The sequence below is a fragment of the Mustela nigripes genome, chromosome 17 (assembly GCF_022355385.1).
Source record: "Mustela nigripes isolate SB6536 chromosome 17, MUSNIG.SB6536, whole genome shotgun sequence".
NCBI classification, from domain to species: domain Eukaryota; kingdom Metazoa; phylum Chordata; class Mammalia; order Carnivora; family Mustelidae; genus Mustela; species Mustela nigripes.
This window is the reverse complement of record NC_081573.1, coordinates 14054666-14195052: the sequence shown is the minus strand read 5'-3', so window position 1 is coordinate 14195052 and position 140387 is coordinate 14054666. Positions and strand designations below refer to the sequence as shown.

The following is a 140387-nucleotide window of genomic DNA, read 5'->3' as shown; positions in this document are numbered from 1 at the left end:
CCAAGTGCCCAGAGGTCACTATTTTCAAGATCAAGAGCTATAACTGACTTTCCTAATACACAGAAACAGAGTTATATAAATGAGAAGACAGAGGAAAATGTCCCAAATGGAAGAATGCAAAAGAGCTAAATGAAACAGAGATAAGCAATGTACCTGATAAAGAATTCAAAGTAATGATCATAAAGATACTCACTAGACTTGAGTAAAGAGTGGATGATCTTAGTGAGACCTCTGAAAACAAACCGTAAATATTAAAAAGAACCAATCAGGGGTGCCTGGGTGGCTCAGTGGGTTAAAGCCTCTGCCTTCGGCTCAGGTCATGATCCCGGGGTCCTGGGATCGAGCCCTGCACTGGGCTCTCTGCTCAGCAGGCAGCCTGCTTCCTCCTCTCTTTCTGCCTGCTTCTCTGCCTACTTGTGATCTCTGTCAAATAAATAAATAAAATCTCAAAAAAAAAAAAAAATTCAGAATGTCATAGTTTAAGTAAACAAGCCTGGACTTAGAAAAAGAGAGAGGGGCGCCTGGGTGGCTCAGTGGGTTAAAGCCTCTGCCTTTGGCTCAGTTCATGATCCCAGGGTCCTGGGATCGAGCCCCGCATAGGGCTCTTTGCTCAGCAGGAAGCCTGCTTCCTCCCCTCTCTCTCTGCCTGCCTCTCTGCCTACTTGTAATCTCTGTCAAATAAAATAAATAAAATCTTAAAAAAAAAAAGAAAAAGAAAGAAGAAAAGAAAGAGAGAGAGAGAGAAAAGCCAAATTTATTTATTTATTTATTTAAAAGATTTTATTTATTTATTTGACAGAGAGAAATCACAAGTAGACGGAGAGGCAGGCAGAGAGAGAGAGAGGGAAGCAGGCTCCCTTCTGAGCCGAAAGCCCGATGCAGGACTTGATCCCAGGACCCTGAGATCATGACCTGAGCCGAACGCAGCGGCTTAACCCACTGAGCCACCCAGGTGCCCTAAAAGCCAGATTTTTTTAAAAATTTAAATTTAAATAAATTTTAAGGCACAGAAGCTCTTCAGATAAAAAGGGACTAAAAAAGCCTAACAGTTAAAAAAAAAAAAGTAAAAGTAAACCGATCCATAAATCAATTCATGAACTTTGACTGGATCTTAAATTGAAACACACTCCCACAAAACCAAATAAAGGAAAGTTTTAAAGAGAAATGGGAGAAATTTAGCTGTGAGCTGTGAATGATGAGCTGCAGATGATACTCCTGAAATAGGGTGATTTTCTTAGGTGTGACAATGGTATGTTATTTAGGTTAATTAAGATAATGAAGCTAATTAGGAAGGTTATTAGGAACTTTCCTATTCTTAGAAGATGCAAAGTGAAATGTTTAGGTACCATGTGTCAAAACATCAGTGACTTAGACCTACAAGTGGTTCAGCAAAAAAGGTTTCAAACATTTAGATACATAAATACATACAGCAAAGGTGGCCAAGTGTTCATAACTGGTGAATCTAGTTTCTTTCTTGTTTTTCAAAGATTTTATTCATTTATTTGAGAGAGAGAGAGAGAAAAGCTTGGGGGCAGAAGGAGAACCAGGCTCCCCACTGAGCAGGGAGCCCAACACGGGGCTTGATCCCAGAACCCTGAGATCATGACCTGAGCCAAAATGAAGAGCCGCTTAACCGTCTGAGTCACCCAGGTGCCCCCAAAAGGGTCACCTTTGAAAGGATGTAAGAAACCAACTCGTTATTTAGAAAATCAGTAAACAAAGGAAAAGAATATTTATCTTCAATTTTCATATGAGCTGTACAACTGAGTGAATAGTAAATAAGGTGAAGTTTCTTTTTACACATGCATTCCAGCTAATAAAGAATAAATGACAGATTTCGAATATCCACCAATTTACAACCTCTGACGAATTAAGGGACATAGTTACTGCCTGTCAGTGGCTGCTGATATCACTAGAACGAGAAATCCAGACATCACATGTCAATGGACTAAAGAGTGTCACCATCACCTAAGGGGAAAAAAGTTTCCCAAAAGTTTGATTAAGGTTCTGGACCTATCAGAGGAGACAGAGGAACATGTTCCTCCATAACAACAAGATGCTGTCAGCAAAATCCAGATGGTCTGAAACTACAGGACAAATGCTCTAATTTAATCGAGAAAAAAACAGTTCACAAAAAACCAAAGAGGAACCTTTCATCTAAAAGAGACTTAAAAGACTTTTTAAAATGATAGGTAAAATGAAATCAGACTGGAGATATTCACTCAGACAATAAAACCCTAGAGAAAACCTTTCCTGCAGGGAGGAGAAAGTTTGAGTGCAAAGAAACCCACAACAGGCTTCCAAAACAGCTGGCAAAATTGTGACTCATGGCCTGGTGGTTACAAGTATAGGTACTTTTATTTTTTTACTTTTTTTTATATATATTTTTAAAATTTTTATTATTTGACAGAGATCACAAGTAGGCAGAGAGAGAGGGAAGCAGGCTCCCTGCTGAGCAGAGAGTCCGATGTGGGGCTCGATCCCAGGACCTTGGGACCATGACCTGAGCCGAAAGCAGAGGCTTTAACCCACTGAGCCACCCAGGCACCCCACAAGTGTAGGTACTTTTAATCATGCAATTCTCTGTGTTGCAGTTTTCTGTGTCCTTGTCATACTTAGTTTATTTAAAAACTAAGAAGTGAGGATCACTCTCAACATAGATCAGAACATGGCTCTAAGAAACTCTTAGAAAACATTCTGTGTTCTTCACAATGATAATCAGAATCTTGTAGGATCTGGTCCTGGCCTAACTCCCAGACCTCCCTTCCCACCATCCCTTCGTCTCTTTTGCTCGAAACTTTTTACTGCTCCCAGGCATAAAGAGACCATTTCCTGCTCAAGGCCTCTGTGTGTCCTGCTCAGACTAGAATGCTCCTGCCCAGATTTGTGGCCTGAACCCTTCCTTCACGACTCTGTGCAAGCACGTCCACTTCAAGACATGCTCCCTAACCACCCAACCCTGTCATTCTCCCCGCACTGCTCCTATACACCTGTCTGAACAGCATCATTCCCAACAGTACTGACTTACTCATCTGCTTACTTGACTGATCCGTGTCTTACCAAGGGCAGGTGAAGTCCATGAGAGCATGACTCTGTCAGTCATGCTCATTTCACTGTACAGACAGTGCCAAGCACAGTGCTTTGCTTGGAGTGGACCCTCAATAAATATTTGCTGAATATATGAAAACATTTTTTAGATCCTAGAAACACATATAGAAATTTAAATGCAGGGGCGCCGGGTGGCTCAGCGGGTTAAAGCCTCTGCCTTCGGCTCAGGTCATGATCCCAGGGTCCTGGGATCGAGCCCCCACATTGAGCTCTCTGCTCAGTGGGGAGCCTGCTTCCTCCTCTCTCTCTCTCTGCCTACTTGTGATCTGTCAAATAAATAAGTAAATAAATCTTAGAAATTTAAATGCAAAAGCAGAGTTAGAAAGCAGATGGATGCAAAATATGTTAAAAGGTTATATACTAGGGTGCCGGGGGGGTGCCTGGGTGACTCAGTCAGTTAAGTGTCTGACTCTTGATTTTGACTCAGGTCATGTTCTCAGGGTCGTGGGATCAAGCCCTTCAGCAGGCCCCGCACTCAGTGTGGAAGTCTGGTTGGGGTTTTCCCTCTCCCTCTCCCTCTGCTCATGTGCGTGCGATCTCTAATAAATAAATAAAATCTTAAAAAAAAAGGTCACTCCACTAAAAGGAGAGGAAATAAAAGAACAAAACTTAGAGATAATTAGCAAAAGATAGAGATCCTGTGAGAGCCCATACTGTGTGATCTTTATTTCCTTCTCAGATCTCGGGCATTTTTATCCAACAGGCCTTGGGTCTTTGAAGGCATTTTTCCAAACCACATCTCAGGGGTATGACCCCTCTCTGACCCTCCTGCTCCTCTTTGCCGGCTTTTCCTCTACTCACCTGGGTACCATCCACTTGTTTCTCTCCTCAAAACCACCCAGGGCTCTTTCTCCTGCTCCAGGAAGATAATCATATCTGGCTTAGAAATGGAACTTTCTGCTTAAAAACAAACAAACAAAAAGAGAAATGACATGACATATGGTGTAGAAATTTATTTATTTATTTTTTAAAGATTTTATTTATTTATTTGTCAGAGAGAGTGAGCACAGGCAGAAAGAGAGGCAGGCAGAGGCAGAGGGAGAAGCAGGCTCCCTGCCGAGCAAGGAGCCTGATGTGGGACTCGATCCCAGGACCCCGGGATCATGACCTGAGCCGAAGGCAGCGGCTCAACCAACTGAGCCACCCAGGCATCCCAAATTTATTTATAAAATTTTATTTATTGGTCAGAGAGAGCGCACAAGAAGGGGGAGCAGCAAGCAGAAGGAGAAACAGGCTCATCAGTTTCTTAATGAAAAAACCCAAACCTGGTACTGTGTATATGCATATGGATTTTCTTACTCAGTCTGCAGGTGCCACTTATCTGCATTGTGTTCTTTCAAAAAAGAATCTTGATCATGGAAATTTCTAATTATCTTGGTGAGATACAGGTAAAGGAGGTTAGAACTGGTTGCTGTTACTTGTGATAGTCACATTGATTTGTCGACTCTCATGACAAGCTCAGTTCTTTAATGACTGAAAGTACCCACTTCCTGATAGCTCTGTTTTTGTTTTTGTGGTTTAATTTGGAAGCTGCTTTATTGTGGAGTTCTGTTTTATTTTTATTTATTTATTTTTTTAAAGATTTTATTCATTTGACAGAGATCACAAGTAGGTAGAGAGGCAGACAGAGAGTGGGAAGCAGGCTTCCTGCTGAGCCCGATGTGGGACTTGATCTCAAGACCCTGACATCATGACCTGAGTCAAAGGCAGCGACCCAACCCACTGAGCCACCTATGCGCCCTCTTTGTTTGTTTTAGAGAGACAGTATAAGCAGGGAAAAGGAGGGGCAGAGAGACAGAAAAAAAATTTTAGGCTTCATGCTCAGTGTGGAGCCCAATGCGGCGCTCGATCCCAGGACACTGGGATAAGTGACCTGAGCTGAAGGTAGATGCTTAACTGACTGAGCCACCGAGGCATCCTGAAAAATTTTTTTTAAATATTCAAAAACAAACAAACAAACAAACAAACAAAAACCCCACGAAACAAAACAAACCGAAAACCTTTGGTTGAGATCTGGTTAAATCTGTAGTAATATTTTTTAGAGGGGGCAGGAGAGAAGGAGAAAGAAAATCTCAAGCAGACTCCTCACCCAGCGTGGAGCCTGACACAGAGCTCAATCTCATGACCCTGAGATCATGACCTGAGCTGAAACTAAGAGTCAGATGCTTAACAAATTGAGCCACCCAGGCGCCCCTAAATTTGTAAAAACAGATAGGCCCGTTTTCAACCTGACAAATTCCAAACGATTTCCTCTGGGAACAAGAAGGAACTCAGCTATTTCTTAAAAGATGGCCCTGAAACTCATGGTGAAGCAAGCTGATGTTCCAGAGAAGAGATGTTAATACTTTATTAAATTATTGTTTTAAATTACAAAATTAATTATTAAAATTTAAATTATTAATTACAACTGTTCAATACTGGTTTTATTGTAATATTAGTTAAGGATTTTTATTTATTTATTTATTTGAGAAAGAGAGACACAGAGAGAGCAAGCAAGAGCACTGGGCAGGGTCAGGGGAGAGAGAAGCAGGCTCCCCAAATGAGCCGGGAGCTCAGCGTGGGGCTGGATCTCAGGATCCCGGGATCGTGACCGGAGCTGAAGGCAGATGCTTAACCAAGGCATCCCTTTATTGTAATATTAATCTTTAGAATGAACTATTACTGGGGGACAGTCTTACCCAGGGAGACCAGGTTGCTATAGGTCTCCAACATCACGTCCCTGTACAAGGCCTTCTGAGCAGGGTCCAGACACTCCCACTCCTCTTGGGAGAAGCTGATGGCCACGTCCCCGAATGACAGAGATCCCTGAAACCACACACACACGCATTACCGTGAAACTGAAGGAAATTACCACAAGGTGAAGAGACATGCATTACCGTGAAACTGAAAGAAATTACCGCAAGGTGAAGAGAGAGGAGGCAAAGAACCGCCACGCAGGACAGGGACAATATGCCGCTTCCCAGCGTGCCTGCTGGTTCCTGAGGCATCTTGCGGCTGCACAGCACACTTGCTGGGTGCTGTGGGATGACTTACTGATACCCGCATGGCAGGGAATGGCTAAAAAAAAAAGTCATTATATTTCGGGAGAAGAAATATCGACTTACATAGGCCATGTTTTTAGAATGACAAAATTGGTACATCTTCCTCATGCTTCCCCTCCTAGAGAGAGAGAAAAAACAAAGAAGGGCTCAAGCCAAGCTGTGCCTTGGTGCTCTCTAAGTGACTCATATTAATACAACAATTTTTTCTTCCATTTTTATGTCTCAACTACTCCCTAAAATTCCTCTTTTATCTCTTTCTGCTTCACACAATCTCCCTTTCCCTCTGTCCCTCTGCCTTTCCCTCCCATTCCCCATACAAACTGGCATCAAACATGAGGAGTCTGGACGAAATCAAGCTCTCCCAAGCCCCGGGGAACATGCTGTCCTCCAAAATATCTTAGCATGAGGGATCCTCCAATCTTGGGACAGCATGACTAGGCCTAGGACTGGGCCCCCCTATCCTGCTCTGTGCAGATCCTCCTCCCCCTCGCCATCCCACCTTTCAGGGCTGAGAATGGGTCGCATCATCCACATCAGAACCTCTTTGTGAACTCAGAACTGGGAGAAGTAGGGCAAGGCATGAAAACTGGGAAGGATGTAGATGGAATTACTCAGGCAGAGTTTGGCTTTCTAAGTGCCCCAAAGCCAGCCGGTTACACAGGGCAGGGCATCCTCATAACAGAATACTAAGTAGTCAGTACATGCTCAAGATACATGGTCAGCAGAAAACTCACGTTACAAAACAGGATGCAGAATATGATTACATCTATAAAACATGTGTATACATGTAAAGACTAATAGACATTGACAGAAAAAAATTCTGGAAAATTACATTTCATGTTAACAGTTCTTGTCACTGTATTGTGGCCCCAATTCTCTACTTTTTGCTTAAGAGTGCTTCACAATTGTAACTATGGTGCGTTGGTAACTTGGAATGTATATATAGTTATATTCATTAACACATACATATATGTATGTGTACACTTATATGTATATGTATTTTTTCCTGAGGAAGCTGTTCTCTATGTCAGATGAAACAAACTTTGATTTAAACAACTTCCCTATGAACTTGGAAAAACTCAGGATATTCTAATAAATTCTTGTTTTTACTTAACGGGTTTGTTTCCTTTATTTCCCAATTCTTCTTTTTTTTTTTTTTTTAAAGATTTTATTTATTTGACAGACAGAGATCACAAGTAGGCAGAGAGAGAAAGGGGGGAAGCAGGCTCCCTGCTGAGCAGAGAGCCCAATGCGGGGCTCGATCCCAGAACCCTAGGATCATGACCTGAGCCAAAGGCAGAGGCTTTAACCCATTGAGCCACCCAGGCGCCCCTATTTCCCAATTCTTGAATCAACACTGAAATATTTATATTTATCTGAGCAGTTTACAATAATTTGTAGGAAAAAATGTTTGTAGGCCCCAAGCAATGTCCTGTATACATTTGATAGTCTCACATGTCCTCTTAACAGAAAAGCTTATTATCTCTAAAACTATTACTTCGGGGGCACCTGGGTGGCTCAGCCGTTACACGTCTGCCTTTGGCTCAGGTCATGATCCCAGGGTCCTGGGATCAAGCCCCGCATCGGGCTCCCCGCTTGGCAGGAGGCCTGCTTCTCCCTTTCCCAATCTCCCTGCTTGTGTTCCCTCTCTTGCTGTGTCTCTCTCTGTCAAATAAATAAACAAAATCTTTTTTTAAAGTTTAACTAATAATAAAACTATTATTTTGGCTACGATATTCCCTACACAGCCACTGTATCGTCTTCTACTATTAATCACTTTGCATTTAACAGATTTAGAATTTCTAAGTAAGGTACAAATTTTCCAACAGTTTCTTTAACTCTATAGAAATTCCATGGGCTTATAATTTGGTCAAAGCCTTGTGACACTAAAGGCCAAAAGAGATGTCTTTCCTGTAAATGTTCAAAGTACACGAGATGACTTTTTCTGATTGGGCTCTGTCAACCTCTGCTCTAAAGTTACTCTTGTTCAGACTTCTGTACTGGAGAAATAAGAAACCTAAAAGAATACTAAGAGAATTCAATGGAAATGCATTATGGCACATATTAACTGAGGATAAAGATTACGTTTGTTAAAGAAACTTAACTCCACGGTTTCCCCTTCCCTTGTGTAAGTCATTCAACAAAATATAGTGTAAGGCCTATTCTTTTTTAGAATGCTAACCAAAAATATTCAGAGCTTAATTTGGAGAATGAAATTCTTAAAGAATCACATTAGCAAAGAGGGTTCTCAGAAAGACAAGGAGAAAAGGAGTCTTCCAGGCCAGAAGCCTCAGAGAGAGGCAATGGTGTTATGCCCTCTCTCACAGGCCCAGAAATAAATGAAAACAATGGCTTGGTTTGATTTTGAACTGATTCTGATTCTATTCTACAGAAACAAAACGCTCGCATTCACACACATACACAAAAATTGGAAAAATATAAACCAAGGCATAGATAATGACTACCTCTAGAGGGTGGTATTGTAATTTTAACTTTCTTCTTAAGTTCCTTAAAAATAAGTTTTGCACTATTCCATCATCAAAAATAGACAATAAAGGGGTGCGTGGGTGGCTCACTCAATTAAGTATCCAACTCTTGATTATGGCTCAAGTCATGATCTCAGAGTTGTGAGACAGAGCCCTGAATGGGGCTCCACACTGAACCTGAAGCCGAAGATTTTTCCCTCTCTCTCTGCCCCTCCCTCCCCCTGCTTCATGCTGTCTCTCTAAAACAAACAAACAAAAACCCACAGTAAAGCTACTTCCAAATTAAACCATAAAAACAAAAACAGAGCTATCAGGAAGTGGGTACTTTCAGTCATTAAAGAACTGAGCTTGTCATGAGAGTCGACAAATCAATGTGACTATCACAAGTAACAGCAACCAGTTCTAACCTCCTTTACCTGTTTCTCACCAAGACAATCAGAAATTTCCATGATCAAGATTCTTTTCTGAAAAAACACAATGCAGGTAAGTGGCACCTGCAGATTGAGTAAGAAAATCATATGCATATACACAGTACCAGGCTTGGTTTTCTTAAGAAACTGATGAAAACATCATTTTGGAGAGAATCCTTACAGAATGCCCTTGCTTAGTAAATGGGACTCGTATACATCTTCTTGAGTATTACTGTCCCTAACATGAATACTGCTTAACACGAGAGCAAATGTTTTCTCTTTTCATGATTATTTAGGAACGTAATTTTCCTAAGTGCATAATACTCCATCACGAAGTCTAGTGTGATTTGCTTAACTACTCAGTTTGTACAAGATCATTTTAAATAGCACTCCAGGGTTTCTCATCCTCAGCATTAATGCCATATTAAACCAGGAAAGTCTTTGTTTCGGGGGTGGGGCAGGAAGGAAGGTGGGGAGGGCTCTCCTGTGCACTATAGAATGTTAGTAGCATCTCTGTCCTCTACTTATTTGATCCAACTATCACTGGCCCCCAGTGTGGGAACCAAAGCTGCCTCTAAATATCACTAATGTCTCCCAGAGGTCAAAATCACCCCCTGTTAGGAACTACTGATCTACACCTATGAGTACAAGCCTTTTAGGTCATGCATGCTTCAAATAATCTCATGAAACTATACACTTACCCCACCAAATCCACCATAACACTTTCGTATACTATTTGAAGGGATTTGTCGTCTCCTGAGACCATAAATGGAGTCACATCAACTCAGGTTAAGCTCTTTTTTCTTTTTTTTCTTAAGAGAGGGAGACAGAAGGGGAGGGAGGGGCAGAGGGAGAGCAAGAAAATCTTAAGCAGGTTCAATGCCCAGCATGGAGACCCACACAGGGCTTGATCCCACAATGCTTGAGACCACAACCTGAGCCGAAATCGAGTCAGATGCTTAACCAACTGAGCTACATTGGTGCCCCAAGAATTTTTATATCGCCTGAGCATCTCACTCCTTGTCTTAACATGCAGGCAGCAATCATGGATCACATATTCCTAAGGCCCACATTGTACAGAAATTGAGAGAAATGAGCAAAAACACACACAACAGCTAAAACGTTACCAAGCACTTACTGTAAACCTGGCACTGCTCTAAGGGGCTTTATACATATTAACTCATCTAACATTCATTACAAACCTGAGACAGCCAGAAAGAGCCAATATTCCAACCCAGATACTCTGGGTCCACAGCCCCTACTCTCAACCACACAGTATCGCTTCTCACGGTCCATGCAAAAGGACACCCAACACACAACTAGAGCTGCCAAACTTCAAACAGATGTGGCCAATGATACGAATTTCACTGATGGGATTCCCTGGAAAAATCCTGGCTCTTACCGATACCGACTTCTTTGGCTAGCACTTTCCCTTTTCTGAAAGCCTCAGCCTGACTCAAATCGACTAACCATCTCCATTCTTCTCTTCTTCGAAAAGCAGGCCCTTACGGAGCAAAAGATAACCAGTGTGTGACTCTACCTGAACACTAATTTTCTTCTTACCAAATCAGAGTCTAAAATTAAGCTTTAGCATTAATTGCTGAAGGTTTATTTCCGTGTCATCTTAGAAAAACGGAGTGCGCAAGAAGATGTGAACACATTTACCAAACTGTTTTTGGTGTATACCAAATTATTTACCAAGTGAATATTAAGTGAAGAGGTGAGAGGCAACAGGGGACCAAATGGTGGGGTGTCAATTTGCACGTCTCCCTACATTTCCTGAAAATTTACTGGAACCTCTATATTCTAAAAACAAAAACGCCTTTCTTATGCAAAACAAAGCAGGAACTCACCCTTGACTTTGATGTGCAGCAATAGTAATACTCTCATCCTTCCCGGGGTCCTTATGGATAAGGGTAGAAGGGGAAGGAAAAAACCGAGCATGAGACCCCAGGCTTTTCTTGGACGGCAGACTAAATTTGAAAGCACCCTCCAGGGTCACACCTCCCTTATTTCGCACAAAATGGGATAGGAGTAAAAGGAGCAATCGGTCCCCGAGTTGGAAGCTGGTTCCTGCGGACAGTGCTCTGAAAATGCGGTGGCTCTGAACATGGAGCTGCCCCCGTGCGGGACGCAGACAAGCACTTGCAGCTCTGAAACTCCTAAGTCCAGGCCTGGGCTTTCAGAGGGAAACTTTCATTCTAGGGACAGTATCCGACCTCCCTACTGGGTCCATTGGTAGGCTACAGCCACGTGGCTGGGAGGGGAGAAGATGGCGGAAGCGGAGGGCCCACTGGTCCCAGTGACACACACACACAGCCACAGCAAAGCACGCTCGGTGTCCCCACGCCCCGTCTCGCGTTACCATAGCATCTCAGCACCAGGATCGCCCTCACGCAGCCTTCCCCCCGCCCCACCTCCATGTCCAACTCTCGCGGTGGCACAGCCCCCCTCCTCGCTGGGCGCGCACGCTCAGGCGAGGCTCCTTCGGGTGCCTGTCAGCGCCCTGTCCTGAGCGCCTCTGTCTGCCCACCCACACTAGCGGGTCCCTCCGGCTGGGGTCCTGCTCAGCAGAGGCCTCTCTCTAGCAGCCCCCGACTCCTTCCTAGACCTGACGGCCTCGCCACACCACGACGACGACGATCCTGGGATAGTCGGAAGTGATCGCTGACTCCCCGTGGTGGCCACTGGGAAATGCAGTCCCAAAGTGGAAACGCTTCCGAAGCCCGGCATTCTGCGGTTTCAGATTGTTCCCAGCATGCAACTTGGGTCCGCCCCTAACGAAGCTCAGCCCAGAGATTTGTGGGAGTTCTAGCCCCCAGGAGCGTGCAGGTGCAGGCTGGGAAGGTGAGTGAGTGTTCCCCTGAGAGAACATTGCTTCTTCCTAGAGTCTCTGTAACTTACTTTTCTCTTTATGGAGAAAAATGCAAATGTGCATAAATGTTAAAGGAGGCGGAATCCTATATATAGGAAACCCTAAAGATTCCACCAAAAACTGTGAAATAAACAGATTTATTAAAGTTGCAGGATACAAAATCAACGTACAAAACTCAACTGTATTTCTGTACACTAACAAACTGCCTGAAAAAAATAAATTAAGAAAACAGTCTGATTCACAATAGCATCAAAACAATACAAACGTAGGAACAAATTTAACCAAGGAGGTGCATAAATTATCCTTGATGAAAGAAATAGAAGAAAACACAAAAATAAATGGGATGACATCTCGTGTTCACGGATTGGAAGAATATTGTTAAAATGTCCATACTACCCAAAGTAATGGACAAATTCGATGCAAGCCTATCATGTTGCAGTGGCATTTTTCACAGAAATAGAAAAAAATCCTAAAATTCAGATGGAAGCCCAAAAGCCTTCAAATAAGCAATCTTAAATAATTTTTTTAAAGATTTTATTTCTTTCTTTTTTTATTTTTTTTAAAGATTTTATTTATTTATTTGACAGAGAGAAATTACAAGTACACTGAGAGGCAGGCAGAGAGAGAGAGAGAGAGAGAGAGAAGGAAGCAGGCTCCCTGCTGAGCAGAGAGCCCGATGCGGGACTCGATCCCAGGACCCTGAGATCATGACCCGAGCCGAAGGCAGTGGCTTAACCCACTGAGCCACCCAGGCGCCCCTATTTCTTTTTTTATTATCTTTTTAAGATTTTATTTATTTATTTGACACTCAAGAGATCACAAGTAGGCAGAGAGGCTGGCAGAGAGAGAGGAGAAAGCAGGCTCCCTGCTGAGCAGAGAGCGCGATGATGCGGGCTCGATCCCAGAACTCTGGGATCATGACCTGAGCGAAGGCAGAGGCTTTAACCCACTGAGCCATCCAGGCGCCCTGATTTTATTTCTTTGACAGGGACAAATCACAAGCAGGCAAGAGGCAGGCAGAGAGAGGAGGAAGCAGGCTCCCTGCTGAGCAGAGAGCCCAATGCAGGGCTTGATCCCAGGACCCTGAGATCATGACCTGAGCTGAAGGCAGAGGCTTTCATGCACTGAGCCACCCAGGCACCTAGCAATCTTAAGCAAGAAGTATAAAGTTGGAGGCATCACACTTCCTGACTTCAAATTATATTATAAAGCCATAGTAATCAAACAGCATGGTCCTGGAATAAAAACAGACACACAGATCAATGGAACAGAATAGAGAACCCAGAGCTCGCTTTGGCAGCACATATACTAGAATAGAGAACCCAGAAATAAACCCACACATATACAGTCAAACAGTCTTTAACAAGGGAGCCGGGAATTCGTAATATAGAAGGACAGTTTCTTGGATAAATGGTACTGGAAAAACAGGATACCATATTCAAAAGAATTATGGACCCTTATCTTATATCATACACAAAAAATCAACTCAAAATGTATTTAAAAATTAAACATGAGACATAAAACCACAAAACCCCTAGGAGAAAACAGAAAAAAGCTCATTGGTGTTGGTCTTGGCAATGATTTCTTGGATATGACACCTAAAGCACAAACAGCAAAAGCAAAAATAAACAAGTGAGCCTACCTAATTCAAAGTCAAAACGTTCTTCATAGAAAAAAAAGTCAGAAAAACGAAAAGGCAACCTACAGATTAGGGAAAAAGTATTTGTAAATCATATATACAACAAAGGGTTAATATTTAAAAAATAAGGAACTCCTGTAATTTTTAAGAGCTCAGATCTATAGATATTTAATTTAAAAATGGACAAAGCAGGGCACCTGGGTGACTCAGTGGGTTAAAGTCTCTGCTTTTGGCTCAGGTCATGATCCCAGCGTCCTGGGATCGAGCCCCGCATCAGGCTCTCTGCCCGGTGGGGAGCCTGCTTCCCTTCCTCTCTCTCTTCCTGCTACTCTGCCTATTTGTGATCTCTGTCAAATAAATAAAAATTAAAAGAAATCTTTAATAAAAAAATAAAATATAAAAATGGACAAAGCTCCTGAATAGACATTTTTCTAGGCATGCAAATGACCAACAGGTACATGAAAAAGTCCTCAATAACACTGATCACCAAGGAAATGCAAATCAAAACACAGTGAAATAATACCTCACATCTGTCAGAGTGACCACCATTAAAAGAAAAAACGGAAAAGATAATAAGTGTTGGTGAAGATGTGGAGTAGAGGAAATCATTGTGTACTGTTGGTGGAAATGTAAATTGGTGCAGCCACTATGGAAAACAGGATGCAGGGACATACATTGTGGCACAAACATACAGTAGAATATTATTCATCCTTTAAAAAGAAGGAAATCCTGCCATTTGTGACAACATTGAAAAACGTGAAGGACATTATGGCAGGTGAAATAAGCCAGATAGAGAAAGACAAATATTCTCTTAGCTATATGTAGAATCCAAAATAGTCAAGATCATAGATGCAGTGAGTAAAATGGTAGCTGCCAGGGCCTTGGGGAGGGAGAAACATGGCTCAGGTCATGATCCCAGAGTCCTGGGATCAAGCCCCGCATGGGGCGCTCTGCTCAGCAGGGAGCCTGCTTCCCCATCTCTCTCTCTGTCTGCCTCTCTACCTACTTGTGATCTGTCAAGTAAATAAATAAAATCTTTTTTTAAAAAAAGAAAGTATCTTTCCTCATTCTGTGGGTTGATTTTCAGTCCCTTAATGTTGCCATTGGAAAAATGTTCTTCATTTTAATATATTACAACTTGTGATACTTTTATTTTATGGTTAATATTTCTTGTGTCCTGTTACAAATATCTTTGTCTTAAGGTGCCAGGATGGCTCAGTCGATTGAGCATTTGCTTCTTGAATTCGGCTCAGGCCATGATCTCAGGGGTGTGAGATTGAGCCCCATATCAGCGGGAGTCTGCTTGAGATTCTCTCTCTCCCTTTCCTTCTAACCCTCCCCCACTTGCACACGCTCTCTCTCTCAAAAATAAATAAATATTTTAAAAATGTCTATCTTTGTCTCCTCTAAAGTCAAGAAGGTATTCTCTTCTGCTCCCTCTAAAAACTTTATTTAATATTTACAGAGTCTCTAACTATCTGGAATTGACTTGGAGCAGCATCACTGCATTGCTGTAGCATAATTGTCATAAATCAGGTCACCATATATGCAAGGATTTATTACCAGACTCTATTCTATTCCACTGGTCAATTTCTCTTCCTTTGCATCAGTATCTCACTATCTTAAACACTGTACCAGTATAATGGATTTCTATACACGGCAGCAAAAGTACTCCAGTTTTATTATTCTTCTGTAAGATTGCCTTGGTTATTTTGGGACCTTCACATTTTCATATGAGTTTTTTTTTTTAAGATTTTATTTATTTATTTGACAGACAGAGATCACAAGTCGGCAGAGAGGCAGGCAGAGAGAGGAGGAAGCAGGCTCCCTGCTGAGCAGAGAGCCTGATGTGGGGCTCGATCTCAGGTCCCTGGGATCATGACCTGAGTGAAGGCAGAGGCTTTAACCCACTGAACCACCCAGGCGCCCTTTCATATGAGTTTTAGAATCATCTTGTCAATTTCCACAAAATGTTCTGTGATTTTTAAAAAAGATTTTATTTATTTATTTGACAGACAGAGATCACAAATAGGCAGAGAGGCAGGCAGAGAGAGGAGGAAGCAGGCTCCCTGCTGAGCAGAGAGCCTGATGCGGGGCTCGATCCCAGGACCCTGAGATCATGACCTGAGCCGAAGGCAGAGGCTTTAACCCACTGAGCCACCCAGGTGCCCCTGTTCTGTGATTTTTAATCAGTATTGCATTACATACATTTGGGGGAAATTTTTACATATTTACAATATTGAGCCTTCTAGTCCATGAATGTTATATTCTTCCTTATTTAGGTCTTCCTTAATTTCTTAGAGAAATTTTGTGTTTTTCAGTGTTATGGTATTGTTTATTTTGTTAAAATCATTCTGAGGTATGTGTTGTATTTTGATGTACATGGTATGATTCATTTTTAATTTATTGCAGATAAACAGAAATATAATTGGCTTTTATTTATTGACCTATACATATCAACATTGATAAATTCACTAACTCTGAATTTATAAAGATTGTGTATCTAGAAAACCCAAAGCAAGTATGTGCTTTGCAAGTAATAACAATTTTGGGGCACCTGGGTGGCTCAGTCAGTTAAGCATCCGATTTTTTGTTTTGGCTCAGGTCATGATCTCAGGTAGTGAGACTAAGCCCTGCATAGGATCTGTGTTTGGCATGGAGTCTGCTTGAGATTCTCTCTGCCCCCTCCATGTGTCCTTCTCCCTACTCTAAAAATAGATAAATAAATACTTTTAAAAATTTAAAAAATAACAATTTTAGTCCTTCCTTTCTAATTCGTATGTCTTTTAGTTCTTTTTCTCCCCTTATTTCAATAGCTAAGACCTCCAGTACAATGTTGAGTAGAGGTTGTTTAACATCAGACATCCTTGTTTTATCCCTAATGTTAGAGGAATGATTTTTAACAGTTTGACATTATGATGTTTGTTGTTGATTTGTTGGCGGGGGGCTGGGTAAGATATCACTCAACAGACTTGGGAAGTTGCCTTCTGGTTTCAGTTTTCTATGAGTTTCATCATAAATGGGTCTTGCATTTTGTCAAATGTTCTTCACTTACTAATTTTTTATGTACCTAGATGAATGTATAATTTGTGGGTTTTTTCTTTATTGGTATGGTAAAATGCCTCCAATGTTAAAAATATATCTCATTCCTTATGGACACTGGGGAGGGTATGTGCTATGGTGAGTGCTGTGAAGTGTGTAAACCTGGTGATTCACAGACTTGTACCCGTGGGGATAATAATACATTATATGTTAATAAAAATTAAAATTAAAAAATATATTTCATTCCTGAAAGAAACTTCATTTGCTCATGATGTAATATCCTTTTATGTATTGCTGGATTTGATTTGCTAATATTTTGTTAAAGATTTTTGCATCTTGCCTCTCCTCCTGCTTACATTTTCTCTCTCTCTCTCTCTCTCTCTCTCTCATAAATAAATAAAGCTTAAAAAAAAAGAATATGGGGGCACTTGAGCGGATCAGTCAGATAAGTGTCTGCCTTCAGCTCAGGTCATAATCTCAGGGTCCTGGGATTGAGCCTTGTCTTTGGGCTCCCTGCTCAGTGGGGAGTCTGCTTCTCCCTCCCCCTGCTCTTGTGCTCTTGCTCTCTCTGTGTCCCTCTCAAATAAATAAATAAAATCTTTTTTTAAAAGAATGTGAAGGTAGAGAGGAGGAGGAGAACTAAGAACAACCCCTGGTGTATTACAGAGTTAAGAGATCTAGGTTGAAAGAAGTGGGCAGCAAAGAATGTGGGACAGAAAAGAATGGGGTTGTTCAGAAACTAAGAGAATGAAGTACATCAATAGTAAAATAGAGGGGTGGAATGGGTGAAGGGAGTCAAAAGGTATAAACTTCAAAAGTTATAAAATCAATAAGCCCTGGGGTTGTAATATACAGACAGCATTGTGACTATAGTTAACAATATCATATCATATATTTGGTAAGATCAAAACATATATTTGAAATTGACTAAGATAGATCCTAAAAGTTCTTTTTAAAAAGATTTTATTTATTTATCTGCCAGAGAGAGAAAGAGAGAGCACACGCGGGGGAGCAGCAGGCAGAGGGAGAAGCAGGCTCCCCACTGAGCAGGGAACACAATGTGGGACATGATCCCAGGGACTAACTAAATTTATTTTGCTTAATCATTTCATAATCTATGCAAATATCAAATCATTATGTCATCGTCATTATACACCTAAAACTAATACAATGCTATATGTCAATTATATCCCATTAAAAAAAAAAAAAAAAAAAGACTTGCCAGGAGCACCTGGCTGGCTCTGTCAGTGGAGCATGTGACTTTTGATCTCAGTGTTGTGAGTCTGAGCCCCACATTCAGTGTAGGGATTACTTAAAGATAAAATCTTTAAAAAAATTTTTAAAAAGACTTGCCAAATCTTCTCTAGCTTTAGAACCCAATCAATACTGCCTATTTCATAAAAAATGGGTCAGAGGGGCGCCTGGGTGGCTCAGTGGGTTAAGGCCTCTGCCTTCGGCTCAGGTCATGATCCCAGGGTCCTGGGATCAAGCCCCGCCTCGGGCTCTCTACTCAGCGGGGAGCCTGCTTCCTCCTGTCTCTCTGCCTGCCTCTCTGCCTACTTGTGATCCCCTCTGTCAAATAAATAAATAAAATCTTAAAAAAAAATGGATCAGAGCAGCACATTCAACTGGTGTGTATGTTTAAAATGTACAGAAACCAAAACCAAATAAATACTGCGCTTTTTGTGTGTGTGAGAGAAAGAATGAGGGAGAGAGAGTGAACTGGGTTGGGGGTAGGCAGGCAGAGGGAGAGAGGGAAACCCAAGCAGACTCCACATCCAGTGCAGAGCCTGTGGTGGGACGGGATCCCATGACCCCAAGATCATAGCTCAAAACAAAATCAAGAGTCAGAGACACTCAACTGACTGAGCCACTCAGAGGCCACTAACACTGTGCTTCTAAGTAGAGGGAGTTGCTAAATGCAGCAATGACTGTCATTTGGGTGACGTAGCTGAGACATCTGTACTACTGGCATCTGTTATGAATTTACCCGCCATCCTCTAACGCACAGAAATTAGGAATCCTGATTGATTTAATGGTTAACTATAGTCAGTATCCAAACTCCACCCACTTCAACACAAGCTAAACATGTGAAGTCCGCAGAGAGGTAGGTGATAGGAGTCACCGCATTTGCCTCTTTGACAAAGTCACTCTCCTCGCAATGCCATATATACGTGTCAATTGCAAATTGCTATTGCAACAGTCAGATTAATTTGCAAGGGCTTTCCAAGGACACTTATAGTAACAGTACTCACTCATAATATTAAGGAGGAAAGGCAGGGATTCTGCTGTTGTCAAGTATGCATCAAGAAATGGAATAAATGACCACAATTTCTTTTTTTAAAAGATTTTATTTATTTATTTGAAAGAAAGAATGCGAGAGTGAGAGAGAGGGAGCATGAGCAGGGAGGAGGGGCAGAGACTTCACCCTGAGCAAGGAGCCCAACATGGGACTTGATCCTAGGACCCTGGGATTGTGACCTGAGCCAAAGGCAGATGCTTAACCAACTGTCCCACCCAGGTGTCCCTCTCCACACATTTTTAAAGATAATGAGAATCCAATAAACAACTTCTCAATATTTGAAAACTTAGTTCAATGACCAATTTTCTTGAAAAATAAAACCTATAAAAATTGATACAAGAAGAATTAGAAAGTCTGAATTCTCCTAGCACTATTAAAGAAATTGGACCACTATTTTAAATTTTTTCCACAAGGAAACTCCATGCCTATCGCTTCACCAGGGAATTCTAGACATTTAATTAAGAAATAATATTAGTCTTACATAAATTCTTCCAGAGAACAGAAAGAAGGAAACACTGCAACTCATTGTAAAAATCCAGCAATTTTGATACCAAACCTGATAAGGACATTTCAAAATGCATCTCATAAACATAGATGCAAAACTCCTTATCAAAATACCAATAAATCAAGAAAAAATAAAAAATATATCACAACCGGGGTGCTTAGGTGGCTCAATGGGTTAAAGCCTCTGCTTTCTGCTCAGGTCATGATCCTAGGATCCTGGGATCAAGCCCCACATCAGATTCTCTGCTCAGCCGGGAGCCTGCTTCCCTCTCTCTCTCTGCCTACCTCTCTGCCTACTTGTGATCTCTGTCTGTCAAATAAATAAATAAAATCTTTTAAAAAAAATATATCACAACCAAATGGGGTTTATTCAAGAAATGCAAAATTCTTAGCAAAGTGAGAACCGAAGAAAACCTCTTTATTCTTACAATAACATCGAAAATTTCTACAGCCAATCACAATGATGAGTTATTATAATTAATGATGAAAATGGAAAGCTTTCCCCCCTAACATCAGAATTAACTAAATATGCCCATTCTCACCATGTTGTTAGAGGTTCTACCAATGAATTTAAGGCAAGGCAAATGAATAAAAGGCATATAGATTAGATGAAAATGAATAAACTTGTTATATCTGCAGATGACAGCATGGTGCACATAGAAAATAAAATGGAATATAAAGCAATATCCTGGGCACCTGGGTGGTTCAGTGGGTTAAGCCTCTGCCTTCAGCTCAGGTCAAGATCTCAGTGTCCTGGGATCGGGTCCCACATCGGGCTCTCTGCTCGGCGGGGAGCCTGCTTCCTCCTCCTTTCACTCTCTGGCCTGCTTCTCTGCCTACTTGTGATCTCTCTCTCTATCAAATAAATAAATAAAGTCTTTTTTAAAAATTAAGCAATATACTATAATTTAGCAATGTTGCTGGACTCAAATTCAAAATACAATGCTGACTTTATTTCTATGTACTTTCTAAATACTACCAACAAAGAAACTTTACTTTTTTTTTAACAAAGAAACTTTAAAAGTGATGTCATTTAAGGGCACCTGACTGGCTCAGTCAGTTAACAGGCTGCCTTCGGCTCAGGTCATGATCTCAGGGTCCTGGGATTGGGCTCCCTGCTCATTGGTGAGTATGCTTCTCCCCCTCACTCTGTGATCTCTCTCGCTCTCACTCTTTCTCAAATAAATTAATAAAATATTTTTTTAAAAAAGACTCCTATTTGCCTGGGAATTGTAACTGCCTCAGAAAGGGAAAAAAGCAAATGTGTAAAGATATAAGCAAATTTGCCTTCTTGTGTCCTTTGATCTCCCAAGCAAGAACCCAGGAGGAACATCGTTGTTTCAGGTTGGAGTCAATCAGAGAAGTAGAACCACTGGAAGGGGAATGGAATAGGAGGGGAATGGAATAGGAGGTTTTCTTAAAATAAGGATTAGACCTCTCACCGTTGTGGGAGTCTACGGGATGCCACACAGGTCCAGGGGTGGGCCTGAGGTCGCTGTAGGTTGACAGGCCACACAGGCCATAAAAGCTGGGTGTGAAATAGGAAAGGGCGAGGACAAATTGGGACCCAAGTCGGTGCCTCACGACCTCCACCTCCTACAATGTGGGCGACATGCAGAAGCGGGCACCGAGTCCTGGGCTGCACACACACCTGGCACAGTGCTGGGAGGAGCTGAGCAAGGTCCTGGCAGGAGCTGGGGCCCCGTGCCTGCCGCTGAGTCAGCAGATGACTGACTCAGCAGCACCTGGGCCCACACTGCCCTTCAGAGCATATGGCTACTGCTTCTCTTCCAGCTTCCACATATGGCACAAACATCGCCTCCGCCAAGCCCATCCTGAAACCATTAGGGAAAGGGAGTTCTTGGAACTGGTAGAGTAGAAAACCACCATCATCTTTCTTTCAGAAGATAAATAGGGCCATGTCATTCCTCTGTTCAAAAATACCTAGTGGCTCCCTAAAAAAAGTCAAAATAGTTACACTACCTACAATACTTCATATAAGCTGGCACTTTAAATTCTTCCTGTGGCTCATTACCCAGTCTCCCCACAGCCCCTCTGGTCACCTTCCTAATCCCTAAACGCACCAATAACTGTCCTTGCTCCATCTTTCCCCTACCTATCCGCTCTACCCTCTATGTTCTTGCCAAAGGCTGTATGCATCACGTCCTCCCTCCAGTCCTTCAAGTCTCTGCTCAAATATCACACTCTCAGGAAGGATCTCCTGACCAGATTATTGAAAACTGAACCACCTACAGGGGGTGCCAGGGTGGCTCAGTCAGTTGGGCGCCCAACTCTTGGTTTCTGCTCAGGTTATGATCTCAAGGTCATGAGATCAAGCCCCACGTTGGGCTCCACGTTCAGGGGAAGTCTGCTTAAGATTCTCTCTGATGAATCTTAATCTTAATCTTAGGGGCGCCTGGGTGGCTCAGTGGGTTAAGCCTCTGCTTTCAGCTCAGGTCATGGTCTCAGGGTCCTGGGATTGAGCCCTGCATCGGGGTCTCTGCTCAGCGGGGAGCCTGCTCCCCCCCCCTGCCTGCCTCTCTGCTTACTTGTGATCTTTTTCTCTCTGTCAAATAAATAAATAAAATCTTTTAGAAAAAGAAAAGATTCTGTTTACCTCTCCCTCCCCCTCTACCCAACCCCACTCATGAGCACGTACACACTCTCTCTCCGAATAAATAAATAAATAAAATCTTAAAAAACAAAAAACAAAAAACCCCCACTAAACCTGAATCACCCAGGGCATTCCTTGTCCCCCTCCTACTCATTAGTTTTCAATAGAGCACTTAGCAGCAGCTGAAATACTATGGTATCCATTTAATATTTTCTGCCACTCGCAGTAGAATATAAACTTCATAAGGACCACTATTTCTTCCTATCAGATGTATAACTATATGTTCATATCTGAAACATTGCCTATAACAGTGCCAGACATATAGTAAAGGAGCATTGAATATTCTCATTAAAATGAATGAATAAAGGAATGAACAGAGTAGAAGTGTAGATCTATCTCCTCTATCAGATCTTTAAATGAAGCTAACTTGTTACTAAGTTCTCAGGCATATTCTCTCCACTCTCAAACTGCTCCTCCTTTTATTTCAACCCTACCTAAGTCCCTAGTACCGATATATGTTGTTGGCACCCAAATGTGTATCCACAAATCAAGCCTTCCCTCTGTCCCTGGCTCATGTATACGTGTGTGATACCTCACCAGACACATCCGTGAAGCGGATGCCTTAGAGACACAACACACGCCACGTGCTAAAAAGAATGTGCGGTATTTCGACACCCCAAGGACCCTTCCCAATTTCTCAGGATCGAGACACACCACCACAATCCCTCCAGGTGCCCATGTCTCCGGAGAACGGTGAGCCACTGTCCACAGCAGCCTTAAATAACCATTGGTAAGATGATCGCTAGGCTCAGTGCTTCCTTCTTTCTTTTTTTTTCCCCCCAAAGATTTTATTTATTTATTTATTTATTTGACAGACAAAGATCACAAGTAGGCAGAGAGGCAAGCAGAGAGGGGGTGGACGTGGACGCAGTCTCCCCAGTGAGCAGAGAGCCCTATGTAGGGCTCAATCTCACGACTGAGATTGAGCCGAAGGCAGAGGCTCAACCCACTGAGCCACCCAGGCGCCCCTGCTTCCTTCTTTCTGAGGAAGTTTTTCTCAAGTCCATGTGCTGCTCCCTCTCATGTTCATTTTCATCATCTTTATCAGAAGAATTGTCCTCTCTCACCTGGTGGACCTCAACAGTCTCCCGTATCTGCCTCCCAAAGCCACTGTTGCTCAACTCAATAAACCATGCTCAGAATGGGTATGCAAATTAGACGTTTTCTTTTAATGCCTCCTTTCTCCTAGACAAAAATCCTTAAATTGTCTGAAACGACTGTTGAGAGTCATGATACAAATTCTTCACCTAATCTGTAAGACCTAGCTAATTGTCATCCATACTTCGATCATGCCGAAGTCCCTTGCTCTTGGCATACGAGGTACATGGGGTTTCCTTCAGTTCTTTGTATGTTTTCTGTTCCTTCCTGCAAATGGTGTCCAGACACGCTTTTCTGTTTACCTAAAACACCCACTAAGGCTGGCAAACTTCCTCCAAAATTCTCAGGGAGCAGCCTAAGCAAAGGGAAGCTTTCCACAGTCCTAAAACATGCTGTCCTGAGTTACTCAGTGCACCAATCCGCGCGACTGCAATTCTATCATTATTTGTCTGACGTCTGGATTCCCCACCGACTTCATTGGAGCAAATACCCTTGCTGTTCACCACTGTGTCTAACACAGGTCAGTGGTGCCGAGAATACACTTCACATACTTGACAGTAGGAGATCCATGGGTGAATGAATGTTCTAGAAGACTGTCAGTAGTTGGCTGAATTCTACAACTTCCTCAAGCAGGAACAGCAGAAGCTGGAGATATGAGGGTCCCCTTTTAAGAGCAAAAAGGGACTGAGGGTTGGAAAACAAGATGCTAGAAGCACACTGGTGTTCACAAGCCACAATGGGTGGTTTTCAAAAAGATAAGCATGCATTTCAAAACCAGAAGAGAGAGAATGAAATATAGAAAAACTGCTCACAAGTCTTAGGATAGTTTTCATGGCTCTGGTCTCTGGGGATATTTGGGAGGATTGTCTAGTGCTGAGAATGTGTTGCTGTTGGTGCCTGTGAAGGAAAAATATCATGTACCCACTGGCCCATATCATGAATCCCAAGCAAGTAACATCAACAGAGGTGAAAATAATTAAATGTGTTGATTCTGTAATTGCATTAATCAACCAATTAGGGCAATACCCCAGATTTTATTTCACACTGATATTTCTGCTAGTATTTGATCCAGTTTCTTTCATGGGAGCAATGATATTTATCAGCCAATGAAACATCCAACTTGGGACATATGGTGAATTAATGTGCTTTGGGGATTTGAATTTGAGTTCTGCCCATCTATAGTTTGTAGGGTCAATACTCGAGGCCCGAAACCACCCAAAAGACAGGTGATGCTAAGAGAATTTCCCTAGGCAACTCTGAAAATAAAAGATAAGTTTATGTATGACATCATATAGGAAATAATTCAACCCAAAGGTTACCATTGTCAAAGGGATTCCTCCACAAAGAAGGATCAAAGTATTGGCTAAAGCAAGATGGTTGATTATTTGCATTAATGGTCTCAATCTAGGTCTCCTAAAAAGAGAGTAGACATGACAACAGAGTAAAGCATTATCCACAATCCTTATTCCAGTTTGAGCAAGGATGACCATACCTATTGTCAAGTTAGCAAAAATCATTGCTTCGGAGACTGAAGGTCATGACTGAGGTATGATTTTGCTCGGGTCCGTAGCACCTGGCGAGAAACAGAAAGAACACATGAGTGTCTTCAAGTCAAGTGAACTACAGTTCTCACCATAATTTCTTTAAAAACTCCTTTCTGGGAAACCTATCCTCTTGTCATGCACAAAAATCCTAAGCCTGAAGTTTTCTTTTCTCCTCATCACCTACTATATCTCTTGTGGTACTTAAAACAACTGAAATGATCTTATTGGATAACCTTATTTCTATCAAAGGAAGACCATTTCCTCCAAAAGAACTATGAAAGCCACGAAAGCAGGGGTCTTGTCTCCATGTTTTCAGTCCATATCCAGAGTCTAGAACACTCTGTTACTAGTAGGCAGTCAATTAATATCTATTACATGAATAAACAAATATGAATAGAGTCATTATTTTCACGCCAAAAGTCATTTCAATATGTTCTTTACATTGACAGGTTTCTTAACACAGAATGCATATCCTCCACTTAATTGTTAAAAATAGTGCATTAAGGGGCGCCTGGGTGACTCAGTTAAGCATCTGTCTTCAGCTGAGGTCATGATCACAGGGTCCTAGGACTGAGCCCCCATCAGGCTCCCTGCTCTGTGAGGAGTCTGCTTCCCCCTCTCCCTCTGCCTGCTGCTATCCCTGCTTGTGCGTTCTTTCTCTCTCTCTCTCTCTCTGTCAAACAAATAAATAAAATCTGTTAAAAATAATGCTTTAAGCTCACTAATTGTGTTACTTGAAACTGCATGTTCTTGTTTGATTTGAGCATTTGCTTGGTTTTGTTTATATAAAAGCCTAATCTATCTGAGAGATAGGTATTCAGGTAGCTTATGTTGCACTGGATCCTATCAAATACCCGCTGTCAAATGTTATGTTTCTATAAACCAATGTAATTTTTTGTCAGGGAGAGAGAGCACGCACAGGCAGGGGAGCAACAGGCGAAGTAGAAGCAGGCTTCCCACTGAGCAAGGAGCCCGATGTGGGACTTGATCCCAGGACCCTGGGATCATGACTTGAGGTGAAGGCAGACACTTACCTGAGCCACCAGGTGTCCCCCTAAGTAATTTTTTAATACAACTCTGAATCAAGGACCTAAACTGGATGAGCAGTATATCTTAACAATAATACAACATTAAGGAAGATATATTCCGAGACTACCCACGATTAATATGACAATGAATATTAGAAACAATCTCATTTCAAGGGGGGAAAATGACTAACGTGAACTCATGCACATAATTCATTATTTTTCTGACTTGGTCAACAAAATGGCAGGAAAAAGTTATTTCTCTTTGAAAATTAGATCATTTTTATGTGTAACATTTGAAGAACATGCTGAAATATTTTAGAAGTAATAAGATAGTAATTTGCTCAAATGTTACACAAGTATGCAAAAATTTTAAATATAGGGGCACCTGAGTAGCTCAGTCATTAAGCCCCTGCCTTCAGCTCAGGTCATGATCCCAGGACCCTGGGATCGAGCCCCTCATCAGGCTCCCTGCTCAGCAGGAAGCCTGCTTCTCCCTCTCCCACTCCCCCTGCTTGTGTTTCCTCTCTCACTGTTGTCTCTCTCTGTCAAGAAAATAAATAAAATCTTTTTTAAAATTTAAGATTTTATGAATAAACACTTTTCAAATCTTGGAACCAAACTAGATCAGTAATGTGCTGGAAATATAAAAGTAAAAAAAATAAATAAATAGCATTTAAAAAATCTTGAATGAGTGGAATTCATCGCATGTTCCTGGATGGGAAGATATAATGCCTCAAGATTTGAAACTTCCTCAAAGGTATAGATTCAACTCTTGAAACTTCTTCAAATGTGTAGATTCAGTTCAATGTCAGTCAAAATAGCAAGACAGCTTTGGGGAGAATTGGGAAATTAATCTCGAAATTTAGCTATAATTGTACAAGAAAATCCAAGTCATTTTCCCCAATACTTTATTACCAAAATTTTCAAACATACAGAAACTGATTCATTTTTTAAAAATAATAATAACAATGGATTGCTTACCTGATTTCCTAGAACTTATTACAGCAATTAAAGTGTGGGTACAATTGAAAACCAGTCAAGGGGCACCTGGGTGGCTCAGTGGTTTAGGCTGCTGCCTTTGGCTCGGGTCATGATCTCAGGGTCCTGGGATCGAGCCCCGCATCAGGCTCCCTGCTCCGCAGGAAGCCTGCTTCCCTCTCTCTCTCTCTCTCTGCCTACCTCTCTGCCTGCTTGTGATCTCTGTCTGTCAAATAAATAAATAAAATCTTTAAAAAAAGAAAACCAGTCAAATATATCAATGGGTCAGGATGAAGTGTCCAGAAAAAATTATAAATATGTAATTGTTATGTAATATTAAAAATTATAAATAAATAGAATTATTTATAATTATATAGTATGTCTATTATCTATAGATTATAATTATTGGTATAATTATCAACTATACTATTAATATAATTATTAACTAGAATAATTCTATTATCTATAGAATCTATAATTCTATAATAAATAAAATTATTAAAAATTATAAATAAATATAAAATTCAACAAATTAGAAAACAGCCATTTGGTATGAGGGAGCAGAATAATTGGTGAATGATTTGGAAAGTATAAAGTTACATTGTCAAATCAAATATTAACAGACAAATAAATTTCAGGGAAAATGAAAGAGCAGGAACCAGACACATACACGCAGATAGAAATAGCAGCAGAGGGGCGCCTGGGTGGCTCAGTGGATTAAGCTGCTGCCTTCAGCTCAGGTCGTGATTTCAGGATTCTGGGATCGAGTCCCGAATCTGGCTCTCTGCTCAGCGGGGAGCCTGCTTCCTCCTCTCTCTCTGCCTGCCTCTCTGCCTACTTGTGATCTCTATCTGTCAAATAAATAAATAAAATCTTAAAAAAAAAAAAAAAGAAATAGCAGCAGAGGTGCTGCTGACCAAGGGAATACGGCGGCTGATGATGAATTCTGTATAGGCTCTGTGCTTGAGCAAAAAAGTGTGAAAATGGCTTCCTAAAGTCCATGTCCCCCAAGGTTCAGTGAGATTGCACCAAATCCTTAAGCCCCTGTGAGCACTGACCCTGTGCTAGCCATGGTACTGATTGGTCATATTTGCTTTCAGGATCTTTATGTCCCTGGAACAGAGAGCAGAAAGAAGGATCCACATCAGATGTCTGATTGTAAGAACAATATACCACGTCTCAGAATTTTGGTTTTGGTTCCAAGTATGCTATTGGAAATGAGAACCCAGCTGTGAGATAGTCACGGGTAAGCATGCCTTCTTCCGTAATTGGGTCTGGCATGTGTTCCAAGGCGTATTATTTTGTTAAAAGATCAGAACCTACAATAAGATATAATTTTTTGGTGTACCAATCTAATTAAGATGCAGACAATGTTTTTAAATTTTTCATGCTGTGCACACGTAGCACTCTCCCATATAAATAAATTACCCAAATTCAGTCTCATCCGGATAAGGTCCAGTGGAAGATGTTAATATTTATTTAAGACATTCTAATATTTATTTAAGACATTCTATGTTATGCATCAGGCCTCTAACTTTCCCTATTATATATTTAATTCATTTTGATTCCACACTTAAGGAATCTCAGACTAAGGTTTAATCAAAGAACAGAGGTAAAAATTGGGGCAGAACTAATGCAGAGAAAGAATCAAGGAGACACTGTAGGCAAGTGGGCAAGGGGAAGAGAATCTCCAAGTGATTAGAGAACATCCTTTCCCAGTAAGGCAGGCTCTACACGTATTCTTGTGTGTACTTGTGAAAAGGCAGTATTGTCCAGATACTGTGCAGATTCCCATCTCTGAATATCCACCCCTCTTTTCTCCCAGTTTCTAAATCTGAACTAAAACTCCACTCACCTGAGCAACCTTTGTTAGAAGACGGTAAACCCAAAGTTTACCAGATTTGTCATGGGAGGGAAAAGCTGAACCCTCAGTTACAGGCTTGGTTTTACTGACCTAATCTCTTTAGAGCTGTGATTATTATGTTATTTCTAGCATCAATGACAGTGTCTCCAAGAAAAATCTCTAAACATTTTTTTCTCAGCATCCTAATTACCCAAATTAATTATCAGTGTTTCAAGAGAATATCGCAAGATGCTATCAGAGGGAGCAGGAAGAAAACATTTTTCTGTATTCCCTACCGGGATGAGGTCAAATAATTGTGAGGTCATTAAACAGTGAGGGCTTAGAGAATAACATAGGACTCTGCCTTATCTTTGGAAAATCTCTCACAGGCCTGAATGACTTCCACCTATCAAAGGTTTGGTAGGGAAAACAAGAGGCCTTCCAAGGAAGGAGAGTGCAGGATATTTGAACAAGACAGAAGAGGGGCACCTGGCTGGCTTGGTTGGAAGAGTGTGTGACTCTTGATCTTAGGGTTGTGAGTTTGAGCCCCACCTTGGGTGTAGAGATTAGTTAAAATAAATACATGAAAATTTTAAAAACTAAATAAACCCCTGGGGATAAAAATATATGTTTATAAAAAATAAAAAATTAAAAAAAAAACTAAATAAACAAGGCAGTAGGTATTGACAGAGACCCATTTTAAAAGACAAAACAGGGATGCCTGGGTGGCTCAGTGGGTTAAGCCTCTGCCATGCTCAGGTCATGATCCCAGAGTCCTGGAATCAAGCCCCGCATCGGGAACTCTTCTTAGCAGGGAGCCTGCTTCCCCCTCGCTCTCTCTCTCTGTGCTGCTCTGTCTACTTGTGATCCCTCTCTCTCTTTGTCAAATAAATAAATAAAATATTTAAAAAAAAAAAGATAAAATAAGTGCAATGGGGCTGTGTGACAGAAGGCCAATTTACTATGCACTCAGTGTATGGGAGTGAGGCAATGGAGGGGAGTACAGATCACTCCACCAATAAAGGTAACTGTGAGAGAGTCACCAGAACTTCATGGGGAAGAGAGAGAGTTTAAATACTGATGGGTAAGAGCTGGTAGATTGGATTTGTTGGATTACAGTAAAGAGACATATTTAATATTAATTAAATCAAAGCCCATTACTAAGTAAGAAGAAGGAGGAGAAGAAACACTGGACCAGTGCATTAGCAAAAAAATTAATCTTAGGGTTTTTTTTTTTTTGTTTTAAGATTTTATTTATTGGGACACCTGGGTGGCTCAGTTGGTTAAGTGGCTGCCTTCGGCTCAGGTCATGATCCCAGCGTCCTGGGATCGAGTCCCACATTGGGCTCCTTGCTCGGCAGGGAGCCTGCTTCTCCCTCTGCCTCTGTCTGCCTGTGCTCACTCGCTCGCTCTCCCTCTATGCCTGACAAATAAATAAATAAAATCTTTATAAAAAAAAAGATTTTATTTATTTATTTAACAGAGAGATACACAGTGAGAGAGGGAACACAAGCAGGGGGAGTGGGAGAGGGAGAAGTAAGCTTCCCACTGAGCAGGGAGCCTGATGCGGGGCCCAATTCCAGGACCCTGGGATCATGATCTGAGCTGAAGGCAGACACTTAACACTGAGCCACCCAGGCGCCCCTAATCTTAGTTTTAAAAAGGAATTCATGGGGAGCCTGGGTGGCTCAGTGGGTTAAAGCCTCTGCCTTCGGCTCAGGTCATGATCCCGGGGTCCTGGGATCGAGCCCCGCATGGGGCTCTCTGCTCTGCGGGGAGCCTGCTAACTCCTCTCTCTCTCTCTGCCTGCCTCTCTGCCTACTTGTGATCTCTGTCTGTCAAATAAATAAATAAAATTAAAAAAAAAAAGGAATTCATCACTTAACATAAGTGTAGGAAAAAAGAATGGGCATGGGGCCCCTGGCTAGCTCAGTCAGGGGGGCATTTGAGTCTTGATCTCGGGGTCATGAGTTCAAGCCCCAGCGGAGTATAGAGATTAGTTAAATAAATAAAACTTAAAAAAAATGTGTCTAAAGTGAGGATCATTCTGAATTGTGGAAGGAAACACAGGGATTTCTCAACAGATCACTTCAACCTCTCTATGATGTAGGAGACAAGCATATTTTAAAAGGGAGGAAGAAGCATAAAGATCTGAGGATGGCTGAGAATATTTGAAAGCCCAGCAGCAGATAATGATAGAAAGAGTTGAAAGATGAAACAGAAGGGATCTGCTGGGCAGAATCACAGGAGGAATTCAGGCTATTTCCAATGAAACATTTATGCTGACACCAGTCTACCAAGTTGTGTATTCAGCTGTACAAAATTGCCATAGTTGTAGACACGGGGGAAAATGGACACTAGATTCAATTAATGCTGAGGTTTTTCTAGGTCAGGGTGATGAAATAAGAAAAGAATTAAGGATACTGGGATCAACAAAAGACTGACCAGTAAATTACAGAGAGAAAAAAAGAAATATTGGGATGAATTGATATGACAGAAAAAAGAGTATGTGGGGAGCCCAGGTGGCTCAGTCAGTTAAGCATCTGCCTTCAGCTCAGGTCATGATCCCAGGACCCTGGGATTGAGCCCCACCTTGGGCTCCCTGCTTGGCAGGGATTCTGTTTGCCCCTCTTCCTCTCCTCCCTCCCTCACTCATGCCCTCTCTCACTCTCCCTCAAATAAATAAAATCTTTAAAAAAAAAAAAAAAAGAAAGCAAACTAAGAATATGTATGTAATAGGCTCCAGAGGCGATAAGAGAGAATAGGGAGCTATGCAGAAAAAGGGCCCCAGAAATCTGCATGGGATTCCACCAGAGTCTTTGCTGAATACTAAATTGTACGTGCATAGGGTGAAACTCCATAAGGTCACACATACAAAAGATAGGTATCTATGAACTAAACACTTCCCAGATCTCATTCAAAGCTGGAAGGTGTTCAAGTTATGACCAGCCCAAAAGGAGAGATGAATGGAAAAGAAGATGTGGGATCTATACACAATAGAATATTATGCAGCCATCAAAAAACTTGAAATCTTGCCATCTCAACGACATGCATGGAAGTAGAGGCTATATGCTAAGTGAAATAAGTCAATCAGAGAAAGACAATTATCATATGATCTCACTGATATGAGGAATTTGAGAAACAAGGCAGAGGATCACAGGGGAAGGGAGGGAGAAATGAAACAAGGCAAAACCAGAGAGGGAGACAAACCATAAGAGATTCAAAATCTCAGGAAGCAAACTGAGGGTTGTTAGGGGTAGAGGGAAGGATGGGGTGGCTGGATGATGAACACTGGGGAGGGTATGCACTATGGTAAGTGCTGTAAATTGTGTAAGACTGATGAATCACAGACCTGTACCCTTGAAACAAATAATACATTATACATTAATGAAAAAAAAAGATAAGATAAAAAAGAAGAGGAGGGGCACCTGGGTGGCTCAGAGGGTTAAAGCCTCTGCCTTTGGCTCAGGTCATGATCTCAGGGTCAGCTTGGCAGAGAGCCTGCTTCCTCCCTCTCTCTCTGCCTGCCTCTCTGCCTAAAATCAAAAAAAAAAAAAAAAAAAAAGAAGAAGAAGAGGAACAAAAATAAGAAACGTTAATGATCTCTAATCAGAATTTACACAGACCCTAAGAGAATTGAATTATATTTTTACAGAGCTGAAAGGGGGAAAAACTGTCAACCTAGACTTTTACACCCCAAAAAAATATCTCTCTCAAAGGAATTTAAAGACTTTCCAAATAATAAATAAAAACAAAGACTTTCTCTGATGAACAAAAACAGAATTTCTCACCAAAAGACATTTACTGGAAGAAAAGTTAAAGGAAGTTCTTCGAATGGAATAAAAATGATAGCAGATGGAAACCTAGATTTACACAAATAAATAATGTGTGCTGCAAATGGGAAATGCATAGGTAATATCAAAGGGGTTTTTCTCATCTTCGATTTCTTTTTTATTTTTTTAAAAATTTTTAAAAAGATTTTATTTATTTATTTGACAGCTAGAGATCACAAGTAGGCAGAGAGGCAGGCAGAGGCGGGCGGGAGGGAGCAGGCTCCCTGCTGAGCAGAGAGCCCAATGTGGGGCTTGATCCCAGGACCCTGAGATCATGACCTGAGCCAAAGGTAGAGGCTTTAACCCACTGAGCCACCCAGGCGTTCTTCAGCATTGATTTCTTAAAATATTATTTTTATTTTATTTTTTAAAAGACTTTATTTATTTAGTTAGTTAGTTGAGAGAGAGAGCACAGAGGGAGAAAGGGAGTGAGAGGAGAAGCAGACTCCCCGGTACGTGAAGTGGCCCACCATTACTTGATGGTAGACTGGTAAGTTGTCCACTGTAAACCCTAGAGCAACAACAATAAAATAAGATATACAGCTAATAAACCAATAACAGAGATCACAATGCTAAAAACAAACAAACCAAAAATACCTTCAATTAACCCAAAAAGGAAAAAAGGAGAAAAAATAAGTGACAGAGGGTAAAAGTGAAAGAAGATATCAAAAAAGGTATATTTAAGTTCAATGATATGAATAATCACATTATAAATGGTAAAAAATACTTCAACTAAAAGGCAGAGAATAGCAGGCTGGATAAAAAGGCAAGACCCAGGGCATCTGGGTAGCTCAGTGGGTTAAGCCTCTGCCTTTGGCTCAGGTCATGATCTCAGGGTCCTGGGATCGAGCCCCGCTCCGGGCTCTCTGCTCAGCAGGGAGACTGCTTTCCCCTCTCTCTCTGCCTGTCTCTCTGCTTATTTGTGATCTCTGTCTGTCAAATAAATAAACTCTTCAAAAAAAAAAAAAAAAAAAAAAAGGCAAGACCCAGGGCACTGGCTGGCTCAGTAAGAGAGGCATGCAACTCTTGATCTTGGGGTCATGAGTTTGAGACCACATGAGGTATAGAGATTTCTTAAATAAATAAAATTGAAAAAAAATGCAAGAACCGACCATTAGCTGTGCATAAGAAATTCATTCTAAAAATTCATATAAAGACTTATAGAACAATTCATCATCCATATGCAAAAAAGTGAGAGAGAGAAACTGGACCCATACCTTACATCACACACAAAAATTAACTCAGATTTGATCATAGAACTAAATATGAAAGTTAAAACTATAATATACCAGAAGAAAATATATATTTCTCTGAAGTAGGTGCAGAATTCTTAAACAGAACACAAAAATACAAATCATAAAAGAAAAAACTGGACTTCATCAAAATTAAAGGCTTTTGATCTTCAAAATTTGCAGTTAAGAACATAAAAAGGCAAACCATGGGGCACCTGGGTGGCTCAGAGGGTTAAAGCCTCTGCCTTCAGCTCAGGTCATGATCTCAAGGTCCTGGGATCGAGCCCTGCATCAGGCTCTCTGCTCAGCAGGGAGCCTGCTTTCCTTCCTCTCTCTCTGCCTGCCTCTCTGTCTACTTGTGATCTCTGTCTCTCAAATAAATAAATAAAATCTTTAAAAAAAAATAGACAAACCATGGCAGGGAAGGAAGCATTTACAGCCCTATATCTAACTCATATCTAGAATTTATAAATGACTCTTGAAATCTGTAAGAAGAATACAAACAATTCCATTTTAAAATGAGCAAGATATCAGCCACTTCCCAAAGAAGAAATATAAAAGGTCAATGTGCCCTTGAAAAAATGTTCGACATGGGGTGCTTGGGTGGCTCAGTCATTAAGCATCTGCCTTTGGCTCAGGTCATGATCCCAGGGTCCTGGGATGGAGCCCCATGTTGGGCTCTCTGCTCAGTGGGGAGTCTGCTTCTCCATCTCCCTCTGTTGCTCCCCCCACCCCACTTGTGTTCTCTCTCTCTCTTTCCAATAAATGAATAAAGATCTTTTAAAAAATAATTATTTTTTTTTAAAAAGGCCTAACCATCTGGGTAGGATGAATAACAGCCCCCAAAGAGGTCTTTGTCCTGATCCTCAGAACCTGGGACTATGTCCTTGTATGCAGCCATAGGGATTGTTTCGGTGGTCCAAGGTCATCACAAGGATCCTCACAAAAGGAGGCAGGAGGATCAGAGTTCAACAGAGAAGATGGAAGGATGGAAAGCAGAAGTTAGTGAGGAAGAAGCCACATGGCTGGCTGTGAAAATGGAGGAAGGGGCCAAGACATGTAGGCGGCCTTTGGAAGCCAGAGGGCAAGGAACTGGGATCTCCACTGGAGCTTCCAGAAGGAATCAGTCCACCTTGATGTTATCCCAGTAAGACTTCTGACCTTCAAAACTATAAAATAATAAACTCATGTTCTTTTTACATGAGCTTGTGACAATTTGCTACAGCAGCAAGAGGAAACTAATACAGTCTCTTCAAAGGGAGGTGTTAATTTGCCTCCCGTCCCAGACCCACAGAGCTCAGGAGGCTCACAAGAGAGAAGAAATGTTTGGTGCCTGGGTAGACACAAAAGAAAAGTAGAATGCCCACCACCCATGTTAAGGGGGACTCTTGTGCATCCTCTAACATCTGAATATCTCCTTAAAATGCATTCACATAACCAATAGTATCATTAAAATTAAAAAAGAAACAAACTCACCTAAGGTAGTGATAAGTGTTGTATAAATTCACTCTTGCATTCATTTAAAAATATTTATTGAGCCCCTGCTCTTTTCGGGCACTGTTCTAACACTGGGGTTTCGGCAAGAACACGGTGGGATGGGTTGAACGCCTGGGTGGCTCAGTTGGTTAAGCGGCTGCTTTCAGCTCAGGTCATGATCCCAGCGTCCTGGGATCGAGTCCCACATCGGGCTCCTTGCTCAGCAAGGAGCCTGCTTCTCTCTCTGTCTCTTCCTGCCACTCTGTTTGCATGTGCTCTCTCTCTCTCTCTCTCTGAGAAATAAATAAATTTAAAAAAAAAGAACACGGGGGGAGGGGGGGATTTGCTGCCCTTGCATATCTTCTGCAGTCTGCTAGCGAGATAGATTATGAACAAAATGATGAGTAAATTACATCAGGTGGGGATTAATGGCATGGAGGATCATATGCCAAGAAGGCAAGTGGTACCACAGTAGGAGCTGCAAGCTTAAAGGGGTGGCCAGAGACACCTAAACTCAGAAGGCAACTTCTGAGCAGAGGCCTGAAGGACGGGAGAGAGGGAGCCATGGGGACCCTAGGGGAAGGCAATTCCAGATAGAGAGGAGTGAGCAAGGAGGGGAAGAGAAGATGAAGTCAGGGTTGATGGGGCCCAGGATGGGGGTGGGGGGCAACCTTGCCAGGCTTTACAGGCCTTTGAGGGGAATCTGGATTTTACTCGTCGTGAAGCCACTGACAGTAATAAGCAGAGAAAGGACGTGATCAAGTTTGCATTTCAACAAGAGAATAATTTAGCCAAGCGGGGTCGTTAGAGAGCAAATGTAAAACCCCAGGGGAGAAATGGTGTGTGTCTTGGTCCAGCGTGTTCGCATTTGGGATGTTTCACAAATTAAATCAATGGGATTTGCAGATCAGACGGCCACATAATGGAATAAAGAGGGGAGTCGGTCAAAGACTCTGGCCTGAGCACTGGGACTGGTGGAGTCGCTGGCAACTGAGAAGCCTGCAGGCTGAGCAGGTTTGAGAGAAAAGATCAAGAGCTTGATTTTGGATGAGTCATCGCAAATCCAAGGGCAGAATTCAGGGGATAAGTCTGCACCAGAGACAGAAATCTGGGACTAGTGTTGGAGGCAGAGACAGCCTGCCTAGATCCCCCTTTGAGGTAGGACTTGCCACTCCAGCCACTGGGAATTCTGACAGCTCCATCAGGCTGGGCCCTGAGTGCCCATGGGTGCACAGAAAGGCTCACAGATGGCTGTCTCCATGGGGTAACTGAGGGAATCGGGGATAGAAGACCCAGGAACTTGAGCCACATAGGGGACAACTCTAGTAGGCTCTGAGTCAAACAACAGAAGACTAATAGTTTATCCACACTCCAGAGCTCCTTGTGGAATCAGTCAAGTCCAACCTTGGGCCTGGATCACAGTTCAGATTCTCCATCCACCCAGCGCTATTCCTCCTACCCCCCTCCCACAGGTGTCAATCCCTAATAGAGAGATTACACTTCACACAGCATCTCAGTGCCCACTTCCAGAGGGCTCCACGGCCAAGAGGACTCATCAGCATACAGGTGGCACATAAAACCCAGAAGTTGCACTTAAAAAATATAGAGACCACATACACAGCCTCTAAAGTATTTCAGGCATTCTTCCCAAGACATCGACTCCTTTGTATCTGTACTGGGAGCCTGACATCCGAACCTAGAGAAACGAAATAAAAATAACAAATATAAGCATTTCCTAAAGGCCACAACGGGAAAGATTGATGATGTCTGACCTCATTAGAATTCAGTATTCAGAAAGAGTCTGACAAAGGGGTGCATGGGGGGCTCAGTCTGTTGAGTGTCTGCCTTCAGCTTGGGTTGTGATCATGGAGTCCTGGGATCAAGTCCCCCCACGCTGGGCTCCCTGCTCAGCGGGGAGTCTGCTTTTCCCTCTCCCTCCGCCCTTCCACCCACTTGTGCTCTCTCTGTCTCTCTTAAATGAATAAATTTAAAAAAAAAATCCTTTAAAAAAAGGAAAAGAAAAGAAAGATTCTGACTAAAGCCCCAATAGCATGACATTTCATATCCTGATGACCATCAAAAATTACAAAGTCAATAGCAGGTGTTAATCCACAGAATAGAACAAATATCTGTGAGTCCATACTGATCTAAGGAAAGGATCTGGTAAACAGGTAAATGGGGGAAAGGGCTCTTTCTCTCAACAGAATTCAAGTTCATAAATGTAGAAGGAAAAAATGACACAAAAAATCTCTATTAGGCACATAACTGGATAATAACTGTTGCAGACAAGACCCACTGATAGGTGTTAAAATTAGTAGGCAAAAGTTTGAGGGAACCAGACTTGTACAGTCTCAAAGTATCTCCCTTAACATACTTATTAATTACAAAGGGAAAAACCATACCTTTATAGTGGAAAGCACAGCAGACAGCACTATAACCAAGTCAAAGTCAACATCGCCCCTAACAGGACACACGGACATTAGGAAGCCCCGGATATAATCCAGATATGATGCACTGAGAAGGACTAAACATCATTCCCATGGTATTCTTGGCAAAAACGCCTAATTCAGTCCAACTGTGAAAAATAGCAAACCCAACTTGAGGGACATTCTATAAAACAGCTGTATTCTTCAAAAGCGTCAAGGTCATGAAAGGCAAGGAAATACAGAGGAACCGCCAGGGAGATGTGACAAAAAAGGGTTCGATCCTAGAACAAAAAAGGACATCAGTGGAAAGATTATTAAAACCCAAACCAGGTGGGTAGTTTAGTTAACAATATGGGAGCCGATGCTAATCTCCTGGTTTTGATCCTTGTACTGTAATGTCAACGTCGGGTGAGGAGACACAGCAGAATTCCCTGTATTATCTGCAACTTTCCTCCAGATCTAAAATTATCTAGCATTGTAGCTTTGCCTCCCTCTCTCAGGGTCCACCGGCTTTGGGGGGCCAGATGCACAGTATGGAGAAAGCCATGTGCTGAAGAAGGGAGACCTACCAGCAACCAGCACAGTCTTCCCCAAGTGTGAAGGCTCCATCTTAGAAGGGGATCCCCTAGTCTCAGTCAAGCCTTCTTATGACTTGCAGCCCTATAAAATGTCTTCACTGTCAGATCTTCAAGCCAGAACCATTCATCGAAGCCTCCCCTGTACCTGATCCACAGAAAGTGTGTGTGATTATAAATGTTTATTGCTTTCAGTGACTTTTTAAGAGAAAATATTGCTGTTGTGAACAGTGGCCACCAGGTGGCGCTAGGACTCCAAGCATGGAAACAGAGCTGCCGCCAACATTCCAAACAGGTCAATTGCCCCGGAGTTAGTTTACAAATGTATCACAATCCTAATAAAAATGTCATCAGGGTTTCTCCTTAGACACAAACAACCTGATTATGAGGTTCATTTGGGAGTACAGCATGCAAAGATAGGAGGAAAAACTGAAAAAGAGGAAGGAGGAGAAGGAAAAACCCAGGGAGTAGCTCTACAAGATATTAAAACCAATATAAAACGTATTATTGGCGTGTGAATAAGCATACAGATCAAAGGAAAATTATAAAATCCAGAAATAGAACCAATTGCGTATGCTTATAATACTATAATAGTTTTTAATTCAGGAAGGGACTTCAGGGAAGTTTTTTAACTTACTAGTGTGGGAGCAACTACACAACCAAGAGAAAAAGCTGAGATCCACTCCTCGCCCTGGATATCACGTTAAATTCAAAGTGCATCAAAGATCTAAGTGAAAAAATACAACCCTCAAATAATACAAGAAAACACTGCGGAGTCTCCCAACCTTGCAGGAGCTGGGTAAATTTTCCAAACTATTCATCAGAATTTCCAAAAATTTGACAACAGAAGCAAGAAAGGAGAATCTTGTTAAATGGCCGAACAAAATGAAACCTTTCCCAACTTCAAATCGTAAACCCATCCTACATGAGCTAAAGAGTACAGGGGACAAAACGAGAAAAAATACTTACAACTTGTATCGCAAAGAGTTCATATCCCTAAAATACAAAAAAGGCATCTAAAAATTGAGGGGGGGGGGCGCGCCTGGGTGGCTCAGTCATTAAGTGTCTGCTTTCAGCTCAGGTCCTGATCCCAGGGTCCTGGGATCAAGCCCCGCATCAGGCTCCCTGCTCAGCAGGAAGCCTGCTTCTCCCTCTCCCACTCCTCTGCTGTATTCCCTCTCTTGCTGTGTCTCTCTCTGTTAGATAAATTTAAAAAAAAAAATGGAAGGGAGGGGGCACCTGGGTGGCTCAGTCCATTAAGTGTCTGCCTTCAGATCAGGTCATGACTCCCGGGTCCTGAGAAAGAGCCCCACTTTGGGCTCCGTGCTCAGCAAGAAGCTTGCTTCTCCTTCTTTCCACCCAGCTCCTGCTCTCTCTCGCTATGACTCTCAAATAAATAAATAGAATTGTTTAAAAAAAAAAAAAAAAGAGGGGGGGAAACCCAGAAAACTTTTGTAAATGGGTAGGATATATGAATAGAAAGCTCACCATGTAAGGAAATGCCAATGTCCCCTACAGATATAAAAATATGGTCTACCTCACTCATAAATTTTTAAAACCACAAATTAAAAACTGCACTGAGGGGCACCTCGCTGGCTCAGTCAGTGGAGCATGGGACTCTTGATTTCAGGTTCTTGAGTTCAAGCCCCATAATGGGTGTCGAGATTACTTAAAAAAAAAAAAAAAATTACTTATTTGAGAGAGAGAGAGACCACAAGCAGGGCTGGGACAGAGGGAGAAGCAGACACCCAACTGGGCGGGAGACCAAGGTGGGACTTGATCCCAGGACCCAAGACCATGACCTGAGCCAAAGGCAGTACACGTGGGATATAACATAAGGAATTGCCAGCTTGGTGTAATATTGTTATGTAGGCAATTGAGAGGGTACAAAGAGAACTCTAAGAGGTTCTTAAACATCAGCCGAATAGCCTGGAGGACCCCCTTGTTAAAACACAGACTGCTGGGCCTTTGTCTGAATCTCTGATGGGGCTGGGCGGTGAGGGCCTGAAATTGAGTGTCTCACAAGTCTCGGGGGGTGGGGGCTGCTGACCCGGCTTGCTGGTCGGGCGTGGGGACCACGCTCTGACAGCCCCAGCCCCAGGAGACCATAGAAGTAGCAGCAGCAGCAAGCAGCTAGCGCCCCCTAGGGATGGGAGGGAGGGACAGAGATGCTAAAGAGCGGGTCCCCTCGGGCTGGTGCTGATGTTTGTGATAAACTTGATCTTGCAAACTACAGACTGAATTGGGGTGCTGGCACAGGAGGAAGCGTGGCTGGGGAAACACGCTCAGGAACAGCAGGCAATTTCCTTCTGCGTATAGGGTGTCCCACCATCCCGGGAAAGGGGTTCCCAGGGGGCGGGCGTGCAGAACTTTGAGCGCTGAAGCTGGGAGAAATCCTGAGCCAAGCGGAACGAGTTAATCACCCGACTTCTGCAGTCTAGCAAACCCTACTGCCAGGATCTCACAGAGAGCCATCTGGCAAAGCAGGAATGTGGTTTCCCAGCTCGGCATCACAACGCAGAGCAGAGGAGGATGGGTTTGGAGCTGAGGGAGAAGAGCTGCATCACTGATACTCACTTCTCATGGTATTTGGGCCTCAGCAGTCCATCCCCGAGGCTCCGTCAAGGGCACTTTATACATAGGTAAAACCTATCATTTCAGACTCTAGCTAAAAACCTTTCAATAGCAGCCCATGACTTTGTGATTTATATATATATATATGATTTTATTTATTTATTTGACAGATCACAAGTAGGCAGAGAGGCAGAGAGAGGGAAGGAAGCAGGCTCTCCACGGAGCAGAGATCCCAATGCGGGGCTTGATCCCAGGACCCTGGGATCATGACCTGAGCTGAAGGCAGAGGCTTTAACCCACTGAGCCACCCAGGTGCCCCGAGAAGTATATGTTTGGTCTCTGTCTCCCTTCCTGGCACAGAGTCCCTAAAACCCTTGGATTTCCTTAAGCGGTAAGAGTGATAAAATGGTAGGAATGTCTTTGGTTATTCAAAACAAGCCCCCTTCAACCACACCTTCCTTCAGTTAATTCAGTGACTTTTAGAAACCCCCTGGGATGGGGACTGTTTGCTAGAGAACCAACTTCCCAGAACTCTCAGCCTCGCTCCTACTGACCTCCAAGAAGAGAAGAGAGGCTAGAAGTTGTGTTAATCCCCAAAGATCAATGATTTAAAGATTCATTTATTTATTTTAGAGAGACAGAGAGAGAGCAGGGGGACAGGGCAGAAGGAGAGAGAGTCTTAAAAAGACTCCAAGCTGAACAAGGAGCCCAATGAGGGACTCCATCTCATGACCCTGAGATCATGACCTGAGCCAAAACCAAGAGTTGGTTGGGGGCGCCTGGGTGGCTCAGTGGGTTAAAGACTCTGCCTTCGGCTTGAGTCATGATCCCAGTGTCCTGGGATCAAGCCCCACATCAGGCTTTCTGCTTAGTGGGGAGCCTGCTTCCTCCTCTCTGCCTACTTGTGATCTCTGTCTGTCAAATAAATAAATAAATTCTTAAAAAAACAACAACAACAACAACGAAGAGTTGGATGCCTAACTGACTGAGCCACCCAGGTGCCCTGAATTCCAGCTTTTTAATGCAACATAAAAGGCTCTTTGAAATTATTTTTTTTAAATCAAAAGAAACCAAAACAAAAGACAAAGTTATTTGCACTTACAGCCTAGTCCCCTTTCCTGAACTTTCTGTCCCAGAAATATATAAATCTTCATTTCCTAAAGCAAATCATATTCCCAAGGTGTAATGCTTCGAATAGACTATTCCCACATCTGGGTTAAGAACACATAAACCCCCTTTTTAGAAAAAAAATCGGATCAGAAGATGTGCTTCCCCTTTAAGAATGGAAGTTAGTTTTCAATCGATGAAGGGTTAGCTGGATTTGAAGGCCAGAGAAAATCTCAAAGCAAATGTATTTTTGAATTCCACAGTTATTTACTGTTCCCGAGCTTCTAACACCCAAGGAGAAAAAAGAGAAGAAGGCTCCCAGTGCTAATGAAACGTGCTAGTTTTTCTTTCCTGTTAAAGATATTTATACCTGAAGTCTTTTCAAGGCTCCAAACACTTTCAAATGAATTCCATAGATGAAAAGCAATAGTTGGTTTGGAAAATCAGAGATGGTTTATAAAAGCCTATCTGATGACATAAAAGATTCAACAGCAGTTTACTAAGCTCATTGTTCCTTTTTTAGGAGTCTCTCCACCTGAGATGGGGCTCGAACTTACAACCCCAAGATCAAGAGTTGCATGCTTTTCTCACTGAGCTAGCCAGGTGCCTCTACTAAGCTTGTTCTTAAACTCAAAGGGTAGGAATTAGACTCTTTGTATGTTTATGCGGTTAAGAGTGGTTTTGCTTTTCTTCTCTCTTTCTACAGCAATACTTTATTATTTTTTTTTAAACAAGTGATTTCTGACCAGTCCTGTTTGGTTTTTCTCCAACATAAATCCATTGTGAGGATTTTCAAGGCAAACTCGAGGTTCCTTATGGGGTCCCACAGGATTTGGAACCTTCGTCCATTGCACAAGATTATAACAGCATGACTGTCTTCCCACTATGCCGATCCTCCTTTGAGGCTGTAACTGCGGGTTTTGGTCTCCACCTCGAGCAAGTTGTGGTTACCTGAGTCTCAGCGGACTGGAAGGTAGAGTGCAGGGGGTATGAGTGGGCACCCTGCCCAGCAGTGCCCAACCTGTGGCCTGGTGCAAGGATCCAACTGCCCTGGGCCTGTCTTCCTTTCCCACAGAACAGGGAGGGTAATGACTCCTATCTCATCCCTTACGGTGACAATTTCATGAGATGATGCGTATTAGGTCCAGAGCATATGGTTCAAGACTTTTTTAAAGATTTCATTTATTTGAGAGAGAGAGAGAGAGAGAGAGAGCACAAGCAGGGCAGAGAAGCAGAGGGAGGGGGAGAAGCAGACTCCCCGCTGAGCAGGGAGCCCAGTGCAGGACTCGATACCCGGACCCTGGGATCATGACCTGAGTCGAAGGCAGACACTTAACCCACGTGCCACAGAGCTTGAGACTTTAGATAGAATTTAAATGTTCACTGTTGGAGCTATTTTCTTTGAAATATGGTCAACAGCACTCACGTCATACTTTTAAGAGCTGAAACCAGTAATATGTTCAGTGATTAACAGAGATCTGGCCTACAGCAAGCTCTTGCTTGGTAAATCCCTCACTTCAGACTCCTTCTGTCTCCTAGCTGCTCTGGAGCATCTCAGTCTCCCCCTCCAGAATGCACCCTGCTGACCAGCTAGCTTGGCTGCTTCTCATATCTCCCCCGGGGCGGGATATTTCTCCAAAAGAAAGACCCAGGTAAGAGCCGCTCAGACACACCACCCTCCATCTCTCTGACTCTTGCTGTGACGAGTCTGGGTCTTGGGGTCACACCACATGGGAAAGAGCTAATTAAGTGGGGTCAAGTGCTGGCCTCAGGTTTTATAACAGCAAATGTTGCTCAAAGGAGCAGCAAGGCAGAGTCGCCCCTCTGGGTTTCCAGCCAACTCCCCAGGGCAGTGAGCAGGTGGCCGCAAGGCTGCATGACAGCAGGGCTCTGCCCCTGCAGTGCAGCAGGTACCACACTGTGGCCGTGGTTCGGCTGGTGCCTTTGGAGGTGGCCTAGAACGACAGTTGGTGGATGTCACCTTGCTACAGATGCATTTAAGCCTGTGTATTAATTTTCTGGGGCTGTTGTAACAAAGGACCATAGCCTGGGAGGCTTACACAACAGAAACGTGTTGCCTCACAGTTCTGGAAGCTACAGGCTCCAAATTGAGGTGCCCCGAGGGCTACTTCCTTCTGAGGGCTGAGAGGGAAGGATCTGTTCCAGAATCTTCTACCTGCCTCTTCACACCCTCTTCCTTCCAGCATGCCTGCATTCAAATCTCTTCATTTTATAAGGACACCAGCCTTATGGGGTTCAGGCCGCCCAAATGACCTCATTCTAATGTGATAGCTCTGTAAAGACCTCCCTTTCACATGCTGAGGTACTGGGGGGCTGGACTGGGTGGGGAGAAGGTCCCATTCATCCCTCACAGCCTGCTCGGCCATTCACGGTTATGAGAGACGTCGGTCATCCCGTCATTGAGAGTGCTAGGGAGTATGTCTTGTCAAGACAAGGGCTGGTCGGAGCTGTCACTGTGTAAACACTGAGGAGCAGACCCACAATACAACAGCCAGACAACCTCCTCTGAACTATGGGTGAGGTCCAGGTTCCACCCCTTGAGGCACTTTTGTTGTATGAAAGGTTCCCTAGAAACCGATGAAACCCTAAGGTAGCCATAGGTCTGCCAATCTCCTCACCCTCGGGAGGCAGCAACCCCCATACCAGGGGTCACAGGGTCAGAAAACTCCAAGGCTACAGAGCCAACTGGATTCATAGAACTCGAGCCTCCTTAGTGTTCTGTCCAATGTGCATGTTGACTTTGGCTCATCTTACTGAAGTGAAAGCCATTCTAACACCTGTTATGCTAATTCGAATTCCCTCTATGTTGCCTGGAGAGAGAGCTCATTAAAACCTGGTAATAGCCACCTCTGGAGTGTGGCCCTGTGATTAGGGCCCATGTGCAGTGTAGATCCAAACACAACACCCACATAGCCATCACTCGATCCCAGGTGGCTTTTTTTTTCTTCAGATTTTTAATAATCATCTTGGCAATACAAAATTAAAAAAAAAATATATAGGGGCACCTGGCTGCCTCAGTTGGAAGAGCGTGTGACTCCTGATCTCAGGGTTGTGGGTTCAAGCCCCACGTTGGGTATGGAGATTACTTCTAAATAAAATCTTTTAAAAATATATAATAAAAATGAATAAAATAGAATAATAAATGTATCTGCATAGGGTTTATAATGAAAACAATTCCCCTCCCCACCCCACCCCACCCTCACCCTGCCCATCCTCAACCCCAGCTCTGCACATCAGAATCTGTGGAAGTATCTTAAAGTCAATACAGACAATAACGACAACTTTCAACAGCAAAGCTCTCTCTTCCTGGACACTACAGAGCCTGAATTTTAACCAGTAGGGGGGAAAAGGAGGTGTCAGTGAAGCCTTTTTTTCTTTTTTAAGATTTTTTTTATTCATTTATTTGACAGAGAGAGATCACAAGTAGGCAGAGAGGCAGGCAGAGAGAGAGAGAGAGGGAAGCAGGCTCCCTGCTGAGCAGAGAGCCTGATGCAGGACTCGATCCCAGGACTCTCAGATCATGACCTGAGCCAAAGGCAGAGGCTTAACCCACTAAGCCACCCAGGCGCCCTGCCTTTTTCTCTGAGTAAAATGAACTGCACGTGCAGTCTCAGAGGGGACATGATACAGCAGAATCAAGGAGTAGATGGAAATCCAATATGGCAGCCTGTGGTTCTTAAAACTGAGATGCTTCTCGCGTGCCATTAAATTCAGCATTTTCAAGGCATAAGTCAGTGGTTTTCAGCACATTCTCAACGTGTTGTGTCCATGACCAGAATATTTTCATCACCCCAAAAAGAAACCCCATCCCCATGAGCCGTGACTCCGCATTCCCCTCTTCCCTCAACCGTGGCAGCCACAAATCCACTTTCTGTCTCTACCGATCTGCCTCATGTAAATAGGGTGATAACAGTATTTGTCCTTGTATATCTAATTTATTTTTCTTTTTTAATATTTAAAAAATTTTTTTTTTACTTTTGTTTATTTGACAGAGAGAGAGAGATCATAGGTAGGCAGAGAGACAGGCAGAGAGGAGGAAGCAAGCTCCCTGCTGAGCAGAGAGCTTGATGTGGGGCTCAATCCCAGGACCCCGAGACCATGACCTGAGCCGAAGGCAGAGGCTCAACCCACTGAGCCACCCAGGCGCCCCTGTATGTCTAATTTCGTTCAGCAAGCGTAGTTTTGTCCAGATTCAGCCACCTGATGACCTGTCTCAGAACTTCATTCTTTTTTGTGGCTGAATATTTCATTTCATACCACATTTTGTTTATCCATTCATCAGTTGAACATTTGGGTTGTTTTCACTTTCTTTTTTTAGAGAGAGAGCAGAGGCGGAAGGGGCAGAGGGAGAGAGAGAATCTTATGCTGGACGTGGAGCCTGACATGGAGCTCGATCTCATGACCCTGAGATCATGAGCTGAGCCGAGATCAAGCATTGGACGTTTTACTGACTGAGCCACCCAGGCGCCCGTTTCCACCTTCTGACCACTACAAGGAGCTGCTGTGAACGTTCGTGTACAGGTTCTTGTGTGAACATCTGTTCAGTTCTCTTGGGCGTTTCCTTCACAATGGAATTGCTGAGTGAAGTGGCGACCGTGTGTTTAACTTGCTGAGGGACCAGTGTGTGGCTCGAGAGCAGCGCTGAAGACAGGAGAGCAGCAGCTTGTATTATTAGTTGACTGTTGCTGGTTGCCACAACAGAACACCACAGATCGGGGGGCTTAGACAATAGAAATTTACTGTCCCACAGTTCTAGAGGCTGCAAGTCCAAGATCAAGGTGTCAGCGGGGCTGGTTTCTCTTGAGGCTTCAGAGTGGCTTCCCTGTGTCCTCACATGAACTTTTCTGGGTGTGTGTGTGTCCTTGGTGTCTCTTCCTCTTCTTTCAAGGACACCACCAGTCCCATGGGATTAAAACTCCACTCTCATGGCCTCATTTAACTTTAATGACCCCCCCAAAAAAGTTCCCATCTCCATATTTGGTCACATTGGGGGGTTAGTACATCCACACACAGATTTGGGGGGAGGGGGTGGACATGGTTCAATCTCTAACAAGGTGATAGGCAGGAGCTGAGAAGGGACCGGAACCAGGTCACAAGGGCCTTGAGTAAGATATGGTTGGGGACATTCTTCTTGACCTATCCACCCACTGAGGTCCCCAAGGAATTGGTTCCATGGAGCATTCCCTTTCTGTCCTTTACCTTCTAGGTAGGACTAAGCACTAAATGCGGCTCAACAGTGCATTTTTCAAGGTTGTCCAGGTAAGAGTAGACCCAGTGGGAACGAGCAGAGACAAATGGCCTGAAGAGTAAATGCCTGGGAAGGGTTATGCAGATTAGATACAAGGAACCTACCTCTTTAGGCTTCCTTCCTTCCGTGGGTCAGCTATTGAGGGCTACAGAACAGAATCTAAGCCTTTAACTCCTGCTTTCCACAGATCTGAAGGCCTACTGTGCCAGGGACTGTTCTAGGCCCCGGGCCCTCACAAGCTTTTGTTCTAGGCCCGTACCATCCAACATGGTAGCCACTGGCACAGCTGGCCAGTCTGAACTGAAATGTGCTAAAGTATAAAATACACACCACATGTCAAAGGCTTAATATAAACTATTTCATTAATAATTTTTATATTGGATGCATCTGAAATAGTATTTCATTATATTTGGTTAAATAAAAAGTATCTTATTAAAATTAAGACCATTTTTTTAACCTTTCTTTTTATGAGACTCCTAGAAATTTTGAAATTACATATGTGACTCACATTGGTGGTTCACACTCAATTTCTCTTGGACTGTGCTCTCCCAGACTAGGGTCCACCCAGAGACTATGTTTGATCTAGCTCATCCCAGTGGACAGAATCAAAGGACTGGGGGATGATATCTAGCTGATATCATCTAGCTGATGATATCTGTTTTAAAATGAGCTGTAGGGGCACCTACGTGGCTCAGTGGGATAAGCGTCTGGCTCTCGGTTTCAGCTCATGTTGTGATCTCATGGGTTGTGGGATCAAGCCCCGCATCGGGCCCCATGCTCAGTGCGAAGTCTGCTTGAGATTCTCTATCTCTGCCTCTCCCCCTGCTTGTGCTCTCTCTTTCTCTCTTTTTCTCTCTCTCTCAAATAAATAAGTAAAATATTTTTTTTAATGAACTGTATGGCCAGAAATAAATGGGAAAGGGAAGGAAAGAAAGATGAGATCTGCACCCAGCTGGGGAGAGTAGGAGGGATGCAAAGAGTCTCTAAAGCCTGAGAGCCAATTTCCAATTTGCCCTCTGTGTTGGCAAAATCACGGGCACCAAAAATGCCCATGTCCTAATCCCTGGAGCCTGTCAATGTATTATCTTTCCTGGCAAAAGGAACCTTGCAGATGCGATGAAGCATTAAGGATTTTGAGTTGAGAAGATTATCTTGGATTATCCAAGTAGATCCAATGTATGTACAGGGGTCCTTACAAGTGAAAGAAGGAAGCAGGAGGGTCAGAAGGGGATGCGGATGTAGTGCCTAGCTCTGAGGATGGAGGAAGGGACCATGAGCCGAGGAATACAGGTGGCCTCCAGAAGCTAGAAAAGGCAAGGAAATGGATTCTCCCCTCAAGTTTCCAGAAGGGGTGCAGCCCTGTGACCCTTGGTTTTAGCCCAGGGAGACGCAGTTCAGATTTCTGACTTTTCGAACCAGAAGATGATAAATGTGTGTTGTTGTAAGCCTCTTAGACTGTGGTGACTTATTCAAGGATAGTAGGGAAACCCCTAGTTTGGGTCTTCAATCTGCCTAGAGGGTCTTTGAACAAGTGACTTTCTTCTCTGCTAAGGCTGGGGGCAGAAAGATTGGTGGGGGGAGGGAATGGGTGGCATTCTCGTGGAGGGGAGTGACATATTTGTCTGTACTGGGCACCAGCAGAGATGGCATTATGAAAATTAGGATGAAACAAATAGCAAAATCTGGATGGCTGTCCAGCATCTCATTTACTTCTAAGAACAGCCCCATGATTTGGATGACTATTATTATCCCATGTTAGAGCTAGGGAAATCAAGGTCAGAGGGGTTGGGTAACTTGCCCTCAGTCAACCTTGGTTTGCAGACTGCTGAGAGGCACTCTTTGCTAATGGGAGAGATTTGACCAACAGCGTGGATCCATACGTTTCATTAATTCATTCACCCCATAGATAGCTGACGTTCAGGGTAGAGTGATGAACAGCTCAGGCCAGTTGAGTCTCCCCATGGGACTGGGGGTGGGGTGGGGATCAAGGCGCTGCTTTTGCAGCACTATGTGCTTCTAAGCCTCAGAGCCCATTGCCTTCCCATTTGTCATAACCAAATTCATCATAGTTCTCATCTTTGTTTTCCTTGGGAATTCCCCCAATACACTTCCCTTTATTGTCCTGGGTTCCCTCTCCATTCTCCATTGTTCTTTGCATTGTCTTTGGCCCTGCCCATCTCCTGCCTCCCTCCATCCTTCCCAAACTCTTCCACAGTGAGCCCTACAAACCACTCCCTGAATATTCTCTCCAACTTTTGCCCTAATGAAAACCAGATCCATCCCTGGATATAGCCCTACAATCCTAACTGAAGGTTCTTCACACTCCCGACTCACCAAACAACTCATGGTCTAGAGGATGAGAGGGGTGGTCAGCATATATGCCCCAGAAACAAATGAGCCCAAACCCCAGTGGTTCTCACATACATAAAAGCAGAGACTCACTCGTGTTCCCTCATCCAGTGTGGGGTGGCTGGGGTCTGCTCCATGCCTTCGTCCATGGACCCAGTGTCTTCATTCACAGGCAGCCTCTGAATCCCCTGGCAGATAGAAAAGACACACGGAATGCCATGAACCGGCTTTTGAAGTGTCCACTCAGAAAAGATGCATGTCACTTGCGTTCAAATTTCATGGGCTAAAGTGAGTCATATGGCCAAGCCAGCTATCAGCTGAGCTTCAGAAGAGGCCGCAAATATCATGAACAATGTGCTATCGTATTGGCACCCCAATGGTGTTTCCAGATATTATTAATCCTTCTCCACTCTTATTTTTTTAAGATTTTATTTATTTACTTGAGAGAAAGAGAGAAAGCACATGCATGTATGCATGAGCCAGGGGGGAGGGACAGAGGGAGAAGCAGACTTGCCACCAAGCAGGCAGCTGACCTGGGGCTTGATTCTAAGACTTTGAGATCATGACCTGAGCCAAAGTTAGATGCTTAAACAACTGAGCCACCCTGGGCCCCCATGCTCCTATTTTTTTTTTTTTTTTAATACTGCTTCCCCTTGACAGACCTCATGGAGTGATGTCTAAACCCTCTTGTCTTCCAGCTCTTCACGGTCTTCTAAGAAATCTGAGAGTCACACTTGGCTCTTCCTTCTCCTTCACCCCCTATCAGATCCTTTAGAATGTTCCCGAGATTCTCTGTCACTTCTCTCCATCCCCACCACAACTATCTTCCTCCAAGCCACCATCATTTCTTGCGTGAACAACTATCACAGCAGCTTGGTCTATGATTCATACATCATCTACCCAACAAACGGCAGAGTCAGTCACGCTGCCTAAATCCTTCCATAGTTTCCCACTGACCTTCTGGGAATGTCCAAAATCCTTACCTTTTCCTAGAAAGCTCTTCCCAGCAGGACCCCACCTGCTGCCTCAGGCCCTGCCACTGTCCTGGTCACTCCACAGTCCAGGACCTGGGCTTCTTCTGTGTCATATGCTGACACTTGAATGCTTCAGGAATTTCATAACACAGTTCTCTTTGCCTGGAACTCTCTCTACACACCCCTCTTCATCTCTCAGGTCTTAACTTCCTCACTGAGATCTTCAGATCCAGTATTCCTTCTCTGTAAGTGCTCCTGCAGCACCCCTACTGCCCCTGTGAGATACTCAACACTCCCTGTGGTGCTTGCTCAATGCCCCGCCTGCCCACCCAGACTGGAGCAGCATGAAGGCAGAGGCTGTCTGCGCCATTGCTACATAGCATTACTGTGCTCATACTCAGTAAATATTTTTTCAGTGACACAGTGAATTTGTCATACATAGAGACTGAGGGAAGGACATAATCAAGGTTAATAGATGCAATTAGCTATGAGGAAATTAGCCTCCTGACATAATCAAGGGAGGCAGAAGAGGCTAGGAGACCTGAGCTACGTCTGGATCCCTTAGTCCCAAACCCATCATACACCGCTCCCTTCCTGCATCTCCCTATGTTTCTAACCTCATAAAGTGTCTTCCTCCCACCCATTGAAAGAAATCTGGTTCCATGACGGAGGAAGCGCTTCTTTCTCTCTTCCCTCATCCTCACCCCTGCTGTTCTCACCTCTCCCCCAGTCCTTCCCAGTGCATCCCACAGGTCCTCCCAGCCAAGGCAGCTGGAAGAGTCCAGAGCCTCGCCAAGATGTTGCCTGTCCTCAGATTCTTTCCTGAGCAGAAGGACGTGAATGACACTCTGAAGAAAGGAACATCCTGATGCCTCCATGAGACACATCCCAGGCCTGGGCTTGTTAAATCGGGCTGCCTAACCAGGCGGGACTATGGGTGCGATGCAAACAGCTTTGGAAAGGCTTCCATGTCAAGACCTAGTTCCTCCTTCCAGGGCAAAGGCTGTGTCTGAGATTATAGCACGATAGACAATGTTAGTTTACCGTAACCAAGTACCACAGACCCAGCGGCTCAGACAACAACAGAAATGAACTTTCTCACAGCTCTGAAGCATCCAAGATGGACGCGTCCGCAGACTTGGTTTTTGCTGAGGCCTCTCTCCTTGGCTTGTAGATTGTTCACATTACTGGCTCAATTTCTGTTTTTCTGACCAAACCTCACTTGATGCACTTTGCCTTCTGGAGCCATAGGACTATATCCTGGCCAAATGGATAGGAGCAGAAGGAAGGTGGACGTCTTCAGGGTCATGCCCTTAAAAGGAAGCTAATGGCTCCATACTTCCAAGTTCTGGCTTCTCAGACGCTAGGATGTGAATGTGGTGGCAGGGGGATGGCTACAGCCATGCGAGTCAGGTTAATGCTCAGAGCAGAGCAAGATGAAAGGCGGGACCTATGATCTCTGGGTGTGGGGCCACCTACCGGATCTGGGACTTTTTTGTGAAATAAATGTCTCAGAGGCATTCTGTTCTGGGCTTTCTTTGTTATACCTCAGTCCAAACTCTAGTGTGGACAGCTCTAAAAATCAAAACTATAAATGCCCCCAAAACTTAAATAATATAATATAAATAACTCTCGAGTTTAAAAAATAAAACATTAAAGAAAGAAATCCTTATAACTGGATGGCAACAAAAGCATGACCAATAGCAATGTCTGAGGGGTAATTCTAGCTATCAACATTTTTATCAAAGAAGACTGAAAACAAGTGAAGAAAGGCTTAGCTTAAGAAATTATATATGAGGGGCGCCTGGGTGGCTCAGTGGGTTAAAACCTCTGATCTCAGGGTCTTGGGATCGAGCCCAGCATTGGGCTCTCTCTGCTCAGCGGGGAGCCTGCTTCCTCTTCTCTCTCTGCCTGTCTCTCTGCCTACTTGTGATCTCTCTCTCTGTCAAATAAATAAATAAAATCTTTTTTAAAAACCACAAATTTGGGGCGCCTGGGTGGCTCAGTGGGTTAAAGGCTCTGCCTTCGGCTCGGGTCATGGTCCCAGGGTCCTGGGATCGAGCCCCGCATGGGGCTCTCTGCTCAGCAGGGAGCCTGCTTCCCTTCCTCTCTCTCTGCCTGCCTCTCTGCCTACTTGTGATCTCTGTCTGTCAAGTAAATAAAATCTTTAAAAATAAATAAATAAATAAATAAATAAATAAATAAATAAAAACCACAAATTTTGGCTATTTGAAATGCTTCAGGCAAAACTGATGGAGAGATGCCAAATAAAAATGTAATTCTTAGTGAAAAGGAAGAAAGAACTATAGATATAAATATTTTTAGAATAATAAAATAAACATTCTAACTCTATTAACCAGTGCATTTTTTTAAAGAGAGAATGCACTATTGGGGGCAGGGAAGGGCAGAGAGAGAGAGAAAATCTTAAGCAGGCTTCACAGTCAGCGTGGAGCTCAATGCAGAGCTTGATTTCACAATCCTGGGATCATGACCTAAGCCAAAATCAAGACTCAGACACTTAACTGACTGAGACAGTCAGGCACCCCTAAACCAATACATTTTAAAATGTTGACAAGATGGATGGATTCCTATAAGAAGAGAAAATGCCAATACTGAAACAAGAAGAAACAGTAACTTTTGGATAGACCAACAACCATGAAAGAACTGGAAAATTTTTTTTAAAGATATTATTTATTTCAATCTCAAGTAGGTGGAGAGGCAGGCAGAGAGAAAGAGAGGAGGAGGAAGCAGGCTCCCCACTGAGCAGAGAGCCCAATGCGGGGCTCGATTCCAGGACCCTGAGATCATGACCTGCGCCGAAGGCAGAGGTTTAACCCACCGAGCCATCCAGGCACCCCAAGAACTGGAAATTTTAATTGAAAGAAGCCCCAGAATGTTTACCAGGAGGGTTCTACCAAACTTTCAAAGAACAAATAACACCTACCATATACAAATTATTACTGGGGCCTCGGGGAGGAAAGAAATTCATTTTGTGAAGTTGGTGGTATATCCTTGATTCCTCAACCAAATAAGGACAATCTGGGAAAAGAATATTAGAGGCCCATTTTACTTTCTAAATGCATATACAGGGGTGCCGGGTGGCTCAGTGGGTCAAAGCCTCTGCCCTTGGCTCAGGTCATGATCCTGGGGTCCTGGGATCGAGTCCCACGTCTGGCTCTCTGCTCAGCAGGGAGCCTTCTTCCTCCTCTCTCTCTCTGCCTGCCTCTCTGCCACTTGTGATCCGTCTGTCAAATAAATAAATAAAATCTTATAAAAAAAAGTGCAGGGACGCCTGGGTGGCTCAGTGGGTTAAAGCCTCTGCCTTCGGCTTGGGTCACGGTCTTAGGGTCCTGGGATCAAGCCCCACATCCAGCTCCCTGCTCAGCGGGGAGTCTGCTTCTCCCTTTCTCTGCCTGCCTCTCTGCCTACTTGTGATCTCTCTCTCTTTGTGTCAAGTAAATAAATAAAATCTTTTAAAAAATTTTTTAAAAAATAAATAAATGCATATACAATTCCTAGATAAGATATTAGATAAGCAAATACAAATAATGTACTGAAAATAAAATGGCATTGAGTAGGTTTTTTTTTTTAAGATTTTATTTATTTATTTGACAGAGAGAGATCACAAGTAGAGAGAGAGGCAGGCAGAGAGAGAGAGAGGGAAGCAGGCTCCCTGCTGAGCAGAGAGCCCGATGCGGGCCTCGATCCCAGGACCCTGAGATCATGACCTGAGCCAAAGGCAGCAGCTTAACCCACTGAGCCACCCAGGCTCCCAAGTAGGTTTTAGTAAACATTGGAAAGTTAACAATGTAATGCACTATATTATGGAATAAATGAGGAAACTCACATGGTTGCCTTCACAGACTAAAAAAAAAAAAAAAAAAATGATAGGGGCACCTGGGTGGCTCATTCGTTAAACATCTGCCTTCGGCACAGGTCATGATCCCAGAGTCCTGGGATCGAGCCCCAAATTGGGCAATCTGCTCAGCGGGAAGCCTGCTTCTTCCTCTCCCATTCCCCCTGCTTGTGTTCCCTCTCTTGCTGTCTCTCTCTCTCTGTGTCAAATAAATAAAATCTTTAAAAAAAAGAAAGAAAGAAAAGGAAGCAATACAAGCAAAAATCATAAGGAAAAACAACAAAGGATATTTCATAATGATGAAAGGAATAATTCACTGATATCATGTTAGTAGCATAAATCCTCATTCACCAACAACATAACTTCAAAATACATTAAGCAAAAACTGAGACAGCTAAATGGAGAAGTGGACATATCCTCACTAAAAGTGGGAGAGTTTATTATACCTTCCAGAAGGTAACAAATCAAACGGGAAAAAAAAGGTAAGGGTGTAGCAGATAAGATATAGAGAATTAATAAACCCGAATGGTCAGATCTCTGATCCCAACAATCAGAATGCACATCCTTTAAAAAATAGGGGGCGCGTGGGTGGCTCAATCAATAAGCGTCTGCCTTCAGCTCAGGTCATGATCTCAGGGTCCTGGGATCAAGTCCCGACATCTGGCTCTCTGCTCAGCGGGAAGCCTGCTTCTCCCTCTCCCACTTCTCCTGCTTGTGTTCCCTCTCTCTCTGTGTCTCCCTCTGTCAAATAAATAAATAAAATCTTTTAAAAAAATTTTTTTGGGGGGCGCCTGGGTGGCTCAGTGGTTTGGGCTGCTGCCTTCGGCTTGGGTCATGATCTCAGGGTCCTGGGATCGAGCCCCGCATCGGGCTCTCTGCTCCGCAGGAAGCCTGCTTCCCTCTCTCTCTCTCTCTCTCTGCCCCCCTCTCTGCCTACTTGTGATCTCTGTCTGTCAAATAAATAAATAAAATCTTAAAAAAAAAAAAACACCATTTAAAAAAAAATTTTTTTTTAAACCGCCATAGAGAAACTTCCAAAACAAAACAAAAAACCCACATACTAGGTCCAAAGGGAAATCTCAACACACTCCTAAGAATTTGTATCATTCAGAACATGTTCATTGAATAAAACCAGCAATCAACTACAAAAAGATGATCAAGGAAAAATCCAGGTACATAGATAATAAAAAATACATTTCTAAGTAATTTGGGGGTTAATCGACATTACATTTTTGGGGAACCGAATGACAAAGAATGGTACTGATGAGGGAGCAGGAGGCTGGCTGAGAACAAAGCAAAAGCTGGCACCTTGCACCCCCTGTCCACCCGCTCCCCTGGGTAATATGTGTGACATTCCTCAGGCACCCCTGGCTGCCCTAAAAGAAAAACAAATAGTTAACTTGCAGAGATCACCATCCTGCAGGACAGGAGTCTCCCTCGGTCTACAAATAATATCCTACTGATTTACAACAAAGAAGCTATCTTATCAATAGCCCAACTTCCAGAGATAAGTAACTCAGTTCCTCAAGCCCTAATGTCACCCTCCCCTCCATAAAACTGAAGGAGGCTGAGGCAGAAGGAAATGTAAATAAAGTTAAATTTCTTCCAAACCTAAAACTCACTGACAAGGATGTTTGATAGGAGGAATGTGATATTCCACCAGGAAACTCCCAATTGTCTTCACGTTAGTGCTTGTTAGAGGGAAAAACAGCTTTGGCTTTACAATAAATAGGGCTCCAGTATCCTGACAGTCTTCTTTACCGTGACAGCCCTTCTGAACACCCCCTTGTCCTCACCTACCCAACTCCCGTGTATATAATCAGCAACGACTCAGGATAGCAGGGCAGCAGCTCTTTCTGCCCACAGGTCCTGTCCTTGTGCTTTAATAAACCACCATTTTGTTGGGGAGAGTATGTGCTATGGTGAGTGCTGTGAAGTGTGTAAACCTGGCGATTCACAGACCTGTACCCTGGGGATAAAAATATATTAAATGTTTATAAAAAATTAAAAAAAAACACCATTTTGCACCAAAAATGTCTCAAGAATTCTTTCTTGGTTATTGGCTCCGGACCTCACCCCACCGAACCTCACCTATGTTCTAGAACTTCATCAGTACCACATATCAAAACCTGGAGGAGGCCTGGGTGGCTCTGCCTTCGAATCAGATCATGAGGGTCATGATCTCAGGGTCCTGGGATCAAGCCCCGCATCAGGCTCTCTGCTCAGCGGGGAGCTCGCTTCCCCCTCTCTCTCTGCTGTTTCTCTGCTTACTTGTGATTTCTCTCTCTGTCAAATAAATAAATAAAATCTTAAAAAAAAAAAAAAAAGACCTGGAGTACACAGAATAACTAAATGCGGGGGAGAAATGTGGAGAATGAATCAACAAAGCAGAAATAAATAAAATAAAATCCCTCCCCAAAAATAAGTAGGAGAGATCATCAGTAAACAAAATCTGGTTTGTTTGGTTTTATTAATATTCTATTTATTTATTTGACAGACAGAGATCACAAGTAGGCAGAGAGGCAGGCAGAGAGAGGAGGAAGCAGGCTCCCTGCTGAGCAGAGAGCAGAGAACCCACTGAGCCACCCAGGCGCCCCTGGTTTGTTTTTTTAACACTGATAGAACTATAAAATGTTGGACAACTTTGCAGAAAAAGAAGAGAAGGAACAAGTAAGTACCAGGAAAACCAAAGGAAATACAACTTCAGATGCAAATAAATCATAAAATATAACATGTATAAAGTATAAAAATAACATGCATAAATGAATCTGAAATCCTAGATAAAACAGAGATTGTTGTAGGCAAATATAAATCACAAAAATTTATTCCAGGAGAAAGTAATGAATCTGAATAAACCAATACCCACAGAAGAAGATGAAATGACAAAGAACTACCAGAAAGGTACCATGCGTGGATGACCTTTCAGTCAAATTCCACCAAATGCTCAAAGAGTAGATAACTCCACTGAACCACAACCATTCCAGATTGCAGAATAAGGTAAACGGTTCCCCCAAATCATAGAACAGGGCTAGCATTTCCCTACTGTCAAAACTGGGCAAGGACAGGGCAAGAAAGAAAAACACGGGCCAATTCCATTCTGAAAACAAACGCAAAACAACCCTAAATGAAATAGTATTAAAAGTCTGGCACAGTGGGGCGACTGGGTGGCTCAGTACATTAGTTAAGCCTCTGCCTTGGGCTCAGATCATGATCCCAGGGTCCTGGGATTGAGCCCCACATTGGGCTCTCTGCTCTGCAGGGAGACTGCTTCCCTGCCCCTCTCTGCCTGTCTCTCTGTCTACTTGTGATATCTCTCTGTGCGTGTGTCAAATAAATAAATAAAAATCTTTTAAAAAATATAAAAATATATTTTTTAAAAAGCCTGGCACAAGATAAGGATTGTTCATTATCACCACTATCGGTAACATTGCATTGGAATTCCTAGCCAAACGGGAAGGGGAGAGCAAAGAGTTATAAAGGTGGAAATATTAAGCTGTCATTTTGTTACCACAAGAGGATCATCTAGCCAGGAGAGTATGGAGAATTAAAACAAGTAAGAGTGAGTTCAACAACGTAGCCAGAAGAACATTAGCAATAAAAGCACAACAGTTGTAACTGATAAGAAGAAAAAAACCCAAGTCATAAATAAAAAGTAAAAACAGTAAAGTCCCAGGGAGTGAACCAGAGAACGCATGCATAAGATATCCCAGGAGAAAATTATACCTGTGTCCAAGACAGAAGACTCAATATCACAAATCATAAATTCTCCCCCAAATTAGTAATTTATTCATTACAAGCTCAATGAAAATCCAAGGTATTTGTTGTGGAATTGACAAGGTCCATCTCACTCCCCATTCCCCTGCAGGAACCCCCAGGCTTAGAATCAAGGAGGCTCCCCTTCCTCACCCAAGTCTAGACAGCTACTTGGAAACCACTTGTTCTGCTGCCCATCTGCCTCTCTCTGATTTGAATCAACCCACAAGGTAAACAGAGTAACAATGTCAGCATAACACAAGCATGTTGGTTAATAGGCAATTTTGTCCTGGAAGTTAATATTTTGAAGCAATCAGGGGCAAGCTTTCTCACAGTTAAAGGGGAAGCCTAGTGATCAAAGAGGATCTTTACACACAAAAAGCTGCAAATCTGCAGAAGGCTCTTCCTTTAGATACACCGTGGCTCCTTTTGGTGGTTTAAAGACCATAATGCTTGCTGCAATGTTATGGTATGTGGCCAAGCTGTGAATGCAGATGAAGAAACTACAATGATATTCTCTCATATCAAAATGACAGATTAATGGGAGACAACACCTTCAATCAGATTTTTAATTTTGATGGAAATGGTCTCCATTAGAAATTATTACCTCCAGACCAGCATCTCTGAGAAGGAAGCACAAGCCCCAGCTTTTAAAGATTGCAAAGAAGAGACTGAAGGCGCTCCTAAGTGTGAATGTCCGTGGAAATTTAACTGTGCTAGTATTTCTACTGGTTTCTCATTGGTATGTCTTATTGGTTTCGTAGCTCTGATTATAAAGTTGCGTTCGTTTTGAACAATCTGTTCCTAGTTCTATTTTTCCTATAAACCCTTGTTATATATTGCGCACTGTTTTGTAGAACTCCAAGTTTTTTCAGGAACGCATATATCGGTTACAGCAAAATCACCTGTACTCAGAGTAAGGGGGGGACTCTGGCTTCTAACAAGCATTCTTGATAGGTCCTAAGTTGGGGAGGGAGGGTGAAGGTTGGGGGTAGTTCTCTGGACCTTGGGAACCACAGCCCATCATAGTTCCTCTCTTCTCTCCTACCTCCAGACCTTCGGGCCACCCAGGAAAAGCCACGGGAAAAGGCCCAGAATTTTGCCGCTTACGAGCTTACAGATCTTGAGCCAGTCGCTGAAGCTCTGCAGGACTCAGTTTCCTCACTCTTTAAATGGGAAGGCAGTGTGTTTGAAGAATCATGTTTAATTAAAAAATCTGCCTCTGATTCCCGCTTTGCCATTTACACCTCTGTGACCTCGGACAAGAGACTCTGCTTCTTAACACGTCATCTGTAAAATGGGGTCTCTGCGAGAATTTAATGATGCTCCCCGCGTGCAAAGCACTTAGCACAAGAGGCGCGTTAAGCCCCAATAAATTGAAGTTCCTATTCTGGGAGGCGGGGAATTCTCGAGGGTATGAGGTTTGACTGCTGAGGCGGAAGAACCCAGAACTGGTGGGAAAAGACATGGCTATGATTTCCCCACCGACAGTAAACACGTCCTGCCTGCCGGGTCTTTCCCGCTGAGGCCTCTCATCGCCGGACCCCCCCCCCCCCAGCTTGCAAGAGCCACCAACAAGCTTCCAGTGTTTGGGGCCGCCTCCTGTCGCGCGGGTCCGAGAACGGACTACATTTCCCGACGTGCACCTCGGGTCGGGACCCCAGGGGGCCGGCCAGCAAAGAGGACCTTGTCCCAGCCGCGTTAGAGGCTGGAGGCAGTAACCACCACTCAGGCAGCTTCTATATTTCGCTTTGCGAAGCCAGTCAGCCGCCGTCAATCCCACCTTGAGCAGCGGACCCGCAGGGTCTGTGGGAGCGCTTGGCCCCCTCCTCCTCCCCTCCTCCTGGCGTCCGGTCCAAGAGGTTCCAGGGTCCGAGGCCAGGCTTAACTCCCCGGGAGGATTCCTTCGGCCCCGCGGGATCCCCTCTGCGGCCCGAAGTTGGCAGCGGGGCTCTGGGGGCTAGTGGACAGCCTCGAGGCCGCCCGGGCGGAGACTACAACTCCCAGGCGGCACCGCGGCGGCGGCGGCGGCGAACACGTCACTCGGGCACCGCCGGCGGCCCCGGGAAGCTGCGCGGGCGGGGGCAGGGCTGGGGCCGACCGGGAGGCGGGTGCTGAGGATGGGGGCCGACCGGCCGCCCCGCGCGTGAGAAGGCCGAGGGGCGCGCCACCCCATCGCGGGGCAGGCGCCCCCGGGCCCAGCCACCCCCACCCCGCCCGGCAGTCGTGGCCCGGGATGCGGAGCCGGGGGCCGCCGGTGGAGCTGCGCGGGGTGAGAGGCGCGGGGAAGGGGGCTGCCTGCTTCCCTCACCCTCGTCCACCACCGGCGGGCCCCGGCAGGAATTCGGGAGCCGCGCGGCCAGGCCCTCTTAGCGCCCTGACATTTGGGGGGAACAGGTGAACCCGCCGCCCTTCCCGCACCCCGCCCCGCTTGGGCAGCTAAATCAGAGGGGACGACCCTGCCCTTTTAAGGAGGCTTTTTGTTGCTCCTGCGGAGGCCCCCCCCCCCCCCCCCGGCCATGGCCACCAGGAGCCTCCTAAAACCCACAGGGACTGCCCCCCATCCTGGCCACCGGGGCCCCCCCTCTGCATCCCGCGGGCAGCCAGTGTGAAGCGGCCTCCCGCAGCCCCCGGCCCCTCCCCCATGGAGGAGGAGGAGGGGGGGACGGCCAAGGAGTGGGGCACGACCCCCACGGGGCCCGTCTGGACCGCGGTGTTCGACTACGAGGCGGCGGGCGATGAGGAGCTGACCCTGCGGAGGGGCGACCGCGTCCAGGTGCTTTCCCAGGACTGTGCGGTGTCGGGCGACGAGGGCTGGTGGACCGGGCAGCTACCCAGCGGCCGTGTGGGCGTTTTCCCCAGCAACTACGTAGCCCCCGGCGCCCCCGCCGCGCCCGCGGGCCTCCAGCTGCCCCAGGAGATCCCTTTCCACGAGCTGCAGCTAGAGGAGATCATCGGTGTAGGGGGCTTTGGCAAGGTCTACCGGGCCCTGTGGCGCGGCGAGGAGGTGGCTGTCAAGGCCGCCCGGCTGGACCCTGAGCGGGACCCAGCAGTGACAGCAGAGCAGGTGCGCCAGGAGGCCCGGCTCTTCGGAGCCCTGAAGCACCCCAACATCATTGCCCTCCGAGGTGCCTGCCTCAGCCCCCCACACCTCTGCCTGGTGATGGAGTATGCCAGGGGGGGCGCACTGAGCAGGGTGCTGGCAGGCCGCCGGGTGCCCCCTCATGTGCTGGTCAACTGGGCTGTGCAGGTGGCCCGGGGCATGAACTACCTACACAATGATGCCCCTGTGCCCATCATCCACCGGGACCTCAAGTCCATCAACAGTAAGTGGTGTCCTCCCCCCAAAACTTGCTTCTACAGAATCTTGTGAGGTCAAGTGTAGGTGGTGGGAAATGGGGACACCAGAAGACACTGCCTAGGGTGAGAAGAGGCAGCAGTATACCTTCCCGGCCAAGTGAGGCAGGCCTCGCCCATTAAGGGAGGAAAAGGAGGCTCAGAAAGGTCAAGGGGCCACCTGTACCCCAGACTACAGAGTCACAGTCGCTCAGTAAATGTGACCGGCACTGCCCTCCTGGCATCAAACAGCACCGATGCAGTGGCCGCCCTCATGGCATTCGCTGTCCAGCCCCGATGCCAGAGTCCACCGGGGGGGGGGGGGGGGGGGATAGAAAGAGCCTAGCCTGGAGTCAGGGTTTCTTAGCCTTGGCACTATTTATCTCTGGGGCGAGAGGATCGGAGCAGGCTGCCCTGTGTGTCGGGGTCTCTTTAGCAGACTCATGGGCCTCTGCCCACCAGATGCCCTGAGCATTCCCCATCCCCAGTTATGATAACCGAAACTTGTCTCCAGACATTGCCAAATGTCCCCTTGGGGTGGGGGGAGGATAAAGCCGCCCCCACTTGAGAACCATTTCCTGGAGTCCTCCCAGGCCTCTGCCCCAGCTAGCGGAGGCCAAGTGGAGGTGAGGGAGGAGGAAGCGGGATGTGCCTTATGTAAAATCTTCCAGGCTTCCTGGCTTATCCCAGGCTCTCAGAAGTTGCTTGGTTGGTTGAATGGGAACTGGGGCCAGGCAGAAGGGAAGGCTCCCCAGGACCCCCACTTAGGTCCAGGAGCTTCTCATAATGTTAGCACATGTTAACGGAGCACCTATTCCCGGTGGTTTCCACTCTTGTGGTCCTCACAAACTAAAGATTTCATTCATTCCCCAGTACTTCCTGAGCCACACCCTGCTGGGGGTCCTAAGTATACAGCAGGGGAAAGCCTACCTTCCTGGCACCTCCCATCCTTCCTCTGCCCCACCTCACTCCCTTTCCTTCCACACTGATGGATTCATTCTTTCTTTTCTCATCTGGTGTTTGCTGGGCCAAGTCATACGCTAAGGAAAGGGCTCAGCAGTGAATGAGGCCAGAGTGTGCCCTGCCCTCACCTGAAATGTGGTGGGTTCCCCTTTGCCCTCACCTTTGGATCCCCGCATCTCATCTACTTCTGATTTCTGCCAATTCCGCGCCTTGACATTTGTTTGAATCCATTTCGCGGGGTTTTTTGTTTTTGTTTGTTTGTTTTTTATAATTTTGTCGTTCTGCCCTCCCCCACCCACCCTGCAACAGCAAAGCCCCTGCAGCAGAAGGATGTGTGTTCCTTACCTTCTAGACCTCGCATTTGGGCACTAACAGAGCTGCCAGGAGCTCGAGGGGTGCCAAGCACTGTGCCAGGGCTGGGGAATGGAGCAAGAGACACACAGATGGCTCCTGCCTTCCCTGATGCTCCGATTTGCTGGGCAAGTGGAGGCAGGATGGGCAGCGTGTCCTCTTGAAGACTGACCGTGCTCTTCTTGGCCCTTCCTCACCCCTGCTGATTCAACAGCCTAAAGGTGGAGTGTAAGGACACACACCCGTGCCGCCAGGTTTCCTGCAGCCATTGCTACCAGACATAGGATTGTTGGGGCTCTGTAGGCTCAGTCAGTGGGACAGGTCTGTGGCTGGGACAGTCGGTCATGGGGCTTCACAGCCCAGCTTCCTCCATTCCTCTTTCCCAAAGGAGCCCCTCTCCTGGTGCCATACATACACTGGTTCATTCAACCAGTAATTCATAAGCAGAATTAAGTATATGGGCCCTGTCGTAAGCTCTGGGATTACAGAAGTGAATCAGGCAAGATTTCCCCATATGGAAGTTAGGGGCCAGTAAATAGAAGTAGATGATGGTTATTTAAATGGGTAGGTAGAGAGACAGATGACACTTTCCAGAGAGTATCAGGGGCTCTGAAGGAAGTAAAGTAGATCACAGATGAGGCAGAAGGAGCTCTTGGAGTCAGATGAGCAGGGGAGGCAGTCCTGGAGTGGAGGCCTGAGCAAAGACTACCCAAGGTCCCAAAGTGGGAATGAACATGCCTTGTTGGAGAAAACAGCAAGGAGACCAGAGGGGTTGGAAGAAGAGGAATGAGGCAGAGTTAGGAGATGAGGTCAGAAGTGTAGGCAGGGCCCAGATCAGGATGACCCTGGGGGCCATGATGAGGATTTGGGGTATTTTAGTCAATGCCATGGAAGCCATTAGAGAGTTTCTACACAGGGGTGACGCAGATGGGAGAGTGTTCCCTCTGTCACAGGGTCACCCCACAAACAGGAGAGGTGGGGACCAAGAAGAGAGGGATAGAGTCACATGCCAGAGAGTCAAGGGAGGCCTCTGGTCTTTGATGACGGGAGATGTAGCCAGAAAGGATCAAAGATCCAGGTGGAGGACAAAGGACCAATTATGGTGACATCGCACACTAATAACAATAGCCAGGATTTTGTAAGGATGTACTTTTGCTTCAGGCCCTAAATCCTTCCTACAACCCTCTAGAGTAAATATTACTGTTGTCTCCATTTAACAGAGTAGAAATTTTAGCATTAAGAAGAATACATTATAACAAGGATATGCTAGTGAGTGGCAGAGCGGGATTCAAACCTACGCAGGGCCCTGTACGCTTTGGAGACTCTGCTTGGTAGAAGCTGGTAGAACATCATAGCAGTTAAGATATTGGGCTCTCGGGACAGATCTCGATCAGGTCTTTGCTGCACAGTTTTCTAGCTGTATGATCTTGGCCAGGAGACTTCATCTCTCTGAGCCTAGTCAATAAAATGGGCTGCTTTCTAGTTAATTCATATGAAGGGCTTAGCACAGTGCGTGCCATATAATGGACTGCTGATAAACACCAGCCATGATTATAATCATCGTTAGGAACCATCCCAGGCAGCAAGTTGGAACCACTCAATATGCTTGGGGGATATATCTGTCCAATTCTGTCACCCTAATGCTATGAAACAAGCCACCCCCAAGACTCCGTGTCTTAAAACTTGATGTCATTTATTGCTGCTCACACATGTGCACGCCTGCCAGAGGGTAAGCTGTAGGCTGGGCTCAGCCGGAGAGCCTTGACTCCAAGTAGCTCCCATGCACTCTGGACCAGAAGGCATGGTCTCGTGGTGATGGCAGAAGCTGAGAGGGCAGGCAGACAGGTGAGGCCTCTCAAGGCCTAGGCTAGGACCTGGCATTCTCATCCTGTTGACCAAAACAAGTCATGTGGCCAACAACCCGGAAGTCAAGGAGGGGGAAGTATACTCTGCCTCTTTCCCGGGGGAGAGGAAGGCACAATCACACGGCCAGGACTGTGATGCTGCAGAAGGGAGTAGAATTGCACCCCCCATGCAGTTTGCCACAGTGGGTAACAAAGAACCACATTCGTCCCTTCTGCTCATGGCCTATAGTTCCCACCTCTGGGCTGGCTGGGAATTCAAGGCCTAGACCAAGGAGAACCAAGGCATTGGCTACAGACCTTGCAATGAGCTCCCCAGAGCCCAGGTTGAAGTGAGGAGGGTAGTGGGCCCAGGAGAAGCCCCCTCTGCCTTCATGGGAGCCTGGGGCAGGGATTGGACTGCAGGGAAGGGTCCACGAAATTCCAGACCAGGAAAGGAGCCACTGTGGGGAGGGGGATGGAGCGCTTGAGGTGGGGGAGAGAACAAGTCGGGGACTCCAGCTGAGGCAGGGGCCAGGATACTTGGGTCTGTAGCCCAGAAGCTGTGGGGTGACCCACCTTTCTTCCTCCCCACCCCCCAGTCCTTATCCTGGAGGCCATCGAGAACCACAACCTCGCAGACACGGTGCTCAAGATCACAGACTTTGGCCTCGCCCGCGAGTGGCACAAGACCACCAAAATGAGCGCTGCGGGGACTTACGCCTGGATGGCTCCAGAGGTTATCCGTCTCTCCCTCTTCTCCAAAAGCAGTGATGTCTGGAGGTGCTGATGGGGACGGTGGGGGAGTCCTGGCAATAGGGGAGCAGGGGCACGGGGAGGGGTGACAGAGTGGGAGGGGCGGTCTCCCACTGAAGCAAGGATCCGGGCCTGGCCAAGGGGCCCGCTGGCAAGGTCAGGCCAGCAGACACCAAAGCGGGTGTCTGCTCCGTGTGGTCAGGTGGCAGCTGAGGACTCGGATTCTAGTGGAAAATTCCAAAGATCTAGAGATAAGGTGTCAGTACCAGGGCCCTCAGTCACCATCTAGCATGCCACCCCACTTGTCAGCAGGAAACTGAGGCCTTTGGAGGCATCCATCCATCCACCCATCCACCCAGCCGTCCATCCATCTGTCTACTCTGGGTGCTAGGGATATGACAGGAAATAAAAGTAGACACATTTCCTGCCCGTGGGGATAGTAAATAAGTAAATAAACACAAAAAAGCTGGGAAAACAGCTGGTTTTGAGTTTAAAAAGTCCTAAAATAATTTCAAAAGATAGCGAGCTAATCCCCCAGGACAAAGCAGCAGACAGTATTAAGAGCCAGGTGGCAGATCGAAAAGCCAGAGGATGACTTTGGGGAAGGCTTTGCTAGGAAGCGAGACTTGAACTGAGTGCAGGCAGACACGAGGGAGCCAACCCTGTGCAGTTTGGGGGAAGAGGCTTCCTAGGCCATGGGGACAGGGCCCACAAAGGAGACCCCAGCGTGAGAACAAGCTTGCTCCATTCCAGATACAACTACGAGGCCCACGCAGCTGGAGCAGAGCAGGCAAGGAGAGAGGTGGTAGGAAATGACAGAGGAGAGAGCGGGATGAGGGACCAGGCACTGAGCTTTATTCTAAGTGCGGGCGAAAGCCAAGAGTGGCCTTAGTGAATGGCATGGTTTGGCTGAGTGTTGCAAGGCTGCCTGGGCTGGAGGATGAGGACAGGAGTAGTGGGGGCGGGTGCCAGTGAGGAGGCTGTTGCCCTTACCAGCGAGGCTGGTTGGTGGCAGCTGGACCTCTTCAACCCCAGGCCTCCTCCTGGGAGGGAGCCCAACCCAGGTCAGTCCCCAGCTGAGGCTCCAGATGGACCAAGTGGCAAAGTCATGGCTTTGGGGCAGACAAATCAGACAGAAGGTCTCCATGAGAGCAGTGCAGCCCTTCGGAGAAGGCTCTCAGTGGCTTTATGTTGAAGCATTCATCTGTGGTACCGAACATTTAACAGAGCCAGATCTCTGAGCAGAAAACCCCAAATGCAACAAACGGAAGCTTCTGCTTGTATGTAAAGCCCAGGGCCTCTGTGGGGCCCCCGGCAACAGGAATTCGGGATCCTAGATCAGGGGGTTCCTCAACAGGAGTGTCATTGACATCAGGCAAGGTCATTCTTCCTTGTGTGGTCCCACCTGTACTTTTCAGGATACCAGGCATCCATGGTTCCTGGCCCCCAGACGTCATCACGCTCCCTGGTTGTCATGACTGTCCAAACATCCCAACGGGTTTCCAGTGATGCGGGGGAGGTGCGGGGTTCACGCCACTGCTATTTTCCTCCACCTCGCGTGGCCTCTCTTCCCAAGCTCGCTTCATCATCCAACATCCAAAGTGGCTGCTTGGGCTCCAGCTTTTAGGACCACATTACAGCCAGTAGGAAGGCCAAAAGCGGAAAAGACACCCCTTCTCTCTAAGGACACTTCCCAGAAGTTAGCTGCAGTGGACATAGCCTCCTCCATCCCACGGTCTGGGGCTATTGCCCCGGGGGCTCCCTTAGCTACAAAGGAGGATGGAAAATTATTTCAGACAGGATACGCCCCACTCAGAGTCCTAGTGCTGGCCATCAGAAGGGAGGCTGCCAGCTGGAGGAGAAGAGACGTGTCCCTCTTGCTCTGGGGCCTAGAACAATGTCTGGCGCAGAGCGGATGTGTTTCTGTGTGGAGTGAACGCATGTGTGGATGTGGGGGAGCCCGGGGACCTTCCGCATGCCGGGCGCTGCATGAGATGGTCATTAGGCTCCTGAGGGAGCTCAGTTTCCCAGAGCAGGTGGACCTGCAGGGGACCAGCAGAGGGGTGCACGCCCCGGTGTTGCATATCCATTAAGGACACTGCCATGGGCCTCAAGCAGGCCTGAGACCTATCCACTTACTGGCTGTGTGACCTTTAGGCAGACAACTTAGCCTCTCTGAGCCTGCGCCTGCTCGCCGGATAAAACAGGGGTCATACCCATACCTTCTGCCTTACAGGGCTGTTGTGAGGATTACTGAGAGCGCCTAGCACGGTGCTGGCCTGGAGTAAGTGCTTTATACATGTTAAATAGTGTTAACTTGTTTTTAGAGGTAAGTGCTGAGGGGTCTTGTGGGAACATAGAGGAGGGGCCTCTAACCTCGCTTTGGAGGCTATGGAATCAAGGAAGCTTCCTGGTAGAGAGGGTACCTGAATTCTGACTTAAAGGACAGTTATGCAAAGGGAAGGATGTCCTCAACAAAGGGAACAGCATGTGCGAAGCCAGAGGGTAGGAAGAACAGGGCTGGTTCAGCTTGTTCGACGTGACTGCAGCTGATGCTGGGGTTGGTACAGGGGCAAGAGCACTTGGAGGCAGGGGCTACAGGGGTCATCAGAAGTCAGGGCTAAGAAAAGTGCCTTTGCTCCATGGGCACAGGGGACACACTGAAGGTTTTCAGATAGGGGTGAAGGGAGAGAGAGCAAGGGCAAGACGTCAGAGAGAGCCAACCCCACAACATTTATTTGAGATCAGGCCAGCAGAGGTCAATCACGTTCTCATGGCCTCACTGGAGGTTGCTAGGGTGAGGGAGGCCCCCCAGGGGACCAGAGGCAGGGCTGGGGTGTAGGTGAGGATTGGGGTGGGCTGCAGCATCACCCCTCCCTCTTCCCCACCTGCAGCTTCGGGGTGCTGCTCTGGGAGCTGCTGACGGGTGAGGTCCCCTACCGTGAAATCGACGCCTTGGCCGTGGCATATGGCGTGGCTATGAACAAGCTGACGCTGCCCATCCCCTCCACGTGCCCCGAGCCCTTTGCCCGCCTCCTGGAGGGTGAGCCAGGGCCCTGTGGAGATAGGCTCAGCTCGGGTGGCAGGGGCCCTCGGGCCAGCCCTCACTCCTTCACACCCATCCATCCCAGTGGGCCCAGGAATGAGGGAGAAGGGGACGCAACCATCAGACCACAGACTGCCTCCATGGCCCCCACACTCTTGTTCTGGCCAGGCCCACGGCTCCTCAGGGCAGCTGTTAGCATTCACTGGCCCGGGGATTCCTCCCTGATCCTTGATTCCGCCACACATGAGGGAGCAGGTCCCCAGGTTTCTCTCCCAGAGTTTCACTGAGTGAAATGTTGCCAGGAATTTGGCTCTGCCTTCCTTCCCCTTGGCTCCGTGGAAGTTGTTGGTTCCCTGAAGTCCTGCCTTCCACGGGGCAAGGTGATGCCCCAGAGCACGACCACTGACATTTCCCCTCCCACTGCTGTCCTCCCCACCCCCACCCCAGAATGCTGGGACCCAGACCCCCACGGGCGGCCAGATTTCGGGAGCATCTTGAAGCGGCTTGAAGTCATCGAACAGTCAGCCCTGTTCCAGATGCCACTGGAGTCCTTCCACTCACTGCAGGAAGACTGGAAGCTGGAAATTCAGCACATGTTCGATGACCTCCGGACCAAAGAGAAGGTGAAGGCAGGGGACAGAGTGGGGGGGATGAGGTGAGAGGCTGCATTCTGGGGCCTTCAGTGTGGCAGAGGCCCCTCCCTGAGCTGCAGTTTTTGGGTTCATCCAGAGCCGGGGGGGGGGGGCTTCTTTGCATAATAAGAAAAGGCACCAGGCACTGACATTCTTACAAGTGATCTATGGGGTTCTGAAACCTAACAGCCAGAATGGGAGGGACGGGGGAGGCAAGGGAGACGTGGCATGAAGGCAGCTTTGCAAAGTATGAACAGTGGCTGACCTCCAGGGGTGAACAGTACATTGGTGCACTACTCTGCCTTTTTTGGATGTTTGAAGTTTTCCAAATTGAAGAGCCAAACAATTAAAAATCAAAGGGGGAAAAAATAAGGCCACCCCTTTCTTTGTGCTAAAACAGTCTCGCCTCCTGACAGGGCTGGTAAAGAGTGAGTTGCCCCATCACTGGTCATGCTTGTGCTGTGCCCTGACCACAGCAACCGCGGGTGCATCCTGGGGGGGTGGGGTGCAGGAGAGGTGGATACCGAGAGAGGTGGGTATGGGGCTAGGGGGCAGATAGGTATGCCTCTCCGTCCCCAGCCACCCATCTCCTCCCCAGGAGCTCCGGAGTCGGGAGGAGGAGCTGCTGCGCGCCGCTCAGGAGCAGCGCTTCCAGGAGGAGCAGCTGCGGCGGCGGGAGCAGGAGCTGGCAGAGCGCGAGATGGACATCGTGGAGCGGGAGCTGCACCTGCTCATGTGCCAGCTGAGCCAGGAGAAGCCGCGGGTCCGCAAACGCAAGGGCAACTTCAAGCGCAGCCGCCTCCTCAAGCTGCGGGAAGGCGGCAGCCACATCAGCCTGCCCTCCGGTACTGCCCCCCGCCCCGCGCCCCGGAGGCTGCCAGGAGCAGGCCTAACAAGGGCCTTCCCTCTTCCTTTTTTTTCTTGCTAACTATATCACGCATGTGGAAAAAGACCAGAAAAACAGTACAGCTTCGGGAGCACATATAGGCCCCCGCCCCATGAAGGCAGAGAGAACCTCCAGCCACCCTGAGTGCCCTCACACCCCCTCCGAACACCAACCCCCAGCCACCCCCACCTCCACCAAGAGTAACCTCTATTATGACCTTCGAGTTGTTCATTCCTCTACTTCTCTTTGTTGTTTCCTCTCCCACCTGTTTTGCTTGTTTGTTTTAATTTTGTGGGGTTTTTTAAAAATTTTTATTTTATTTTATTATTATTATTTTTTAATTATCTTTCAGTCTCCTGCTTTTTCTGGCTTGCCAGAAATTTGTTGAGAAACATCATTTATCCATGGCATCTCCCACAATGGGAGCGGATGTTGCCGCTTGCATCCCCCTGGGTCCCCCTGGCATCGCATAACACACCCCTCCTTCCCCTGCATTTCTGATAAAGTGGTATTAAACCATGTGAAATTGCTAACCTTCAGCCCGTTTGTTTCACATGGCTTAATCAATTTCAAGTTCAGGTTTGGGCTCTTGTTTTCCCAAAGGCTGCTTCCTAGGGACCCTTACAGTGTTCACCTCCGTAAGCCCTGTAAAGTTGCTAGACTCTCTCTGGGATATTAGAAGCCATAGTGCAGTGTTCAGAACAGCACTGGCCAACAAAACTTAATGCAAACCACACAGCTGAGTTTTAAATCTCCTCCTGGCCGCCTTAAAAGCTGGAAAAAAAAATAGGTGGCATTGAATTTAACAATATATTTTATTTAGCCCCATATATAGATCCAAAATGTTATGGTGTCCCATGTAACCAACATAAGAAACATTGTTAGGGATTTTACCTTCTTTTTTCATACTCAATTTTTGAAACCCAGCATACAAGTTACAGTGCATCTCACTTGGTCCAGGCACTAAATTTGCATCAAAAAATACTTGATCTGTGTTTGGATTTCATGAAATTTGCAGTTGGGAAAGTAGACTCACACACACACACACGTGATTCACATACCCAAGTTGTTCCAAATGTACTTCAAGGTTTTCAATAACCAAACTGAGTATCCATTTCTAAGTTTAAGTTTAAATCCACTGCAACCACACAGATGAAGTGTAAACTCTCCAGTTCCTCAGCGGCCATCCCACAAGGCAAGTGCTCCGTGGCCACATGTGGCTAATGGCCACCACGTTGGACAATTAGGCCTAGATCCATAGTCAATCCTTAGTTAATTAGGGACCCAGTTAGGATCCTTCCTCTCAACATCCGGCATGTGCCAGAGGTCTCTGGTGGACTCGTCATGGTTAGAAGCCTGCCCTTTACCCCAGAGGTGCAGGAGGCCCAAAAGTGGGCACCCTCCCCCCATCCTTGGCCTCCAGGTAACTTGGGCAGTTTGGGAATGCAAAACAGTGGGGTTCCCATTCCAGCACTCCTTCTATCCTATGAAGAGACCTTCTCTTTGGCTACCCATGGAGCGGCTTGCTCAGGAAAGTCTCTCTTTTTGCAGGCTTCGAGCATAAGATCACAGTCCAGGCCTCTCCAACCCTGGACAAGCGGAAAGGATCCGATGGGGCCAGCCCCCCAGCAAGCCCCAGCATCATTCCCCGGCTGAGGGCCATTCGCCGTGAGTATCTCCCCAGGCCCTGACCCATCTGTCATCAACAAACTTTCTCTGCACACATTTGCAGAGAATGCACTCAGCAGGAGGAACAGGAACAACAGGGACAAGACAGGCAGGGTCCCCTCCCTGATTCTCATTGGAGAGACAGAATAAACAAACCAACAAGTCAGTTAGGAGGACAGTTTCCTTTAGCGGTAAGTGCTGTAAAGGAGAGCAGGGAAGGGAATTAAAGAGCAAAATGGCTGTTTTACATCAGGAAGGCCCGTGTAAGGAACTGGGGTTTGAGCAGGGACCTGCGGGGTGAGAAGGAGAGAGGAGGGCCAGGATCCGAAGGAAGTATGTCCCTGCCAGAGGGACCAGCAAGGGCCAAGGCCGGGGGTGGAGGTAGGTGGAAACAAGCAAGGGAAGGATCATGCTTGGAGTTAGAATCCAAGGTCCCTTGGACTTGCTGGTGGAGGGTGGATCTGAGAGTGAGGCGGGGAGCACAGTGGGCAGAGACTGTCCAAGACCCCGTGACCCAGCAGCTTCTCTTGACCCAGTGACTCCTGTGGATGGTGGTGGCAGCAGCAGTGGCAGCAGCGGTGGTGGCAGTGGGACATGGGGCCGCAGCGGGCCCCCAAAGAAGGAAGAACTGGTTGGAGGCAAGAAGAAGGGCCGGACCTGGGGACCCAGCTCCACCCTGCAGAAGGAGAGGGCTGGAGGGGAGGAGAGGTACTTGCCGCTGGCAGCCCACCGCTGGCCCTGCCCCTGGCCCCCAGGCCCTCTCCCGCACAGCCAGCAGGCCTGCACTGTAAACCCCTCCCCCCATCTCTGGTGCTCCCTGCAGGCTGAAGGCCCTGGGGGAAGGAAGCAAACAGTGGTCATCAAGCGCCCCCAACCTGGGCAAATCCCCCAAACATACACCGATCGCCCCAGGCTTCGCCAGCCTCAATGAGATGGGTAAGAGTGTGAGGGTGCCTTTAAAATGGAGAGGGAGGGGCATCCGGAGAGAAACATAACCCAAGAGGAAGAGGTGACCGCTCCTCAGGCTTGGGGGCATGCGGGCTTGCGGGTTTGGGGCCTTACCGGGAGGAAGCCGGGGCACTGGACCCGTGGGTCGGCAACCTTCCTGGAAAGGTCCGGGAGCAGCTGCTGGTTGCAGGCTCATTCCCTGCAGCATGGGGCTCATGTTTGGTGGAACTTGGTGGCCGCGCTGCCCGGAGGGTCTTTTGGGGCTGTCCCCTTGCCATCGAGTCCCCCGGGCACCGTGGGACAGCGGGGTCGGGGGGCGGGGCGGTGGCCAGACCCGGGAGGCGAGTGACGGGCCCTCTCCCGGTTGCAGAGGAGTTCGCGGAGGCGGACGGAGGCAACAGCGTGCCCCCCTCCCCCTACACCACCCCGTCCTACCTCACCGTGCCCCTGCCTGCCGAGCCCTCCCCGGGGGCGCCCGCGCCACTCTCCCGGCCGGGCCACGGCGGCCGGCGGCGCTGCGAGCTGGCCCTGCTGGGCTGCGCCACGCTGCTGGGCGCCGTGGGTCTGGGCGCAGACGTGGCCGAGGCGCGCGCGGCGGACTGTGAGGAGCAGCGGCGCTGGCTGGACGGCCTCTTCCCCCGCGCCGGCCGCTTCCCGCGGGGCCTCAGCCCTCCCGGGCGCTCGCCCGGCCGCCGCGACGACGCGGCCTCCGGCCCGGGCCTGGCGCCCTCGGCCACCCTGGTGTCGCTGTCGTCCGTGTCTGACTGCAACTCCACGCGTTCGCTGCTACGCTCCGACAGTGACGAGGCCGCGCCGGCCGCGCCCTCCCCGCCGCCCTCCCCGCCCAGCACCAACCCCCTAGTGGACCTGGAGCTGGAGAGCTTCAAGAAAGACCCCCGCCAGTCGCTCACGCCCACCCACGTCACGGCCGCGCGCGCAGTGAGCCGCGGGCACCGGCGGACGCCTTCGGACGGGGCGCTGGGGCAGCGGGGGGTGCCTGAGCCCGCGGCTCCCCGCCCTGGTGAGTGAGATGCCCGGCAGCCAGGGTGCAGAAAGCCACTCCCCTCCCCAACCCACCCCCAAGGTCCAAGGTCCCAGTCCAGCGGCGACCCCCTCAATGCCAGGGTCTGTGTCCCCACAGTCCTCCCTGCTGGGTGGTTGAGCCCCCGGGATGCCGGAGAGGTGGTAAATGGAACTGCCTCCAGGGCCAGGCGGGTGACATTCGTGGCGACAGCAACAGCTATGGGGAGTCTCTTGTGCCTGACGCTGTTCCCTGTGCATTTATGAACAAGGCCAACGACGTGTGTAGGAATCGCATAGGCATGGGCTATACCTACTACCAGACACTGGGCAGGGAGGGAGCTGCTGTCCTGCCCCTCGGAGGCAGTACTGTGCCTCAGGTCTCTCTGCTGGGCTGTGTGCCCACACCCCGCACTTCAGAGAGGGATTGGAGGGGAGCGCTTTATCTAGAGTGGTGACAGGGGAACAGGCTGTGACAGCTTAAGGAAGATGCTCAGAGTCACTCCCAGATGAGTGAGCACTTAGGGGTGCTGGGGGCCTAGGCCAAGGTCTTGCCCCAGCTGGAGAGCAGGCCAAACATCAGCGGGTATTTCCAAAAAAAGTCAGAAATTCCACTTCTCCTGTAAAGGTCCTGGCTTTTCAGTGCCACCTTCTGGCCCACCCCACTGACCTCATCTGATCCTCTCTTACCAGGCCCTCGAGACCCCCTGGACTTCCCTCGCCTGCCCGACCCCCAGACCTTGTTCCCGACCCACCGCCGGCCCCCTGAGTTCCCTGGCCGCCCTACCACCCTGACCTTCGCCCCAAGACCCCGGCCGGCTGCCAGTCGCCCCCGCCTGGACCCCTGGAAACTGGTCTCCTTTGGCCGGACACTTGGCATCTCGCCTCCCAGCAGGCCGGACACCCCAGAGAGCCCCGGACTCCCTGGCATGCAGCCCACGCTGCTTGACATGGACATGGAGGGGCAGAGCCAGGACAGCACCGTGCCCCTGTGCGGGGCCCATGGCTCCCGCTGACGCCCACCCTCCACCGCCCGCCTGGGCAGCCATGAATGTAGCACCCCAGGCCCCGCCCTGGCCTGCTGTGCCACAAGGCGGGGGGGGGGGGGGGGCCCGGGGCGGGATACTTGCTCTATTTATTGGGGAAGGGGGGTGGGGGTCACTTAATTTATTCCTTTGTACCCCAGAGGGTGGGGCCCTGTGCCCACCCTGCAGTTGGGGGGAGGGCGGGCAGGGATACTCAGGGACAGGGCATCATAGGGATTCGGCACAAAATGCAGCATTAAAGGTAACCCCTGCCCCCTACTGCTCTTGGCTGTGTCTTTCCCCAGCCCAGGCCCTGATCCTGGGTCATCCCCAGGGGGGCACCCCCTCCCCCCATCCCATACTTCCTCCCTGAGCCTCTGGGTTTCCGAGATCCAGAGGGGGAAGCCCAGGCAGTCTGTCCCTGGGCCCCACAAGAACACCACACAAAGAGGTTACGGTCACCAGTGACAAGTGCTTTACCAGCAAACACATGAGTCAGGGGAAGTTACCCGGTGAGGTGGGTGTGGGGGGAGGGAAAGCAACCCCCCCCCTTGGTTGGCCTTAGCCAACGACGTCCCGAGTCCCGGCCCCGGCCCCACTGTCTTCCCGCTGGAGGCTGCAACGGTTCATCTTCAGCTGAGTCAGCTGGATGTAGCGGAGGACATTGGTGTCTGTGGGGGAGGTGGGTACGGCGTTACCTGGGTGTCCAGGGACAGCCGGTGGCATCCACACCGCGGCCACTCACACTTCACCATGCCCAGCCTACAGCAGCTCCCCCTCACAGCCGCTCTTGCCAGAGTCCTCCAGAAGCCCCAGCCACAACAAGCGGAATGGGGACCTTTCACACCTCCACACTTTAGCTTTTGCTGTGCCCTCCGCCAGAATGCCTCTGCTCAGACGCTGCTGTCATACTTCTGCCCACCCTCCCAAGAACATCTTCGAGATGTCTGTTCCCTCTAAACCTCTCACCGGGAAAACTGATGCTGCCTCTGCTCTCACAGCCCTGGCTGGGACCTATACCTGTTCTGCTCCCCTGTCGCTGGCTCTCAACACAAGACTGATGCTGTGTCTGTCCCCTGTCCCCAACACCTCCCCCCAACTATGATGTCTTAGAGAGCAAGCAACAAGCCTCCAGCTCTGCCAAGCCTCCCCCACCCGACCCCACCCCTGTGAATTTCTTAGCCTTGTCCACCCTGGGGTCTGCCTCTGCCTCCCAGCAAGTGCTCCACCAGCAGCGAGTGGGTGAAGAGGGTAATGATTAGGTGGGTGTGTGAATGGGTTAGTGAGTGGATGAATGAGAATGGGGGGTGGGTGGAGATAGGGGTAACTGAGTAGGGAGTGGCTGAGTAGGTGAGTGGGAGGTATAGATGAGTCAATGAATAGATGGGAGGTGGTTGGGTGAATGTCAGGGGAACATGGTGGGGGGAGGAGGGAGGTGAATGAATGGCGGTTGAGTGCCAGAGTGTAAGGAGTAGGTGGATGGAGAGGTAGATCCTGGGGAGGAGGCAGAGCCCTTCCTTGAAGCAGCTCTGCCCTGATCCTCGTGTTTCCTTGTTTTCTCTGCTCTAGCCCCTTTCCCTGCTTGGTCCGGCCCTCACCTGTGGGCTCCCGGCTGCGGGCCTCCTGCAGGTAGCGCAGTGCGCGTGCATAGTCGCCCAGGTGGTAGAAGGCAATGCCGGCGCGGTAGGTGGCCTTGAAGTTGCCCTGCTGCTTCTCCAGGACCTTGAGACAGTACTCGCGCACCCGTTCATAGTTCACCAGCTCCGACTGCAGCAGGCAGGCTGCGGGGACACCGGGGCCGGTGCTCGCAGAGCCTGGCGGCACCCCCAGACCTCGCCTGACTGCTAGGAGCCCCCCAGCCCTTTCCGGTGACTGAGCCCTGGGTTAGGGATTGCTCAGGCCACCGGGGCCGCCGATCTTCTGACCAATCAGGATAGAGTCAATCTGCGCGGCCGCTAGAGGGCGCGAAAACACAGACAAGCGCTCGCGGGCGATTAACTGGGAAGTTTCTGCAGGGGAGAGGACTAAAGGCGATCTCAGGTGAGGGATGGGGCGTTGAATCGCTAATCCCGGATAAGATTTTCTTACCTGAGGTTCGCAGGTAACAGTTCAAAGCCCATTTCTTGCACCTCAGCTCTTCTATCCCTGTGTTCCCCTCCACCCCCAACCCCTCTTCTTGATAAGCTCTGGGGTCTCCCTTCACAGACCCCAGATCTGGGCCCTTCCAGCCTCCAGCCCCCCGCCCAAGGCTTCACGATTGCCCCTCACTCCCCAACCCTCTCCGTATGCACCCTCTGCGCCCCACGACGGCCCCATACCCGTGAGAGAGTCATAACATTCCACCTCCGTATTCTCCACCAGGCGCCGCTGCTCCTCGCTGAGGCGGGCTGGCCCCGGGCTGCTGGAGGGCCCGGGGGCAGGGGCGGGCAGGCCTCCAGGGCGGGCCCCCTGAGCCGCCTTCAGCTGCAGCAGTGCCCGGTGATACTTGCCGATGGCTTCCCGGAACTTCTTCTCTCGGTAGCAGCGCTGGCCCTCCGCCTTGAACGCCACGGCGGCCCGCAGGCTGCTGTCGAGTGCCGCGCCCAGGGCCCCCGACGGCTCGGGGGCAGGGCTGGGACGAGCCGAGCCATGGCGGGGGCCCGGGCCCGGCGGGGAGAGGGCGGGAGGCGGGCGCGGTGGAGGCTCCGGGGCAGCGCTGAGCATCAGCACCGGGGACAGCGCGCCGCGCTGCATTGTGGGAAACTCCTGCGGCCGCCGCTGCAGCTACCGCATCGCCCCCCGCGGGGCCGGTCCCCACCCTTTCTCCGCCCCCGCACCTCCGGCAGCCGACTCCGCCTGCCCCCTATGGGTCTAGAGAAACCCCTCAGGACTTTCCCTTTCTATCCTCCAAATCAGCCCCAGCCTTAGTTCTCCAACCGGCCTCTCCCTTCTTCCCACTCCCCTTACTCCTACCCTCCTGCCTGTTCTCCTCCCCCCTGCCCAAAACTCCCACAGCTTTCTGGAAGGAAAACAAGTCTACGGGAAAAAGACGGAAGAGATCAACCTCGTGGAAAGCCGGTTTTCAGACCCTAGGCATTTCAGGGATTTAGATAAGAACACAGGTTATGGGGCTTGTGCTGCCCAGATTCAATTCCCTGCTTATAATTTCTCACTAGTGATAGTACTTGGGCAAATCACCCAAATTACCTGAAACTCTATATCCTCATCAGTACCATAGGACAATGATAGCAACCTGGAAACTCATTTGTTTATCTATACAGCAAACAAATATTCACTGATATTTCTTCTGTGCCTGGCTCTGGTCTGGGTGATGGTGGGAAAGAGCAGGGACTGAGAGAGCCTCAGCCCCTAGTCCAGCCGGGAGACAGACCACTGACCAGAGAGTGACAGCCCCAATGGTCTAGCCTGGGAAGCTCTGACAAAGTGGCCAGGGTGGGATGCATGGGGGAGGCACAACGGGATGTGAGGTGACTGCCTTAGACTGAGGTGGTGAGTGAAGGCTTCCTGGAGAAGGCAATAAATCAATGAACAAAAGAGACCTGCTTCTTGCCCTCCCCAAACTCACTGCCTGGGTAGGAAAAGCAGACAAGAGACGGCCCACAGTGAGTAGCACAAGAATACAAGAGTATACAGAAAAGGAATCACATGAGAAGCTTTTAGGAGAAAAACAGGGTGAATGAGATAGTTGATCTTCAACCTTCCTTAGCTGCTTACTTGGTGGTGGGAGCTCAGCTTCCCCCCTGCCTTCCTTTTGTGTGACCTGGGGATACCAAGTGAATTTACTTCAGAGTAGTTGTAGGGACCGAATTACGTTATGCAGATAAAGCAGCACAGGGCCTGGCACAGGAATGGACAAATTAACAACCCCTGTTTCTTCTCACCCATGAGACTGGGAAGTGCGGGATCACAAGCTCTGGCTGGGTCAGCATCCAAGGACAGTTGTTGAAGGAATGAGTGGATGAATAACGTTCTGTGCTCTACATATTACCCACCTCCCCTGAACGCTGCAGGACCCTGGCTTGGGCCTCAGCCCCTAGCACCAAACTTAAATTTCCACTTTCCCCTCCCCTGCCACTGCATGTCCTCTTCCTGGAGGCCACATGGCGGGTCCCACCTGACAGGTCCAAACCGGAACACAACACCTTTCATCCCAGTGGCAACATTTGCTTCTATCTCTTATTGAGCTTTCCCGAGTGACTCTCCCCCTCTCTAGTCCTCCAAGCGTGAACATCTCCAGGGCAAAAACTTCCTCCTCTCTTGTACCTCCAAACCTAGGCTTGATTAAGAATCTAATATTCTTTAGGTTTGAGTTCCTGAGATCACCTCAGGCCTGTTTCTAATTTAGAGAGTGTGGAGATCCATGGATTTGTAACAATTATTTTCTGAGCACTTACTAAATAGCTAGGTGCTGGGGGTTTGATAGAAACCGGGGACAAGTGTACCTAGCTCACACTCCCGCTTAGAGGCCGTGCTAGCAATTCCATAATACCTACTAGGTGTCAGGCCCGGTCCTAAAGCTCTACGTCTATATTAACTCACACCCTCCTCACACCTCTATGAGACCGGTGCTACAATTTATACCCATTCACACTGTGGCACTCTAGGGGTTAAGTAAATCAGATGCCATTAATAGAACAGTTGCTATCAAAGACCCATACTATCACAAACTCAGGACTCCCACAGGCCTGCATATGTTATGTGCTGGGCTTGTGCAACCATTAAAAAATATTGAATTAGTTGCTAATATATGGAAGCAGAGATACTTATGGAATTGTAGATTTTCAGCTTCACTTGAGCAAAATTTGAAAATTTGGCAACATCGAGGCAGCATTTCTTATGACTGGGATAGCTTCCCACAGTCCCCGTCCCACCTAGTTTCTTCCCAACCCTGAACCCTGAGCCACTCAGGTTGCAGCATCTCTCCATTTATCTCCCCAGGCGTTTGCACTTGGGATCCTAGTTTTGGCTTGTCAAGCCGCGCTTGCGGACGTCCGCCAGTGCCCCCTGGCGGAGCGGCCAAGAATCTGCATCATATCTCCCAGCCGCCATTAAGGGACTCGGTAAAAAGCATCCAATCAGAAAGAGGAGAGGCCTGAGAAATGACCAATCAAAAACGAGAGAGGGGATGGAATTCACCCAATGAGAACAGAGAGCGCTCAGGATTAAAACAAAACAAAAACCCACACACCTCCTTTATTGACGTGGAAAACGGATACACACGGACAGTCTTTTTTGCTGGGGTCCCCGAGCTCAGGGAGACTCGGGCTGGGGGCGGCGGAGCAGGCGGGCGGCGGCGAGGCTGGTGCCCTGGCGCTGGGGCCGCGCGTACTTGAGAAAGATGGCGGCACGGCCGGGAGCGGGGCCTCGGAGCGCGGCGCGGGCCATGCACGGCTCGAGCTGGCGCAGCTCTGCGGGGCTGCGGCGGGAAGACGGAGAAACTAAGGCGGGGGCGGGAGCAAGGGCAGGGGTGAAGACGACCTGTCCTCGGAGCTGGGGGCGTGAGGCTGAGGAGTCGCGTTGACTGGGGTTCCCGAGGACCGTTCAGGGGCTCTCTCGAGCCAGTGGAGAGCCGGAACCTCGGGGAGGGACGGAGCGGATCTGAGGATGGACATCCAGCTCTACCCCCCCCCCGGGGGGGGCTGGGCTGGGAGAAAAGGGGACTCACCCTGGCCTCCAGTGACATAGTTAACGGGGGTTGGGGGGGGACGGGAAGGACGCCCCTCTGGCAGCTGAAGCGAGCAGGGGAGCCGGGGGGATTCGAGGGTGGCAGACCTCTCATCCTCAACCCTGGAACGCAGCTAGGATCTTCCGAGGCCGGGAAGATCGTGCATCTTCTACCCAGAGGCAAGGGTCCCCAAATGTGGACAAACACCTCATTCTGACACCCCCCAAGACGGGGTGGGGGGCAGACATACCATTTTCTCTCACACCCAGAAAAGTCAAGTCTGGGCCCCGCCTCCCCGCCATGGTCTCTCATATCTGAGACAGGAAACACAGTGATCAAGAAAGTAGGTTCCTGTAGCCACAGAGGCGCTCCCCTGGGGCGGTACCTGTAAAGCGAGGGCTCGAGGCTGGAGCCCGCCCCTTCGAGCAAGCGGTGCGCCAGGCTCAGCGCCGCAGCTGCGCGCCGACCGGGCTCCCATCCTGCAGCCTCGGCCTCCAGCAGAGACAGTTCCAGAAAGTAGGTGGCAAGTAGCATCACCTGCCAAGCACCACCGCCCCCGCGGAGATCAGGCCACGTCCCTATCCCCGTACAGGCCACGTCCCTACCCGCGAGACATGCCCCCCTGCTCCCTTCCCCTCCCCCTTGTTTCCCCCGCTCCGCCCGGCCCCGCACCTGGGGGCTGCTCCCGGCCAGCGCAGCCAGTAGCCCAAGGCAAAGTAGCGGGCCCGGGTGGTGCAACCGGAAATCCAAGCGGCTCAGGATGCGCCGCTCGGCACGCAGAAGCTCGGCCCGTGAGAAGGAGCCAGCGCCCAGGAGGCAGAGGGAGGCCGACTGCGGATGGCGGGGAAAGAGGTGGGAGAGTCTTGGATCCCGGCTGGTTGCTCCCTGCCCTGTAGAGCCTCGGATCGGCTCAGGCTCCATTCTGAACCTCGACTGCCTAGTCTGTAAAATGGGGCTATTGATCTGTTCTCTAGAAGCCATGAAGAGCACAGGCTTCAGAATCAGCAAGACCTGAGTTCGACTTCAAACCCTACCATTTTCACACCGTGTTTACATGGACCTTACTGAACACCTGAGACGGAGTTTCCTCGTTTGTAAAACGTACGTCAGGCAGCTCTGAGCAGGCACAGAGTTCTGATCAGGCAGGGACTATAACTAGTAAAGCGCTACAGAGACTAACTGTCCAAGCCTGAGTCCGAGTCCCACCTGCTTTGGACAAATGTCTTCCTCTCCCTGGGCCTCAGTCTCCTCCTCTGCTAAAGGGACACACTGGTAGCCCTGGCCTATACAGATATGCTGGGATTCCAAGAATAGGCAAAGCGGCAGTCCGGCACACAGTAGGTGTTCTGTGACACAAGGAACAAGCGTTCCGCCTTCCCAACCCCCACTCGGGAAAGTACCTCGGGAAGCACGCACTCTTCCATTTTGCACGCCACGAACAGGCAGGCCACCCCCAGCAGCTGCAGGCGGTGTAGGCGCACTCGGCCGGCGCGCAGGTAGGAATCGAGCAGGTGCACCGCCAGGTAGAGCGTGTCCCCCGCCAGGCCCAGGTATTCCTAGGGAAGGGCGTGAGTGATCGATCACCAGCTTTCTAGGCTGCGATACGGGCTCAGCCCTGCCCCCTGGCGGTTACGTACGTGCACCTGGATCAGCCAGTCCACCACTAGCGCGCGCATCTCTGGGGTCACGGTCCGGGGCAGGGCCTTCCGCGGCAGAGAACGGCACACCTGCGGTTGGGCAGGGCGGACTCACTCTCCACACCTGTGCTCCAGCCCCAAGTGTAGCGGCCTCCCCGCTGGAGCACCACACTGAATGAAACTGGCCTCCAACGTCTACTCCAAATGTGCTTCTATTCCCTATCCCGCATTAGAGCCTTGGCCTTTGTTCTGGACGCCTCCCCAGTCCACCTTTCCAATCTGTAGCCCCCATGGCCAGGGCGCCTCCCGAGCATCTGCCCCTGCCCCCTGGCTTTCCAGACCACAAGCCGTCATCAACCCTTAACCCACACTCCTCAGAGCACCCAGAAGGGTCTAAAATACAAAACTGGCCAAGAAACTCCCCAGCTTAAAACCCTTCCATAGCTTCCAGTATCCTCAGGAGAGAACCCTAATCCTCCCTTCAGAACTCTCTCTCAGGCGCTGCCCCCTGACACCAACACCATCTCTTCACCCTCTCCCTTCACAACCCATACTGCAGCTATACCAGCTTTCTCTAGTCCTAGACTAGGGCAGGCTCTTTCCTACCCCAGGGCCTTTGCACTTATGCACCATTCCCTCCACCTGGAATGGTCCTTCCCCAGCTCCTTGCACTGTTGAAACCTCAGCTCAAACTCCCTGGACTTTTCCTACACAGAATTCTCCCGGCGTGCATCCTGCTCTCTGTCAGCACTTTATGGTTCCCGTAGCGTTTTGAGTCTGGAGATAGCTGGTGTTTCCTTGTGTGTTCTGTCCGTTTGCCTCCTTAGACTGCTGGCACCACAAGGGCAGGGAATTTCTCTCTGGATCATGCCCATACCTCAGTTCTCACAGAGTCCCTGGCTGGGGAGAGAGGCTCCCTACTTCGGTCTCTTTAACAACTTTATCCCTGCAGTATGTCCTCGGACAGTGCCTGTCCAGCACAGGCACCTGCACTTTGGTCTCCTTTCCATTATTACCGCCTACGTTTGCTTGGTTGTTACAATGAGAGCAGACTATGTTGTTCATCACTGCATCCCCGGGTCCTAGAATATGCTCTAGCACATTTGTTAATAAATTGCGAAGTGTTTGTGAAGGAATCCGTGTGAGGGACGAGTATAAGGGGCTGCAAGCAGGTGGGAGTTCGGGAAGGCTCGTGGAGTGGGGGTTGGGCGAGCGGCCAGATCTCCCCTCCTCTAACTGGAACCAAATCCCTCCGGTGCCCTCTGGGGGGCTCACCATGACTTCAGCGAAGATGTCCCCGGCGTACTCGCGCTCTCCCTCCAGCCCCAGAGCGCTCAGCGCCTCCGCCAGCCCCGGTGGCGCGCACGGCCCAGGGGGCCTCTCCTGGCGTCCTGGAGACACACTTGTGTCCTCGGGGATCCTGTCGGGGCCTGGGGCGCTCGGAGGGTCGGGGGACGCGGCGTCGGGACTCTGCAAGGGAGAGCGGTGGGGGTCAGCGGCTGAAGAGAAGCCTGAGGCGGGACGCTGGCTGCTGCGTCCCACCAGCATCCTCCACGCCGGCGTCGGGGGACCAAGCCGAGGGCTCCTCTTCCTCCTGGAGCGAAGGACCCTCCGCGGGCGCTTTAAATTGTGCTTACACGCATGCGCGCTGAGCTAGCCTCTCCCGGGCAGGTGCAGAGGTGATGGCGAATGCTATGCAGGTTGGCTCTGGCCCCTCCGAACCTAAAGTCAGGCAGCTGGAGTCAAATCCTCTTCCTGCTACTTACTGCACGATCGGAACCAGCCCCTCCTAGGCTCCCTTTCCTCAGCTATAAAGTAAGGATTGTTTCAAAACTAAGACAAATGACCAGCGATGGGCCTGGACTAGTGCAGAGACCTCCTCACTGCTCCCTGCTTCCCATCCTCCTCGGTTTGTTCCCCCTCACGCCAAGCAGCCAGAAGGGATCCTGTGCACACCCAAGTCAGATCGCACTCTGCCTCCCTTCAGAACTCTATTGTGGTTCCCATCTCCCTCAACTGGAAAGCCCACAAGGTCCTTTATTACCCTTCCACCCAACCCCACACACCTTTGAGTTCATCTCCCAACCTTCTCCTCAACTCGGCTGTCTCCTGCCACACCAGCACCCTGGCTCATTCTCACGCAGACCAGGCACACTTCTACCTCAGGGCCTTTGCGCTGGCTGTTTCCCTTGCCTGAAATTCTCCTCTCCCAGAGATCCCTCATTTAAGGTATTTACTCAGATGCTACCTTCCTTGTGAAAAGGGCTATCCTGAGAATTTCCCATCACCATTCTTTGTACCTTACTCTCTCCTTAGCACTTACTGCCTGATCTTATTTACTGTCTCCCTCCTGATGAGACTGTTAACCCCAGGAGGGCAAGGCTTGTCTGGTGTTTTGTTTTGATTGCTGTATTCCCAGCGCCTAGAACAGAGTTTGGCACACAGCAGGTACTCGAGAAATATTTGTTGGATGAGTAAGTGAACAGGCAGCACATAACTTAGAAACGGTGGCCTGAAAGGGCCTGAGGTGGTGATGTTGGAGTGAAACCTGAAAGGCAAGGGGCCAGGAATGCAAAGGGAGGGGAGAATATTCCAAGGGGTGGGAGTGGCGTGAGCAAAGACACGGAGCTAGGAAAGGGATTGCTGTTTTCAGGCACTGGGAGGTCAGCAAGGCTGTTAAAGTGAGCAGAGGAATGTGAGACGCCAAACCAATGACTTTCTGTCACACTTAGAGTAACACCCAAACTCCTTACCTTGGCCACAAGGTCCCTTCGGCCCACTGTTACCTCTCTAACTCCATTTCCTTCTGTTTTCCCCCTCCCTCGTTCCCTTTGATACACCCTGGCCTCTTTCCATTCCTCCAAACACATCCAGCACCTGCTGGCCTCAGGGCCTTTGTGTTTGCTGTTCCCTTTGCTTCAGCACTTGATCAAACGTAGATACCTACATTTTCTGAGAATCTCTATACAAGATACTAACCTCAAAGGGAAAGCAGTAACTTTACAGTGAGGACACCTGACAGACACCGTAAGCAAGAGTTGGAAGTCCTCACCAGTCACGGGACAGAATCTCATGTGCCTCTTTGACAGGAGGCAGGGAGAAGGGCACGGCATTTCTGACTTCCTATCAAAGGTAGCTTGACTAGAACCGTGAGGAAACGTCAGGCCACAAACCTTAACTAAGGGACATTCTGTGAAATAAGTGCCCTGTAGGCTTCAGACCTGACAACCGAATGCAACAGGAGTCATCAGCCAAGTGACTGTTCCCTCGTGTACAAGGACAGGAGTGGGACCTTTAGTCAAATTTGATAAAGATCTTCCAGGACAGGGTTGTTTCAGTACTCGCCTCCTGACCTGGAAAACTGAACTTTGGTCATGCAAGACAATGTTCTCGCTTCAATTAGGATATGTGAACACGGAAGGGGAGAAGGAGGGAGTGCGCAGGGAGTGTCACAGGAACCCATGTGAAGCGTCGATGAGAACACTTTGTATTTTAAGGTCAAATTTTATAGTAGGTTTACGGGAAGCTACAAAGAGAGAATAGTGTTTCCCTACAACCCAAACCTACTTTCCCCTGTAACATCCCAGTGTAGTACATTTGTCACAACCATGGACCAACTGGGACAGCATCCTCATCACCTGTAAAGGGCACTTCCTGCCAACAGGAATTACAGGGTTGTCGTTGACCCTGATCACCTCACATGACGTGTCAGGTTTCTTCACGGAAAAGTTGCTTCCCCCCTTCTTATACTGTCTCCTTTGGAAGGAAGTCACTTTGCAGCCTACATGTAAGGGGGGGTGCACCCCCTTCCTGGAGGCACAGCACCTACAGAAACTACCTGGAAGTCTGTTCGGATCCATCTGTTCCCACCATTTACCGTTGACCTCCGTCCGAACTCACAGATCATGATCTCTGCATATAAGCCAGTGCTATCCTATTTCTTTTGCTGCTCCAAGTTCTCTCAGCCCAGCAGGAGCACTTTCCACAGGCCCCTGAGTCCCTTCTCATGCCCCCCATCGAGGAGGCTCTGCCTTGCCAGCTTCTGAGCGGGTCCTCACTTCAGGGCACTACATGGCGCTCCGCGCCTTGAATCATGTTTAGTATTGTTCTTTTTGGAAGTTTTCTGCTCCAAGCCTGCACGTGCAATTATTTTAAAAATAAAGGTAAGAATATGTGAATCAGCACACTCTGGAAAGCTAACAGACACGTATTAAATTCCAGCCACCCTGGAATGCAGGTGACAAAAGCACGGGAAAGCTGCATCATTATAGTTTATGCCGGCACTGTCAGGAAAACTAAAAAACTTCTGCAGATAGAGTCAATTCTTGTCCACTGGGAGTGGCTGGATCAGTTAAGAGACCTCTGCAGCATGTTGGCGACGAGGTCCCTGACATACAGGAAGAGATCTCAGAGGCTCTCATTTTTATCAGTGACCAACACACCCCATTAATAATGTCCGTCTCCAGGCAGGAAGCCAGAAAGATGCGGCAGGTGCAGCCTAGACACTTGGCATTAACTGGGAGGCAAGTCGCGCCTAACCCAAACCAAACCAAACCAAACCAAACCGAAGGGAAAGAGCCTTTTTTCTGATGCTCCGTGCACCTGCACAGGGAGGAAATGAGCGAGCACCAGGGGGAGCGCTGGGGACCTGGGATCCGGGCGCATCTCCACGTCGCCGGCTCCCTCAGCTCCAGCGTTGCTCATGTTATTTACACAACACACAAAGTTTCCCACGAGCACAACAAAAGATGACTCACCTCCTCAAAACTAGTTTCCAATTGATAAAATTTTATTATTAAAATGCTCCCACCAGGGGCGCCTGGGTGGCTCAGTGGGTTAAGCCGCTGCCTTCGGCTCAGGTCTTGATCTCAGGGTCCTGGGATCGAGTCCCGCATCAGGCTCTCTGCTGGGCAGGGAGCCTGCTTCCCTCTCTCTCTCTCTCTCTGCCTGCCTCTCCATCTACTTGTGATTTCTCTCTGTCAAATAAATAAATAAAATCTTTAAAAAAAAAAAAAAAAAAAAAAATGCTCCCACCTGAAAGTCCCTTCGGGAGTTCTACAGAAGGAAGCACCACTACGGCCAAGGAGCTACGTTTGCCAGAGGGAAGTGGAGCGTCAGCCTGTGGGCCCCCGCACCGGGGACCCAGGGGCCGCGAGGGGACCCAGCGGGCTGAGGTAGACTCAGGATGCCCCCCAACAGAGAGCAAGGGGAGTGACATCCATCCCAGGGGCTTCAACTGAGGCTTTTCTCTAGAAGTTTCTCTGCTACTGGTCTTACGACTGCCAGGGCATCCTTTTGTTACCAAATAAATAATAAAGTCGATGTGAAGTGAGAAAAAGCCACGTGTTCCCTGGGCCTTGGCTGCAGCAAACGCAGATTCGCTGAATCTGACTCTTCTGCTACCCTCAATCAGGGTCTCTGAGACCACATCTGTGAAGCCCCAACCCGTCCGGAAAGTCTGACGTTCAATTCACCAGGGCCACGCCTGCCCTAGTCCCCAGATGGGAGCAGACTGAGCTAAGCACGGGAACCCCAGGGTAAAGGGGGCAGCCGTCAGGACCCCAGTCTGTGAGGGCTGTAACCAGAAATGCCCCCAGCTGATAGCCATTGCGACTCCTGTTCACACACCAAGGTTGTATTGGAATTTGGGGGCCTTAAGGCTCCCTGGTATAACCTAAGTGGGGAGAAGAGGATATGCAGGCAGTGCCCAGCACCAGGGCGCAAGGGCCCTCCCAGAGAACCCGCTCCCTCACGCTCAATTCCAGGGCTCAGTGGTGCCTTGAGCACCCTCCTCGTTCAGAGCCACCAACCCGACCACCCCACCCTCGTGCTCCCCCTTTCCACCCAGGCAGCTTCTGAAGACCTGGTCCCCAGGTCTCAGCCTGCCACACCCGCATGCCCCAGGAAGCGTCTCAAGTCCCTCAGTGGCTCCCGCTGCAGGGGCGCCCACCCCGACAGCCAGGACAAGCGCAGGTCCAGGTGCCCAGGTCCCGGGAGCAGGTCAGCCAGGGCCAGGCTCCGCAGGCAAGGAAGGGCCCAGGGTGGCGGGCCCCGGTCTGAAACGAGTGTCTTTATTGCTTGTACCGTACAAATGGGAGGAATGGGGAAGGCCAGTGGGGAGGAGAGAGAATTGTCAGATAAATGACATACACACACAGAAAGGAAAAAGACCCCCCACCCACCCAAACCAACCCTCACCCCACTCTAGGATGTCTCTCTCTGAACTACCTAGTACAGGAGGTGGGGCAGGGAGATCAAAGCCACAACTAAATTCCACACACCCAGAGATGTTGGTGGGGAGAGAGGCTGGGCAGCAAATGGACCCCAGGTGTGGCTCCCCCACCAGGCCAGCACCCTTCCCCTGTGGGATGAAATGCTGGGGCTGAGGATAGGGCCCAAGCATGCATGCACACACACACACACACACACACACACACACACGCACTCAAGGCCGGGACACACTTGCCCTGACACACACATACCGAACACACATGCACACACACCCCCATATGCACCCAAGTCCCAGATGCACAGGGCCATCCAGACACAGGCTGACACACGCACATGCAAGCCCACAGCAGTGACACACGTTCACCTTAAGGCTGCAGAACGTGGGGCCCAGGGAGGGGGAGGGAGGGTGGGAGGGGCCCTGGAGCCTCCCCTGCTCAGAGGCCACCCCCCTAGTACGTACCAGAGAACCCCACTCCCACCCCCTCTTTGACCCCAGTCCACAGGGCCCAATACTGTCTCGGTGCAAGATGTGTAACAGCTGGAGCTGGCACCCTCCGCCCCCCGGCAGCCAGAAGGGGGTGATCCCAACCCCCATCCTTGTCAAGGGTTGGGGCCGGGCCCGGGGCCCTGCAGGAGTTAAGGCCAGCCGGAAGGAAGCCCTGGTAAGGCACAGGACTGGGTGGTGGGGAGGCTCAGTCCCTAAATGTCCCTCCTGCCTCATCCACAGGGTCAGGAGAGCAGCTTGGGAGGCTGGGGAAGGCAGAGCAAGGAGGCAGTACCCATCCCCGGGGCCTTCCTCATGCCCCCTGGGGTAGACTGGGCCCCACCTACATGAGGAATTCCCCAACCCCCAACCCCACAGCTTCCAAAGCCCCCCCCCCCACCGCCTGTCCCTGGACATTATTGCTTTGCTGCCCCTGTGGGGGGAGGGGCCGGACCGCCAGCGCCAGGCCGCGCTGAGCCCAACAGCACCAGGGCACTGTCCGCAGGGCGTCGTGTCCCAAGAGATGTCCCACAGGAAGGCAGCCTCTGACCAGGGCAGCGGCACAGGGACAGGCTGGCTGCAGGCATCAGGCCAGAAATCTGGGCAGGACCCGCAGCTCCACATGGTGCCCTATGCTGGGGCTTGTGTTGATTAAAAACCGGAATCTCTCCAACTGCCCAAAGCCCTGGTCCTGGGGCAGCTAGTGGAGTCTCCCAAATCCTGGTCTGGGCACCAAGGTGAGGACAGGACAGGATCCTGGAGGTGGGGCCACCAGGACCGCCGAGGTCAGTTTGGCAGAGGGCTGAAAAAACTGGAAATGGGGGTGAGCAGGTGAGGGATGGGGATGCAAACAAAAAAAGGCAAAATAAAAAGTTTAAAAACAAAGAGACAAGCCCCCAGGGCAGTGAAGGCAGCCATTTGAGCATCCTGCAGCGGAGTCAGCGGCGGTGGGCGGCTCTGCTCACTCGCGGATGCTGGCTGAGTAGGAGAACTGGGGAAAGTGGGTCCGCTGGTCCAGTTCGAGGGAGCCCAGGCTGTCATCTGTGGGGGACAGGTGGAGGTGAATTGGGGAGAACCGGCCTGCAGAGGACCCAGCACCCCAAGTGCACTTCCTGAGGTGGGTAAGGGGGCCCGGCCTCAGGAAGGAATACAGGTAGCATGAACCCCAACTGGCACAGGTCCCCCCCACCCCGCCCCCAGAGCCTGGCCCACAGGCCCCACAGGCTGCTCCCTCTGCAAACTTCACTCTCCCCTCTGGCGCCCCACTCTGGTCTAGCCCAGACCTCCCCCCACCACACCGGCTGCCCCTGCTGCCCTGCCAGTCCAGCCTCCATGTGCAGCCAGAGGAACTCTGTAAATCCCAGAGGCAGCCCTACCCCTTCTTGCACCAAACCTTTCCTGCCTCCCCAGGGACAATACCAAACCTTTCCTGCCTGCATCGGGGACAATACGCAAGTCCCTGTTCCTCCCAGAGGCCCCCAAGATCCTCTTGCTCTGGGCCCCACCCCCCTCCATCCCTCAGATGCGCTGGCCTCTGCAACACTCCCACTCCTGGACTCCATTCCCTCATGCCATTCCTTCTGCTCAGCTGCCACGTCTCCTCCTCCTGACTTGCAGACCAAGTCAGGCATTTCCTCTGGGTCCCCCAGTCCCTGAGCTCCTACACCTTAGACCTGGACACTCTGAGCTGTTGCCCCACCTGGCCCGAAGCTCCCTCAAGGCAGGGCCAGGGTTGTCTCAGTCACTGGAAGGTCCCCAGCACAACCCAGCAATGGCTGAGTAACAGCAAGAACTCAAACAGGAGCAGAGGCAATGCACCAATCAGGCCCCAAAGACCTGGGCAACTTGAAAAGACAGCTGTGACTGTGCCATCCTGGCCCTGACAGCTTCCTGTGTGCCACCCAAGCTCTGGAACGTGCTGTGGCTGATGGCTCCCAGTGACCCTCACTGGGTCCAAAGGTGCCGAGCCCAATGGCAGAAAGCCCTGCGAGCAAACTGCAGCCAAACTGCCTGGACATGGCGCGGGGCCCATGAGCTTCCTCCCCGGAACAGGTCAAGGGCAGGCCCCACCCCTGCACACCCAGCCAGGCCCCGCAAGGGAGGGCCAGATACTCACAGCGGTCCGGGGGCGTGATTGTGATGGACTGGGCAGTAAACTCATCGTCAAAGTACCTCGTGTCGACCTCAGAGGTGACCTGAGGTTTGAAGGGTGGCAGAAGCTGTGGAGGAAAGGAGCCCAGACTCAGGACCCTGGGGTCAGGAGACCTGGCCAAGGCCACCCTCGAGCGGGAGCCGGCGGGTGGCAGGGCTCACCTTCTTCTGCACCACGTCCTGCCAGCTGACGCTGACGAAGAACCTGTGCTCCATGACCTCCCTGGCGTCGCTGGGCCCCCCGCCGAGCCTGGGCAGAGACGGCCATGAGCACCAGCCTCCCAGGCCCTTGGCTTCTGCGAGAGAGGCTTTCGGTGCAGGCCCTGAACAACTTTAATGGATCTGTCCCGGCCACAGACCACACGGCAGAGGAGGAAACCGTGGCTTGGGGGTGGGGGTGGGGGCTCACGGGCCCAGGGTCAGAGCCAGGGAGCCTGCAACCTGGACTCCAAGTCCAGAACGGGAGACAGGAGGGCAGGCTGAGCCACCCTCAGCCAGACTCGGGGCTGCCCTGTCTCTGAGCATCCCCCAAGAACAAGGTGGCGCGGGCACAGCACTAAGGACAAGCCCAGCCCCAAGAGCGCCCTCCCTGGGGGCCTGCATCAGGGACAATCGCATGCGCCTGTGACTCAGCCCCCTTCAGGCCAAGGGGACAGTGGCAGCAGGTGGCCTTGGGCTGGGCAGGAACAAACTCCAGCCCTCACCTCTGCTTGGGGTCCTTCTTAAGCAGCCCAGCAAGCAGGGACTTGGCCTCAGGGCTGAGCGTGCGCGGGAAGCGGATCTCTTCCATGAGGATGAGCTCGAAGAGGCGCTCGTGGTCCTGGTTGTAGAAGGGCAGGCGACCGCACATCATCTCGTACATGACCACGCCCAGCCCCCACCAGTCCACCGCGCGGCCGTAGTCGTTGTCCTCCAGCACCTGGGCAAAGACGGGCAATGAGGGGCCAGGTCCACAGCCCTGGGGCCACTGGGCTCACAGGGACCCAAGGGGGGCCATCCAAGGAATGTGAGTCTGTCCTCACAGGGTCTGAGCTAAGGAAACCACACAGGTCTGAGAGCCCCTCCTCCCTCGGCCTCACCCGCCCGGGGACCTCCAGCCCCAGGCACCTCAGGTGCCAGGTACTCGGGCGTCCCACAAAAGGTTTTCATGGTGGCCCCGTCACTGATGCCTTCTTTGCATAGGCCGAAGTCCGTGATCTTTATGTGGCCATCTTTGTCCAGCATGAGGTTTTCCAGCTGTAGGAAAAGGAAAAGTCAGCGTATCAGGGTCATGTCTTCCCAAGGCTTTGCACCCCCTGGAACCCCACAGGCCCCAGGAAGGCTCTGGCCTGGGGTGATAGTTGTCATGGCCGGGGCTCCAGACCGATCACGGGGCATACCCCCAGCAAAACGTTAAGCCCTTGCGGCTCAGAGGGAGGCCACGCCCAGGACAGCTGGAAAAAAAGGCAAGGTAGAGAAAGATGGGAGACAGGCCCTGCCTACCTGCTGCCCCCATGGGCTACAGCTTCCCAGGCTGGCATCACTAGTGAGTAACACTTGCTTTCTTCCTGCATTTTTTTTTTTTTTAAAGTAAGCTCTAGGCCCAATATGAGGCTTGAACTCCCAACCCCAAGATCAGGAGACGCATGCTCTGCCCACTGAGCCAGCCAGATGTCCTTCTTCCTCCACTTTTAACTAAACTTAACACAAACGGGCAATATAACGGGCCTGCGTGGAAGCTCCACCAGTTCAAGAAACCATCCCAGACCCCAGAACCAAACCCCATGTACCCCTTCCTTGTTATGAACCATCCTCGCAACTGAAGACAAACTCTAGTCCTCCATTCTTCTTTATAGTTTCCCCACCTAAGGACGCCCCTATAACATGTGGTCCATCCTGGCTTCCGCTCCACATGAGCCTGGGAGGTGCATGTGCATGGCCACGGGGCCGCAGTTCTCTTGGTACCGGCTGTGCAGAGCCTTCCAACCAGTCCCAGACAGTGGAGTGTGGGGCTGCTTCCAGCCTGGGGCTCGTGTGAACTGTGTGCCAGCAGTGTGGGTGCACCCAGGCTCTGAGGGAGACACAGGGACATGCTCTGGCCGTGCATAACCCCAGGGCAGAATGGCGGGCCCACAGGGCGTGCGGACAGTCGGCGCTGGTGGATTCTGCAGAACCATCTCCTACAGTGCTTGGATAAATACACCCGCCCCTCCCCAGCCCCCCTCTCCCTGCATGGAGGTGTGTGTTCACCGGGGGCCCCAAAGGGCCCCCAAGGCCACTGAAGCAGGCGGGTCGGCATCCCACGGCAAGGTGGACTCAGGAACACGCAGGTAGATAGACCCTCTGCAGAGGAGGAGGTCTGGGGCTGAGGGCCTGGGTCCAGCCTCCCTGGTGTGAGCTCCGCAGGTGCCACGGGCCAGGAGACAGGTGCACGCTCACCTTGATGTCACGGTACACCACGTCCCTCGAGTGCAGATACTCAAGGGCAGAGACGATCTCCGCGCCGTAGAAGCGAGCCCGCTCCTCCGTGAAGACACGCTCCCGGGACAGGTGGAAAAACAGCTGCAGGAGGGAGGAGGGGCAGGAAGTCATACGTCGGCCCAGAGGAGTGAAACCCAGGATGCTGCCCACTGGCCCCCAACCTCCAGCCCAGTGCCATGGCGACACCTACTCCCCGAAACTGCAAGTGACAGCGGGAGGAACCAAGTGAGAGATGATGAGAAGGGATGAGCTCACCAGGAGGAAAACATGGAGCAGGGCATGAAGAGCGAAGGACAGTCAGGAAGCATCAAGGGGAGAGTCAGGAGGGACAGAGTGTGGGGACGGGGGAACGGAACAGTGAGCAAGAACACGCAAGAACACAGGTCATGAGCAAGGGACAATAAGCCATGAGAACAATGGGACAGATGAAGCCCACTGTCAGGAGCCAGCGGCTGACACCTGTGTGCAGGGAGAAGGCTGTGAGGGATGAGGAGCAGGTGACAGCCCAGTGAACATGAGTGGCGGCCTCCACCCAGCAGGAGAGCATGGACCGGCCTGCGTGACCCCCTCCCCATACATTTTCCTTGCCACCTTATAGAACGCACTCCAGAGCATGCTGGCCACCCACCCCGCAGCCCTCCATACTCTCAGCACCTGCGTGTGCACCCTACCCCCAACTCACTAGCTGGGTGAACTTGGGCAAGCCACTTAACCTCTCTGGGCCTCAGTTTCCCCGTCTGTGAAATGGAGGTGATGATGTCTGCCTCAAGGGTTGGGCGGTGACATTCAGCAAGGTCCCTGCCACCCCCACTGTCTCACTCGTGGCTCCCCTCCGCTACCCTGACGCTTGGGAAGGGGACATGGGAAGCTGGCAGGGGGCCTGCTGCTCACCTCGCCACCATTGGCGTACTCCATCACGAAACACAGGCGGTCATGGGTCTGGAAGGCGTACTTCAGGGCCTGTGGGGCAGGAAAACGGCCAGGGAGGGAGGTGGGAAGAAGGTAGGCTCTCTGCTGATTCCGCAAGCACACCTCCCCCCCCCGACCCTTGTAGCCAGGGCTCAAACTTCAGCTTTACCTTGGGGTACATGAGTGAGCTTGTGTTACATGAGTGAGCTTGTGGCCCTGAGAGCAGGGAAAGGGTTACTGGGCTGAAGGATGCTGTCTTCAGCCTTCAACGAAACTTCTGAGAGGTGCAGCCAGGGAGACATTCAGTTTTGAGCAACTCAGAGCTGTTTCACCTCTCTCCACAGATGTGTTGCATGCACACACACACACACGTTTGCTGGCTGGGAGTCGGCAGTGGCTTGAGAGCCAACCGCGAAGATAAGGATGCACAAGTGATCTGCCCAATAAACAGTAGTTCTCACTATGCTCTAAGGAGTCCTTACAGAAAGTTCCTCAAAGAACCCTTGAGTGACCCCTCTGCTCGTGACAAGTCTTCTATTCTCTGTCTGCTACATCAAAGTACCTCATAGAATTTCATTTGAACAAGTGCCATGGCTTAATACAACACCTGGACAGCAGCTAAGCTAAGGAAATGACCCATCCTATAAGCCATCTTCCACCTGGTCCATTTAACTGATGGCTGCTGGCCTCGATGGAGACTGCAGCCCACAGAGGTGTCTCCTCAGACTAAGCTGACAGCAGCACAAGAATACATCTCCTTCTAGGACTATATTTAAACAAAGAAACAAAAAAACAATGTTCCTACTCTGACCAGCTGGGCTAAACGCATCTAACTCATGAACAGCAGCTCTCCTGGAACCATCTTGTAATGTGGTATCATCAGTCAGCCCAAACACTGCTATGAAGCCACCATCTGTGAAGAAGCTGCCAAACCTGGGGTTTGGTTCAGGCCATTTGGGGAGCCCAACACCATCTGGCCCTGACCACCTGGCTGACACGAAATCCATGCTTCAAGGTGGCGGGGTTGGGCTCTTTTCCTGAGCCCCGTTGGAAGCAGGCCTCTCATGCGCACAGGGAGGCCAGGCCCTGCCTGAGAGGGAAGTAGCACTCACGGTGAGGAACGGGTGCCTGGTGTTCTGGAGGACCCGGCTCTCGGTGACCGTGTGGGCGACTTCATCCTGCAGAGAGAGGCTGGGTGAGGGGCTGGCGGGCAACACCACACCTGCACCCGCCCTCAGCTCAGGGATGGGGGTGCAGTGCTTCAGGGAAATGCACTTCCATTCCTAACTGCTCCACAGAGAAAGGCAGACTATCATCTGCAAACCAGAATTAAATTACAGCCCCATGGGCACCTGGGTGGCTCAGTGGGTTAAGCGTCTGACTCTTGGTTTCGGCTCAGATCATGACCTCACGGGCTGTGAGACTGAGACTGAGCCCCGTACTCAGCGGCGAGTCTGCTTGAAGATTCTCTTCCTCTGCTCCTTCCCCCACTCCCACTTTCTCTCTCAAATAAATAATCTTTAAAAAAAAAAAAAAGAAAAAAGAAAAATGCCCCAGACAAGGCCCATCATGGCTCACTTTCAAAGCACCGAGGCGAGAAGTTGATAGGGACTTTATGACAGAGGGCTCGAGCTGTCACCTGTGGAACCTACCAGGCAAGTTTAGCATCTCTAAGGAGGGAGAAGCAGTCCCTATAACACCCTGAAGGTGACCCTGCAGGCAGTGGGAATCACCCCTGCAAGTGCTGCTGCTGAACAAAGGAAGAAAAGCTGATCAGGGCTCTACCCCGGGGAGCAGCGGTTCACGGTGCATCCCCACGATGGCAGCAACATGTGGCCCAGGAACTTGGGAGAAATGCAAATTCTCAGGCCCCTCCCAGACCCACCCAATCAGACACATGGGGGTGGGCCTGGCATGGGCTTCACAGGCCCTGCAGGACACTTGATACCACTCAAGTGTGGTATCTGCTGAAAATCCTATACCGCCTGCAGCACGGGGACACCGGCTCTTCCCGGGGCTGAGTCCATCCCCAGGGGACACGCGATGATGATGTCTGATGACATTCTTGACAGTCACGACTTGGTGCTAGTGGCTCTAGGGGTGAAGGCCAGGGTGCAGCTACTCCTCCTGCGTGCACTGGACAGCCCCGCTGTAGAGAATGATCTGGCCCTGAAGACCAACAGTGCTGAGGCTGAGGAAGCCTGACTTGGGGGGACGGGCAGCTTTGCTGGAGGAGACCACAGCTCCATTAAAGGCTTCAAAATCTTTAGCTGTTAAAGATCTGAATCTAAGTATATATGGGTTTGAGGCACCTGGAGAGATCAGCTGGTGAAGCAGCTGCCTTTGGCTCAGGTCCTAATCCCTAGGTCCTGGGATCAAGCCCCGCATTGGACTTCCTGCTCAGTGGGGAGCCTGCTTCTACCTCTCCCTCTGCACCCCCCAGGTTGTGTGCTCGCTTGCTCTCTTACTCGCTCGCTCTCAAAATTAAATAAATAAAATCTTAAAGTATCTGTGGGTGAAATTATACAATGTCTAGAACATGCCTTAAGATACTCCAGGGCAAACAAAGGGGAGGGCAGACTAATGAAATAAGACGGGCCAGACACTGACAACTACTGAAGGTGGATGTCAGCTACTTGGGAACCCACTGTGTTTACTTTTCTCTTAAATACTTGGTGTATGTCAGGAACTTGCCCTTTTAAAAACTTTAAAGGGAGAGAAAGAGGAACAGAATTCCATTCTGGTCCAGCCTCCTATGGAGAGGCCCTGAGCCACGCCCCCTGCCACAGGGCCTCCCCGCTGGCCCATTCTGTGGCCAAGAGACCTGCCTTCAGGCCCTGACAGCGCCCACTGGGTGAGGCCTAGTCAGACACTCCACCCTAGTCCCTTGTGCGCCCGGAGGGCAGGGTGAGGTGGGCCTCAGGCTCCCTGAAGGCACAGGTGGCCAGCCAGTAGCAGCCCCCAGGGGCACCCACCTTGGCGATGATAACTTCCTTCCGCAGGATCTTCATGGCATAGTACCGGCCGCTGGCCTTCTCTCGCACCAGAATCACTTTGCCAAAGGTGCCCTTGCCCAGAAGTTTGAGATAGTCGAAGTCATTCATGGTCTGCCCCGGAGAGGGAGAGAGTGTCAATGCTTGGCACATGGCCCACGGGAGGACATTTTAACAAAGAGAAAAGGAAAATCAAAGGACACTGTTGCCAAAAGGCTTGGGCATAAGCAGGAAGGGAGGCTTTGGGTAGCAACTCTTTGCTCCGAAGTGGCCTTCAGACGGGGCTCTCCCAGGCAGGGGGCCCCCGGGAGGGTCCAACATGGGGGCATACAGGTCTTCGAGGTCACTGAGGATGCAGCTGCCCCTCCCTCCAGGGTCAAAGAGCAGCCCTGGGGAACCTACACCTGTGTATCAGCCATCCCACAGGGCAGTCCCGGAGGGTCCCGGCCGTGCCCCTGCGCGCTCTGTAGGAAACCAAGGGCAGCAGGGCCAGTGTTGGTGGGGGTGCTCCCAGACAGGCTGCCTGCCCCTCCAGCACTTACCACCTTGGCCCGGGCCTTGCTAACTGCCACTTCCATCTCCTCAGCCGCAGAAGGGTCGCTGGGGGAGCCACACTTATAGTCCATGGGGTCCTCCCCTGGGCCCCGCTGCTTGAGGCTGTTGGCGACCATCTGAATGGCTCGCATCCACTCTTCCCTGCGAGGGACAGGTCACAAGAGCCATGAGTCCCAGGGAGCCTGGGCAGGAAGGACTGAGCCCCATCCCCTCCAATGGGAGCAAATGACCCAACACCTTTGAGCATTCTGGCAAGATATGTCTGAGCTGGCGGGGAGCCAACCGGTCAGGACTGACATTTTGCAGATCCTCTGGCTGCAGTGGGTAAGAGAGGGCAAGAGTAGAACGAGGACAGAGACTGAATCTATGTGCCAGGAGAGGCCTGGTCTGAGGGCCACCTGAAGTGAGCAGTAATTCAATGACCAAAGAGGGGAGACCACCTTTCTTCACAGCCCCTTGAAAATAAACCACCACCCTGAGCCACAGCACTCCTCGGGATTCCTCCAGAACAAATGACAAGCGCGATGATTTGTAAAAGCAAACCAAGAGTAAAAGGAAGAATTCATCAGCCAAAGAAAGCCGAAGATCTTATACAGCAAGATTCCCCGGAGGGAGCTGTCTGCCAGGAGGACTCAGGGACAGAGGTTCCTAGTGGGGCAGAGACGTGAAGCAGAAGGTGGCAGACAGGGAAGCAGGTCCCAGCCAAAAGGAGCTTGTTTAAGAATAAACTATTTCTGTCACTCACGATTTAGAACTTGCTCGGAAATAGCTTTCTTTTGATACGTGCAAACTGTTCTGTCTCTAGAAAGGGAAAAGCGGTCTAGGAAGAAGTAAAGCAACCAGAGGCCACAAAAAAGAAAGTAGGAGGGTGAATGATACTCCATTTTCCATGCCCCTCCCAGGTTTGACTCACCACACAGTTTTACGTGGCTTGACCGGCTATGGACTCAAGCTTAGGTCTATGAAACAGCCCCGTGAATGGTGAGAAAAATAAAATGCACACTAAGAACAAGAAAATTCAAAGAGCCCAAGAGGGCAACTTTCCAAATCACAGCAGTTTAGATAAACTTTAGTGAGACGGGGGGTCAGCCTCACTTCTTCCAGAATCATCAGCCCAGCCCCAGGCAGGAGGTGAAGCTATGCTTGCACTCCGGAGGCACGGAGGCCCCCAGCCAAAGTCACACAGGGAGCAAGCGGCTTAAGGAGCTGGGGCTACCCTGGGGGGCTGCACTCAGTCTCCTGCTCCTCACACCCCAAGGGGCACTACGGCCACTCCGTGCCACCCGGCAGTGCCACGCGTACTTCGCCCTGCATTCTGACACTGCTGGAATCCGGGGACACCTCACAGTCGGTGGCCTATCTCGATTGAACTAGGTATCACGTTTGCATGGTATTAGAGAAAACAATGGTATGCCTCCAGGTGATGGCATCTTGGATCTCCCTGGGCGCTGGGAGGTGCTGGGAATGCATGTGAAGCTTCTATGTAAGGAACGCTAGGCAGCTCAGAGAATCTAGACGCAGACCTGGACAGCCTGAAACACCTTAAGGGAAAAAAGAACGCACAGAACAGGGCAGCGTGTCACGCTGCTGGAGTTAGAACAAGAGCAATGCACACACAGGCACGTGTGCGCACGACCCAGCACGGACCCCTCTGGAAGGGTGTGCTTGACACAGAGCCCTGGCTGCCTCCAGGGAGGGGAACTAGGAGCCAGGGGCAAGGGGGAGTCTAATTCCACTATCCCCCCATCACAAACACTCCCAGAGCACACTTGTCTGTCCTTCTGTGTTACAGATGGGGAAACTGAGGGACAGATTGGTTGGGGGAAAAAGGCAAAACAAAAACCCCACCATTCAAGAGAAGCATAGTGGGTGTTCCGAGCTTGGTGGTTGGAATCACAGAGGGCCCGTGACCTTCCAGAGCCAAGGGCAGGGCTGCTCTCGCTCCACTCCACGGCTTGCTGAGCCGGGCAGTCACTGCCACCAGAGGCCTCAGCTCACATCTGGAAGCTCCAGGTCTCAAAGTGGCCTGCTCACAGGAGATGCTGCTTCGTAAGACAGATGTACAAATGCTGCCAGTACCAACGCCAGGTGCTAGCACACTGGCCCTCCCCAGGCTGAGTCCGGGGGCCCCATAACCAATGTATGTCAGGCCCCCGAGGGCAGGGATTTCGTCTGTCTGTGGTACAATGCGACACTTGAGTGGACACTCAGTAGGTACCTGGGGAACGAGCAAGCAAGGAGGCCAAAGCTCAAGTAGCCCCAGACCCGGTGCACACACAGGCCCAGTACACACTCACACAGCTGACACTAAGGCCCGGCGCACACGCAGGCAGGGCAGGACTGGCCTCTTCCCTCTCTGAGTCAAAGCCTCAGGCTGCCATTTCTCAACTTGTTTTAACCCATGACCTCTTTGGGACACAGTACAGTATAAATCCCTACCCCCACATTCCTGTTCCTATTTTTCAGTAACGGGAGGGGTGAGTACATCCCATGACAGGCTTTACCAGATCGCCATTGTCCTCCTAGAGATTTTTAAATGCTGACTTTAGGTGTAAGATTATGGACTAAAGACAAAACAAATCACCTGGGCACCACGGTGGCCCAGTTAGTTAGGCATCTGACTCTTCAGCCCAGGTCTTGATCTCAGGGTTGTGAGTTCAAGCCCTGCACTGGGCTCCATGTTGGACACGGAGCCTACTTTAAAAAAGAAAGAACGAATGAGAAAAGAAAAGGGTAAAAAACTCACCAATCTCCTAAGAGACATCAAAAAGAACAGAATACGTATGTATCTGACATATATGTACCCAGAGGAGCTGTCACATGAAAAAGCAAGTTAAAGCCTAGGACGCAGAGCGTGCCGTCAGCTCTGTTTATAAGGGAGAGGAACACAGTTGTCAACAGAAGCCTGGATGAATAAATGATGGCTTGTCCACACCACGGGAGCGCCGGCAGCAGCTCCAAGGGGCCTCTCTGGGCCGCAAAGCTGGCACTGAGGAGTCATGCGGGCTGGGGCTCAAACAGCAGCTCTGCCCCGAGGGCAAGCTCTCCCCTCCCCAGCAGAGCAGGGACACGGAGGCACAGATGAGCTGCTGTGTAGGGAGCACAGTACTCAGGAAGGGTTTGACTCCAGGAAGGTATTCAAGATACTGGGCAAGGACTGGACCTAAACCCTCCACCTTGGCTCACGCTGCCCAGGTTCCCCAGGAGCCAAGGAACCCATAAACATGTAGGAGATTGTTCAGGGGTGACAGGGGCTCTCCCACCGCCAGACAAGCCCCCTCTCCTGTTCCAACTGGACCAAGACTACAAGGTTGCAGCACAGAATTCCGGAGAAAAAGCGAGGGCCTCTGTCCAGGCTACTCCTTAAGGGTTTGCAACACGGTGTCTGGGGCATAGGGGAGCTCCCACCCAGAGTTGGGGCTGCTGTGCCTTCTCGCCCTCAAAGGAGAGCCCCTAAGGGGACCACCCTCCTTCCCCAGAGACATGATGAGAAAACTAAGAGCTCCACAGACACCAGCCCCTTCCACACTCAACAACACTGGAGAGAGGGGGGCATTTCTGATTGGAAACGGAGACACACCGAGATAGAATCGCTTGTCGGGGTCACACACACACAAAGCTGAGACTCACAGTGGGCCCCTGCGCTCCTTCTGGCACCGTGCTGCTGTTCCCTGATGAGAGTAACAGCTCCCTTCCCAGATGCGGCCAGGGCCCTCCCACAGGAAGGCTCGGGGAGAAGGCACACATGCTGTGGAGCCCGGGCATGGGGCGGGGCGGAAAGCAGCCCGTTGGGAGTTCTGGCCCCGGCCACCATTTCGACCTCTCGAAATGGTGGACCTCCCCCACCAGAGAGCAAGAGGAACGCCACCGGCTTGCAGAGCGCACTACGGCCAGAAGCTGCGCGGGTGCTCTACGCACCTCAACGCACCTCTACGCACCTCAACTCGGGAGTCTGCCCACAGCCCTCCCAAGCAGGCACTGCCACTCAGCTCGCTCTCCAGACGAGGAGACAGGGGCCCAGGGATGCAAGCAGACGCACACGACAGAGCCAGCCATCGAGAGTTGCAGGCCCCAAGCCCACCAGTCCCCACCACACTCAAAGCACCTTCCCCATTGACGGAGTACTTTCAAGGACCATCTCATCCCTCCTGTGGAGCCACCAGAGGCCCACTGGGAGGAGCCACGCTCCCCTGGGCAGCACTAGGCCAAGTGCAGATCAGCGTGGGAGCAGGGAGCTGGGCCCAGAGCTCAAGTGCACTGTGGACCAGCCCTGGGGCCCTGAGGGACCTCGCTTCTCGGGCCTCAATCTGCCTTCCATGCACCAGGATATGACACACGGGCTGAAAAGCACACTCTGGAGCCAATGGCCTGGCATGAATCCGAGGTCTGCCCCTTCCTGGTGGTGGTGCCAGGCCATCTGACTTTCCTGTGCCTCAGTTGGCTGACACGGAGAGCCGGGACGAGGGTCGTGCAAAATGAGCAGGAGACAGAGTGCATCGGGCAATGCCTGGCACGGAGCAAGTACCTCAGAAGGGGCTGCGGGGCACCCAGCCAGCCGGCAAACACTTCCCAAGCGCCCTTGGGGTGCCAGGCCTGTGTTCTGGCACTGAGGGTGCAGCCGGGAAGCCCAGGGTGTCTGCAGAAGGCCTACAGGCGCCTGCGTGGCTGGGGTGACAGACAGAGTGAACAGAGGAGACGAGAAGAGGAGGGAGGATGGGCCCAGAACACGCCGGGCTCCATGTGGCACTGGGTTAGGGATAGACGTGTTCAACCAAATGGCCCGGGAAGCTGTAACGGGTCCATGCAAACGGTGATGGGATCCAATTTCTGTGTTCCATCTGCAGCAGCAGTGGGGTGCGGGTCAGGAGCAGGGAGAGGAAGCATCAGGAGACTATGGCCGTCCTCCAGGCAAAGGGTGCCAGGTGGCAGAGGGGACGGAGGAGAGACAAGGCACCAGCAAGCGCAATTCCATGCAGGCAGCCTGGGCCGGCTGCTTCCTCGGGAGAAAACTAAGGGCTCCACAGACTCGAGCCCCTTCCACACTCAACAACACTGGACAGAGCGGGGACATTTCTGATTGGAAAGTGAGGCACACAGAGGTGTGTGCTCCCACAGCAGCCAAGGGCCCAGCTCCACTGTGCGAGTGACACAGCAGGGCCGCTACTGCGGCCTGAAGCAGTGTCTATCATGTTTAAGGAATTACAAGGAGACCAGTGTGGCTACAGTGAAGAAACTAGCCATAGAAAATGACTCTGCAGAGGAGACCAGATCACGGAGCACTGGGCAGAATATGGCATGAAGTGGGGCCGCTGGGTGGCTCAGTCTGTTAAGCGGCCAACTCTTGATCTCAGCTCAGGTCATGATCTCAGGGTCCTGAGTCTGAGCCCCGCACTGGGCTCCATGCTGGGTGTGGACCCTACTTAAAAAAAAAAATGGTGCCTGGGTGGCTCAGTCAGTGGAGCACCTGACTCTTGATTTCAGCTCAGGTCATGATCTCAGCTCACAGTCGTGGGATGGAGCCCTACACTGGGGTCCATGCTCAGCGCAGAGTCTGTCCCTGTCCTTCTGCTCCTCTCCCGACGTGCATGCTTTCTCCCTGCTCCCTCAAGTAAGTAAAATCTTAAAAAAAAAAAAAAAAATAATGCGCATAAACTCTGGAGTTTACTCCCAGTGGAAGTAAAACCACTCAGAGTTCTCAGCAGAGAAATGACACAGTAAGATTTACATTGAAACGTCATAATAATCCGATGCACTATTAAGTATACCTACTCAGACCAAACATCTCCAAACTTCTCTTGGAAAGAGCCAAAGAACAAACATTTTAGGCTCAGTAGGCCACAAGATCTCTGTTAGAACTATTCAACTCTGCCATCATAGGACAAAGCAGCCACGGACAATTTGTAAATGAACGGGCATGGTGTGTTTCAATAAAACTTTCTTTGCAAAAGCAGGAGGTTGGGCCCTTGTCTGCCAACCCTGCTCAGGACCTAATTTCTGGTTTACAGGAAATACAGGCACAGAGGAACAAAGTAAATGGTGCCAAAGGCAGTTAAGATAACACATCCCGAGAGCGAGACATTCTACAAGACAACTAGCCTGGCTAGTCCGGAGCAGGGAGGTGGGGTGGGGGTGAGAGACAGGTCTGAACGAGGTTAACCGGCCAAAGACACAACGAATACCCTGAAGGAATCCTGGCTTGAAAAACATTTTGAGGAAAACCAGGGAAATTCAAGTAGACACAGACATGGAGAGATCACAAGTCCTGAGAACGGTCCCCTCAGCGGTGGTAACAACATCATGACTCTGTAGGAGAAAGTCCTCATTCTTAGCAGACACCTGCTGACGTGTGAAGGAGCAAAGTGTCAGAAGCGTGATCAGAAGTGCACAATTCAGCACAAAACAAACCAGATGAGGCCACTGTGGCAGAAGTGGGGCTGCTGAGTCTAGGTGCAGGGCACCTGCACGTTCGTCTCTTCGACTCTTCTCTCCACTTTCCAGCACATCTCAAACAAGGGGGGAGGGGTATCTGGGTGTCTCAGTCAGTTGGGTGTCTGCCTTCGGCTCAGGTCGTGATCCCAGGGTTCTGGGATCAAGCCCCGCACTGGGCTCTTTGCTCAGCGTCAAGCCTGCTTCCCCCTCTCTTTCTGCCCCTCCCCCTGCTTGTGCTCTCACTCTATCAGATAAACTTAAAAAAAAAAAACAAAAAAAAAAAAACAACCTGCTTTCCAGCTCTCAGAAGGGCTGAGACAGGAAACTCCTAGGCAGGAGCCTAAGGGACTCTGCCACTCTGTGACCCTCCTCCTCACACTAAGCCAGGTCACTCTCAAAGGGTGGCCACACAGAGGCCCAAGCTCACCTCTCATCTGGAGAGTCTACATGGAAGGTCCTCTCGATGACCGTGGTCCACTGCAGGCAGCGTATGACAAAGGTGTTGGGCCGTGGTCTCTCAGTCTTCATCAGCTGGCATTCTGCGGACAGAGAGAGGGGACAGAGCCAGGAGGGTGAGGGGACAGCCCTGCTGGCCTGCAGCCCACATTCCCCAAACCACCCTCTGTGTGCCAGATGATACAGAGATACATCAGTGATGGAGTCGGCCTTGGCCCTCTCTGGGGCTCAAAGTCCAGTGTGTGTCGGGGAGAGGGACAGACCACCAGACGATGATAGCTCAGCGAGCAGAGCTGTGATGGGGGACACCCAAAAGGCAGCCAACCTGGCTCAGAGCTCAAGGGGTATCCCAGAGGAAGGAGCATCCCTGCACTGAGCCCTCAGAGAGAACTGAAGGCCAGTTTGGGGCATGGTAGGTAAACGGGACGAGAGGACACCCAGGGAAAAGTGCACAGGAAAGTGCTCGGGACAGGCTGACAGTTCAAGTGAGAAGCTGGCATGGGGCACAGCCACATCAGAGTCACAGAACACAAGGAGAGTGACCAGGACAGAGAAGGGACTGGAGTTGGATTCGGAGAGCATGGGTGGGAGTGGCCTTGGGTGCTGCTGTGGGAGAAGCCGGCACGGGGAGCTGGGTGGAAGAGGCTGGTGGTCGGGGCTGAGGAGCAGCAGGGGAGAAGGGGGTGCCTCTGAGATATTCTCAGGAGGTGGGACAATGAGGACATGGAGACCGATCCAGGTGGCAGGGGGTCGGGGGCAGGACTGTGGTTCTATGAGGACCAGGCAAGGGATTTGAGTCTGACAAGCTTTTACTGGCCAGGGTCCAGCGGGAAGACACCACTTGGGGTACCATGAAGGGGACGAAGGATGTAAAGTTGGCCCTGCGATCAGCTGAGCAGGGAGGCCATGCTGTCCATCTCGAGGTCAGAGGCACAGAGAAGTGGGCTGTTACCAGAGCGCAGGAAGGATGGCAGGCGCCTGACACCAACCAGCACCATGGGACCCGGCTGGCCGATTCAGAACCAGAGGCGGTGCTGCCTGGGGTGAGGGGCTGGGGGAATGCCTGGCTTCGCCCTTCTTCCTGCTCCCCACTGGCCACCAGTTCAGCCTTCCCACCCCAGGCCCAGCTGATACACAGTCGGGGCAGGTGGGAAGAGTGGGAAATGGAGCCGAGGGCAAGCAGGCTGTGGACAGGCCCACACCAAAGAAAGGCCAAGCCCCGTGGGCCGCCTGGGCCTGCCAGCGGTTGGTTCCCCAATCTCTGGCCTGGCGTGCCCTGAGACGCACCTGCGACAGAGAAGTTGTTCAGTGGGGGCAGGGTCTGATCAGGGGCATCAGGCCGCTCCTTGTAGCCGATGAAGGAGCCGTCACTCTTCAACAGGAAGTACCGGGGCCTCCAGGTCTTGATGTATTCACCTGAGCCGGGGCAGGGGGCAGGGAGAGTGGTCAGGGCAGGAGGCCCTGTGTCACAGCCACCTGCAAGGGCCCCCAGGCAGGAGGACGGCTGATGACAGGGCGGGGAGGAGAGTGCCCCTCCAGGCAGCCCCTGCTGACGCAGGCTGGGCCAGGCCAGGCGCTGGGCTTGGCCCCAGTGACCCAGAGGTCAGGCCTGGCAGGAAGGCGCCTGCTGCACTGCCCTGGGGCACCGGCTGCCTCCGCATGTGGCCAGCAGCAAGCCAGCCCGGCCGTCCCTGCCAGCGCGTGGCCCACTCCCAGGGGAGACCCGGGCTTCCAAGCACACACGCCCTGTGGCCCTGTAAGGCCAAATCCCACGGGCTGGCATGCACCAGGACAGCCGTGCAGGCGGATCAAATGTCACAACACCGTGCCAGGCAGGGTCTAACTGCTGCTGTGCCCTCTGAGTGCCCCTTGATTGCTTCCATTTGTTCGAACCATGAAAATCCAAGTGCCCTGTGTACACACGCCCTCATGGCGAGGACCCAGTCCCCAGAGGGCCGTGGAGAACTAAATTAAGACGGTGAAATATACCTGCAGAAAAACTTGTGCGTAAATGTCCACTGCAATATTACTCATAATTGTAAGAAGTGGAAACTGAAAGTCCGTCAGCTAACGAACAGAGAGACAACGTGGCGTATTCAGACAAGAGAACGGTACTTGGTCCTATGAAGAAGTTATCACTACACACTACATACAACCCGGAGAGACCATAATCTATGCTAAATGAAAAAAGCTTGGGACCCACAAATGATGTTCCATTTGTATAAAATGTCCCGAGGAGGCAAATCTATAGGTGAAAAGCAGATCAGTGGCTGCCTAGGCCTGGGAGGGGGAAGTCTGGGGGGAGGTCAGAGGGAAATGGCCAAGGGGGAGTGAAAATGCTTTAAACTGATGGGCTGAGGCCTCCACAGCTCTGATGGCACCGAGGGCCACTGCAGTATACTTCAGATTCCTGAACTGTATGGTGTGCAAATTCTAGCTCAAGCTGTTAGAAATCATGAGATGGCAACCATAAGACATCCAGCTTGGGGCCCAACACACCACAGGCACTCAGTAAACACTTGTTATCTTCGGTCCCCTGTGCAAGCAAGCAAAACAAGACTGTGCCAGGTCCCGGCCCACATGGCACACAGGAGGCAGGCTTGCAGGGTGGGCTCTGAGCAGGGTGTGCTGGGTAGTCTCCAATAAATCGCTTCACTTCTCTGAGTCTTCGTCGAGGTATCCATTAACGATGACAATGATTAGGTAACACTCTAATGGTATTCTGTGTCAGGTGCTGCCCTGAGTATCTTTTAGGACTTAACTTAATCAATTTTTTTAAAAGATTTTATTTATTTATTTGACAGATAGAGATCACAAGTAGGCAGAGCAGCAGGCAGAGAGAGAGGAGGAAGCAGGCTCCCTGCTGAGCAGAGAGCCCGATGTGGGGCTCGATCCCAGGACCCTGGGATCATGACCCGGGCCGAAGGCAGAGGCTTTAACACACTGAGCCACCCAGGCACCCCTACTCAATTCTTTTTAATGTCAATACTAAATGACTCAATGTATACAAAGTTCAAAAACCAGCAAAATCCCAAATCCAACAGCACAAAGGAAGGATTATGCGACATGACCAAGTGGGTTTTATCCCAGGAATGCAAAGGTAGTTCAATTATGAAAATCAACTAATGTAATACACATTAATAGAACAGGGAAAAAAACCTACATGATCATTCCGACTGTGACAGAAAAATATTTGACAAAACCCGACATTCTTTCGTAATAAAAATACTTAGCAAACTAGGAATAGAAGAGAATTTCCTCCACATAATAAAGGGTATCTATGAAAAATCCATAGCTAACATCATTCAACGATGAAAGACTACAAACTTTCTCTTTAACATTGGGGAAAAAACAAGATGTCTACTGCTTTCACCACTGCTGTGGTGAAACACTACACTGGAAGTTCTAGCCAGAGACAAAGAAAAAGAAAGAAAGAAAAGGCACTGAACTTGAAAAGGAATAAATTAAACTATCTTTATTTGCAGAAATCACAAGGAATCCACAAAGTAATGACAAGAGCTAATAAATGCGTCAAGATCAACACTTAAAAACCAGCTGTTGGGGGTACCTGGGTGGCTCAGTGGGTTAAGCCTCTGCCTTCGGCTCAGGTCATAGTCCCAGGGTCCTGGGATGGAGCCCCACATTGGGCTCTCTGCTCAGCAGGGAGCCTGCTTCCCTTTGCCTACTTGTGCTCTCTCTCTCTCTGTCAAATAAATAAATAAAACCTTAAAAACAAAAACAAAAACAAAAAACCAGCTGTTGTTTCTATACATTAGCAATGAATAATCCAAAAAGGGAATTTAAAAAAAATTCCACTTACACTTTGCACAAGGAGGCAAAAGATGCACACACTAAAAACTACAAAACACCGCTAAAAGAAATAAAAGCCCTAAACAAATGCAAAGATATCCTATGTTCATGGATCAGAAGGCTTCATATATTAAGACGGCAACAATCCCCAAAGCGATCTACAGATTCAACAAAGCAAGGCACCTGTTAAAATTCCAACAACTCTTTTTGCAGAAATAGAAAAGTCAATCTTCATACTTCCCAATTTCAAAAACTTACTACAAAGCCACGGTAATCAAATTAGCGTAGTCTAAGGACAGATAAACCAATGGAACAGAACTAGGAGTCAAAAAATAAACCCACACATATGATTAATTTTCAACAAGAGTGCTAAGACCATTCTGTGGGGAAACAACAGTCTCTTCAACAAATGATGGGACAACAGGACATCCACCTGCAAAAGAACACAGCTGGCCTCCAGCCTCACACCATATACCATATACAAAAATTAGCTCAACATGGATCTACTTAAATATAAGAGCTAAAATGGTAAACTCTTAGAAGAATACATGGGGTAAGGTTTTATGACCCTGGATTTAGCAATGAATTCTTAGATATGACACCAACATTACAAGCACCAAAAGAAAAAAATAAAGTTAATCATTAAAAATAAAACTGATGTGCAAATGACATTATCAAGAAGATACATAGAGGGGCGCCTGGGTGGCTCAGTGGGTTAAAGCCTCTGCCTTCGGCTCAGGTCATGATCTCAGGGTCCTGGGATCGAGCCCCGCATCAGGCTCTCCGCTCAGCGGGGAGCCTGCTTCCCCCTCTCTCTCTGCCTGCCTCTCTGCCTACTTGTGATCTCTCTCTCTCTGACAAATAAATAAATAAAATATTTTAAAAAAAAGAAGAAGAAGAAGAAGATACATAGATAAGCAGAATGGGCAAAAATATCTGCAAATCATAGCTCTGATAAGGGTCTAGTATCCAGAATATATAGAGTTCCTACAACTCAACAACAAAAAGATAAATAGCCCAATTAAAAAATGGGCAAAGAATGGGCATTTATCTAAAGATATAAAAATGGTCATCAAGCACTTGAGAACATGCTCAACGTCATTAGTCATTAGCAAAATGCAAGCCAAAACCATGACGAGCTACCACCTCGTTCCAACTAGGAGGGCTGTAATTTAAAAAAGAAAACAGGCACCTGGGTGGCTCAATCAGTTAAGTGTCTGACTTTTTTTTTTTTAAGATTTTATTTATTTATTTGACAGAGAGTACACAAGCAGGGGCAGCAGCAGACAGAGAAAGCAGCAGGCTCCCTGGCTGAGCAGGAAGCCCGGTTCAGGGCTTGATCCCAGGACCCTAGGATCATGACCTGTGCCACCTAGGCGCCCCATATCTGACTCTCCATCTCAGCTCAAGTCATGATCTTAGGATGTGTGATGGAGCCCTGCGGAGCCTATTTAAGATTTTTTCTCTTCCTCTCTGTCCCCCTCCCTTCTAAAAAATTTAAAAATAACAAAAATAATAATAAAAGAGAAAGAACAGAATAGAAAAAGAAAAGTGCTGGTGAGGATGTGGGAGAAAGTGAAAGCCTTGGGCACTGCTGGTGGGAAGGTGAAGTGCTACAGCCCTCGGAAAAGTCTGGTGATTCCTTGAAAATTTTAAGTACAGAATACACTATAGATTAAAGAATATAGAACCCTGATGCATATATGCATAAATGCATATAATTAATCACACAGACTGCATTAGATTATAATTATAGAATATATGACCCAATTTATATAACCTGTACAAATACAGATTATAAATGCAGAATATATGATCCAGTGATTCCACTCCTAAGTCTGTATCCAAAAGAACTGAAAACAAGTAACTCAAATGCTTGTACACAAATGTTCAGAGCAGTTCTGTCCACAATAGCCAAAAGGCAGAAATAACCCCAATGTTCATCAGCTGATGTATGGAGAAACACCACATGGTATTTTCATACAGTGGAATGTTGTTTGGTCATAAGGAGGAAAGAAGTGCTGATCCAAGGTAAGATATGGACGAACCTTGAAGACATTAAGGTAAATGAAAGTGGAGCCAGACACAAAGGCCACCAACTGCATGATTCATTTGTAGGAAATGCCCATAATAACTAAATCCTTAGACACAGAAAACTATTACAACAAATCAGAGGCTGCCAAGAGCTGGGAGGAGCAGGGAATCAGGAGTGACTGCTTAATAAGTACGGTGTTTTCTTTCAGGGAGATGAAAATGTTTTGGAACAAGACAGAGGTGATAGTTACACCATACTGTGAATGTACTAAAGGCTACTGAATTGTATACTTTATTTTCTTTTTTTTAAGATTATTTATTTATTTGACAGAGAGATCACAAGTACGCAGAGAGGCAGGCAGAGAAGGGGGGGGGGCAGGTTCCCTGCCAAGCAGAGAGCCGGATACAAAGCTCAATCCCAGGACCTGAGCTGAAGGCAGAGGCTTAACCCACTGAGCCACCCAGGTGCCCCTCAACTGTATACTTTAAAATGGTAAATTTTGTGTTATGCAAATTTTATCTCCATTTATTTTTTATTTTTTTTTAAAGATTTTATTATTTATTTGACAGAGAGAGATCACAAATAGGCAGAGAGGCAGGCAGAGAGAGAGAGAGAGAGAGGAGGAAGCAGGCTCCCTGCTGAGCAGAGAGCCCAACACGGGACTCGATCCCAGGACCCCGAGATCATGACCTGAGCCGAAGGCAGCGGCTTAACCCACTGAGCCACCCAGGCGCCCCTATCTCCATTTAATTTTTTAAAAAGATTTTATTTATTTGCAATAGAGTGAGCATGAGCTTGGGGGGGGGCAGTGGCAGAGGGAGAGGGAGAAGCAGACTCCTCACTGAGGTGGGGGTGGGGGAGACTGATGCGGGGCTTGATCCCAGGACACTGGGATCATGACCCGAGCCAAAGGCAGAGGCTTAACCCACTGAGCCACCCAGGCGCCCCTGTCTTGTTCTACATCTTGATCTGGACATCGGTTTTAGAGTGAGCTTATGATGCAGGCACTCACCTGTGAGAGAGAGAGAAAGAGAGAGAGAGGGAGAAAGAAACAAACAAACTGAGGAGGAAAGGAGAAACATCCTCACAATAATCCCATTACTTGCCTGAGGCTCACAGGGATTCACTAGGAGAGCTGGGATTGGAATTCAGGTTTGCTCCACCCAGTCTCCCCTCTTGACCACTACACTGCCTACCTCAAAACTGGCAGGCAGGAGCTGGCCTGGTGGGGGCTGGCAGACTGTATGCTGAGGCCATGTCAGAAAGAAGACCAGCACAGGGCATGAGGGACTCCAAGAGTCATGCTCTCACTTTGCCGATTCCTTGAGCAGACCCTGCTCAGCGAGAGGTAGCTTGTGGACCAGGCCTTGAGAGCACCGGGTTCAGGAGGCAGAGGGTAAGTCTTTGCTGAATCTCGGGGTATATCAGTCTTCCTGCCGAGCCTCCCAGGGCAGCTATGGAAGACGGCACCACCTCCCAGGGCAGCTATGGAAACACAGTAAAACTGGACTTGCCTAGAGTAGAGCCTCGTGCCTGGCACCAAAGAGGGACATGGCAAACTAGGGCTCCATTATTCTTAGCCACCAGAAGTGGGGTGAGATGGCACAGGTGCCCATCTGCCCTTGCCCACCTCTGCTCAGAATGGTGGACTATGGCGGGGAGGGGGGTATGGTGCCTGCCTGGCTGTCTTTAGAACATTTGACTCTGGATCTTGGGGTCAGGAGTTCAAGCCCCAAGTTGGGCCTAGAGCTTACTTAAAAAAAAAAAAAAGAAGAAGAATAGCAGGCAGTGGGAGGCCCCAGAGCACCCTGCATCTGTGTGGGCAAACCCAAGGTGGGTACATCCCAGCCAGGCCATCTGAGTAGCTCATCTGGGCCCTGGCAGCATGAGTGGAGGTGCTGACGGCATAAGAGGGGCCGAGACCCACATTTAATACCGTTGGCAGCCCTAGACCAGACACAAGTTCCCAGCCTGGCAATAGCTCTCTGGCCGCTTCCAGAGCTCCTTGCAGCCCAGCCCAGTGAGCGACCAGCCTGGGGACAGTAAGGAGCTGAGACCCTGGCAACACCCTAACACCCTCATACCACCCGCACACGATCCCTATCATTCTGTCAGCAATCAGTTACTGAGCACCTGTTGCATGCCAAGAACTCTCCTAGGCCCTGGGGTTACCACAGTAAATAGCCAGATAACAATCCCTGCCCTCAGAGAACTGAGTAGATCAGAGGCCTGGGCTGTTAACCCATTTTACAGATGTGAAACCAAGGCTCAGAGAGGTAACAGAGCTTGCTCAGAGTCACCAAGAGGAAGTGGCAGAGCCAGGATTAGAACTCTGACATCTGCCAAGGTTCAGAAAGTTCCACTGACAGCCCCAAACTCATGGGCACCCCAGGCAAGTACAGTCAAGGTGCCTCAAATACCATCCCTGCCTGGAAAGGTCAGTGAGAAACAGGTCTCCCCTGCCCAGTCTGATGGTGGAGGCTTGGCCCTGGGGATCACTTCCATCCCTCCTCACTGCTCTGTGTCTGCAGACTGGGACAGGGCAGAAGGAGAGGGCACTTCTGGTTCTCACGGGACTGGCCCCATTGGCCTCCTTACCTCTTCAAACACGTCTGGCCCACTCCCTCTCTGGCCTCACGGCTGCCCTCTCCTACCCCAGGTAGCCGTGGGGCTCACTCCCTGCAATTCCACAGGTCATTATCAAATACCCCTTCTCAGTGAGGCTATACCTGATCACCTTGTTTACGACAGCTCCCCCTGCTTCCTCCCACATCCCTTCTCCTGCTGCGCCACTGTTCTCCATGCCCCTTACCACCACTGCAAGCACTGGTCCCCTCAGGTGCCACCCACCCTCCCTACTGAATGTAAGACGTCAACACAAGAAGGGCAACTTTCGCCTGCCTGGTCCACTGCCGAGTCGCCAGTGCCTGGAGCACAGAAGCCGCTCAGTACGAGTCTGCTGACTAAATGGGGGTGCACAGAAAGCAGCGACCACCAGGTGTGGGCCCCTCCCTCCCTAGGAGAAGGTCCATAGAAGCTGGACAGTCTGCCTCCTCCACTCCACAGCGCCTGGATGGCTGCCCCCTCAAGCAGGGAGCTCCACGCTTCTGGGGGACAGGAGGCCTGGGCTCTAATAGTGTAGTCCGTTAGGCTCCTCACTGTCGATGACTTCATTTCTCCGGGCTTCAACTGCCCAGCCGTACAAGCAGACAAGGCCAGGCCCAGCTCCCGGCGTCCTGGGCTCAGATCGCCTGCAGGGTTAATTAAAGCCAAGGTCCTTCCCATGGCCTCCAGGGCTCAGCATGGTTGGATGCCACATCCGGATAGGCCTTGCTCTCCCCACTCCAGCCAGCCCGGCCAACTCAACCAGGTACACTCTTGCCTTCGTCCCTGCTGTCCTGTTCCCTAGGACAGCCTTGCCCAGCTATGTGTGTCTCACTCCTTGGCCTCCCTCCACCCTCTCCCCTCCCACCCGGGGCCTCCACCACTGTCCCCTCCTCAGAAAGGCTCGCCCTCAAAATCCCTACTGCTCATAAGAACACTCCTCACCACCTGACATTGTATGCCTGCTTCTCTGTTTGGTGTCCTCAGCCCCCACTAAAATGTAAACTCCATGAGGGCACATGTCCCAGGAGCCTGGGAGCCCAGGACAGCCTGGCAGACCACACATACTCAGTAGGAACACAATGAATGAATATTGAGTACTGCCTCACTGTGTTACTTAGGTCAAGAGACTTCCCTTCCCTGAGCCTCAGTTTCCTCATCTATAAAACGGGGCTATGACTTGGACCACAGATGCAGAGGCAGATTTGAGACTTGGCCCCTGGGGGCTTATACAGAGTGTCCAGCAAGGTCGGGGGACTGAGCCCCAGACAGATTTGCAGCCCCCCAGGCTGCTGCTGAAGGATTCCATGAAGTGGGCTTGTGAGGAGCAACTGACCTGGGCAGGCAGGTCGGTCTCAGCAGCATGGCTCCTTGGGCCATAAGGACCCTGTCCCTCTGCCTCCCTGGGCAGAGGGCACCAGCTGCCAGGAGGAAAGCCCAGGCAAGAGGGGAGAGATGCAATCCAGTAGACAAAAGCAGCCCCTTACCACGCTTGTGGAGCCAGCCTTCTTTGATGACAGACACCTCGTTCATGGTGGCAGTGTGACACGCTGTCACCTAGCTTGTGACAGCTCAGGGCAGCAGGACATGCAGGAGGCGCGGTGGACAGAACACAGTCTGCAAGACAAGAGAGGAACTTGTGAACGCCAGGGGGACTCAGCCGCAGCCCCTGCCCTCAGGCCAGCCAGGCTCTGGCCCCTCTGGCTGCTTGGCCGGCACTGCACGAAGTGGAGTCAAGGAGGGTAGGGAGCCCTGCCCACTTGGCCCAGACCAAGGGGAAAGATGTGGCCTCGTCCTCAGGGACTCCAACTGGGGGTTGGGGGCAGGGGGAGCATGACCCAGCTCTCAGAGCCTTACTCTGGAGGGAACAGAGCTCCCTGGCCTCCTCCAGCCTCCTGCCATCACTGCGCACTGGGCGGGAGGGAAGGCGCAGTGGCCCCACCCTGTGTCACTCCCGGGCCCCCACACTAAGGTAACCTGGGATGAATCAGACAGCGCTGGGCACCTGAGGGAGCGCTCAAAGCCACCAGCATCTGCCTGCCACCCCCAACCCAGACACACACACACACACACACACACACACACACACACGCGCGCGCGCGCACACACACACTGCACACTCTTTCTCTGCCCCCTCCCCTCCTTTCAGCCTAGCACCCTTAGCAAACCAAGTATCCCCCACCCCCTGTGCCAAGCCACCCTACGTCACTCCCTCGGCCTCAGTCCCCTCTTTGCCCCACCAGATGACTGAGGGAAGACAAGTCTCCGACGGTCAGTACCTCGAACAAGACAGCAACCTACTGTGTATGCACTTGTCTGGGGCTTAGGAGCCAGTCCTGGGGGCTCAACCAAGGCCCTGGTCCTTTCCCCGGGACCTCCACTTCCGTCCTCAGGAACCAGCAGCCGACAGACTGACAGACGCCGAGGCCGCTGCTTCGTCTCAGGTTCCCAGGGTGGAAGGGAGAAGGGCGGGAGGCAGCCGCCCGCTGGGCCCCTACCTGGAGCCACAGGCCTGGAAAGGGGCCATGGAGCCCAAGGCGCCCTTTGCCTTTCCTGGGGCTGGGGTTATTTGCGGACAGCAGGTCAGGAGCTACAGCGGCCCCCAGAGAAGTGGCAGCTGGCTCTAGGGACACCATGGGCATCAGCTTTCGCTCATGCCCCAGGGGAGCTGGCGACCGGACGCACTACTGCCTGGCATGTGACGGTGGCAGGCTGCCCAGGCCCAGGCAGGGAAGGGGGGTAAGTGGGAGGAAGCGAAAGGAAAGACAAGATGGACAGTGACAGGGAAGTAAGTAAACAGCGGGGGTGAGAAATCACGTTCTGGACTCCGAGCCGCCAAGGCAGGGCCAGGAGCAGTAGAGGGGGCCCCCGTGCGCAGTAGGCAGGACCAGCCTCAAGGGGCTCACGCTCCGTGGAAAGAACACCCGTGGACAGAACACCCAGGACGCAGAGCCTGAAGATCCCAGCAGCCAGCGCTTCCACCTCCAATGTGACCAGTCCCGGCACCTGCCCCGCCTCTCGCCCCGCCTCCTGCCCCACCTCCCGCCCTCCCAGTGGCCCGGCTCACTGGCTCCCGTCCAGGTCCAATGCTGTCCTCGCCCTCGCCCTGGAGGGCCTCCCTCACCCCCTCCCTAGACTTCCCGCTCCCTTATCCCTCCTTTTGATCTGTCCCCATTCACCAGCCAGACCCCTCAAATCTGACCTTGTCCTTCCCCCACTCAAAACCCTTCTGTGGCTTCCCGCTGGCCTCGGGAAAGAGCCGAGCTCCCTCGCTTGGGATTCAAGGCCTTTCAGGACTTGGCCTCTGCCGACCTTCACGCCAACTGCCTCCTGCCCCTGCTCAGGCCAGCAGTCCCCACTGTCCCTCCACCTGCTTCCTGACACCTCTCCCAATTGCCCTGGCCTTCTGCCTGGGCTCTGAGTCTCTGCTTTCAACCCTGAGACTCCATCTAAATCTGGCCCTGTCCCTCCAGGTTAAAAATCCTTCTGGGGTTCCCCAGTGTGCTCACAGAACAAAGTCCCTTCCAGCACGAGTCCAGTGTCACCTAGAAAGCTATGACCATGACAACGACTATAGCTGGTACTCCGTCTGTCTCCAGCTCCTCCTCCCAACACCCCTCTCTCTAACCAGGCTTCTGTTTCTCTGGCCTGTCCCTCTGGCCTCCATCCCCTATACCTTCTATGGGTTCTCCCTTCTCCTTTTGAGGTCTCAGCTGAAACAAAGCCTCTTCCAGGAAGCCTTCCTGACCTCAGAGCCTAGATGCCCTCTGTGCACCTCCTTAGCCAATTCTCCCGACACCTACTCAGTGCTCATCTAGTGGATGAGCGCAGCATCTGGGTATCTGCCAAGTGCATAATGAATGAACCGTGTCTCCCCAGCCCAGGACCAGACAAAGCCATGGAAATATTTCCAGGGTCTATTCACGCCACCAATCTCCTCTGAGCATATCCTAAGCTCCAGACAACCAGAGGGGTCCCAGAGATAAATCATGAGGAAGACACAGTCCCTGCATTAGTGAAGCTCAGGCCTGGCTAGAGGTGGTGGGAAGTTCAGGGGTCTTCCCCTGACGCAGGGGCTGGCACTGCGCTCTCCCCAGTACCAGCTCGATTCAGAAGTTCCAAAGAAGCCAGATGGAGAACCTGAGTCCTAAGGAAGGGTGGATGTGGAAAGACAGAACCAGGGGCCTGGCGTCCAATCTCGGGCTCCCCTCCCATCCCCAGCCTGATGACTTCACTTCGGTGTTTCTGCGTGTCTTGGGATAGTTGGTAGCTTGGCCTACTGCCTGGCCTGGCCCCCGGGGAACAGCCAAACACGTGGGTGAGTGCTCAAACACACAGCTGCCGTGGTCTGAGAGAAGCAAAGGCAGCCAAGTGTGGCCAAGAGTGGTCAGGGTTGCAGAGTCTGAGAGCTGCTGCCAGCCGGCCCTCCTGAACAATCACAACTGCCCCACCGGAAGGGCAGTGACCATGCTCAGGGGAGGACAGAAGCTCAGAGAGTAGAAGCCATTTACCTTGGGTCTCCCTGCTGAGGAAGGCGTGAGCCCTGGCCACTGCTCAGCACCTGGGGCCACTTTCTACATTCTCATTTCGGCATCTAGAGAGCCAGCAGCAGCTTGAACGAGGGCAGGGGAGGAACTGGAAGACCCCCTGTGCCCCTCCCAGACCCCACCCCGTCCTCCCACTGAGGAGTCTCTGACGTGGCCCTGGAGTGATGAAACACCAGGCACTGAAGCCAAGAGGATGGCCTGCTCCCCAGGGAGCTGCCGGCAGAGGCCGCCCAGGCAGGAGGGCAGAGAATGGCCTCTGGAAGCCAGTGTCAGCATGCAGGGGCCTGCCCCGGCCACTGGCCCACAGGCAGCACACCCCATGGCAGGAAGGGCCTACATGGCCCCATCCCCACTTGCCACTTCCTTGAGTGTTGGGGCCCAAGTCAGCCAAGGGCCTGGGCCAGAGCTGCAGCCTGTAAGCTCGAGGTGAGCTCCCTGGGAGGCAAGGCGAAAAGGGCAAGGCCACTTCACAAGACAGAACACCCACACTACTAAGGAACACATACAATCTCATTATTTAAAGAGAAATGCCAAGTAAAATCATGTACCAGGATGGGTGAAATTTTAAAAACTAACAATGCCAAGTGTTGACAAAGACACAAATGATTACTGGTGGAAGTGTAAAATGGTTCACCTGCTAAGGAAAATTGCTTGGCAGTAAAAATTAAAACTCAGTACGCGCCCACACTCCAGGACCAGCAATTCCACAACCCAACATGACAGAAAGGAGTGTTTGTTTAGCAAGGGACCTACACTAGAATGTTCACAGCAGCAATACTCACAGTAACCCCTGAATTGGAAGTAGACCAAGTGTCTACCCACAGGAGAGTGAATAAACAAACGGAGGTAAATTCATACAGCAGAACGTTCCTCCACTCACTACCAACACATACAACAGGGACAAAGCCTAAGAAGGTTACTATGAAATAAATGAAATAAGCCAGACACACAACAACACATCAGTCATGGGTCCATTCACAGTAAGTCTGGAACAGGCACCACCACCACACTATATGTTTGGGGTGCCTTTCTCACTTATAAAACTATGCTAAATGCCAAGGAACCAAATCCGTGAACGTCAGGAGAGTGGGTATCAGGAGTACCGGAGGGGGAACTTCCAGGAGCTGACCGTGTTCTGCTGTAGACAAACCGGGCTCTTCTCGTTAGCTATTTGTTATACTGCACCACACAAAATGGGCTTAACATATCTTTCTGTATCCTATGACAAAAAAATAACTATAAAGAAAGAACCTAGCTTTGAGAGTCCAAAAAATGCGGGGATCCAAAGTCAGGCGCCTGGCTTCCAGGGCTCGTCCTTCCCAAAGCTGATGTGCCTGCATTTTCCCCTCAAGAAGGCTGGGTTAGGGCGCCTGCCTTTGGCTCAGGTCATGGTCTCAGGATCCTGGGATCGAGCTGGGATCCAGCCTGGGATCAGGAGCCTGGGATCAGGCTCTTAGCTCAGCAGGAAGCCTGCTTCTCCCTTTTCCGCTGCCTCTACCTGTCACTTCCCTGCTCATGCTCATTTGTCTACAAATAAATTAAAAAATCTTAAAAAAGAAGAAGGAGGAGGAGGCTGGGTCACCAGTGAGGAAGGAGGAGGTCTGGAGGATCTGACTTTCACCCCCAGGTTTTCTGGCTTCCAGGCTATGCAGTGACAGGCAGGTGACACCCCGCCCTGTGTGACTGCAGAGCTTCCCTCCAAACAATCCTGCTGGAGAAGGGCCATGAGAAGGGCCATGGCCCCACGGTGTGGGGAGTGGGCTAGAGGGAGGGGAGGGGATGTCTAGCTCTGCAGAAAAGACAGCTGAACAGAGATGAAGATCACTGCTCTCGGTGGTCACTGAGCAGGGATGGGGGAAGGCAACAGGACAGGGGTCCCCAAGGAGACTCTGAGCTCTAGCAAGCTTTTATTGGCCTCAAGAGCTGCCGAGTACACGGGTGTCACTGACCTACTGCACCGTAAGGTCTCAAACTCAAATAAACTCAAAAAGTTTATTTTAGGGGCGCCTGGGTGGCTCAGTGAGTTAAAGCCTCTGCCTTCGGCTCAGATCATGATCCCAGGGTCCTGGGATCGAGCCGCACATCGGGCTCTCTGCTCAGCAGGGAGCCTGCTTCCCTTCCTCTCTCTCTCTCTCTCTCTCTCTCTCTGCCTGCCTCCCTGCCTACTTGTGATCCCTGTCTATCAAATAAATTAATAAAATCTTTTTTTAAAAAGTTTATTTTAAAACTTCTTTAAGGTATTTGTATTCCCATCTATCTGACTCACGGGTGTTATTATTGCTCAATGGTTTCCAAACTGTAACTCCTTGAGAAGCTTCAACTCACAAAGCCAGAGTCAGATCTGTGAGAAGCAACTCACAGGGCGAGGCAGGGCCGCCAGTTGGGGAAGGCCCTCGTGGCAGCCCTGGGCAGGGTCCTTCCAAACCTATTTCCTCATCTGTAAAATTAGGGTTGTGTGGTTCCTACTGCTTGGAGAGGGGGAGGGAGGGTTGTGAAGCCTCACTGAGCTCTAGCACTTCTGTCCTCACCCCTCCTATAGTCTGGGACCTTGGGACCATCCCAGTTAGAGCCCATCCCTCCTGTGCTCAAACCCTCCAGTGTCCCCATCTTACCCCGAGTAAAAGCCAGAGTCCTTACAGGAACCCTAGGACCCTATGAGGTCTGCATGGTTTCCCCTTTACTTCTCCAAATACACTCCATTTCAGCAGGGCCTAGGCCTATGGCTCCTCCAACACACCAGGACATCCCTACCTCAGGGCCCTTGCACCTGCTGCCCCCTTGGTCGGAATCTGAAGGGCCCTAACCCCTTTCCTCAGCCTCTACTCACATGCCTTTCTTCGAGAAGCCTTCCAAAGCAGCAAAAAGGGAGCATCCATCCTACCTCCCCTCACCCTTTATTTTTCTCCATACCTCTCCTTACCCTTTATTTTTCTTTGTAAGCATATCTCATGGCTGATGTGACCACTTACTTATTAACCCGTTTATTGTTGACCTCTCCCCACTATGATGTCAGCATGGTAAGAGGAGGGCCCCTGGCCTGTCTTGGACCCTCCTGGGTCCTCTGAGCCTTGCAAGGCGCTGGGTAAACAGTGGGCACTTAAAAAGTTATTTGTGGAATGAATGTGCACAGAGTGAAGCCCTGTGCCCAGAACAGACTAAAGTTAGTTAGATTCCTTTACTTACCACTTGTCATGTCCTTTTTTCCTCTGCCCCCCACCCCCACCTGGTTTTCTACGCCAGATAGCACAGATGGCATAAGGGACGCAGGAGGAGAGGCCGAGGCTCCTGGAGCTGGAGACAGCAGGGTGCGGCTCTTCCCAACGCTACAACCCCGCAGGGGCTTCCACCATCTGCCCTCTAATCTGCACTTTCGCTACAGCTCCCTGAGGAGGAGATGTATGTATGCTCAGGAGATGAATGCAAAGACAACAGGAACCTGTCTTTCAACAGGCAGCACCTGCTTGCCGGAATCCAGGAGGAAAGACATGCACAAGGTGTGTGGCGTGAGCAGAGGGAAACCACTGCCTTGCTGGCCATCCATGGCTCTGTGAAGTGGTCCCTCACTCTTGTGAGCTCACTTTAGCAATACTGGGAAAGTGGCAAACCCCGTTGGAATTTCTCCTGCAAGAAAATGATCGCAGTGGTGCAAGAAGTTCTAAGGTGGGGTTTCTCCACCTCAGCAGGAGTGTTATCTGGAACTGGGTAACTCATGGTGCAGAAGGTGCTGTGCGCACAGGGGGCCATTTATCAGCATCTCTGGTCTCACCCGCACACCCTCCCCTGAGCTGTGACTATCAAAAAAGTCCTCATAGGGGCGCCTGGGTGCCTCAGTGGGTTAAGCCTCTGATTCGACTCAGGTCATGGTCTCAGGGTCCTGGGATGGAGTCACGCCATCAGGCTCTCTGCTCAGCGGGGAGCCTGCTTCCCCTTCTCTCTCTCTGTGCCTGCCTCTCTACTTGTGATCTGTCTGTCAAATAAATAAATAAAATCTTAAAAAAAAAATAAAGTCCTCATAGGGGCGCCTGGGGGGCTCAGTGGATTCAGTGTCTCTTAATGTGGGCCTCAGGTCACGATCTCAGGGTCATGGGATCAAGCTGGCTTGGGGCTCCTGGGGCTTTGCGCTCAGGGCAGAGGTGGCTTCTCCCTCTCCCTCCCTCCCCCCCCCCCCCCCGCTCTAAGAGGGGGAAAAAAAAAAGAGTCCTCACACGCTACCAAATGTCCACTGTGGGCAGAGCCACCCCCTGACCGCGAACCACTGTGCCAAGGGTGCACTTGCTGAAGTCGTGAAAGACTGGAAGCAGCCAAAACACCCGCCCCAGGGCTCTGGCATGATTGTGACAGCACTAAAAAGAAGAAGCAGACTCCCATGTGCCGGTGTCTCATTCACCGCAGGCCAGGCACCCCCTCCCCAGCACTTTTACAATCTCTTTTTAGTGAAAAAACTAAGTCACTAAGTGCGACGACCGGTGCCAGTCCTCAAACCGGGAAGCGCGGAGCTGGCAGGGCTGGTGGCCCCGTGGCCCGAGTCTGGCACACCGGAAGCCGGGTCCCTGCTCCCCAGCTTTGTGAGCTCCAAGTGTCCCCCTCTGTGAAGCAGGGAGGCCGGCAGTGCCTCCAGCACAGGCTCAGGTCCCGCGTGGCAGGGCGGCCTGGCTTGGACAGGGGCAGCGTCTGCAGGCAGGTCAGTTCGCGCGCTCACGGCTGAACGGGCGGGACATGGCCCCCAGCTGCCTTCCCGCCACACAAACGGGCACCCGGCACAGAGCCTCCATTCTGGTGCTTTCTCACCCGCCACGCTCCAGAGCCAGCAGCGCCGCTCACGGCAGGTAAACGTGAGCTGCAACAACCTCTTCAGGAAAGCAGCCATGCGATGACGGCTCTGGCAGGGAAGGGTGTCAGGCTGGGGGCCACACGGAGGTGCGTGTGTAAACGTCACCTGCGTGGAGGGAACTGTGCCCTAAAAGGCAGAATCACAGATGCAGGGGTCAAGGCTGACTCGGGAACCAGATGCGCTTTCCCCTCAGAGCTCTGCCACCTCCTGGGCACGTTGCGTCCCCTTCTTCCCCTTCCCTCGCCGCCCACACACCGGAGACAGGAGCACCGGGCACTCGGGCACTCGGGGCAGTGAGGACTGAAGGAGCCACTCCACACCCAGCCCCTTGAACTGCGGCGCAGCTGCTCAGCACCGTCAGGTGTTACTGCCACTGCTGGGGGGCAGCGGGGGGACCCTTGCCTCCCACATTGCACGTTTCTGTAACATGTGAATTTTTACCTATTCCACCTCCTCGGCGGGAAGGCAGCGTTAAAGATACTTTTTTTCTCTTCAACAGCGCACAGTCCCCTCAGCTGCCCCATCTGTCTACTTGGAGCAGGTAGGACTGGGAGCAGGCTGAAGACGTAGGCGGCCTGCAAAAGATACTGGGACAAGAATAAGCACAGAGCAGATTTCCTTCTCTTCCTTGCCACCCCCGCCCCACACCTGCCCCCTCAGCCCGTCACCCCACAGAAATCACATCAGATATCTGAGCCGGCCTGCCAACAGGCTCCAAACACACCAGGTCACCAAGCTGCATGTGGGCAGAGACCCTCCAAACACAGCTCTGACCCTGTCCCTCCCCTGCTTGGGATCACATCCCAGGCCTTCACAGAGACAAGGGCCACCAGAAATTACCCCTGCCTACACTCTTGCCTCATTGATCAGTAGCACCATCCCCACATGCTCTTCTCTGGTCCCTCAGTCTTTGCGTGTGTACTCTCTCTCACACACACACACACATACCCCAGGACCTCTGCACATACTAGTCCCCCAAGCCGGCACACTGTTCACCCATCTTCACCTGCTAAATCCTCATTTCCTCAGAGAAGCCTGCCCTGACTGCTCCTTGCCCCACAAAGAGTCACAGATCCTCGGAGCTCAGCTTCCTACCCCCTCACAGCACTTACCTCTAATGTGCTCAGTCACTTGGACAATTATCCGGGTAATGGTACCTCCTGCACTGGACAGGGAGCTCCACAACGCAGGGATGGGAGTGTCCTGGTCCCCGCTGTGTCCCCACCACATGGCCATGCCCAGAGCTTTCATGAACCTAGGCAGGGGTAGCACCCCCAATCATAGCTTTTGAAGTCAGAGTTGGGTCAAGTAAAGGCAAAACAAAAAATCCTGCATTCATTCCTTCCACCGCTATGGCACCCATGCTGTGTCAGCACTGCTCTAGTCACCAGGGAGGCAGCAGTGACCAAAACAGAACTCCCTGCCCTAGGGGAGTTTATGGGGGGAGGGGAGAGGGTGGACAGGCCTCGAGGTAAAGCTAAAGGAAGAGGCAAATTACATGCTGTAACAGAAGCTGACAAACCTTATGGAGAAAAACAGCACACGGAGGACTAGGTATGTGGGAAGGGGTGAGGGTTTCTGGTTTTATCCAGGGTGTTCAGAGGAGGACTCACTGAGATGGTGAATGGTGAGCAGAAATTCTCACTGAGAGATGAGGCAGCCACTGGGGCCAGGGGAGAGGGGAGAGGGGAGAGTGCCCCAGGCCCAAGAGTGGCGCCAAGGCCACGTGGGGCCTGCGTGAGGCCCAGTCAGGAGGGTGGAGGGGAACGAAGCATGTGAAACTACCGGGGAAGCCTGGGGGGCCGCCATAAGGGCTGTGGCTACTTCTCAGGGACAGACGGGGAGCCCTCTGGCTTAGGGCGCAGTGGGACACAGGGTTCCTGGCCCCAGGGAGGCAGAGGCTGTATCACAGCTGCTTTCTGCAGCTGTCCCCTGAAGAAGTTCTATGCACTGGCCTGACTCTCCCACCTCCTGACTCACTGGGGGACCACGAGGACCCACCTTTTATCGGTGGGGAAACTGAGGACAGGAAGGATGCAGTGAGCACTCAATGCCGGGCAGCTGGGACGCGGCAGAGGAAAGCTGATCCTGAGCCTCTTCCACCACCTTCTGCCCTCAACCACCTTCTGCCCTCACTCCCACAAGACCGAGTCCCCTCTTGCACCCGGGCCAGCTCTCCCCTAACACCCCTGACGCCCTGCAGACCCAGGCTGCCCCTGCGGGCATAAACGCACACGTGCGCACATGCGCAAGGAGGGCCAGCCCCTCCTGCCCCAGTCTGGCTGAGGCCTTCCTCTTTCACAGGCGTTGCTCCACATCACCATCTGGCTGCCTCCCTGGCCAGAAGTTTGGAGGCAGGACCTGGCGGCGTGAGTCCCCATTTACCCCTGGGGCACCTAGGAGCAAGCAGGGAGGCTCCTGCCCACGGCTAAGGTTTGCTGAGGGCTCCCGATGAGCCAGGTCCAGACTCATAGGGACCCTCTCGGCAAATCCTGGGAGGTGGATGCTATCACTATCGCCATCCTGACCCAAGGAGGCGAAATCACAGGCCCAAGATCACACTGTCGTGAGTGTAGGAGATGGCTGCGCTAGCCAACAGAACTTTCTGTAATAACAGAAATGTAGCTCCAGGGGCTAGTGCAAGTAAAAAACTAAATTTTTACTTGTAATTCAGTGTAATTCACTAAAACTCAAACAGCCCTGCAGGGCTAGTGGCTAGCAAACTGCAAGTGTAGCTCCACAGAAGCTCTGGGATGAAGCCCCAGGAGGCCGAAGGCAGAAGGGCTGGGGGGAGGCGAGCGCTAGGGCGTGCTCCCAGGCCCAAGGGGCTGGATCCTTCCAGCCGGGCACGAAGGAGCTCCCGTGTGACACCATCACTCCCAACCCCTGACCCATTCGGCCCAGGGAGCCAAAACAGGGCTCAGAGCCCAAACCCACACCCAGAGTGCTGGTCAGTCCAGTCCTGGCTGCTACCTTCCAGGATTCACGGGTCGCTTCCCTGAACCTCAGTGTCCTCCTCCTCTATAAAACGCAATCTTCAGGACAACCTGACATGTTTTTAGAGTATTTCAAAAGATGTTTTGTTTTTGCAGGGTTTTGGGTTTTTGTTTTTTGTCTTTGGCAATCCAGGGTCATCATGGGGACCCAGTGAGACATGCTTCAAGCACAGCTGGGGATGAGGCCAGCAATTCGGAAAACAGGCAGCAATTACACAAAGGCAAACTCCAAAGTCAAGGGCCAGCCTGAGCCTGAGTTAGTCAGAGCTATGGAAGTGGCAGCTATGTTCATCCTGTCACTCGCTGGTTAAAAGGAATCATCCAGATGATTCATGACATGCCCATATTTACTTGTTGAAAATATCATCTAAATGAAAACACACAGCTAAAAACAGTAGACAAGTCGCAGACACTACCCAAAAACACATGCTCACACTCCCCACTCCCTCACCCTCCTTCAGGTCTTGGGACACCAGTTTGAGAAGCACAGACTTGCCAGCCAGACCTGGGCCCTGCTGCCCTCCCATGCACCGACCCTGCTGCCCCAGCTGCAGTAGCATGTACTCAGGGTCACCACACTGAGGTGTACCCCATCTTAGGGCCTTTACCTATACTGCACCCCTGCCTGGTCTGCTGCTTTGGGCTTTCATGTTAAGGCCTGAATGCCTCACCTCAGGAGCTTTCCCCAAGTTCCCCTCCTGCCAAGGCCATCCAGATCTCTGTTCCCTTCCTTTGTGGCACCAAGCACTCTTGGACAAACGCTACTTTTCTGCCTCCTCCAGTAAACTGGGTGCTGCTCCCTGACAGCCAAAACCATCCACAGCACACAGTAGGTCCTCAATAAATCACCTGGTAAAAGAATGGAATACACAAATGCCCAAAAATAGCCAAGGGTGGGCTCCAGTGGCCGTTCGGGAATCAGACCCCAAGGCAGGGGATAGGAGAGTTACCTCCCAACTCTGACCCCTGCCCCCTGGCCTCTAGGGAAGGAAGGGGCTGGCCAAGGCCACGGCTCCACAGGCACTGGGAAGGTTGCTGCACCCCATCTCCCAAGCAAGGATCGAATGGAGATTAATCCAGTCATTTCCAGAACAACTGAGGCCTACTTCATGCCCGCTCTGTTTAGAAGAAGAGAAAGAAAAAAAGATCATTAGGACAACAGTAGTGAAGAGCACCTGACCAGCTCAGAGCTCAGTAGGTGGTGTGTGCGACTCTTGATCTCGGGGTTGTAGGTTCATGCCCCACGTTGGGTGTAGAGATTACTTAAAATAAAATCTCTTAAAACAGCAAAGGCAGTAATGACCTCAGAAACAGTGGCCATGGCACTCATCAGAGGCAGAAGACCAAGTCTCAAAGAGGCAGACTGAACCCCAGACAGAGTGGGCTTCAAATTTCCTGTCTCTCACCAACACCGTGATTTTGGGCAAATCCAGTAACCTGCCCAGGCCTTTGCTCGCTCACCTAAGAAATGGGAGGAAGAGTTGCACAGAGCTCCCAGGTCATGGCGAGGACTGGTGAGAGCAGGCACATCAGGCCCCGGGGCAGGCCTGGAACGGAAACACCGCCCGCTAGCTCTCAGTAACGACGGCATTCTACTGAGCACTTTCCCAGGAGGCCCCATGTCAGGCATTTTCTAACACACACGATCCCTGAATCCTCCCGACAGCCCCACTTGGCAGCGTTGTTCCCGTGTGAGCCCAGCAAAATGCACCTCAAGGACATGAAACAAGGCCCCCAGCGTTCCACAGCAACCAAAGGAGAAGCTGGGAGCAGCCTCTACCACTATGCAATGACCCACCGATGATGAAGGCCTTGAGTTTTCAATTAGCAATAATCGCGCCTCGGATAAACCTCATTGGCTACGATACTGCCACTGCGCAAAGCTGATGAAGGCCTTGAAATCAGGCCGGGAGGGGTGAGGGAGCAGGGCAAGGGAGAGGCAGCTGCCCCCCTCTTCCATTTGCAAAGGGCCCACAAGGTGGCAAACCAAGGCAGGCTTGGATTTCTGGCCTCACCCTTAGAAACAACATCTGCGGACAAGCTTCCTGGGCAGAACAGCAGGGCTCAAGGAACTTCCTGCACAGACCTCCACATGTAGTCTCCCTTTAGCCAATCCCCGCTTAACATGCCCTGCTTCACGTACCCAGTGCAGCCAGGCCCCACTGTGGGTGCTGAGCTGGCGGTGGATCCTGCCCCCCCCCCCCCCCCCCCCCCCCCCTCCCACCCCTGCTCCCTTGTTCCCTCCCCTCCTGGTCCTGCTCCCAGGGCTGTCTCCCCTAGCTGGGCCTCCTGCTGCTTGGCTGGCTGTCCAGAAGAGCCTGCCACGGAACCACCCCACCGTGCAGCCTGGAGGCCTGGTGGTGGAAAGCCTTCTACTGAGAGCTCTTGGGCAGCTGAAGAGAGGCCCAGGGAAGGGTGTCCCTGGGTCCTCCAGAGGCCGGGAGAGCAACTTCGAAAAACACTCCTTTCCACCCCCCATCCCAAAGGATTTCCGGAGACGCCAGAGGTTTGCTCTTGAGGGTCTCTCCACTCCTTCCAGAAAGACAGCCCAGAGCAAGCCTGGGAAAATCAACAGCCCGGCTTCTGCTTAGTGCACTAAGCCTTCAATATGAGGCTCCCTAACCCATGATGACCTGGTCTCAGAAGACCTGGAGCCATGCTGCTCAAATTCAGAGCCCAACCCCAGCACTGGTTACTGAGGATCTCCAGGCCTCTGCGAGCTGGGAATCAAGAGCCGCGTCTGGCTCAATCTAAGGGAGATCTTCACTCAAGTCCTCCCGTGGCTCCTTTGCAGCACTCCACGATCCCTATCTATGTGTCACCTCCTCCAGGAGACACTCCTTAATCACCCCACAGTAATAATATCCCCACACACTCTTTCCTCTTTTGCCTTTCTAACATTGGTCACAAACTGATATCCTCTTCTAGATTTGCTTGCTGGGCACCTGTCTCCACTAGAAGGTAGGCCCGCAACACCTGGTTTTCTAAGTTCTAGGGCAGCAACCAGGAATGTGGCAGGTCCTCAGGCACACAGCTGCATGGAAGGTCAAGTCAGCCAAGTACAGCTTTTATCAGGTATTACCGTTGTTCTGCACTGTTATTTGATATTAGCCCAGCTGTCTGGGTTGGGGAGGGGTGGGCACAAATCACCTCACTGAGCCTCCCCCCATCTGTCCCTAAATGGAACAGCCTGGGCCCTGGGGAATGTGGTGTGAAAACCACAAAGGAGGGAGGCGACCATCACGCCTTTGCCACCATTTCTAAGGCAGTGATTCTACTCAAGGGGGAAGTGGGAGGCATGTGAAACTCCCTGACCCACTCAAAAATCTACCCCCCCAACCCCAAGCAGAGGCCTGAGAACCTCTTCTGGTGAAAGGCTCCTTCTGAAGCTTGAAATCTGCCTGAGCTATCCCTCAGAGAAGTCTGCAAGACTCTGACCTCGCCTGCCCTCCGCTCCAGTCTCCCCTCACTCACCCTGCCCCGCCACATAGGCCTCCGTGCTGCAGGTCCCTGTACCTCATCAAGTTTTCAACTCTGGCCCTGTGGTTCCCCCACCGCGCAACCCCCAAGGCCAGTTCTTCTCCTCACTCACCTGGTCCACTGATTGGGGATCAGCAGAGAGGCCTTCCTGACAGCCCAATGACAGCAGCTCCCAGTCACACCTGATTGTAACTGACTGCTTGGCACCTCCCTTGAACCTGTCCCTCATTTATTCGCCAGGCTGACTGTCTCCCTCAGTGCCACGGAAGGAGCACCTCCGTCCAGGGCACTGCTGCATCCCCAGCACCCGAAGCGACGAAAGGCACACAGCAGGTGCTCAGTGAAGGCTGGTGGATCAGGGAAACCCTCTGGCTCTGCGACACCTTCAGGACCAAAGGCACACTTCTCCCCCTGCCCGCCCCCCACCCCCAACCCTGGCCCAGGTGGCTCTGCGCAACTAGGCCCCTGACTCCCACCAGCACTTTTGTGCCTCACCCAGCTTGCGCCCATCCTTCTGCCTCGCAGCCTTCAAAGGGCTGTTCTCACCTGGGTCAAGGCCCTTCCTGCCACTCCCGGGGGCTGTGGTGGAGATTCGGTAAAAGCACATAGAGCACGGGGGATTAGCAGAGCCTGACATCTGAAAAAGAGCTAGAATTGTGACCTCAGAAGAGCTCTGGGCAGCAACTGTGTGGGAGGATGAGGAGGCCTGGGGGCTGCACTTGCTACCCTTTGTTTGATTATATGTCCCACCTCTGCCCCAAGCCTCCAAAACCTCAGTTTCCTCATCTGGAAAATGGGGATGCTAATTTCAGCCGGGCCCTCCTCCTGGTGGTAGTTGCCAAGGCTCTGCAGCCTGGGCAGAGCCTCCAAAATAACACAAATTACAACTGCTAAGCTGTCCAGAGGGCTCACCATGTATCAGGCATTCTCCTGAAAGAGTGACAGCCAGAAACGTTTACTGGAGGCTGTGCCGGGGAGGCTTTCCACAGATTAACCCATTTCACCTTCAGGACAACGTATCAAGGGGGAATGACCATCCCTCGACACAATGGAAGCTCAGAGAGGCTGAGGAACCTGCTCAAGGGCACCCAGCCAGGAGTGCCAGGGCTGGATTTGAACCCGCTGCTCTGAATCACGTTGGTGGAGCTCTTTACAGAGCTCAGAAACCAGGACACAGGATTCCCGGATTCTGGCTGGGCCAGCTGGGAAGCTGGACACCAAGACACCAGAGAGGAGTGAGGAGAGAGGGGAGAGGGCGTGGGAAAGGATGGACGGGCTCAGGATTGCTGACTGGGCCTGTACATGGCACCAACCACCAGCCCAGGAGCCTCTGGTGGATGAACTCGTTTCACCCTCACAACACTCTGATGTGGGTGCCATTCAGAGCCCACTGCACAAGAGGGGAACACTGAGGTCCAAGGTCACACAGCCAGAACATGAAAGCTCCAGAAAACTGCATGCAGGCCCAGCACACCATGCTTGGGCAGGGGCCTCTAGCATGGCTCCCCTGAGTATGTCACCCCGTGCGCGGCCCCCCCTGCTGTTTTCTCCTGGCTCCCAGCTACTCTGCACCGGGTTAAAAGACGTCCCCTAGCTCAACACCGAGGGACCAAGTTTCACCAGCAAGCCCAGAACTACTAGACTGGCTGCTGGCAGAGGTGCTCACAGCAGCCCTGGGCACGGATGGTGAAAGGAAGGAAATGCCCAAGGGTGCAGCTGGCAGCGTCCAGGGCAGGGCCTCTGAGGTGCCCAAGACCCACTCTAGCTGGGGACCTGGGGACCAAAGAGCACACAACACTAGAAGCAAGCTGATCTGGGTTCAAAACCCAGCCTGTCCCCAAGGGTCGGAGGGACCTAGGGCAAACCAATTCTTACCTGAGCCCTGAGGTCTCATTCTGCAAAAAGGAGAGAACTACCACATCCACTGCTGGGGGCAACTAACCCACAGTTTTAGTTGTTGACAAGAGGCTCACTGAGACCAAACCTGGCCAGGTAGGGGTGCACATCTTGGTTCTATTACCTCTGGCTGTGACACATCAGGCCAAGCCTTTCACTTCACAGCAGGTGTCTCAGTCCCCTCATCTGTAAAATGGGCACCACACTCCTACCTAGCTCACAGGAGTCTATAAAATGGGCATAACCATACCTAACCTGTAGGTTCGTTTTGAGATTTAAAAGAGCTTATGTGTGTAAAAGGGTTGCCCCACGCCTGACATACTGTAGATGGCCAAAACCACCAGCTGTTCACTAGCTCTGGAAATGACTTACCTCTCTGTGCTTCAGTTTCCCCTTAGAACACGGAGACCATGCAACCGTACCTATGGCTCTAGCATGTGTATTCAGCAAGTTAATCCATTCTGAATAGTGTATCGTACCCAGAAAGCACTCAATAAATGTCAGTCATCGATCTCACAATTATGGTTTTTACTGTTGCTGTTAACCCCATCAGGCAAACCCTTTAAAAGCTGGCAGAAGGAGGGCGCCTGGGTGGCTCAGTGGGTTAAGCCGCTGCCTTCGGCTCAGGTCATGATCTCAGAGTCCTGGGATCGAGTCCCACATCGGGCTCCCTGCTCAGCAGAGAGCCTGCTTCCCTCTCTCTCTCTTTGCCTGCCTCTCCATCTACTTGTGATTTCTCTCTGTCAAATAAATAAATAAAATCTTTAAAAAAAAAAAGCTGGCAGAAGGAGACCAGAGAAACAAACCCTTAGTGGAGAAAAATTCTAGAGCCCCACAGTCTAGAAAAGACTCAAGGACCTCAAGGACCTCATGGACTGTACTCGAGGAACCACAGCCTGAGAAGACAGTCAGCTTGGGAGCCAAGGATGTGGACCAGCCTTTGACCACATCACCAGCCCACATTAGCTGGGGCAATCAGGGACTGCAGCCAGCCTTCTGGGAACTCCAGACCCGGGGCAAAGGCTACCCAGCAAGCCAAGGTCACGAGCTGGCCTAGGCAGCAAGGGCAGTTGCTCCAAGCACCCACCCAGTGATAACACTGAGAAACTAGATCTGTGGGAGACTTGGCTACCCTAAGTCCTTCAGAGAAACCTTCCTCCCTGGTTCTGGCTGGGCCAGGGCACCTCTACCCAAGTCCCCTGGGCCTCTGCAGAGAGAACAGCTGGGAAAACAGCACTCAGCCTCATTGTCGCCTATCAGTAAGACCAACTGTTATCGCCTAGTGGGGAGCGTAAACACAATAGGAGGCTGGACAGCTAACCAGGGAGACACAAACACCCTCATAACTAGAATGGAGACTGCCATGATCTGTACTGGAGCCTGGCTCCTCAAAATCCACCGCCCAGCAAGGGCTATTTCAGTGGGTGCTTGGAGTGACTGCCCTTGCTGCCTAGGCCAGCAAGGTCTGGCCAGGGCTGAACTCCCCAATGCTTCTCTGAGAGGCGAAGAGAGGACAAGGTTGAAAGGCAGACCATGGAAGACCAACATGATTACTCTAGCCCAGGCAGTCCCCAAATGAGAGGAAGGGGGTCTTCAGAATTCCAAGGATCAAGACGTCCCCCGCCACCCTGCCTTGACAGAGAGGTGTCCCTCTAAACACTCCTTCCTCCTAAGTCTTAACAAGCAGATCCAGGGGCCACAGCTCCTCAAATCTGAGCACAATACCTCCTCCCCTCCCAAATATGGAGCTGAAAGCTCAGAAAATTTCAGAGGCTTCTAAAACATCTTCTGCCCACAGAAACAAAGAATTTGCCACAGAAGTGTCTCACACATCTTTTAAAAAGGTTTAATAATATGAAAAGGTTGTCGGACAGACAGCAATCCCAGCGACCATCCAGTTCCCCCAAAGTCATTGAAAAGTTCAATAGTGATCCTCCTACGGCTCCGAGCAAACCCCCAAGCCCCACCCACCAAACTCGGGAGGCAAAGCCCTTCCTCAACAGTCCGCATTACAGCCCTCCCAAAATACTCCCCCGAAAACCCACCGTGGCCTGCTCCCCTCACCCCGCCCCCGCATCCCTCAAAGATTATAAACATCACAACCCTCCGCCCTCGATGCTCCTCCACGCTCTCAGGATGCCCCCCCCCCGCACCTCAGTGGTATGACCCACACGGCGCTACTCGGGCCGCACTTGGTACAGCTCCCTCCCCAGCAGCCCCCCACCTCCCTAAACACGCTGGAAGAACAGCTCCCACAGCCCCGAATAGGTACAGCCCCCTACACATGGTAAGGCGCGTCCCCCACCCCACCCCGATGGGTTAGCTCTCGCACACCCGGCGGGCGCACCCTTCCCATCCCGCTGGTTCAGCCCCCAGTTCCTTAGTGGTTCGGTCCCCGCACTTCGGTGTGCCCCCCACCGGCGCCGCCTCAGTGGTACGGCCAGCCGCCCCCGCCCCCGGCCCCTCTGGGGTAGTCCGACCGCCCCCGCGCAGCCGCCCCCACTCTGTCCCGGAAGGGGGGGCTCGAGGACGGCGGTCCCCGCCCGGCGGGCACTGGTGGTACGGCCCAGCGCCGCACGGCGGGGGGTCCGGACGCAACCATCGCGGGGGGAGGCGCTCGGGGACACGCGCTGGCGCACTCACCTGTCACCGGCGGCCGCCCAGCCTCTCCGGCGGGGCCCTACTCCCGCCCATCGCCACGCTGCGCTTGGTCCCGCTCCTTGTGTTTCCTGGCGGCAGCAACTGCAGCGGCAGCGGCAACGCCTTCTCCGAGCCAGGCCCAACGGCTCGCGCGGCGCGGCCCCCCCGCCCCCTCCCCCCAGCCCCCGCTTACCGCCCCCTCCCACCCTCTGGCCGGAAATACCGCCTTCTCCCGCCACAAACAGGAACTGACGTAAAAGAGCGAGAGAGGAACTCGGAGAGCGTTAGGGCGCAGGCGCAAGGCCTGGCCAGAGGCCGACTCAGAGCGAGACGCCTGCGTACTTTAGGCAAGTTTGGGTCGAGGTGAGCTAGAGAGGTACCACGCGCAGGCGCCGGATGTAAAGAAGAGACGGGATTGCGCAGGCGCAGCAGGACTCTGACGCACGCTTTCCTTAAAGGCTCGCCGCAGCGATACTTCCCGGCAGCCCCAGGTCCTTATTTACATACTCTTTGATCTCGCTTTACTGTGATCTCGCCTTTCCTTTCGGTTCCAAGGCTCTTAAAGAGCCCTGGAGCGGGGGTTAGGAGAGTTTTCACTGTGTCTCGCCATGGTGAGCACATCCTCTGAAGTCTCACAGACCCAGCTTTGCATTTCCTCGCTGGTGATAGTAAACAGAAGATTGACCGTTTTCTGTGCCTGTGTATCCAAATCTGCAAAATGGAAACAGCTGCGTCACTGGGATATTGGACTTTTATTTTTTTTATGTAAATAGAGCAGTTTATATCAATTAGACACTCTGTGAATCCAAAATAGTAATCCTACTGCTCATCATATATATGCAATAGGGGTATAACTTTATTTAATGGGGTAACTTAGTCCTTAAAAGGCCTTAAGATCGCCTTGTAAGAAAAGGGCTCTATTCTGGTGCACTGGTCAGCTAGTGTCCTAGGCAGTGTGAGACCTCTGTCTCCCAGGTCCTTCGCTCTCAGAGGTTGGGTAGGGCTTGCTGTCTTCTGAATTTGGGTTCCAGTGAGCTTGGCAGGTATATATTGGTCAGTGCATACTTCTGGAAACCCTAGCTGGTAGTTGAAGAATCCTAGGTCCACCAAAGTCTGTGAGAGTAACGCAGACAATCCAGCTCAGAAGCTTCTCTGTATTCCTTACTCATGGGCTTCCCCCAACACAGGGTTGATAACCAACCAACGCCTCCCCCACCACAGGCCTGATCATTTTAGTGTCTTACTGTCTGGTGACAGGTCTGTCTCCACTGTGCAGAGAGTCCCACGAGGAAAAAGACTAGGACTGCCTCAGTCACCACCGTGTAGCTAACACTGCCCAGCAAAAGTCTTGGCACAGAGTGTGCTCTTGGGGAATATTTGTTTCAGGAATTAGTCCTTTCCGGTATAACCTAGACTCAAGCTCACTGGGGTCTACTTTCTTTGCTCCTTTCTGTGCTGAACAGTTCATAGCCCCTTCCCCTATTTCTGAGTCTTCCTGAGTGAACTGGAATCCCTGTCCCTCGCGAGATGGATTATAAGACGTAAAGACATCTCACTGAAATCTTCCTTGTGCTTGTGTATAAATTCTGTGGGGCACAGTAGTCAAGAATAATGCTTTCAACCTAAGATCTAGTACACACGTAGGTATACTTACCTATATACATATATACCTGTATGAAAATGTCATCAAATACTATTTAACTAGTATGTATCATGCACTGAGATTTTTTTTTTCCCCAGTGCTATTCAAGGCCCTGCTAAACCGATTTTCTGAAGGACTAAAGGGTCATGCCTTGCAGTTTAAAACACATTAGTCTGGTGGTGAACAACACTCATAGGCCCGGCTTCTAATCGTGCCTTTCCTGTGTCCTTGTTAAAATAACTTCACTTCTCTCATTGCAAAACAGTATCAATAGCATTGACTTAGCAATTGTTATAGGCCAGATTCTGTTCTTGATACAGTCCCACCAATGCTATCCTGTTGCCATCAATACCATCTTGGAGGTCAGGTGCTCGAGGTCCCAGGACACATTAGGGGTAAGGCAGGATTTGAACCCAAGCCGTCTGTTACAAGAGTCTGTGCTTTGAATTCATATCATGCTGGAAAATGGGAAGTCATAGCCCTGTTTCGGCCCCAGCAGACCACTTAATTATCATTTTGGGGGTCTCAGTGTCTCAATTTCCAAAACAAAGGTAATTTAGGAGAAAACTCCCTAAAACCTCAAATTGTTCTATACCCTCTAATCTATTCTGTGAACGCCCTACTTGTAACTGTAAAGATGGGCTGCATATGCACTTCTGCAGAGATGGGCCAGTAGCTTCTCACTGGAAGGTTGCCCAAAGGCCTCTTGATTCAGAAAGAATGATCAAGGGACGCCTGGGTGGCTCAGTTGGTTAAGCAGCTGCCTTTGGCTCAGGTCATGATCCTAGCGTCCTGGGATCGAGTCCCATATCGGGCTCCTTGCTCCGCAGGGAGCCTGCTTCTCCGTCTCACTCTGCCTTCCACTCTGTCTGCCTGTGCTTGCTCTCGCTCGCTCTCTCTGACAAATAAATAAAATCTTTAAAAAAAAAAAAAAAAGAAAGAAAGAATGATCAAGAATCTTTTCCTGACAGGCGGAGAGGGCATCTCCTCAAAAATCCCCTTCTGTTGCCTCCCAGCAGAAATCTGGCCCTAGAGTATATTTCTACCCCTTTCAGAGATTGGGCTCTCAGTGGTGATTGGACAAGTTGCATGGACCAACCATAAGAACCTCTTAGGGGTGTCTGGGTGGCTCAGTCAGTTAAGTGGCTGCCTTCAATTCAGGTCATGAACCCGGGGTCCTGGGATGGAGCCTGCTCAGGAGGGAGCCTACTTCTCCCTCTGCCACTCCCCCTGCTTGTGCTATCTCTCCATGAATGAAATCAATGAATAAAATCTTAAAAAAAAAAAAAAAAGAACCTCTTAGTAGTTGCAAACAGGGAGCTTCCGTTCCATTCCCACAAGGTGGGGGGTGGGGGGGTGGTGTCTGTGGCAGTGATGGAGCTGGCCATGGGGAGGAAATCTCTCTGCCACACAGGCCCAGTCAGGAGGTACAAGCAGAAGAACTCTGATTTACCCCCTTCTTCATCCTAAGCAGAGCATTTTCCAGGGGACCAAGTCCATAGCATTAATCAGATTCTCAAAGAAGTCTGGAGCTTAAAATAATGATAATAATGAGTTTTTATTTAAGAGAGTTTCCCATGTTCTACAGAAATGTTGAAATAGGGGCGCCTGGGTGGCTCAGTGGGTTAAAGCCTCTGCCTTCGGCTCAGGTCATGATCCCAGGGTCATGGGATCGAGCCCCGCATCGGGCTCTCTGCTCAGCGGGTAGCCTGCTTCCTCCTCTCTCTCTGCCTGCTTCTCTGCCTACTTGTGATCTCTGTCAAATAAATAAATAAAATCTTTAAAAAAAAAAAAAAAAAAGAAATGTTGAAATATCTTTGACTCCCCAGCCAGAAGTTACTAAGCCCCACCCTTGATGCTGTTTGGGAAGATCCTTTTAGAGTCATTTTAAGTTTTTGGCATAAATACATATAAGCCTCAGGGATTCTGTAAATGTCCCTTCCAGTTTCTTTTTATACAATATGTTTCTGTTCCAAAAACTGTAAATGGAAGACACCATGCGTCGTGCACATTCAACTTTTTAACACATCAGAGATTCCCAAATGCGTAAGTGGTCACGGGAAGCTAATGCACTTGTAGGCAGACCTTGAAATGAAGCTTTTTCTGCTCTTGATAAGAACAAACCCTTTTTCCATCTGCTCTGAATACATAGATGGCTTCCTATCACATGCAGAATAAAAGCTAAAGGCCTCATCATAGCCTTCAGGGCCCCATGGGGAGCTGCCCCTGCTTATCTTTCTAACTTCATCTCAAGCTCCTCTTGCCCTTGACCTCCACATTCTGGACACACTAACCTCTGCCCCTCCCAAAACTACAAGCTTCTTACCACCTTGGAGCTGTTTCTCTTGCTGTTTGTTCCTTTTCCCTGGACTATTTACCTCCTTGATCTTGATCTTTGCAGGACTGGCTCTTTCTTGTCTTTCAGAACTGAGTTCAAATCTCACCTCATTAGGGGCACCTGGGTGGCTCAGTCATTAAGCATCCGCCTTTGGCTCAGGTCATGGTCCCAGGGTCCTGGGATCAAGCCCTGCATCAGGCTCCCTATTCAGCAGCAAGCCTGCTTCTCCTTCTCCCCTACTTAGCACTTAACTCTAAAGAGTATCTTTGTTGTTGATGCCCCTTTGCAGCTGTCTTCCCCCAAACCAGAATATAAATTGCTGGTGAGGGTGAAGACCTTGTCTTGGGTAGGCACCACTGTATTCCCACCCCTAGAACAATGCCTGGCACATAGTTAGGACTTGGGGGGGGGGTGTCAATAAATAGTTGTTGACTGAATGTGGTTTTGTTTGTTTGTGTTTTCTAAGATTTATTTATTTGAGAGAGCAAGCACAAGCGGTGGGGAGAGGCAGAGGGAGAAGCAGACTCCTCACTGAGCAGGGAGCTTGACAAAGGATGGGGCTCGATCCCAGGACCCAGAGATCATGACCTGAGCTGAAGGCAGATGCTTAACTAACAGTCACCCAGGTGCCCCCCACCCTAGTAATCTTAACCTTCTTAGTCAAAAGCACATTCAGGGGTGCCTGGGTGGCTCTGTCCATTAAGTGTCTGCCCTCAGCTCAGATCACGATCTCTGGGCTCCTGGGAGCCTCGCACTGGGTTCCCTGCTCAGTGGGGAGTCTGTTTCTCCCTCTCCCTCTCCCCACACTGCTCATGCTCTCACTCTCTCTCTCTCTCTCTCAAATAATAAATAAATAAAATATATATTTTTAAAAGCTACTGGGGTGAATTTTACTTCGTCTGTACTTGTCCACTCACAAAAAGTTGAACAAATAATAATAATCTCTTAACATTTATTAGTGAGTTCCCACGTGTCAGGCACATCGCTAGGAACTATATCCATGACCTTGTTAAACAATCCTGCGGATAGAAGGCTCTGTAAGACTTATTTTGCAGAAATAAACACAGGAGGAGAAGCCTCTCACCAAATCCCACACTGCCAGAATGTTGTGGCGGCTAGATCCATTCCCACACGTGTCTCAGGCCAAGCCCCCACTTTTAAACAAAGTACTGGACCTTACATGTGTGGGCCCAGATTTGAGAAACAGAAAATCTCATTTTCTGCTGAAGCATATGGATTTAAAACCGTGAAATACTTAAAACAGAGTTTCCTACAATATTAAGAAAAATTGAGGGGCGCCTGGGTGGCTAAGTTGTTAAGCGACTGCCTTCCGCTCAGTGGGAAGCCTGCTTCTCCCTCTCCCTCCCCCTCTTGTATTCCCTCTCTTGCTGTCAAATAAATAAATAAAAATCTTTTTTTAAAAAGAAATAAATAAAAAGAAAAATTGAGATAATATGAATACCACCTAGTTTTTTTTTTAGGTCCTCATGAAGAGAATCCTTTCACAGCCACTCAGCGGAATGGTTTATAAACTATTCCTGATCTTGCCACAAGATGGCGCAACGTGAGCTGGTCATCCCCGCCGATACTCAGGCTGGAACCCACCCCGGGCAAGGGCCGGTTACTTAAACGTTCACTGCGAATAAAGAAACTGATGTGACACCTGAATGCAAAGCACGATCCAGAATTGGACTGTGAGCTGGGAGTTGGGGGGGGAGCAGAGAATGGCCATAAGGAACACTATTGTGAGAACTGAAGAAATTGAAGTACGGACTGAATAATATACAGAAATCAGGGGTGCCTCAGCCAGTTGAGCGTCAGACTCTTATTTGGTTCAGGTCATGATCTCAGATGTGAGAAACCCCTTGTACCATTCTTGCAACTTTTCTAGTTTACAATTATACTCTTTGCACAGGGGGGTGGGTCGGGCAGAGGGAGAGGGAGAATCCCAAGCAGGCTCCACCCTCAGGGCAGAGCCTAATGCAAGGCTGGATCTCACAACCCTGAGATCACCACCTGAGTCAGAACCAGGAGTAGGAAGCCTAACTGAGGGAGTCACCAGGCGCCTGAAGTTTACATTTATATTAAAATAAACAGTTACCCAGAAAGTTCTTTTTTGTAGCCCATAAGAATGTCATGAAAGAGTTTAGTGTTGGAGCTAAAGATCTTCCCTGCAAATTATCAATTTCAGGGATAAAATGAGATGACAATGCTGTACCAGGCATTGTGAAGCCCTTCCCAATCATCCTATGAAGTAGATACTACTATTACTCCCATTTTATTGTAGAAGAAACAAGCACAGAGAGGCTGAGTAACCCACCCAAGACCACACAGCCAGAGTCATGGCATTTTAACAACTAAAAGACCATCAAGAAGGCCAAACAGTGGCAACGATATATATGACCCTATACTGGTCATTTCGGAGGAAGCACAGCACTAAATGTGAGGGAGCAAAAAAGGAAGTTTTAGGGAAAAGCTCTGGAACAACGAATGTAGGTTTATGGGCTCTGAACCCCTGCCTCAACTTGTTAATCAAGTCTATGCCAAAGCCAATCTTGAATTATGCAAGGTTTAACCAAAATAAAATCCAGAAATCAAGAGGCTGCTGATTCTGAGGTGAATCTGCTAGCTGTTAACTGGGTGGAAAAATTAGAATATTCTTCAAATAAATCTGAGTATTCTCAATATTTACTTGTAACATAAATTCAAACTTATAAAACATTTCCCTTTCCCCCTGTAATTTAACTCCTAGGTATCTGCCCTGCAGATATGTCCATGCATAAGCAAAATGTTGTGGATGCAAGAGGCACTGTCTGTGATAGAAGGATCTGGAAACCACTAGGTTCCCCAGTGAGACTGGTTCCATACCTAAGATACATCCACACAAGGGGACACCAGGCAGCTACTTGGAAAGGAAGCTCTTTCAAAGAAGCACTTTTATTAAAAGGCATTTAATGTCACTGACCACCGGGGAAATGAGAATCAAAGCCATAAGAAAATTATGTCATTTCACATCCACTAGGATGGCCACAATCAAAAAGACAACGCGGGGGGCGCCTGGGTGGCTCAGTGGGTTAAAGCCTCTGCCTTCGGCTCAGGTCATGATCCCAGGGTCATGGGATCGAGCCCC

At 50.1% G+C, this 140387-nt stretch overlaps 5 protein-coding genes, 1 long non-coding RNA gene, 1 other non-coding gene and 1 pseudogene across 14 annotated transcripts in view; 2 read left to right on the top strand and 6 right to left on the bottom strand.

Moving 5' to 3' along the window:
- Positions 1 to 11572, bottom strand: part of LOC132005102 (zinc finger protein 780A-like) — an 18353-nt gene extending 6781 nt beyond the window's left edge. The window contains 5 exon segments of the mRNA XM_059381870.1: positions 3910 to 4008; positions 5787 to 5913; positions 6213 to 6267; positions 10899 to 10948; positions 11463 to 11572. Coding sequence (XP_059237853.1) covers positions 3910 to 4008; positions 5787 to 5913; positions 6213 to 6267; positions 10899 to 10948; positions 11463 to 11468 — 337 coding nt within the window. The 5' untranslated portion in view covers positions 11469 to 11572.
- Positions 11573 to 22067: 10495 nt separating this feature from the next.
- On the bottom strand, positions 22068 to 59976 carry LOC132005773 (uncharacterized). Of its 2 annotated transcripts, XR_009400910.1 has the most exons (6): positions 59780 to 59976; positions 49507 to 49601; positions 36731 to 36809; positions 24672 to 24752; positions 23992 to 24076; positions 22068 to 23843 (listed from the first exon to the last, which is right to left on the bottom strand). It is a non-coding gene; the product is annotated as an uncharacterized LOC132005773 (long non-coding RNA). The 2 variants fall into 2 exon arrangements; XR_009400909.1 differs by lacking the exon at positions 36731 to 36809.
- Positions 44820 to 44892, top strand: TRNAR-CCU (transfer RNA arginine (anticodon CCU)). Its single transcript has one exon. It is a non-coding gene; the product is annotated as a tRNA-Arg (tRNA).
- Positions 59977 to 60098: 122 nt separating the features above from the next.
- MAP3K10 (mitogen-activated protein kinase kinase kinase 10) lies at positions 60099 to 74583 on the top strand. The gene is made up of 10 exons (XM_059383309.1): positions 60099 to 61322; positions 65090 to 65270; positions 68138 to 68286; positions 68737 to 68912; positions 69520 to 69766; positions 71359 to 71475; positions 72012 to 72183; positions 72299 to 72411; positions 72794 to 73444; positions 74137 to 74583. The coding sequence occupies exons 1-10, from the start codon at positions 60641 to 60643 to the stop codon at positions 74457 to 74459; spliced, it is 2811 nt and encodes a 936-aa protein (XP_059239292.1). The 5' UTR covers positions 60099 to 60640; the 3' UTR covers positions 74460 to 74583.
- A 337-nt stretch (positions 74584 to 74920) lies between these two features.
- Positions 74921 to 77285, bottom strand: TTC9B (tetratricopeptide repeat domain 9B). The gene is made up of 3 exons (XM_059383310.1): positions 76787 to 77285; positions 76067 to 76249; positions 74921 to 75139 (listed from the first exon to the last, which is right to left on the bottom strand). Exons 1-3 carry the CDS (start codon positions 77199 to 77201, stop codon positions 75030 to 75032), a joined length of 708 nt encoding a protein of 235 aa, XP_059239293.1. The 5' UTR covers positions 77202 to 77285; the 3' UTR covers positions 74921 to 75029.
- A 2345-nt stretch (positions 77286 to 79630) lies between these two features.
- On the bottom strand, positions 79631 to 83863 carry CCNP (cyclin P). Of its 4 annotated transcripts, none has more exons than XM_059383916.1 (7): positions 83837 to 83863; positions 83046 to 83240; positions 81771 to 81860; positions 81534 to 81689; positions 80806 to 80964; positions 80519 to 80670; positions 79631 to 79884 (listed from the first exon to the last, which is right to left on the bottom strand). In XM_059383916.1, the coding sequence occupies exons 1-7, from the start codon at positions 83846 to 83848 to the stop codon at positions 79719 to 79721; spliced, it is 930 nt and encodes a 309-aa protein (XP_059239899.1). In that variant the 5' UTR covers positions 83849 to 83863; the 3' UTR covers positions 79631 to 79718. The 4 variants fall into 4 exon arrangements, with proteins under 4 accessions (XP_059239899.1, XP_059239900.1, XP_059239898.1 ...); XM_059383917.1 differs by lacking the exon at positions 83837 to 83863 and adding an exon at positions 83408 to 83608; XM_059383915.1 differs by lacking the exon at positions 83837 to 83863 and having other exon boundaries at positions 83046 to 83401.
- A 3957-nt stretch (positions 83864 to 87820) lies between these two features.
- AKT2 (AKT serine/threonine kinase 2) lies at positions 87821 to 133370 on the bottom strand. 4 transcript variants are annotated; one of them, XM_059383080.1, is made up of 14 exons: positions 133281 to 133370; positions 122707 to 122852; positions 114375 to 114504; positions 105726 to 105854; positions 104410 to 104521; positions 97541 to 97694; positions 96981 to 97112; positions 95118 to 95183; positions 93988 to 94056; positions 93055 to 93177; positions 91744 to 91872; positions 91341 to 91555; positions 90602 to 90704; positions 87821 to 89526 (listed from the first exon to the last, which is right to left on the bottom strand). In XM_059383080.1, exons 3-14 carry the CDS (start codon positions 114418 to 114420, stop codon positions 89272 to 89274), a joined length of 1533 nt encoding a protein of 510 aa, XP_059239063.1. In that variant the 5' UTR covers positions 114421 to 114504; positions 122707 to 122852; positions 133281 to 133370; the 3' UTR covers positions 87821 to 89271. The 4 variants fall into 4 exon arrangements, with proteins under 4 accessions (XP_059239063.1, XP_059239065.1, XP_059239064.1 ...); XM_059383083.1 differs by lacking the exon at positions 133281 to 133370 and adding an exon at positions 90799 to 90886 and having other exon boundaries at positions 89355 to 89526; positions 122707 to 122838; XM_059383082.1 differs by lacking the exons at positions 122707 to 122852; positions 133281 to 133370 and adding an exon at positions 115167 to 115868.
- On the bottom strand, positions 127064 to 127146 carry LOC132006259 (U4 spliceosomal RNA; annotated as a pseudogene).
- Positions 133371 to 140387: the final 7017 nt, after the last annotated feature.

Excerpts from the sequence above, each read along its gene's own strand:
- MAP3K10 (XM_059383309.1), top strand. The coding sequence starts at position 60,641 with ATGGAGGAGGAGGAGGGGGGGACGGCCAAGGAGTGGGGCACGACCCCC. Across the intron at positions 68,287-68,736 it reads CTTTGCCCGCCTCCTGGAGG|AATGCTGGGACCCAGACCCC; the intron begins GTGAGCCAGGGC and ends CCCCCACCCCAG. Across the intron at positions 73,445-74,136 it reads GCCCGCGGCTCCCCGCCCTG|GCCCTCGAGACCCCCTGGAC; the intron begins GTGAGTGAGATG and ends CTCTCTTACCAG.
- TTC9B (XM_059383310.1), bottom strand. The coding sequence starts at position 77,201 with ATGCAGCGCGGCGCGCTGTCCCCGGTGCTGATGCTCAGCGCTGCCCCG. Across the intron at positions 76,250-76,786 it reads ATGTTATGACTCTCTCACGG|CCTGCCTGCTGCAGTCGGAG; the intron begins GTATGGGGCCGT and ends GTGTCCCCGCAG. Across the intron at positions 75,140-76,066 it reads CCGCAGCCGGGAGCCCACAG|ACACCAATGTCCTCCGCTAC; the intron begins GTGAGGGCCGGA and ends CCTCCCCCACAG.
- CCNP (XM_059383915.1), bottom strand. The coding sequence starts at position 83,318 with ATGCTGGTGGGACGCAGCAGCCAGCGTCCCGCCTCAGGCTTCTCTTCA. Across the intron at positions 80,965-81,533 it reads AAGAGTGCGTGCTTCCCGAG|TCGGCCTCCCTCTGCCTCCT; the intron begins GTACTTTCCCGA and ends CGCCATCCGCAG. Across the intron at positions 79,885-80,518 it reads CTCGAGCCCTCGCTTTACAG|CCCCGCAGAGCTGCGCCAGC; the intron begins GTACCGCCCCAG and ends TTCCCGCCGCAG.
- AKT2 (XM_059383080.1), bottom strand. The coding sequence starts at position 114,420 with ATGAACGAGGTGTCTGTCATCAAAGAAGGCTGGCTCCACAAGCGTG. Across the intron at positions 91,873-93,054 it reads TGGTGTACCGTGACATCAAG|CTGGAAAACCTCATGCTGGA; the intron begins GTGAGCGTGCAC and ends CTTTTCCTACAG. Across the intron at positions 90,705-91,340 it reads AAGAAGGACCCCAAGCAGAG|CTTCTGCCACCCTTCAAACC; the intron begins GTGAGGGCTGGA and ends TTTCCTCCACAG.